At 48.2% G+C, this 144,179-nt stretch overlaps 1 protein-coding gene and 1 long non-coding RNA gene across 6 annotated transcripts; both read left to right on the top strand.

Annotated features, from left to right (window-relative positions):
• Positions 1-48,409: 48,409 nt before the first annotated feature.
• On the top strand, positions 48,410-121,726 carry LOC100382006 (uncharacterized). Of its 5 annotated transcripts, none has more exons than XR_004849982.1 (20): positions 48,410-48,959; positions 54,646-54,815; positions 58,328-58,517; positions 59,192-59,370; positions 59,450-59,501; positions 59,588-59,715; positions 59,818-59,997; positions 60,096-60,163; positions 67,774-67,916; positions 75,789-75,850; positions 75,944-76,057; positions 79,247-79,387; positions 79,679-79,831; positions 79,907-79,960; positions 80,031-80,141; positions 80,531-80,704; positions 80,876-80,956; positions 81,276-81,374; positions 81,458-81,598; positions 121,708-121,726. XR_004849982.1 is itself a non-coding variant. In NM_001356990.1 (19 exons), the coding sequence occupies exons 1-19, from the start codon at positions 48,521-48,523 to the stop codon at positions 81,527-81,529; spliced, it is 2,559 nt and encodes an 852-aa protein (NP_001343919.1). In that variant the 5' UTR covers positions 48,410-48,520; the 3' UTR covers positions 81,530-81,742. The 5 variants fall into 5 exon arrangements, 2 of the variants coding, with proteins under 2 accessions (NP_001343919.1, NP_001343920.1); XR_002748530.2 differs by lacking the exons at positions 54,646-54,815; positions 121,708-121,726 and adding exons at positions 57,758-57,876; positions 89,591-90,009; XR_002748529.2 differs by lacking the exon at positions 121,708-121,726 and adding an exon at positions 89,591-90,044 and having other exon boundaries at positions 48,414-48,959.
• On the top strand, positions 54,948-56,973 carry LOC111589536 (uncharacterized). Its single transcript, XR_002748584.1, has 2 exons — positions 54,948-55,399; positions 55,493-56,973. It is a non-coding gene; the product is annotated as an uncharacterized lncRNA (long non-coding RNA).
• Positions 121,727-144,179: the final 22,453 nt, after the last annotated feature.

The raw sequence follows: 144,179 nt of genomic DNA, 5'->3' as shown, positions 1-144,179 counted from the left end.
GGAATGCAGAGCTTACAGCGAAAAGTCAACGCTGATTCCGCCAGAAGTAAAGGCGAAGAAGCTCCAAAGTCGTTCCTAAGGGAATGCAGAGCTGAGGTGTGATTGTTTTTAAGAAAATAATGGCTATGAATATGGCTTCGGATACGTGTTTGGCCATTCATTTGCACATCACATTACATCATAGCATTTGCATTCATAAACATTCATCTAGGCATATGTAGGATAATCATCTTCATCGCATGAAATGGTTGCTTCGGCAAGAAGAGAAAAAAGAAAGGAAAAAAAGAGCTTCGTGCACAAAGAAGAAGGAAAATGTTGTTTTCTATGCTTCGTTGCGTACGAAAAGAAGGGAAGGTGTTTTTTCGCTTTCGGCTCAAAAAAGGAAATTTCGTCCACATCAAAGCATTTCTCATACATCAGTGAAAGGTTAAGGATATATTACAAGGTATGAACAGCATACATCAAAAACAAGTTTTGTTTACATTCACAAAAGTTATCTCAAAAGTTTTTCAAGTACTGTCTGCAGTCTATTATCTAAAACTCCAAGGAGCTTCGGCTTCGGCATTATTTTTGGTCATCAGCTTCGGCTTCGTCATCCTACACAAATAAGGTCGTTGGAAGTCAAAATCAAGTTTACAGAAAAAGGTAAGCACAAGGTATGATTTCTTACTGGATCAAGGTGGCTACGAGCTTCGTCTCCAGCTTTCTCTCGACCACCTTTTGTCCATATCATTTTTACAAATCGATTCGAGATGCTTCGGGCGAGATCAGGGATGTCATCCAGGATTGATGGTGACAAAGTGAAATTTGGCCTGTTGACAATTTTCCCATGATCACAGCCAGCCTTCAGGAAGGCTGCAGCAGTCCCTCGAGAAGCCACCCAGGCACAGAAGTCGCCATGCCCAGCTATGACTTCGTCGAGCTCGTCAATCTCCCCCTCAATGTGTTCGAAGGTTTTTGGTAGATCTTCAGCTGAGGGGGTAAATTTTTCGCTACTGGCTCCAACTGAGTGAAAAATCTTTCTTAGTCGTAGAATGCACTTGTTGCTAAATTCCAGGCATTTTTCTTGAAGATTTGTCAGTAGTTTTCTCAAATCCGAATTTTGCTGAGCTTCGGCTTCAAGTTTTGCATTGAGATCTTGTTTTTCTTGTTCGAACTGCTCAGACTGGCGGAGAAGCTTCGTGTTCAGTTCTGATATTTTTGCTTCAGCTTCCACCAGTAAACCTTCGGCTGCCTGGAGCTCAAAGTTCTTTTTCTCAAAAGCATCTGATTGCTCTTTTATTTTGTTTTCCAAATTTCCAATTATAACCTCATGCTTTTTATCTTCAAGATCTTGCTGCATTTCCAAGGCTTTGCTCAATAGCATACTCTACACAAACACAAAACACAACCTTCGTCAGATATGCTTTTATTAGAAAGCAATAAAAGTTAAGGGACAAGTCATTTACCTTGAAGTTGGAGTAAAATAAACTACCAACGACATGTTGTCGTCGGTAGCGGCTGATGTCTGATTCTAGCTTCGGGAATCCAATACTCTTGGACAAAGTACTGATAACTTTGGCCCCTGTTTGGTCTCGAATACACTTTAATTTCTCATCATCGACGCCTCCGAAGAGGAGTGCCCCAGGTTTGTATCCACAGGATTGGGCATACTCTTCAAGCTCTTCTATTTCAGCTTTTGTTAGATGTTCTCCAACTAAGTTTTGGAACGCGAAGGCTTCGTTTCCTGAAGCTTCGTCAGCAATTTCTTTTCCTTTCTTTGACGCTGCGGTCACGGCCTCTTCGGCAGCAGTGGTAGCTTCTTCTGCGGCCATGTCTAGTAGCATTTGGTCAATATGTTCAATTGTGCTCTCCAAATTCAAATCTTCCGCTGAGGTAACTTCGGCGGCCGCGGCCTCCGAAGGTGCAATTTTAATATCCGCCCCCTCTGCTGCCGCTTGTGTTTTTTGGGCCGAAGCTCTTGGCGGCGTTTTGTCAATTACCTCTGTCACGGTAATGATTCTTTGTTTCTTTGCCTTGATTGTTTTCCTCGATTTCTCAGGCTCCTTGTCCTTCTGAAAAAACTTTGTCAGTTGAGGACCCAGTGGACTTAGCTTCGCAGGTAAGGATTCAGTCATTACCTTCAGAATTTCCTCAACAACAGCAGCAGAAGGCGATGCGGGGGTTTCTTCTGCTTCGGATATTTGTTGCTTCGGAGAAGAAGTTTTTCTTTTGTTTTGAATTTTCTTCTTTATTGGCTCTTTTTCACCTTCATCTAAGGCTTCAGTTGCCCTTTTCCTTTTTTGGCCCCCGGCACCTTTGTTCAGATCTTCGTAGTCTGGGTATTCGAAACCCAAGGCGTCCAACACTCGATTTAACCTTCGTTTCGGACGGGTGCTGAAGGTTGCGGTCATCAATTGATCTTCCTTCTTTGAATAATTGCCAAGTATCTCGTTGCACATCACTTCAATCGTATCCAGCCACTCTTGGCAAGGAGTTTTAAAGTATTTCTTAAATTTGAAGTAGTAAGGCAAACGTACGAGTTCACCTTTTTTCTTCTCCCCCTTCAGCTTCGGCATTTCCCACTCTTTTACACTCGGAAAAACCTTGAAAGCCAAGAATTCCTGGACCAGGTCCCTTGTACTGATATTCTCTGCAATAATTTTGAATTCATACATTGCTTTTTGAGTTGGACCCTCTGGTAACATGTGGCACTGAGGGCGAGTTTCTCCGAAGGTCAGTTCCAGTGGACTTTGCACAAGCTTTTCTTTATCATCATCAACCTTAACATAGAACCATTCTGATTTCCACCCGGCTGCCCATTTGCTTCGGTAGCTGATCACAGGATACTTCGTAGTTTTCCGGTAAGCAAAATTGTAGCAACCAAAATTCTCATGTAATCCATCCTTTCTAGCCTTTGTCTGATAGTGCAGTTCGTGAACTCGGCAAAAGCTGTCAGCAAACGGTTCCACCGCCTGGCTTCGGAGTGCCCAGATATAAACATTAAGCCTAACGATGGCGTTAGGGGTTAGCTGGTGAAAATAGATTCCAAAATTCTTCAATATCTCTGCAATAATCCCATGAAGGGGGAATCTTAGTCCAGCCTTTAGGAAGCTCTTAAAAATAACAATTTCATCTTTCTCCGGCTTCGGGGTAGTCTCTTCTCCCCCGAAGCGCAATAGCTTCTTTTGATTTTCAGTAAAATAGCCTGATTTTACCATCTTGGACAAATCAGCCTTTGAAACAGTAGATTTCCCGAAGTCTAAATGACTGGGTTTGCTTGGCGTGGCAAGGTGATAATCATCTTCGGGGTCAGTTTCCCCAGCATCTTCTCCTTCTGCTTCAGCGATAGCTTGTTCCGCGTCATCACTAGGAATCTTTTCCGAAGTCACTAGCCCGGATCGTTGCATGGCTTCGGAGATAGGGACAGTCTCCGAAGCTTCCGCTTCGTCCCCCTCACGTTCAACCCTGGCGGTAGAGCGGACTCTGGCCATTTAACTATGAACTTGTGAAACTCTAATACTTTTCTCCTCCGAAGCAGGCTTTAAGATGGAGCTTCGTTCGATTCTGACAAACAAGCTTCGGCGACGGTTAAAAATTTTGGCAGCAAAACAGTGCAAATAGCAGTAAATGCTGTGGTAACTTCACACCTACTCGTCTGTTTATATAGTGCCGCAGGTAAGAAGGCGAAGCGCCAGAAGTTTTACACCAGGCGGACACCCGCTCGCACTCGCTGAACGGTGGACCGCAGAGACCGAACAGTAATTCTGCACGGTGGGGCCGCTACACGCAGGGAAATTGAATCGTTTCTCGACAACAAGCTCAGGGAAGGTGTTTTTGAGACCTTCGGCGCTCCGAAGCTTAAGAAACTTTTTTCACGGATCAAGCTCGTTACGAAAAACGATCTAGCACCGCGAAAGGGGCTACTGTTGGGTCTATGCTTCGTCGCCGAAGGTCTTATAGAAAGAAGTGATCCTCGGATGAAGCTGTTTGTACAAGATAGCCGAAGGTTCCTCTTCGTAAAGCTTCGGCATTACAAACCGACTTAAAGATAGAATGACCTTTTAGTCCATAAAGGTCTGAGTTAATGTTGTAAGTTTTTATAAGGGGTATACTTGTAATTCTTCACAGGCTGCGTCCTGTGCCTATAAATAGTGAACAGTATTCCGTTACTGTTCACGCATTCTGGCATTTGCAATCGCATCTCTCGGAATACAACCTTTGTCAAGGCATAGGTACCATTGTATTTAATGATTCAATATATATTAAGTTAATGTAATATGATACATCTATGGTTCATTCATTCATTTTGTACCTTTTATTTTACATTATTTTACAATGTTTTATTGAAAGTTTATTACGAAGGTTCAACTTCGTAATAACACCCTCATCAACCTTCGTCCAAGACCCATTATCCTCAAAGGAATAATGCTTCACGGACGAAGGACAATATCATTTAACATTTTATGTTGCCTTGTTCTTAATTCATAGCATTTGAGAACAAGTCCCCAACAATTGTATTTATGATTTAGGGATTCAGTGTTGTATCATGTAGTTTATTAGCTATCTCTTGTATTTAGAAAACGAATCCAAAGGCTCATACATGATACATGTACATCCTTGAGATAGTGGTTCGATTTTTCTAAGTGAAAGAGAGAGTTAATAGATCGTATGATACAACCTCGAGACACTAGACCATAAACGCAGTTAAGAGACAATATGTATGGAGAGTCATGTAAAGATGAGTTTTTTCATGAAGAGTCTGTCTCTTATATTTTTTCAATTAGCCCTCTAAAGACCCCATATTAAATGAGGTTGTATATGTCCTTAAGGAGGAGAGAGATATGAGCCGTCCTTCCGTGAGGAGATAGTTTCGGCTCGTGTTCCAATGCCAATAGATGGTAAGACAACCACTGCATGACTATTTCGGTCATGTTTCACACATGAATTAAAAAAATTATAAACAATATGAACATACACCCTCCTTTTTGACTTATTATTTATATTGTTTATACGTGTTTTTCAATATATATATATATATATATATATATATATATATATATATATATATATATATAAATATATATATATATATAAACAACTCAATACATATATAGACAACAGTTGTCTATGGGCTGATATTGAATGAGTTGATATGACACAATATAATAAATAGGGGTAACAGAAGTTTTATGGAATGAAAGTACTCTCTTCTATCCTCGCTAGGTATATGCCCGTGCATTGCAACTGGGGACACTTGTACACAGATATATCATTGTTTTGTGATGCTATCAAGAATCAACTCAACAATCATAACAAGTGAGTTGATCTAGGTAATGAGTGACAAAAATCAGCCATACACCAAATATTAAAGGATCTAACTATGTAGTAATGAAGATATAGACAATGAAGATAAGATGCTGGGATTGAACCATCATAGTTGAGATAGAAAGCACCAACCTCACTTGTTATTTGGTGCATGGCTGATTTTTGTCACTAATTACCTAGATCAACTCACTCACTTGTTATGATTTTTGAGTTGATTCTTGATAGCATCACTAAACAATGACATATCCGTATACAACTATCCCTCGTTGTAACGTACGTGCATATACCTAGTTACATAACAAGGAAGAAAGAATCCCTCAAGCTGAAGAGTTGCCTAGAATAGAGGAAAGGTTTAGTGTCATACATAGGTAGACATGGAATAGAGGAAGGTGAATGCCTAAATGTAATGATTGTGAGTTGTGACTCTGCTCAAGAAATATGTGTTGTAAAATTACATTTTTCACCTAAAATTTACCATTCAACTATTATGTTCAGGATGTTTATTGGAAACAAACATAGGAGAGTAACCGAACGATATACATGCCTCCAGACTTTTGGCATGTGATCTGGACAACTGGTGATGTTCCAACAAAAATCTGACACAATAACTCGATAGCTAGATACTGACTCTTGAGTTGTACAGATTACAAGGAATGTGAAATAGACTTGTTAATTATACAACAAAGTGTAACAAGCTCGAACTAAATGTTGGTTTTGTTGAAGACCAGAGTAATGCTGACGTCGATATTCTAGAAGACACTAGTGATATTTTGGCTCCTCACATGTGTCATTATCAGGGTCCTCCCCCTCCGAACTCATCATCAACTTTCTCTCCTCGTGTGACTTCTCCGCCTCCCTGCCGAAGTCCAGTGTCAGGTCCAAGCTGGCCACGGGCGCTCCTCGTTGTCAGTCCCAGTGCCGCCACACCTTCCCTTGATGTGTCTCCACAGCCCATGTCGATGGCGGCGAAGGGGGTAAGACGCCAGTATTAGCATAAGACTCCCGACTTTTGGAAGTGAGCCCGGTGAGCGTGTACACGTACAGGCCGTCGGCGAAGGCCGAGATGACAACCACACTGAGTAGATATTTTTTCCACAACGTGTAGAGCAGTTTTGCAGTTCAACTCCTTCAAATAGTTGTACAGGAGCTCAAGATTTCGAGTAACTACATACGAAAAACTCAAAAAAGGAAGTTATGCAACGAGAAACCATGATTAGTCCAACCCCATTTCATAATGTTGACGATTCTTATTTAAGAGAAAGAAATTGCACTCACCGGCTCATCAATCGTACCGCCTGCCTTCCCCTCCTCCCCTGTTTGGTCCCTCCTCCCTCCGCGCCCCTCCGGCTATTGTGCAAAACAGCTACCCAGAAAAGTAAGATCATAGCTATAACAATTTCCTCTTCCTGAAGGAAGAGGAAGCATTGTCCTAAAACATGATAGCAGATTATATTTTTATTTTGTTGTATAAATTGCTATTAACCTTTTGTGTATATACATTTCCTACTCCAAATATACATGGAAGATAATTTCACAGTAGAAAAACAACTTAACTATAACAACACCCCAAATGAAAGGAAATTTTATCACATGAACAGATTATACCTTCAGAGCAGCTTCTATGGGCATCCCAGTAGCAACATATTGATGCTCAGAGTGGGCAATGATTGGATCATTACATACCACAACAATCTTTGCGATCATCTAGGAATTTTCACCCATGCTCAAGCTTGGCCAATCGTGTATCTTCCAAAGCTAAACTATAAATAATGGAGACATTTTAGAGATCATGGAGGGAGGAAAAACATCCCATGACCAAGTTATTTATTTATTATTTTTTTGTTATAGGATGTGAGTACCCCTAACAACCTGCAAATAATGAAGCCATATCACCCATAACAATAAAATGTTGCCAAGTAACGAGAAACGAAGTTGAAACTCTTACCTGAAGTGTTCTTATGGGAACCATATCTAGAGCATGGCTAGGATACGCAACACCTACACAAGTAGTTCAAATATTATATGTAGTAGTCGCTAACTCGCTACATTAACTATGAAGATTAAAACGAAATAGTAGTATTATCACAATAAAACTTGGTACCATAGCACAGTCAAGCATCCATATCGATCTGCTTAGACAAAGGAAATTCATGAAAAGTGTTATATAATTTTAGAGGTATGGTGGTGACGGGTGAGGAAACCAACAACTAGAAGAATTTTAAGCAGATTGTTAAAAGATCCATGCCTTTCTCAGTTTGTTTGACTAAATTCAAGCAAATAGAAAAACATAACTACGGACCATATGCTGAATGAATAATTTTAAAATTATAAAAGACAGTTACTTAAGTGAGAAGAGCCTTCAATCGTGAAGCTCTTAAATTTAGCTGACACGTGAATCAAAAGTATGGCCTGCATTGCGGTAAGCAGTTTTGTGATCAATTAAAAATACAAGTAGCAGCTCACAACACAAAAGAAGTCATAGTTCACAAATCCATAATGAATCAAAAGAAAGGGGAAATAAGCAAACTGACCAACACAATAACTAATCCATGGATGCAGGACACTAGGTCCACAAACCAAGCATTAAGAAGACATGCCACCCAAAAAGCATATACTCAGGAGTATTAGTCGACAATTCGAGTTCCTAGTCAGTAGTTACATATGAGAACAATTCATTATACGCTTTACTGTAGAACCTGACATTTCGTGGGAACCTGACATTATATGAAACTATAAACCAATAAATAAATGAAACTGTTACGGATTAAATATTACTATATCAGTAGCTATAATTAGTAACACATCGATAGAAATTATGAGAATCGCATATCCACAAGACAAAATTACTAACAATTTTGCTATTACTAAACTGGGCGGAAGGTACCTACTTCAGTAGATTTACCAAACTCTCCAATTGCGTACGCTAGATTCACAAGTCTAGGTACCAATGCAGTAACAAAAACAAGTCATTTCCTCACTAACCATCCATCTCTACAGAGCAAACCAACTAACAAAGACCAACTGCAGTGGCGGATCCAATAACATTTGCAGCAAAACCGAATTTGTTAGGCATGACACATGTACACACTTGTAATCAAATTAGATCCGAGTACACATGTACATGCTTGTAATTAGATTAGTTTTGTCGTTGGAAATGAAGCACCGTCGGTGGGAATGAGCTCGTGATCTGGGAGGGGAATGGAGGAATGAGACTAAACCTTGCATCGACGAAAGCGAAGCTGAGTGGAGGATGTCAGGGGTGGGTGGGGTTGGGGCAGAACCGTCGGTGGAAGGGGATCTGGGTTGAGCGTCGGTCGATGGAAGGTTCTACCCGTTGATGGAAGGTTCGGCCCGTTGAAGGTAAGCGAGCGCCATCCTGGGAGGGGAGCGGGGGCGGCCACGACGTTGATGGTAGGTGAGCGCCATCCTAGGAGGGGATCGGGGGCAGCTGCGGACGTGGAAGAGGATCTGGGTTGATGGAGGAATGAGATCGTTGATGGCGGTGACGAAAGCGCGAGCACCATCCGGGAGAGTGGAGCAGAGTGGAATGGGTGGGGTTGGGACAGAACCGTGCACCACAACATGTGGATGCCTACACTGTATTCTTAAGAGTAGTAGAGATTAGTTAACTTGATAAGTAGATATTTCGCTGATGTGAAACTAATTAATTAAGCAGCGAGATTAAATATTAAAGAAGCGGTTTTTAAACAGGAACCGTGTCTTCGCGCAAATTGGTGGTAGAAGAGAAGAAACTAGGACGGTGCATCGGGAAAGGTTGATATAGTTTCTTCTTGTAGGTGGATGGATAGTGTCGGCGTTTCGAGACAGGGGGGTCCCTAAGCCGACGAGTGAGTGTGCTGCGTGCCCCAGCCCAGATGGGTCGAGCGCGTGGGCGAGCGCGAAGGGGGGAGAGGCGAGGTGGCCGGAGTCGAGCGTGAGAGAGGTGGAAGTCCCGCGGCCTTCGTGTTCGTCCCGCGCCCAGGTCAGGTGCGCTTGCAGTAGGGGGTTACAAGCGTCCACGCGGGTGAGGGAAGCGAGCGGCCCCAAGAGAGCGCCTGTCCCGTCCTCGGTCCTGCGCGGCCAACCTTCTCTAAGAAGGCCCTGGTCCTCCCTTTTATAGTCGTAAGGAGAGGATCCAGGTGTACAATGGGGGGTGTAGCAGAGTGCTACGTGTCTAGCGGAGAGAGAGCTAGCGCCCTAGGTACATGCCAATGTGGCAGCCGGAGAGATCTTGGCACCTTGCTGGCGTGATGTCGTGGCTGTCGGAGGTGCGTCGGAGCTTGGCGGAGGGACAACTGTTGGAGCGGTCGAGTCCCTGCTGACGTCGTCCTGCTTCCGTAAGAGAGCTGGGGGCCGCCATCGTCATAGAGTTTGTGGAGCGCCATTATTGCCCATCCGGCGGAGCTGGCCGGATGGGACGCCGGTCTTGTTCTCCGTGACCCGAGTCGATTCGGGGTAGGATGATGATGGCGCTTCCTGTTGACGTGGCGGGTCTGTGCCCTAGGCAGGGTGACGTGGGGGCTCCTCCGAAGCCGAGGTTGAGTCTGTCCTCTGTTGCCGAGGCCGAGCCCGAGCCATGGGGTCGGGCGAGGCGGAAGTCGTTCGGCCGAGGCCAGGGCGGAGTCCGAGCCCTGGGGTCGGGCGAAGTGGAGTTTCGTCGTCTTCCGGGTCTTAGCCCGAGTCCGAGCCCTGGGGTCGGGCGAGGCGGAGTTTCGTCGTCTTCCGGGTCTTAGCCCGAGTCCGAGCCCTGGGGTCGGGCGGAGCGGAGTTCGCCGTCTTCCGGGTCTTAGCCCGAGTCCGAGCCCTGGGGTCGGGCGGAGCGGAGTTTGCCGTCTTCCGGGTCTTAGCCCGAGTCCGAGCCCTGGGGTCGGGCGGAGCGGAGTTCGCCGTCTTCCGGGTCTTAGCCCGAGTCCGAGCCCTGGGGTCGGGCGGAGCGGAGTTCGCCGTCTTCCGGGTCTTAGCCCGAGTCCGAGCCCTAGGGTCGGGCGGAGCGGAGTTCGCCGTGGCGCCTTTGGCAAGGCCTGACTGCCTGTCAGACTCACTCTGTCGAGTGGCACTGCAGTCGGAGTGGCGCAGGCGGCGCTGTCCTTCTGTCAGACTGGTCAGAGGAGCGGTGGAGTGACGGCAGTCACTTCGGCTCTGCCGGGGGGCGCGCGTCAGGATAAAGGTGTCAGGCCACCTTTGCGTTAAATGCTCCTGCAATTTGGTCAGTCGGTGTGGCGATTTAGCCAAGGTTGCTTCTGAGTGAAGCCAAGGCCTCGGGCGAGCCGGTGATGTGTCCGCCGTAAAAAGGGGGCCTCGGGCGAGACGGAAGTCTCTCGAGGTCGGCTGCCCTTGGCCGAGGCTAGGCTCGGGTGAAGCGTGATCGAGTCACTCGTGTGGACTGATCCCTGACTTAATCGTACCCATCAGGCCTTTGCAGCTTTATGCTGATGGGGGTTACCAGCTGAGAATTAGGCGTCTTGAGGGTACCCCTAATTATGGTCCCCGACAGTAGCCCCCGAGCCTCGAAGGGAGTGTTAGCACTCGCTTGGAGGCTTTCGTCGCACTTTTTTGCAAGGGGACCAGCCTTTCTCGGTTGCATTTTGTTCCGGTGGGTGCGCGCGAGCGCACCCGCCGGGTGTAGCCCCCGAGGCCTCGGAGGAGTGGTTACACTCCTTCGAGGTCTTAATACCTTGCGTAATGCTTCGGCTGGTCTGGTCGTTCCCTCATGCGAACTGGCCGTAGCCCGGGTGCACGGTCGGGGCCCAAGCTCTCGGGCTGGTATGTTGACGCTGTCAACGGTTCGGCCGGAGCCGGTTTTTGCGAGAGCAGCCTCCGAGCCTCTGCACAGGGCGAGAGGACGATCAGGGACAGACTCGACTTTTTACATACGCCCCTACGTCGCCTTTCCGCAAGGAGGAGGGGGGGAGTGCGCCATGTTTCCCTCGATGGGCACCGAACATGGTGTCTCCGGTGAGCTGCAAGCGGGTAATCCGAGTGGACGTCCGTGCCCCGTTCGTTGGGGTCGGCTAGGGGCCTGGAGGCACGCCCAAAAGTACCTGCGGGTGATTTGCCGGACCCGGTCCCCTGGCGATGGGGTCCGAGGGCTCGATGCCTCCCTCCGATGGGACTCCGTTACAAGATCGTTCCCGCTGGTCTCGGAAATGTCCTAGGGTACCTCGGGAGCGCAGCCCGAGCCTCGGTTATGTATCGAACGTACCCCTGGTCATCCCTCGCTCGGTGTCTGAGGCGACTGTGAACCCTTCGGGGGCCAGCCTTCGAACCCCTGATCAGTAATGGGCGCGGAGCCCGAGTAGCTTGAGGCGGCCATGGAACCCTTCGGGGGGCTGGCCTTCGAACCCCTGACCAGTAGTGGGTGTCGGGCCCACGCGATCTGGGGCGACTGTTGAACCCTTCGGAGGGCCAGTCTTCGAACCCCTGATCAATAGGGGGGGGCTCGGAGCCCGGTTCCTTCGCGGAGAAGGGTCCTTTTCGGGGTATCCCCTTTCCCGGTCCCTGTTGCAAGAGATAGAGATAGAGGAAAAAGGAAAAGGATACGAAATCGAATGACGTGGCGTACCTTTTCTGACGCGGTTATTACGGCGAAGGTGAAGCGTTGCGCGCTCCTCCCGTCAGAGGCGCCGCCTGTCCCGCCGCGGAGTAAATGCGACGGGGCGTGTGGTTGGCGGGGTGGCCGTTACGCGTGCGCGAGCCGTTTGAGGAACGGCTGTACCGCTTCGCGCTTTTCGAATCCCGCGTCCGGTCCAGGTGGTGTGCTGGAAACGGTTTCGCCCTGGCCTTCATATACTCGAGAGGGGGTCCGGTGACGGTTCTTCGCTCTGCTCCCTTCTTTTCCCTTTAGGTTTTCGCAACCCGGGAAACTTTAGTCGGAGGAGAGAGAAACCGCCCTCCCTGCCCCCCGCGCCACCATCTTCTCCATCTTGGTGATGGCGGATCGAGTGACCATAATCCCCCCGCGCGATCCGTGGCCCTTCTCCACGGTGACGGCGAGTGATCTGGAGGAGCTGGTCGGCGAAGGTTTGCTCCGCCCCCTCACCGACAAGCAGCGGCCAGAGTGGATTCCTCCCGTGGGCGGAGCCGCTCCGTCTCCACCGCTGGGGTATGTCGTGAGCTTCGTCTCCTTCCATGAGCGGGGATTTGGTGTGCCGACGGGCCGCTTTATGCGGGCCATCCTATTCCACTACGGGGTGGAGTTGCACAACCTCTCCCCCAACTCCATCTCGCAGGCCGCTATTTTCTAGCTGAGCACGCCTGTTGCATCGGCGCCTGTTGTCAGACATCTGTGGAAGACATTCATACATCAGCATTGATCTTACAACCCTTCAGCATAAGAAAAGAGAATACAGAATTCTTCATGACACTGAGTGAACAAAGAGCTTCACTGATCCTCATTCATGATTCAATACAGCTTCTCAGATAAGAAAGGAAAGTAAGAGTAAATGGCTTCCCAACTAAACAACTGACTTCATTAATATTACTAGCTAAGCCAAACTGCAGGGGAAACCCACATGTTGGCTACAGTCATTACAAAGATTCAAATCCAGTACAAGTTCATCATAACAAGCATGAAAGCGACTGATCAGCAAACTAAACTAAATGGAAGCAACTGATAAGCAAACTTAACTGACTACCTAAGACTGAGACATCTGACTTAAGAATTATTACAAACTCCGACGCTAACGATCTAAGGATCCAGATCTATCCTGGTCTTACAGACAGGGGAACCATAAGTGTGGTGACCACGTGGCGGTGAGCGGTATGGGTGCTGAGTCCCAACAGGAGCGGGAGAACCACCCTCCTGGTGATGGCGCTCTGCCAACTCAGCACGCAACTCCGCAATCTCCGTTCGAGCCCTGCTTAGCTCGTCCAGAGAGTGATCCAGCTCCGTGTTAAGCACTGCGACTAGGTTGACTGTGCTGCTCAACCTAGGGTTAGCCTCACCAACAGGTGAAACAACCACACTCTCTGTGCTGCCAGTAGGGCGGCGGGGGTAGTACCGAAGGTTAAGACCGTCGGCCACGCCACCGAACAAAGAACAGTACTGAGAGAGTGCACGTCGTGCTGCATCCTGCATAGCCGCCTCTGCAGTGTCCCTCTCGGAGATGGAATAGTGCTCCGAAACGGCCTCCGCACCCCGGAGGTCATCCTCCGGACGGCGAACTAGGCAGGTAGCCTCCCAGCGGTCCGGGTACCTCCCGCGACTGTGCTGGTAGACTACACAACGATACTCGATCGACCAGGTGTGCCGGTCGAAAGCCTGGCGCAGCAAGGTGTCGAGTGCGTCGTGGAAGTGACAACCGCGAGCGGCGTCACGGGTGATGGGTCGGGCGACCCATCCTTCCGCCTCCTGCGGCTCAGAAGACTCCGTGCTGTGGTCTGAGTCGTCGTCGTCGGGGTCTCCTCCAGTAGCTCCTCCAACAGCTCCTCCAATAGCCGGGACGTCCCGCGGTGGAACAAGGGGCGCCTCCAGCTGGGCAACAGAGGAACGGGGCCTCACGGTCTCCACCTCCTGCTGGGGTGAGGAGGAAGAGCCCTGCTGCTCTCCGTGTTGGCGCCGGCGTTCCTGCTCCTCACGCAGGCGGTGGTGCAGCCTCTCCAGGTGACTCGACTGTCCGGACACGGTGCGGTGCAGAGGACGCTCCGCAAGTCGAGACGGCAGGAAAGGAATCACCGACTTACGTGCAGTGTGTCTAAGACGAGCCATCTACAAAAGACACCGTAAGCATAAGAGTAAGAGCAGAACTAATATGACAAGTGAATAAACCAAAGACAGAATAAGATAAAAATTTTAACAAGGTATTGTATAGATAGATAGTAAAATATAGGGTTGGTCGAGGTGACCGACTTTTTGAAGTAACATCAGATGTCAAGGTGAGGGGGAGGGTCAATAGTCCTTAGTACGACCAGTGCTACTCTAGGTCAGCGGTCCTACAGTCATCATGGGCTTTGATACCACTTATGTCACACCCGGTTTTAGAAGGCAAACCGAATGCGAACTATGTACGTGCCAGGATCAGAACTCACGTACACAGCGATTACATAAATGAACATCATCACACAATGCTCGCATAATAACATAAAAGAGTACTTATTACATCATAGAGTCATAGACATCCACATAGTCATTGTCTTAACAAGTAAATCAAAGTGCTAGACGAAACGCAGTAAAGATAAGGCCTTCACAGGCAGCTGACTGGGGGTTGCCGCCAACCCACACCTAGAATTCATCGTAGTCTTGAAACTCCTGGAAGTCTCCTTCCACGGCTTCGCCTTCTCCTGAGCAGTGATTACAATGCGGACAACCTGGTGTTTTGTGGTAAAGCAAGGATGAGTACACATCAACGTACTCAGCAAATGTCCCGTTTGGCTGAGGTGGACTAGCTTTATGTGGGGTTAGGCTCAAGCAGTTGCTTTTAGTTGGTCAAGTATTTATCATTAGTAGAAGCCAGATTTTAGCATTAACCAATCCCGTAAACCATTTCCTCATCGAGGAACATCATCATTATAGTCGAACCAAAACCATAACATAATCCTTGTATCTCGAACCATCTGTATCTCTAATCAAAGAGGATCCCAAGGCTGCTCTTAACCGTGAGCACGGCTGATATACCAGTTTCACTACCCTCTGCAGAGGTTGCACACTTTACCCATGAGTCATGATTCCCTTTCTACCCGGGGAGAGCTACTCCCCATTGACCACTACCTAGGTGGTCCGGCAGGGCATCACTACGTAGCTTTTACAAAGATTCCCTAGAGATCATAGCTGCCCGTTAGGTTTCTCCAGTTTGATAAACACAGTACCCCTCCCCGCAGGAGAGTGACTAACAAAGAGCAAAACGAAAGAACCTCGGCACTCAGCCTCGGCAGAGCAAGCACTGTGCCTGGACCCCATTGACGGCACGACGGCTAAGCAACTACACCTCTAGTTCATCTAATTAATCAGCTAAGGGCATCCCATTTCACCCTCATGGTTGCACTGTTATCCCGGGTGGTCTCTCAACGAACCAGTCCTTACGGAGAGGTACTCAGGAAACAGCCTGAGCCCCCTAGAGTATCACAAGATCATCAACATCATCAGGATAACAGTATCATAAATAGTCACATCATGTTCATTGATTATGTTAAAGCAGTAGCAAAGTGCTAACCATAATAGCCCATAAGGTCATCAAGGATAAGATAAAGTATAAAGCTAGTCAATCCTTAGGTTTCAAGTAAGTAATGCGGGGTAGTAAGTTATAAATGAATAGGACATAATGGGACAGAGGACACTTGCCTTCACCAAACTGCTGATCAGGGACTTCCTCTGCAACTGCCTCGGGAAACACAGACTGCTCGTTGTCTACGCAAAGCAATCATTCACACTATGCACTTGGGAAAATAACAGACAAAAACAATATACCAAACATATGCAGCAGAGAGGGGTCACAAGTTCATAACAGAAAAGGGATAGGCACTCTAAAGTTCCCTAGGTCTGGGGGTAGAGGATTACACAAAGTGATTCACTATCCACTAATCAGGTCTAAGTTGGTGGTGGGATTAAATAATTATCTGGTTTAAGTTCCTAAACTTAAGTGTTTAAGTCCACAAACTTAAGTAATCCAACTTTTATTAAAGTCTACTCATTTCCAATTATCTTAAATAAGGTTTCAATAGTCTTAATCCTATCCTAGTGATTACCTATTAATTAATACATGGAAACAGCAGGGAAACATTGCATAAACAGGTAGATAATAATATTATGAACATTTTGCAATTTGAAGCACCTAATTTGGAGTTCATATGACAAAGTTATGAATTTTACAAGTTTAGGGGTTAAAATTATACCCTAAGGACTTATTTTTAATTAAATAAAAGGGCCAGGGACTTAACTGCGAGAAACCAGGGACGGCGGGCGCAATTTCCAGAAAACAGGGGGGCTCTTTAAGAAAACGCGCGGGCGAAGGGGTATCGGGCTACTACGGCCGTCAGATCTAAAGCGAACGGCCAGGATTAGATCCTGCGGGCGGGCGCGCGGCGGCGTGAGCGGCTGACAGGCGGGGCCGGGCGGACAGAGCGGGCGCGGGCGACTGGCAGGCGGGACCGGGCGGGCAGAGCGCGCGGGCGGACTGACAGACGGGGCCGGGCGGACAGCGCGGGCGCGCGGGCGACTGGCAAGTGGGGCCTAGCGGGCAGAGAGACGGGGTGAGGGGCAGTGGGCCTGGGCCGCTGGATCTCCGGCGGACGGCCAGGATTAGGTCCGGGCGAGTTGAATCAGGGCCGCCCGATCTGGATTGAACGGCGGAGATCGGGTGGGCGGCCTGGGTCTTCTCTACGGCTAGTTGGGGCGGCGGCGCTCGTCCCCGCGGCGGAGGGCTCGCCGGAGACGAGGGGCACGGGCGACTGGCGGGGCTCTGGGGTGACCTGAGTGGTCGGGGAGATCGGGGAGGGCGCGGGGAGTTCTCCGGTAGGGTTTGGGTCGGGGCAGAGGCACCGGAGGGGGCGGTTCGCGGCGGGGCGGCTCGGCGGCGGGGTTATTCTACTCCGGCGAGCAATCAAACGCAACAGAGAGCAAAACAAGGGGTGATAGGGGCGGGAGAGGTCCGTTACCTCAAGGCGGGCTCCGGGGACTCCTCGGCGGCGACGGAGACGCGACGGGGACCCGGGTCGACGGTGGCGGCTGCACGGCGGACGACGGGTGAGCGCGGGCAGAGAGAAATAGGGAGGGGGAGAGGGAATTGGGGCGCGTTCCGGGTTGCGGACGCCAGGGCGGAGCTCACCGGGGCTAAGGGCGCGGCGGAGCTCCACCGGCGACGAGGAACCGAGCTCGGGACGGCGGGGTTATGGCGGTGGCGCTCTGCGTGCGCGCAGCGAGGGGGAGAGAGGGTCTACTGGGGCGCAAATGGGGGAGGGGGTGAGGGCGAGTGGGGTTCGGGGCTCAAGTGGCCAGGGGCGAGGTGGGGCGAGTTCCACGCGCGACGTGGGCACGGGGAAGGCGGGCGCGAGCAGCTCGGGCGGCGGTTACGCGAGGAAGACGGGGCTGACAGCCCGGGCCCGCGAGCAGAGAGAGAGCGAGGGAGCGAGCGCGCGGGGAAAGCGGCAGCGCCGACAGGTGGGGCCGGGCGAGCAGAGAGAGAGGGAGGCGGGTGCGCGAAAGGCGACCGCGCCGACAGGCCGGGCCCGCTGCGCAGAGAGAGGAGGGGAGGGAGGCGCGCGCGCGAGAGATGGGCCGACTGGGCCGAAAGGCCGAGGGGGCGGCTGGGTTGGGCCTCTTTGCCTTTTTTCTTTTATTCTGAATTGTTTTTCCCTTTTCTTTTTACCTATTCTATTTGATTCAAATTCAAATGAGCCCCAAATTCAAATTAGACCTTTTGAGAATTATGCACCAAGCAAAAGTGAAATCTAGGGTTCAACATGATGCAACAATTCATACTCCCTTAGGGTTTAACATAATAAACTATAGTTACAAGTAAAATAAGCACTTAGCTCCTATAGAAATGAGAGAGAAAAGAATTAGGAAGGATGAGAAAAGGAAGTAACACCTGAATTTGTGAATATGAGCAAAGAAATTTTATACCCCCAAATTCAGGGTGTTACAAACCTATCCCCCTTAAAAGAATCTCGCCCCGAGATTCAAGGTTGGTCAGCAAAGAGTTCAGGGTATTTGGCCTTCAGGTCATCTTCTCGTTCCCAGGTTGCTTCATCCTCCGAGTGGTGACCCCATCTGACTTTGCACATTCTGATGGTGTTCCTCCGGGTGACTCTGTCTGCAAACTCCAGAATCAGCGTTGGCTTCTCTATGTATGTCAGATCTTCTTGGACTTCCAAACCCTCCACTGGCAACTGTTCTTCTGGTACTCGCAAACACTTCTTCAATTGCGACACATGGAACACATTGTGCACTGCTGACAAGCTCCCTGGTAGGTCAAGCTGGTAGGCCACTTCTCCACACTTTGCTTGAATCTGATATGGTCCGACGTACCGGGGTGCTAACTTGCCTTTAACTCCGAACCTTCTGACTCCCCTGATAGGTGACACCTTCAGATAGACGTAGTCTCCCACTTCAAAACTCAGTTCTCTTCTCCTTCGGTCCGCATAGCTTCGCTGTCTTGACTGGGCTGTCTTCAGGTTCTCCCGAACCATTTTGATATTCTCTTCGGCTTCAAGTAAGATGTCGGGGCCAAACACCTGTCTCTCTCCAGGCTGGTCCCAATGCAACGGAGTCCTGCAACTCCGTCCGTAGCGTGCCTGAAACGGTGACATCTTCAAGCTGGCCTGGTAACTATTGTTGTAAGAGAATTCTGCATAAGGTAACCTTTTGTCCCATCCTGACTTGTCTTGCAACGCACAGGCTCTCAACATATCTTCTAAGATCTGGTTAGTTCTTTCAGTCTGACCGTCTGTCTGCGGGTGATAAGCTGAGCTGAAGTTCAAATGGGTGCCCAAAGCTTCTTGTAGCTGCTGCCAAAAATGAGATGTGAACTGCGTTCCTCGATCTGACACTATCTTCTTCGGCACACCATGAAGGCAGACTATCCGTGACATGTATAACTCAGCTAACGTTGCTCCGGTGTATGTCGTCTTCACAGGTATGAAATGGGCCACCTTTGTTAAGCGGTCCACAACCACCCAGATGGAATCATAGCCGGCCCGGGTACGAGGTAGGCCAACTATGAAATCCATCCCGATCTCATCCCACTTCCACTGAGGAATCCGCAATGGCTGCAACAGTCCGGCGGGCCTCTGATGCTCTGCTTTGGTTCTCTGACAGCTATCACAGATGGCGACATATTCTGCGATCTCTCTTTTCATGCCATACCACCAAAACCTCCTTTTTAAATCCTGGTACATCTTCTCACTTCCAGGGTGTATGGAGTAGGCTGTCTCATGAGCTTCCTTGAGGATCAGTTCCCGAATAGGTTTGAGGTCGGGAACACACAATCGGTCCTTGAACCAGATTACCCCTTCTTCATCCTCTCGAAAGTCTTTGCCTCTTCCTTCTAGGATCAGCTGCCGGATCTTGTTGATGTTTTCATCATCCTTCTGTCCTTCTTTGATCTCCCGCTCTAGGGTGGGCTCTAATTCCACTGTCACTCCTTGCGTACTGTTCAGGAAACCGAGGCTCAGTCTGTCAAACTCCTTGGCTAACTCATACGGCATTGGGTGCGAGGCCAACATATTGACTTGACTTTTCCTGCTCAGAGCATCTGCAACAACATTAGCTTTGCCCGGATGGTAATGTATCTCCAACTCATAGTCTTTGATCAGTTCCAACCATCTTCGCTGCCTCATGTTTAACTCTGACTGGGTGAATATGTACTTCAGACTTTTATGATCGGTGTAGATGTCGCACTTCTGCCCATACAGGTAATGTCTCCAGGTCTTCAAAGCATGAACCACTGCTGCCAATTCCAGGTCATGTGTGGGGTAATTCTTCTCATGGATCTTCAGCTGTCGAGACGAGTACGCTACAACTCTCCCTTCTTGCATCAGCACACATCCCAATCCGGTGTACGAAGCATCGCAATACACTGAGAATGACTTGTGAACATCAGGCAGGACTAACACAGGGGCTGTAGTCAGTCTATTCTTCAGTTCTTCAAATGCTTCCTGACACTTTTGGGTCCACTTAAACTCAACTTTCTTCGCTAGCAACACTGTCATCGGTCTAGCAATCTTTGAAAAGCCTTCAATGAAACGCCTGTAATATCTAGCCATTCCGATGAAGCTCTTGATCCCACGAACGTCCTTCGGTGCTTTCCAGTTCAGGATATCTGCTACTTTCTTTGGATCCACTGCTAACCCATCTTGATTTATGATGTGACCCAGAAATAAGACTTCATGAATCCAGAACTCGCATTTGCCCAGCTTGGCATACAATTGATGCTCTCGAAGTCTTTGCAATACCATCTTCAAATGCTCCACATGATCTTTCTCACTTTGAGAGTATATGAGAATATCATCGATGAACACTACCACAAACTTGTCTAGATAGTCCATGAACACGCTGTTCATCAGATACATAAAGAAGGCTGGCGCATTTGTCAAACCAAAGGACATAACTGTGAACTCATATAACCCATACTTGGTGATGAATGCCGTCTTCGGTATATCCGAGGGTCGGATTCTGAGTTGATGGTAACCTGACCTCAGATCTATCTTCGAGAATACGCTGGCACCTCTGAGCTGGTCAAACAGATCTTCTATCCTTGGCAGGGGGTACTTGTTCTTGACAGTGACTTCATTCAGGGCTCTGTAGTCTATGCACATCCTTTTGGTACCATCTTTCTTCTCTACAAATAACACTGGAGCGGCCCAAGGCGAGGTGCTTGGCCTGATGTAACCCTTCTCTAACATCTCATCTATCTGCTTCTTGAGTTCCACCAATTCTGGTCCAGACACTCGATAGGCTCTCTTTGAAATGGGGGCGGTACCAGGGATAAGCTCTATGGCAAATTCAACCTTTCTTTCGGGTGGCATGCCCGTTAGCTCCTCGGGGAACACATCCGGAAAGTCCGACACAACCTTAATAGCCTCAAGCGGGTTGGGCTCCTTACTATCAACTGAAATCTGATGACAGACTCCTTCTTCTGACTTAGGCATCCTTAGCTCGGCCACTACCTCTTCTCCTGACGGGGACTTCAATGTTATGGTCCTCTTGTCACAACTAACATTTGCTTCATACTTCATTAACCAGTTCATCCCTAGAATGACATCTATCCCAGGGGTGCCTATTACTATTAAGTCACTGGGGAATCCTATCCCCCTTATTTCCACCATTATGTTTGAACATATTCTATCTGTTTGCACCTTGCCACCAACCGAATTAATCCTCATGGGTGGCATCATTGCCTCTACTGAGATGTTATGCAATTCTACCCATGTTGCAGTGACAAAAGAATGAGTTGCACCAGTATCAAATAGCACCTTCGCGGGATGAGATTCGACTGAGAACATACCTACTGCCACATCTGGTGCATCCTGGATCGCTTCGGCCTCCAAGTGGTTCACCTTTCCACGGTTGTACGCTTGGTTACGATTGCCTGCTGCCGGCTGCAGTACACCTTGCCTTGCTGGAGCATTGGGGTTGGTCTGCTGCTGAGCCGTCTTCTTTGGGCACTGCATCGCCCAGTGGCCTTGATCTCCACAGTGGAAACATCCTCTGCCTCCTCCTTGTGCTGGGGCTGCTTGGTTGCTCTGATTCGCTGCTGGGGCAGGAAGGCGAGGTGCCTGGTTGTTCTGCTTCTGATACTGATTACCTCCCTGCTGGCTGTGCTGACGATACTGCTGCTGCTGCTGCGGGTACTGCCTCTGAAACTGCTGCTGATGCGGACGCTGATTCTGATTCTGATATCCCTGTGGGTGACCAGGTCTGCCTTGCTGAGATGAACTGCCTGAGAAACGTGGACGGCTGATGCCTCCGGACTGGGGTCCACTCATCTTGCGCTTCCGATCTTCCATATCCTTACGCTTCTTCTCAGTCATGACTGCCCTATCGATCAGGTGTTGGAAGGTGGGGAAGGTGTGATTCATCAACTGGTAATGCAGGGGATCCACCAAACCTCTCATGAACCTGTACTGCCTCTTGGCATCAGTGTTGACATCCTCGGGTGCATAACGAGACAGCTGCAGAAACTTGTCTCTGTACTCACTAACAGACAGGGGTCCCTGCTTCAGAGCCAGAAACTCCTCCTTCTTCACGATCATCAGTCCCTCCGGCACATGGTACCGACGGAAACTCTCGCTGAATTCCTCCCAGGTGATGGCTTCGGGGTCAGCATGGGTGGCGAGGTAGGACTCCCACCAGGACTGGGCTGCTCCCCTCAGCTGGCGGGGACCATACAGAACCTTCTCCCTGTCGTTGCATTGGGCGGTGCGCAGCTCCCTCTCCACTGCGCGCAACCAGTCTTCTGCATCCATGGGGTCAGCAGAATGGGCGAAGGTAGGAGGGTGCCCTCTCATGAACTCACCACGCTTATCTCGTGGCATCTGGGGCATCTGCACTTGCAACTGGGGTTGGGGTTGCTGTTGAGCCTGCTGCATGGCTGCTAGAGTCTGCCCGATGGCCTGCACTGCCTGGGTCTGCATCAAGAACATCTGCTCCACTGACATCGGGGGTGGCGGGGGAGGCTGCCTCTGATTTTCCTCCTGTTGGTCATGCTGCTCTAGCTGAGCACGCCTGTTGCATCGGCGCCTGTTGTCAGACATCTGTGGAAGACATTCATACATCAGCATTGATCTTACAACCCTTCAGCATAAGAAAAGAGAATACAGAATTCTTCATGACACTGAGTGAACAAAGAGCTTCACTGATCCTCATTCATGATTCAATACAGCTTCTCAGATAAGAAAGGAAAGTAAGAGTAAATGGCTTCCCAACTAAACAACTGACTTCATTAATATTACTAGCTAAGCCAAACTGCAGGGGAAACCCACATGTTGGCTACAGTCATTACAAAGATTCAAATCCAGTACAAGTTCATCATAACAAGCATGAAAGCGACTGATCAGCAAACTAAACTAAATGGAAGCAACTGATAAGCAAACTTAACTGACTACCTAAGACTGAGACATCTGACTTAAGAATTATTACAAACTCCGACGCTAACGATCTAAGGATCCAGATCTATCCTGGTCTTACAGACAGGGGAACCATAAGTGTGGTGACCACGTGGCGGTGAGCGGTACGGGTGCTGAGTCCCAACAGGAGCGGGAGAACCACCCTCCTGGTGATGGCGCTCTGCCAACTCAGCACGCAACTCCGCAATCTCCGTTCGAGCCCTGCTTAGCTCGTCCAGAGAGTGATCCAGCTCCGTGTTAAGCACTGCGACTAGGTTGACTGTGCTGCTCAACCTAGGGTTAGCCTCACCAACAGGTGAAACAACCACACTCTCTGTGCTGCCAGTAGGGCGGCGGGGGTAGTACCGAAGGTTAAGACCGTCGGCCACGCCACCGAACAAAGAACAGTACTGAGAGAGTGCACGTCGTGCTGCATCCTGCATAGCCGCCTCTGCAGTGTCCCTCTCGGAGATGGAATAGTGCTCCGAAACGGCCTCCGCACCCCGGAGGTCATCCTCCGGACGGCGAACTAGGCAGGTAGCCTCCCAGCGGTCCGGGTACCTCCCGCGACTGTGCTGGTAGACTACACAACGATACTCGATCGACCAGGTGTGCCGGTCGAAAGCCTGGCGCAGCAAGGTGTCGAGTGCGTCGTGGAAGTGACAACCGCGAGCGGCGTCACGGGTGATGGGTCAGGCGACCCATCCTTCCGCCTCCTGCGGCTCAGAAGACTCCGTGCTGTGGTCTGAGTCGTCGTCGTCGGGGTCTCCTCCAGTAGCTCCTCCAACAGCTCCTCCAACAGCCGGGACGTCCCGCGGTGGAACAAGGGGCGCCTCCAGCTGGGCAACAGAGGAACGGGGCCTCACGGTCTCCACCTCCTGCTGGGGTGAGGAGGAAGAGCCCTGCTGCTCTCCGTGTTGGCGCCGGCGTTCCTGCTCCTCACGCAGGCGGTGGTGCAGCCTCTCCAGGTGACTCGACTGTCCGGACACGGTGCGGTGCAGAGGACGCTCCGCAAGTCGAGACGGCAGGAAAGGAATCACCGACTTACGTGCAGTGTGTCTAAGACGAGCCATCTACAAAAGACACCGTAAGCATAAGAGTAAGAGCAGAACTAATATGACAAGTGAATAAACCAAAGACAGAATAAGATAAAAATTTTAACAAGGTATTGTATAGATAGATAGTAAAATATAGGGTTGGTCGAGGTGACCGACTTTTTGAAGTAACATCAGATGTCAAGGTGAGGGGGAGGGTCAATAGTCCTTAGTACGACCAGTGCTACTCTAGGTCAGCGGTCCTACAGTCAGCATGGGCTTTGATACCACTTATGTCACACCCGGTTTTAGAAGGCAAACCGAATGCGAACTATGTACGTGCCAGGATCAGAACTCACGTACACAGCGATTACATAAATGAACATCATCACACAATGCTCGCATAATAACATAAAAGAGTACTTATTACATCATAGAGTCATAGACATCCACATAGTCATTGTCTTAACAAGTAAATCAAAGTGCTAGACGAAACGCAGTAAAGATAAGGCCTTCACAGGCAGCTGACTGGGGGTTGCCGCCAACCCACACCTAGAATTCATCGTAGTCTTAAAACTCCTGGAAGTCTCCTTCCACGGCTTCGCCTTCTCCTGAGCAGTGATTACAATGCGGACAACCTGGTGTTTTGTGGTAAAGCAAGGATGAGTACACATCAACGTACTCAGCAAATGTCCCGTTTGGCTGAGGTGGACTAGCTTTATGTGGGGTTAGGCTCAAGCAGTTGCTTTTAGTTGGTCAAGTATTTATCATTAGTAGAAGCCAGATTTTAGCATTAACCAATCCCGTAAACCATTTCCTCATCGAGGAACATCATCATTATAGTCGAACCAAAACCATAACATAATCCTTGTATCTCGAACCATCTGTATCTCTAATCAAAGAGGATCCCAAGGCTGCTCTTAACCGTGAGCACGGCTGATATACCAGTTTCACTACCCTCTGCAGAGGTTGCACACTTTACCCATGAGTCATGATTCCCTTTCTACCCGGGGAGAGCTACTCCCCATTGACCACTACCTAGGTGGTCCGGCAGGGCATCACTACGTAGCTTTTACAAAGATTCCCTAGAGATCATAGCTGCCCGTTAGGTTTCTCCAGTTTGATAAACACAGTACCCCTCCCCGCAGGAGAGTGACTAACAAAGAGCAAAACGAAAGAACCTCGGCACTCAGCCTCGGCAGAGCAAGCACTGTGCCTGGACCCCATTGACGGCACGACGGCTAAGCAACTACACCTCTAGTTCATCTAATTAATCAGCTAAGGGCATCCCATTTCACCCTCATGGTTGCACTGTTATCCCGGGTGGTCTCTCAACGAACCAGTCCTTACGGAGAGGTACTCAGGAAACAGCCTGAGCCCCCTAGAGTATCACAAGATCATCAACATCATCAGGATAACAGTATCATAAATAGTCACATCATGTTCATTGATTACGTTAAAGCAGTAGCAAAGTGCTAACCATAATAGCCCATAAGGTCATCAAGGATAAGATAAAGTATAAAGCTAGTCAATCCTTAGGTTTCAAGTAAGTAATGCGGGGTAGTAAGTTATAAATGAATAGGACATAATGGGACAGAGGACACTTGCCTTCACCAAACTGCTGATCAGGGACTTCCTCTGCAACTGCCTCGGGAAACACAGACTGCTCGTTGTCTACGCAAAGCAATCATTCACACTATGCACTTGGGAAAATAACAGACAAAAACAATATACCAAACATATGCAGCAGAGAGGGGTCACAAGTTCATAACAGAAAAGGGATAGGCACTCTAAAGTTCCCTAGGTCTGGGGGTAGAGGATTACACAAAGTGATTCACTATCCACTAATCAGGTCTAAGTTGGTGGTGGGATTAAATAATTATCTGGTTTAAGTTCCTAAACTTAAGTGTTTAAGTCCACAAACTTAAGTAATCCAACTTTTATTAAAGTCTACTCATTTCCAATTATCTTAAATAAGGTTTCAATAGTCTTAATCCTATCCTAGTGATTACCTATTAATTAATACATGGAAACAGCAGGGAAACATTGCATAAACAGGTAGATAATAATATTATGAACATTTTGCAATTTGAAGCACCTAATTTGGAGTTCATATGACAAAGTTATGAATTTTACAAGTTTAGGGGTTAAAATTATACCCTAAGGACTTATTTTTAATTAAATAAAAGGGCCAGGGACTTAACTGCGAGAAACCAGGGACGGCGGGCGCAATTTCCAGAAAACAGGGGGGCTCTTTAAGAAAACGCGCGGGCGAAGGGGTATCGGGCTACTACGGCCGTCAGATCTAAAGCGAACGGCCAGGATTAGATCCTGCGGGCGGGCGCGCGGCGGCGTGAGCGGCTGACAGGCGGGGCCGGGCGGACAGAGCGGGCGTGGGCGACTGGCAGGCGGGACCGAGCGGGCAGAGCGCGCGGGCGGACTGACAGACGGGGCCGGGCGGACAGCGCGGGCGCGCGGGCGACTGGCAAGTGGGGCCTAGCGGGCAGAGAGACGGGGTGAGGGGCAGTGGGCCTGGGCCGCTGGATCTCCGGCGGACGGCCAGGATTAGGTCCGGGCGAGTTGAATCAGGGCCGCCCGATCTGGATTGAACGGCGGAGATCGGGTGGGCGGCCTGGGTCTTCTCTACGGCTAGTTGGGGCGGCGGCGCTCGTCCCCGCGGCGGAGGGCTCGCCGGAGACGAGGGGCACGGGCGACTGGCGGGGCTCTGGGGTGACCTGAGTGGTCGGGGAGGTCGGGGAGGGCGCGGGGAGTTCTCCGGTAGGGTTTGGGTCGGGGCAGAGGCACCGGAGGGGGCGGTTCGCGGCGCGGCGGCTCGGCGGCGGGGTTATTCTACTCCGGCGAGCAATCAAACGCAACAGAGAGCAAAACAAGGGGTGATAGGGGCGGGAGAGGTCCGTTACCTCAAGGCGGGCTCCGGGGACTCCTCGGCGGTGACGGAGACGCGACGGGGACCCGGGTCGACGGTGGCGGCTGCACGGTGGACGACGGGTGAGCGCAGGCAGAGAGAAATAGGGAGGGGGAGAGGGAATTGGGGCGCGTTCCGGGTTGCGGACGCCAGGGCGGAGCTCACCGGGGCTAAGGGCGCGGCGGAGCTCCACCGGCGACGAGGAACCGAGCTCGGGACGGCGGGGTTATGGCGGTGGCGCTCTGCGTGCGCGCAGCGAGGGGGAGAGAGGGTCTACTGGGGCGCAAATGGGGGAGGGGGTGAGGGCGAGTGGGGTTTGGGGCTCAAGTGGCCAGGGGCGAGGTGGGGCGAGTTCCACACGCGACGTGGGCGCGGGGAAGGCGGGCGCGAGCAGCTCGGGCGGCGGTTACGCGAGGAAGACGGGGCTGACAGCCCGGGCCCGCGAGCAGAGAGAGAGCGAGGGAGCGAGCGCGCGCGGGGAAAGCGGCAGCGCCGACAGGTGGGGCCGGGCGAGCAGAGAGAGAGGGAGGCGGGTGCGCGAAAGGCGACCGCGTCGACAGGCCGGGCCCGCTGCGCAGAGAGAGGAGGGGAGGGAGGCGCGCGCGCGAGAGATGGGCCGACTGGGCCGAAAGGCCGAGGGGGCGGCTGGGTTGGGCCTCTTTGCCTTTTTTCTTTTATTCTGAATTGTTTTTCCCTTTTCTTTTTACCTATTCTATTTGATTCAAATTCAAATGAGCCCCAAATTCAAATTAGACCTTTTGAGAATTATGCACCAAGCAAAAGTGAAATCTAGGGTTCAACATGATGCAACAATTCATACTCCCTTAGGGTTTAACATAATAAACTATAGTTACAAGTAAAATAAGCACTTAGCTCCTATAGAAATGAGAGAGAAAAGAATTAGGAAGGATGAGAAAAGGAAGTAACACCTGAATTTGTGAATATGAGCAAAGAAATTTTATACCCCCAAATTCAGGGTGTTACACGCCGTCGCCAGCAGGAGAGGGACGGACTCCCGAGGGAGCCGTCGCCGGAGACGCCCGACGACGATGACGACGACGATGATGATAATGATGATGACATGGCCGCCCGTCTCGGCCTCAGCCTCGGCATGGGGTGTGGCCAGGAGCCGTCGGGCCAGCCCCCAAGCGGGCCGACTCCGTCAGCCCCCGAAGTCGAGGCGTCGGGCTCCCGACCCGAGGCACGGGGGCGAACCGAGAGGTCACCTGACCCCTCAGCCGGAGGAGCTGAAGCAGTTCCGGAGGTCCAGGCCAAGGCGTCTGTTCCCCAGGGGCCGCCGCTCGTGTCGGTGGCGCATGGGGGTGACCCTCAGGTCGTCGCGGCCGTGCCCGGGGAATCTGCCACCCAGGCGCCCAAGCGCCGGCGAAGCGGACCTCGGCGGCTGTTTCGGGAGCCGGGATCCAAGAAGGCTCCCCCCAGGCGCGGTGGATCATGGCCCGGAGTGGGTGAGTACCTCGGAACGTCTTCATCTTGGCTTCCCATTCGTATGTCTCGGTTGTGATCCCCTTTTTTTTATCCAGCAAGCGAAGTCATGGCCAGACCGACCTGGCACCCCAGAAGGCCCTCAAGATGGCGCCGAACTGTGTGGCCAGCGCCATTCAGCCGACCCTTTCGTGGGGTACTCCGCCATCGGGGGCTCGGGCGTCGCCAATCTCGGAGGAGCGGGCTCCCGAGGCCGGCTCTTCAGCCGAGGCGGCGATCGTGGTTGAGGAGGCGGCTGACGCCCACGCGGCCCTGAGTTCGCCTGTCGTGCCGGTCATGCCGGCGCCTGCCACCGCCGAGGTTGCCGCCGTCCCTGTCGAAGGATGTCCAGTCGCCGCCAGCGCCGGGATGGCTGATGCGTCGGCGCCCAAGACCTCAGAAGAGGTGGGCGCGGTCGCGCAATCCGTCCAGCCGGGTGACAGCCTCATCGCTGTGCGGCGGAGCCCCGAGGCCCGGCGCCCGTTGCTCCGATTCCGGACCCGCGAGGCCTCGGACCCCGTCTTCGTTCTCGATGATGAGCAGGAGGACCAGTCCTGGGGTGAGCTCCGCGAGTGCGCAGAGGCAACGGTGGGGTCGCTCCGGTCGTCGCTGGAGGTTTTCTGCAGAGACGTCCCCAAAATCCTCCAGGTAGCGGTTTCGGGCATACCTTTTTTCCTTCTGTGAGCGAGATACTCGTTGTGACGCCCTGTTTCCTTTCCCCAGGATCTGACGGACCGGAGCGCCGCCAAGTCGTCGTTCATCCGCCGCGAGGTTGATGTCTGGGGCTCGCTGCGATCCCTGAGGTCTTCGCTCGCCGGGGCTACCACGCGCCTTTCTCAGCAGGATGCCAAGGTGGTGGACCTCCAGCTGCTCTGCGCCGACCTGAGAGCCGAGGCGGCAGCAGCGCGTGCGGAGGCGCAACAGCAGCGATCGGAGCTCGTCCAGGTCGTCGAGGAACGGAACCGACTTCAGGGCCGGGCTGCCGAGGCCGAAAGCCGAGCCGAGACCCTTGCGGCTGACTTAGCCGCGGCCCAGGTCGCGGCCTCGGAGCACCGTGCCCGAGCCAGAAGTACGTCTTGGTCCTCCCTAGTTCTTTTTCTTGTTCGTTTCCTTTGCTTGTGCTTGAGGTATTTCTCCTGGTTGCTTGCAGAGCTTGAGTCCGCCCTTGACGAGTCCGCCAAGGCGCTTGCTGAGGCGCTTGCCGGAGCCGCCGAGCAGAGGGAGGCGGACCTCGCGGCCATGTCCGAGGCCGTCTCGGACTTTTATCGTGTCCTCGGCTCCGGCGACGTCCCTTCAGGAAGCTCCCCTCAGAGCCGCCTTCGAGCCTTGGGTGGTCACGCCCGCGGCAGAGTCCGCGAAGCGCTACACCATGGCGTCAGGCGGGCCTTCGCCGTGCTCGCTTCCCACTACGTTGTGGACCTGGAGCGGGTTAGTGAGGGGTACTGTCTTCCCGACGAAGACGATGCTGCTCTAGCGGAGGTGCAGCAGCTTGACACGGTCGCCGCGGGTCCGAGCGCGGTGCTGGCGACCACCTTTGAGGCGGAGGTCCTTCCCCCTGCGACGTCACCGGAGGCCGAGATGGACCCCACCGATGGCGGGGATGGAGCTGAAGGCGCGGCTCCTTCCCAAGGCGGCGCCTGATTCTCGTTTGAACAGTTTCTTGTTGAATGTGCGTCTCACCGCGGCCGCTGAGGCCTGAACACTTTTGTCTTTCTTGCATGGAGTCGTACTCTCCTTTCTTTCCATCTGCATGTTCGTCCTGGCTCATCTATAATAGGGTGGCTTCTCGAGTTGGGCCATTCTTCGTGGCAGGTGATGAGTGAGGTATCCCTAACCCGGAGGCACGGGAGTTCCTCGGCTCAGTCGGCCTTGCCATTTTCATGTACCCGTGTTTGCTCCTCGAGACCCTGCTTCTGACATAGCCGGGAGAACGTAGCTGGGAGAACGCAAGAGGCCCCTTTTTTGATTTAAAAAGATCTTGACGCAGAGGGGTTCCCCCTTTTTAGCCCCCGAGGGAGGGTCGGGCTCTGCCAAGGCGAGGCCGACCCTTCCTTGATGACCGAGGCGCAGAGGCTGCCTGACGGATCGGCCCCCGGCCCGAATATCCAGCGAGTGTTTGGCGACATCCCTCGGTATGCCGGGCATGTCCGAGGGACTCCACGCAAAGACGTCGGCGTTTGCACGGAGAAAGTCGACGAGCACTGCTTCCTATTTGGGGTCGAGCCCGGAACCGATCCGGACCTGCTTGGTGGTGTCGCCACTGGGGTCGAGAGGGACGGCCTTAACCGTCTCCGCTGGTTCGAAGTTGCCGGCATGGCGCTTCACGTCTGGCACCTCCTTGGAGAGGTTCTCCAGGTCGGCGATGAGGGCCTCGGACTCGGCGAGGGCCTCGGCGTACTCCACGCACTCCACGTCGCATTCGAACGCGTGTTTGTACGTGGGGCCGACGGTGATGACCCCGTTGGGGCCCGGCATCTTGAGCTTCAGGTAGGTGTAGTTGGGGACGGCCATGAACTTCGCGTAGCATGGCCTCCCCAGTACGGCGTGGTAGGTTCCTCGGAACCCGACCACCTTGAACGTCAGGGTCTCCCTTCGGAAGTTGGAGGGCGTCCCGAAGCAGACGGGGAGGTCGAGTTGCCCGAGGGGCTGGACGCGCTTCCCAGGGATGATCCCGTGGAAGGGCGCAGCGCCTGCTCGGACGGAGGACAGATCGACGCGCAGGAGCTTGAGGGTCTCGGCGTAGATGATGTTGAGGCAGCTGCCCCCATCCATCAGGACCTTGGTGAGCCTGACATTGCCGACAACAGGGTCGACGACGAGCGGGTATTTCCCCGGGCTCGGCACATGGTCGGGGTGGTCGGCCTGGTCGAAGGTGATGGGCTTGTCGGACCAGTCTAGGTAGACTGGCGCCGCCACCTTCACCGAGCAGACCTCCCGGCGCTCTTGCTTGCGGTGCCGAGCCGAGGCATTCGCCGCATGCCCTCCATAGATCATGAAGCAGTCGCGGACCTCGGGGAACTCTCCTGCTGGGTGATCTTCATTCTCGTCGTCGTCGCGGGCCCTGCCACCCTCGACGGGTGGCCCGGCCCTGTGGAAGTGACGCCGAAGCATAACGCACTCCTCGAGGGTGTGCTTGACGGGCCCCTGATGGTAGGGGCACGGCTCCTTGAGCATCTTGTCGAAGAGGTTTGCACCTCCGGGGGGCTTCCGAGGGTTCTTGTACTCGGCGGCGGCGACAAGGTCCGCGTCAGCGGCGTCGCGTTTCGATTGCGACTTCTTCTTGCCTTTCTTCTTGGCGCCGCGCGGAGCAGACGCCTCGGGAGCCTCTTCCGATGGGCGGCCCTGGGGCTGCTTGTCCTTTCGGAAGATAGCCTCCACTGCCTCCTGGCCAGAGGCGAACTTGGTGGCGATGTCCATCAGCTCGCTCGCCCTGGTGGGGGTCTTGCGACCCAGCTTGCTCACCAGGTCGCGGCAAGTGGTGCCGGCGAGGAACGCGCCGATGACATCCGAGTCGGTGATGTTGGGCAGCTCGGTGCGCTGCTTCGAGAATCGCCGGATGTAGTCCCGGAGCGACTCCCTCGGCTGTTGCCGGCAGCTTCGAAGGTCCCAGGAATTCCCGGGGCGCACGTATGTGCCCTGGAAATTGCCAGCGAAGGCTTGGATCAAGTCGTCCCAGTTGGAGATCTGCCCCGGAGGCAGGTGCTCCAACCAGGCGCGAGCAGTGTCGGAGAGGAACAGGGGGAGGTTACGGATGATGAGGTTGTCGTCGTCCGTCCCACCCAGTTGGCAGGCAAGGCGGTAGTCCGCGAGCCACAGTTCCGGTCTCGTTTCCCCTGAGTACTTCGTGATAGTAGTCGGGGGTCGGAACCGGGTCGGGAATGGCGCCCGTCGGATGGCCCGACTGAAGGCCTGCGGACCGGGTGGTTCGGGCGAGGGACTCCGATCCTCCCCGCTGTCATAGCGTCCCCCACGCCTGGGGTGGTAGCCTCGGCGCACCCTTTCGTCGAGGTGAGCCCGACGGTCGCGTCGATGGTGCTCGTTGCCGAGGTGGCCCGGGGCCGCAGGCGCGGTGTTGCGCGTGCGCCCGGTGTAGACCGAGGCTTCCCGCATGAATCGGGAAGTCGCGGCATGAGGTTCCGAGGGATATCCCTGCCTTCGAGAGGCAGTGCTTTTGGCCCGTCGGGCCGCAGCGCCTTCCAGGACATTCTTGAGCTCTCCCTGGATTCGCCGACCCTCGGTGGTTGACGGCTCCGGCATCGCGCGGATGAGCATCGCTGCGGCTGCCAGGTTCTGACCAACCCCGCTGGATGCGGGCGGCGGCCTGACCCTGGCATCGTTGGCGACGCGGTGCTGGAGACCTTGGGGCAGGTGACGTATTTCTCCGGCCAGGGGTTGGCCCACCCATGCTTGTCCGACGTCCCGACGGATCGGCTCAAGCGCTCTTGTTCCCTCGTTGAGCCTGGCCTGCGCCTCGCGGACTTGCTCGAGTTGTGGGTCGTAACCCCCCGCCGGAGCGGGGACCACAGCTAGCTCCCGTGGGATGTCGGCGCGAGGCACCGGCCTAGGAAGATCACCGTCCTCCGGCATGCCGAGATGGTTGCCTTCGGAGGGATCCCCTAGCTCGATGTGGAAACATTCGCGGCTTGGGCCGCAGTTCTCGTCGCCAAGGCTGCGGCTTCCGTCAAAACAGTCGGATAGGCAGTAGTCACATGCGGTCATGAAGTCCCGCATGGCACTGGGGCTACCAAGTCCGGAGAAATCCCAACAGATGCTGGGATCGTCATCTTCCTCGGACCCAGAGGGCCCGTAGGTCGAGACGTCCGTCAGTCGGTCCCAAGGCGACCGCACACGAAACCCCAGTGGGGTTGCACTTGCCTCAATGAGAGCGCCCGCCAAAACGAGGTCGTTTGGCGGGTTGAGGCCGAGTCGAAATGACGCAAGATGGGAGTTAGTCGGTACCTTTTGGTCGACGAGGAGCGACGTAGTCACATCGGGGACTGGTTGCACCGTCATCTCAGGTACGAGGGCGACGTCCTGCAGGCTTTCCGCGAGCGCGCCGGCGTCGTCTTCTTGCTCGGGGTCAGCGTGTCGCGGGGGGACGGCGCTTGCCTCCGTCTTGAACGCGAGGTCGACGTCCGGCGTGCCTTCCGTCGGGGCGTCGGGGGCGTCGATTCGCTCGATGGCCAACGAAGCGCGGCCTCCCGCCTGGCCTTGATGGCCCCGCCTCCTCCTCCGTTGGCGGGGGAGAGAACGGAGCGAGCCCGAATGTTGCTCTTCCACCACGCGGGGAAGATGTCGTCGATTCCGCCGCCGGCGGGCGGGTTGTCGGCCGCCATTGTCGTTGTCGCGCGGCGGTGGAAGAAGTATCATGTCGTAGCTGCCGTCGAAGGACATGAACTCAAGAGTCCCGAAACGAAGCACCGTCCCGGGCCGGAGAGGTTGCTGGAGACTGCCCATCTGGAGCTTGACGGGGAGCTGTTCGTCAGCACGCAGCGTGCCCCTACCTGGCACGCCAACTGTCGGCGTTTCGAGACAGGGGGGTCCCTAAGCCGACGAGTGAGTGTGCTGCGTGCCCCAGCCCAGATGGGTCGAGCGCGTGGGCGAGCGCGAAGGGGGGAGAGGCGAGGTGGCCGGAGTCGAGCGTGAGAGAGGTGGAAGTCCCGCGGCCTTCGTGTTCGTCCCGCGCCCAGGTCAGGTGCGCTTGCAGTAGGGGGGTTACAAGCGTCCACGCGGGTGAGGGAAGCGAGCGGCCCCAAGAGAGCGCCTGTCCCGTCCTCGGTCCCGCGCGGCCAACCTTCTCTAAGAAGGCCCTGGTCCTCCCTTTTATAGTCGTAAGGAGAGGATCCAGGTGTACAATGGGGGGTGTAGCAGAGTGCTACGTGTCTAGCGGAGAGAGAGCTAGCGCCCTAGGTACATGCCAATGTGGCAGCCGGAGAGATCTTGGCACCTTGCTGGCGTGATGTCGTGGCTGTCGGAGGTGCGTCGGAGCTTGGCGGAGGGACAGCTGTTGGAGCGGTCGAGTCCCTGCTGACGTCGTCCTGCTTCCGTAAGAGAGCTGGGGGCCGCCATCGTCATAGAGTTTGTGGAGCGCCATTATTGCCCATCCGGCGGAGCTGGCCGGATGGGACGCCGGTCTTGTTCTCCGTGACCCGAGTCGATTCGGGGTAGGATGATGATGGCGCTTCCTGTTGACATGGCGGGTCTGTGCCCTAGGCAGGGTGACGTGGGGGCTCCTCCGAAGCCGAGGTTGAGTCTGTCCTCTGTTGCCGAGGCCGAGCCCGAGCCATGGGGTCGGGCGAGGCGGAAGTCGTTCGGCCGAGGCCAGGGCGGAGTCCGAGCCCTAGGGTCGGGCGAAGCGGAGTTTCGTCGTCTTCCGGGTCTTAGCCCGAGTCCGAGCCCTGGGGTCGGGCGAGGCGGAGTTTCGTCGTCTTCCGGGTCTTAGCCCGAGTCCGAGCCCTGGGGTCAGGCGGAGCGGAGTTCGCCGTCTTCCGGGTCTTAGCCCGAGTCCGAGCCCTGGGGTCGGGCGGAGCGGAGTTCGCCGTCTTCCGGGTCTTAGCCCGAGTCCGAGCCCTGGGGTCGGGCGGAGCGGAGTTCGCCGTGGCGCCTTTGGCAAGGCCTGACTGCCTGTCAGACTCACTCTGTCGAGTGGCACTGCAGTCGGAGTGGCGCAGGCGGCGCTGTCCTTCTGTCAGACTGGTCAGAGGAGCGGTGGAGTGACGACAGTCACTTCGGCTCTGCCGGGGGGGCATCAGGATAAAGGTGTCAGGCCACCTTTGCGTTAAATGCTCCTGCAATTTGGTCAGTCGGTGTGGCGATTTAGCCAAGGTTGCTTCTGAGCGAAGCCAAGGCCTCGGGCGAGCCGGTGATGTGTCCGCCGTAAAAAGGGGGGCCTCGGGCGAGACGGAAGTCTCTCGAGGTCGGCTGCCCTTGGCCGAGGCTAGGCTCGGGTGAAGCATGATCGAGTCACTCGTGTGGACTGATCCCTGACTTAATCATACCCATCAGGCCTTTGCAGCTTTATGCTGATGGGGGTTACCAGCTGAGAATTAGGCGTCTTGAGGGTACCCCTAATTATGGTCCCCGACAGATAGAACAAACTGTATGGAACTAAGAAAGGGCCCATATAAAAAAATTGCATTGTCAGATGTGGTTTCTTAGTTTCTACATGTAGTTTTTGAGGCTATGAAAATTATCATGCAGTTTATGTATAGAGAGTGTTATGTAAGTTGTCTACTTTGTTTCTAACATATGAGTCTTGAAAACCAGGATATAAACCCCGACTGAGTGTGACCTTAGAGCATCCCCAACAAATCACAAAACACATAATCCCAAATCATATTTGTTGGGGGGATAAAAAAGGTATCCAACAGCTCTCTACTCCATCTCCCCATTCTTCCACAGGCATAAAAAATTGCCCTCACGACGAATATATCCACCGCCTCTTGTCCGCCCAATCTTCTTCCCGTGTCAGAAATTGTTTCGCGCCATCGCTGCTCGGCAGTGGAGTCCGCCTTCGTTTGGATATCCTCGACATCGGTGATCAGGCAACATTCGTCCATTCGTTGTGCACCGGCGACCTAGCGGCCTGGTGATGACCTGGCACTCTAACAAGCCTCCCATCAGTGGTGCAATGATGTTCGATGGCGATGCACGATGAGCAGAGGCTCCCCGACCGAGCCAGCAGCGTGTCCTGCTCTTGGAGGAGGTCTGGGACATGCTGGCACAGATGGCCCTGAGTGACGTGAGCGGCATGAGCGGCTGCACTAATGGGCCACATGCATGGCCAGCGCCGGGTTCGCCAGCATGCGACTCAGACAAGATGGAGACAGACACAACGCTACGCAAGTGCGGACTGTGGGGGTAGGAGACCATAGGAGTGGGAGATTGCCTCCTCTTGTGCCGCGGTGAGCGACTCTCGAGAGCAGCAAGCATTCACAACTCGTGGTGGCGTTGGGACACACACCATTGACGTGGACGACGTGGCCGCTGCTACGGGAGTAACAAGTTGACGATGCTTGCTTGATAAACTTCCTAGTGCCTCAAGAATCAACAATGTGATGCAATACACTAGAGATCTCTCCAACTTACTAGAATGTAATCCCTAGCAATGTGTGCGAGTGAGAGAGATTGGAAGGCTTGTATGTGCTCAATAGATGGTTCAAATGGCCAAGAGAGTCGTCCAACACCCAGACATCAACTATTTATAGCACCCCTCTAACCAACTAATCATTATGGGTCACATACCCCTTTTCTGCGCACTCGCGGACGGTTTGCGCCTAAGGCCCGGATGGTTTGCTCAAACTGTAATGGCTACTTTTCATTCAAAAAGTTTTAGAGTTCTTCAAAAAAGTATGCGCAGATGGCCTAGTGGAAATGGCCAGACGATCCACCAGACATGAAACGTAGGCACATAGAGGCCCTGCTGACCTGGCTTTGCATACATGTTAGAACCTACGAACGGTACAACACCTGGGCATGGACTATCCGCAAGCCAACTCTCAAAAAACACACAGTTCATGCACAAATCCATCAAAGGTACTATGGACGGCCCTCACCCTTGACCGAACAGTCCGCAGTAGGCACATAAACCCTACCAGAGACTTAGCCAAACTTGGAGGCCTTTTAGTCTCAACTGCGGATGGTCCTCCCAAAACCATAGACAGTCCGCAGTACAAAGACTATGCACCACATAGAAACCCGAAAATTATGCACATTTAGCCTTGCAGATAGTCCGACCATCTGTCTCGGACGATCTGTAGTACTCAATTTAACCCCTTTTCAAATCCACTTTTGAATAGGTTTTTCTTTTGCAATTAGAAGCATTGTTAGCCCTGATGCATATGCATCAACTATATGAGCTATTAGGCACTAAGAAATCTGTCAAAAAACCATAATTGACCCCTCTTGATAGTACGACTATCTAGCCCACTAACTTGGTCAATATGCTTCTCTAATCTCCTCTTGACTGGCAAACAGAAAAATCTATGTTTTACCTTTGCCTTGAGCTATCCATCAATCCTCACAAAAGTCCTTCAAGACTTTATGTAGCTTGCATGATCATGGACCAACCATCATTCTTATTTTCTCAAAAATGTTAGTCCACACATGTTTGTCACTAATTATCAAAACACTACTTAGGGTGATAGATGCTTCACAAAGATCCATACTAAATACCATGGGGAAACAAATCAGGAGAGGCCAACTTAGAGACCCACTTGTATGTGGGGAAGGCCAAGGATCTATCCATGGAGTTACCCGATCGTGAGCTTGGCCCTTGTGAAGATATCCTTGCGGGAGCCCCCAATAAGGACTAGGGGGAAGCGTGAGCTTTTCGAGACTTCAACAAAAACACTAGAGTCATTGATAGGAGTTTGCATCTCTATCTCAGTTAAACTTATGTATTTTATTTATTGTTTACCTATGTTGTGTGCTTACCTTTCTAGTTTAGCTTGCTAGGATAGTGATAGGATTGGATTTAGGTTGCATAACTCTTTTGTTGTAGAGATAGCAGTACATCTAGCAAAGTTGTAGTTGCATATTTAGATGGATTACTTTCTTGCATAGGTTTTAACTAGGTAAAAATTAGAGGCATTAGTTTAAGAAGTAGATTTTAAAGTTATCTAATTCACCCCCTCTTAGTTGTCATGGTCCCTCCACACCTATTTGAGTGAAGAATAGCATGTAAATTAAAATAGTATTCCTAGTACATGATATATTTTGTTTCTCAAACTAAAAAAGGCTCATATAGCATTTAAGGAGAATTTAACTATTGTACACAATCATTTTCATAGTTTGAACCAAAATAACTAAGACAACAATTTTAAAGAGTCAATGTTATTTTTGCTCCTACTTTTTACTTGTTCTAAGTGTAAGGAAAATGGACCCCGGGCCATTTGGCTTATTGAGTTTTGGTGTTTGATGATCAACACAATCCGTGAACTAATAAGTCTTCTAGTGTTTATGTTTGTAGTTCATAGGATGTGTTGGAACTTGCTCTCAGTTGCAAGGGGATCCAACAAGGGTGAACAGTGACGTTAACAGGGTTCTCGCGCAAGATGGCAATAGCTCTGTTAATCTGGCCTCTCACGGGCACTGTGCGGGGGTATTTATAGGTATCTGAGCGCCCAGCGCCTTGTGTTAAGGACGCATGTGCCCTCAGACACCTAGGTTATCCCTAGAATATTCCCATAAAGCAGGGTTACAGACTGTAATTACAGGAATGCCTTTACAAATTAGGCCCGTAACACGCGGCGGCCACGCAGGGCCCGTTACAATGGGCCGGATCGCACGTGGGCCTCCGAGCTGGACGAGGCCGCATGGTGGGATGACCTCGTCGCAGGCCTTCGTCTGATGTCGTAATGAGCGAAGGGTGTCCCTGCCCGTTTTGTCTCCGTCGGACCAGCGACTGCAGCGAAGGCCTCGAGCGAAGGGTGGCGTCTTTGCCTTCGCCCCAACAGGATGCAAGATTAACTTGGACTAAGGAATTGAGGAAAGCAACACCTCAAAAAAAGACATTAAAAAGATCCAAGAAAAGTCCAAGTGTGCTGCCTGCGGACTGTCTGTGCATGGAGCATCGGACTGTCCGGTGCCCACACACCGGACTGTCCGGTGCACCAGGGAACCGCAGCCCAACGACTAGTTCCAGGTGGCACCCGGAGAGAAGATCACCGGACTGTCCGGTGTGGAAAGCCTGCGGCGCCAACGGTCACTTGCTCTGACAGGGCAACAGCTAGGCGCACCGGACAGGCTACAGTGCGTTGTCTGGTGCACCACCGGACTATCCGGTGTGCCGCAGAAAGCAACAGCTTTCTCCAACGGCTCTATTTGTGTTGGGGGCTATAAACACACCCCAACCGGCCATTTCCAAGTGTGGGAGCCCAAGAGACATACCAAGGCATATAGTAGACATTCCAAGTGCTCTTACACCCAAGTGCTTAATAGAATCACTCAGTGATTAGCGTAGGTGCTTTGCGAAGTGCTTAGGTTAGTTAGACCGCTTTAGCGCTTGCTCTAGGTGAACCCTAGATTGTTGAGTGAGTTTAGATAAACCTCACAACCCCTCGGCTCTTGCGTGAGCCGTTGTAATTGTACCGAGTGGGGCGAGTGTCTTGCGAGACCGTGACAACCGCGTTTGTGTCACGGCCGCCACCGTGTACCGGAGGGAACGAGGCCCACGGCGTTTCGGCCGGAAGCTCGATAGTGGAGACGGCGGGGAGCGTCCGAGAGGAGCCGGAAGCGGAGCACCACTTGCGCATGGAGAAGGCCCGCGACTCTCTACGGAGTTACTCGACCGAGGTGCTTGGCCCTCGCGTGGGTTTCCCTTTGCGTAGGGGCACCAACGAGGATTAGTCGGGACCTTGCGTGGTTCCGGATACCTCGGTAAAAATACCGGCGTCATCCACGAGAGTTTGCATCTCTACTTTGCTCTTTAAGTTTCCGCATTTACATTAAGCATTTAAGTTTCAATCTTGTATACATACTTATTTAGTGTAGATTGAAACTTAGCCATTGCGGTAGAGATAGCAACACTTAGACAAAACCTAGTTTGCACATTCTAGTTTGATTATTTGCATAGGTTTTGCTCTAGGGATTTATTTGTGGCCTAGTTTAGTGAAAGTTTTAGAAGACCTAATTCACCCCCCTTAGGCGTCACCCATTTCCTACACTAATTCGAATTCAAAAATAGGTGTATAAGGCTAATTATGGGCTATCAATTCTACACCCACAATGGTATAGAGAGATCATGATGCAATGATGTATAAGAAAGAAGTCTCCATCCAATAAAGAAAAATTATGATCATTTTCAAGGCACCATGCTTATTGATAGACAAGATAAATAGATTAGAAATTTGATATCTTAGGAACAATTCTAGAGAAATTTCAATGTCATTTTTGCAATATTGCATTGCCTTACCAAAACCTTACAATTTTTTCAGTGCCAAACATTGGTCTCATATTTGGCAACCCATAATGGTGTATGGAACTTCCAACATGGAATGAACTTCCATGAGACAAGGTGTTTCTAAAATGGGGTATTAAACTAAATGTTGGCCAATCTTTGTCAACACTTAACACTTACATAAATGAGTAATTTGGTGATTTTTTAGTGAGACTCGCTTAAGAGAAATATATCAATGAATATGAAATCCATTAAGGCACATGATATATGAGTTGATACCTCATTATGAATTGTTATGTGTGAGAGTCATTGTTTCTCGTGTCGGAATATAAGTCAATTGCCCACCTCTTTTATCAGTTTAAGCTTTTGGGTTGAACTATTAATAGAGCCAAATGTCTCGAGTTCGAATCTTGATTAGTGCAATAAAATGAAATAATTGCTGCTCTTAATTTCCCACCTCTTTTTATTATTTGAGAGAGCCTAGACACAATAATATTTTTTTATTAGCTTATGCTTTTCTTCGTTGTAGCTCAAAGAACTTGCCTCTCTCCATTGGACAATGACATATGCTCATCAGCTCACTTCATTTGCGCTTCTATGTACTCCTACCGTTCTCATTTATAATTCGTTTGACTTTTTTAGCCTAAGTTTGATTGTCTCGCCTTATTCAAAAAAATCATAATTATTATTAATTTTTTACTATGACATTGCTTAGCATATAATATATTTTAAGTGTGACTTTGAATTTTTCATTTTATCGAAAAAATAAATAAGACGAGTCAGTTAAACGAATTATAAATTGGGATGGAATGGGTATCTATTTTATTTGTTTATAGTAATCAGATGGCATATATTTAAGAATGAAGCGAAAGAAAAGAGACCAAGGAATTGTGTAAATAGAAGAACAGACGATGCAAGAGAAGTAAGAGAATAGTAATTTTGAGTGGTGGGTAATCTATTGCACCCCTTGGTCCTCACTTGCATTATCAAGTTATACTCCATAACTCAACATTTCTGCCAATACATATTGATTTATATATATAAATAAACATTATGGGGGTGTTTGGTTTGAGGAATCACTCTATCTAAAATGAAGTGGTGAGTTATGAACACATTCCTCAAATTTGGTGGGATGACCACATTCTTCATATTAGTACTAACTAACTAACTATAAAAAATGAGGTGGTGATGGATCAACTCAATTCATTCCGCAAACCAAAAAAATGAGGAGTGAGAAGACGATGAACTAGATCATTTCTCAAACCAAACACCTCGTATATGTCTCTGGCTCTTTTTTTCCTTACTACACAACCACCAGAAAACATATAAAAATTACGAGGTTGCTCCTCTTTGTTTACCTCTTTATCTAAGCTAATAACCTCAAACTTAAATATGCAATATTATAGAAAATATAAAATCAATGAACCAGCAGTATGTAACGAGCTCGACAACCATGAGTCATCAGTTTGTCCTTATTCAATTCCTTATCCTCCCCTCTGGTCCGGCTTTTAGTAGGTTTAAAACATGTATACTAGTCACGTGTTGTCTATCTCCTAGCCATGTAGGATATGCATCAACTTTATTATCATACTTTTCTTCTTGTAGGTCTGGTATTAAATTTTCGTTTTGTGTATATCCTAAATGTGAGATAAACCAAACAGTTGACTCTTTGTTCGACTGTATCCACAAATACACCATTTAAGTCAGTGGCAGATACAGAAACGGATCAAAGGAGAGGGGGAACTGAACTATACATTTAGGAGGCTAGAGATGGCCACAGTATAAATGAACTATAAATGAACGAAGCCGTTTGTCAGCGAACTGGACGTCCGGTGACCACTGTCGGACAGGAAGAAGGAAGCGGAAGGAGAACAGAAGAACAAGAATTGGGGAATTATGATTCTGGTAAATTTCTTCTCCCCTTCTCTGTCAACAGCACCAGTATTTATGTCTCCATTACAATACGGCCCATGGCCAGAGCCCACTTCTATTTCTTACTGGACCCACTCAGCTCCAGACACACGCTGATTCGGCCTTCTATCACGCCGGCCCATTCTTCGAACGCCGTCTTCTTCTTGACTCAGGCCCTCAGCGTCCTTGTCCTGCATCTTCATGGCTGATGTCCTGACATTGTCCTCCCCTTGAACTGCCGCTTGTCCCCAAGCGGCTGCTTCTGGAAACCGGTCCCGTAAATCCTCTTCATCTTCCCATGTGGCTAACGCTGCATCACTGTTGGACCATTGGATCAGCACTTGTGGAACAGATTTACCTCCCCTGACCACCACCCTGCGATCAATTGCCTGCAATGGCACTTGAAGATGTTCCAAATCATTTGGTAAGACTACACCGACCGGTCGATCACCCACAGAGCGCTTGAGTTGGGAGACATGAACCACTGGGTGAACAGTTGAAGTAGACGGTAACTGTAGCTTATAAGCTACTTTGCCAACACGCTGAAGCACCATATATGGTCCGAAGAACTTGAAACTGAGCTTGTGATTGGCACGACGAGCCACAGATGACTGCACATAGGGTTGTAGCTTGAGATATACCATGTCACCTTCTTTGAATTCTCTTTCTGTACGTCCTTTGTCGGCCTGTGCTTTCATCCGTTGTTGAGCCCTCAACAAATTCTGCCGGATCATCTTGACCATCAACTCCCGTTGTTGCAACCAAGTCTGAAGATCCAACTGAGTTGATGCATCTGATATGTCCAGGCCTAGATTCCTAGGGGAACGTCCATACAACACCTCAAATGGAGATCGCCCAAGGGAAGAATGAAAACTGGTGTTATACCAGTATTCTGCCACTGATAACCATGACGACCACTTGGATGGGCAAGCGTGAACGAAGCTGCGTAAGAAAGTTTCCAAACACTGGTTGACCCGCTCAGTTTGCCCGTCGGTCTGTGGATGATACGAGGAACTCATCTTCAATGATGTACCAGCCAATCTGAACAGCTCATGCCACAACCGACTGGTAAATATGCGATCACGATCGGACACAATGGCAAGAGGAAGGCCATGGAGCTTATAGACCGAATCAAGAAATAGTTGAGCCACTTTCAATGCTGAGTAAGGATGAAGCAAAGGTATAAAATGAGCATATTTAGAAAAGGTGTCCACTACGACCAAAATGGTGTTTGCATGTGCAGATCGTGGAAGACCTTCAACAAAGTCCATACTTATCACATCCCAAGCTTGGTCTGGTACCGGCAACGGTTGTAACAGACCCGGATATTTACTGCGATCAGACTTAGATTGCTGGCAAATAGAGCAAGAAGCCACATAACCCTTTATTGAATTCTTCATGGATGACCAATAAAAGAGTTGTTTGATCCGGCGATATGTCACAGGAAAGTCGGAATGGCCTCCTATTGGACTGTCGTGCATGGCTGACATAATCTGAAGCTGGAGTCTTGTATCATTACCAGTCAGGAGTCAGGAGTAACTGAAGAAATACTAAAGAGTTCAGACGTCGGTCGTCGAGACAACGCATCTGCAGCTGTATTGTCAGACCCCTTCCGATACACCACCTTATATTGAAGACCCAACAGCTTAGAAAACACACGTTGCTGCCATGGTGTTGTCAACTTCTGCTCAGTGAGGTGTGATAAACTTCGATGGTCGGAATAAATGACAAATTCAGAGGTCTGAAGATATTGGCGCCATTTTTCTACTGCTAGCAGAATTGCAAGATATTCCTTCTCATATGTTGAGAGTCCTTGATTTTTGACGCCCAAGGCTTTGCTCACATAGGCTAAAGGATGATTATCCTGCAGTAGCACTGCCCCAATGCCTTTACTCGAAGCATCTGTTTCAATGGCAAAAGGTTTATCAAAATTTGGAAGTGCTAGGACAGGAGCTGAAGTAAGTGCCTGTTTCAGTGTTTGGAAAGCTGTGTCGTGCACTTGTGTCCACACAAACACTACTGCCTTTTTCAATAAATCAGTTAGTGGGCGAGCAATGACCCCAAAGTTCTTAACAAATTTCCTGTAATACCCTGCCAAGCCCAGGAATCCTCTAAGCTCCTTGCAATTCACAGGTACCGGCCAAGAAGAAACCGCTTCTATTTTTGTTGGATCGGTAGCCACGCCATGCTTACTGATAACATGACCAAGATATGCTATCTGTTGCTTGGCAAAAGCACACTTTGAAAGCTTGATAAACCATTGTTCTGTATATAATATGTGAAGAACTTGTGCCACATGCTGCATATGATCTTCCCAAGTTTTACTGTATATCAATATGTCGTCAAAAAATACCAGGACACATTTCCTCAATAATGGAGCCAGTGTAGAATTCATAGCACTTTGAAACGTTGCAGGAGCACCTGACAATCCAAAAGGCATAACCTTAAACTCAAAATGTCCATGATGGGTTTGGAAAGCAGTCTTATGTTGGTCCTCTGGATGCATGCGAATCTGATGAAATCCAGCCCTCAAATCGAGAGTAGAAAACCATGCTGCTCCATGTAATTCATCCAAGAACTCATCAATAATAGGTACAGGATATTTTGTCTTGATTGTCAAGGCATTCAAATGTCGATAGTCAACACAAAATCTATATGTGTTGTCCTTCTTCTTCACCAATATGACAGAAGATGCAAACTCACTATGACTGTGTTGGATAGTTCGAGCTTGCAACATGTCTGTAACTTGGTTTTCAATCTCATTTTTAAGAGCAGGAGCATACCTATAAGGTCTCATCTGGACTGGTCTAGCTCCAGGAATTAAAGGAATTTTGTGGTCTCCTTCCCTGACAGGAGGCATACCCTTTGGTTCTTCAAAAACTGTAGGATATTGAAACAGAACAACTGTAATATCATCCGGCAATTCATCCAAAACTGTTTGTTCCTTGTCAGATGGATCCTGTAGACTTCACACTTGAACCACAGCTGTCTGCATTACAGATGACTTAATGCCATGCAAGGTAACCGTTGAATTCTTAAGAGGAATAGCCAGCCACTTCTGGGACCAATGAATCAACATAGGACTGTGCCTTTCTAACCAATCCATTCCAATAATCAGATCATAATTGGATAAGTGTAACACTTTTAGTGTGGAAGAAAATGAAACACCACTGATAGACCAATCAGCATTCACTAACTGATGATGGCATGAAAGATGTGACCCATTTGCCACCTGCACTTGTAAGGGACTGTCCATAGAAGTAACTCCTGGCAAATTGGCAGCCACAGCAGCACTAATGAAGGAATGTGAACTGCCTGAGTCAAGCAAAGCAAGAATATCCATGCCCGCTATATGTCCCACAAATTTCATGATGCGAGGAGCTTCAAACCCACTGAGCGCTGCCTGTGACAGAGTTAACTCATTTATTTCATACTCATCTTCATCCATTGGTGCAGTAGTATCAGGTTCAGTAGCAGCCACTTATGCCATCTGCCATAATTCCTCTACGACATGTAATTGCACTGTCTCTGAACATCTGTGATCACGCGAATACTGCAATCCGCACTTGTAACAAAGACCCTTAGCCTTTCGATAAGCATACAGAGAAGCGATCCTGTCATCTGTAGACGAAGAAACCCTGGTCCCTGAAGGTTTCTCATCCACCTTATTTGGACCATGCTGTCTTGTTTCCTTGGAAACTAGCTGTTGATAAGCAGGTTGACGAGTTGAAGACTTGGCAGCTCCTGAAACTTCATGCCATCGATAGTCTTTCTTCCTCAACATAAGACCTGCCTCCTCCTGTAATTGAGCAATAACAGCAGCAGTATCGAAGTCTTGTGGCCTTTGAAGCATTACAACAGCTTTAATGTCGTCTCTAAGACCATCCACAAATTTTAATGTATAGTATAAGGGATCAGACATGGTTTGGTAGGCATTTAACTTGTCAATCAATCGAGAGAATTCCTCCACATAAGTAGCTACTGTCCCCGTTTGTCTGATCTGGAATAACTGTCTAAGGAGCCCCTGATATTGGTCCTTGCCAAATCTTTCCTGAATTAGGCGCCCAAATTCCCCCCAAGACATTTGAACCAACTTATACTCAATCGATTGTAGCCATATAGCTGCTGGTCCCACAAATTGCATAGAAGCAACCTTGATCCACATACGGGGGTCCACTGAATACATAAGGAAGTAGTCCTCACATCTAGTTTGCCACAGCTTGGGATTCCCACCGTCAAATGATGGAAAATGGAGTTTCGGTAGGCTCCCTAAATTCCTAGCAAAATTAGGGTCCTGAACACTACCCCCCATAGCATCAGATGTAGATGGATGGTTATCCCAACTCGTCCGGTTTGGCCTAGTATCCTGAGTTTGGGGAATGTAGGGAGAATGCATACCATTGTTCGGGAGATGGATTGGAATTTGGGAATTCTCAATTCCATACTCCCGAGGTTGACAAGCGTTGCGGTGGCCGTTGGCCCAGTCGGAGTTGTGTGTGGCTGTGGTCGTAGAAGGACGCTCCGCCACAGGTACATACGCTCCCAGGAGACTCGGACGTGCTTGATGTTCTCCAGCAATGCCGCCTTCCAGGAGCTGAGTGAGACGGGCGAGCTCTGACCGCATGGTGTCGACTGAAGACCTGACAGAGTCAATGGAACCCTCGATGCGTGGTCGCCATGCCTCAAACACAGAAGACACGTTTTCCAGCACCGCCACGCGAGTGGAAGTATTTGCCACCAATTCCTGGACACGATACGCTTGGTCTTGTTGGAATTCCGCCAACTGTCCGTCCAAGCGTTCCCCCAATACGCGCGTCAGTTCTTCTTCGTTGAGCCTCCCTTGAAGATTGGCGATGTTGACCGCGTTCTGATCTACCACCTTCTCGATGCTGCTCCACCGCTGATCTTGGTGTTCGAAGCGGTCGCACAGTTGCTGCAGAAGCTTCGATTGGGTCGCCATTGTCCTGGATTGGACATCAATCGCCTTGGACTGCGCCTCCAGCGCCGCTGCCACCCCGGGATCAGACGCGCCCGCCATTTTCGCGCGACGAGTGTAATACGCGGGCGTCGCCAGAGAATCGCCTGAATCTGATACCACTTGTCAGCGAACTGGACGTCCGGTGACCACTGTCGGACAGGAAGAAGGAAGCGGAAGGAGAACAGAAGAACAAGAATTGGGGAATTATGATTCTGGTAAATTTCTTCTCCCCTTCTCTGTCAACAGCACCAGTATTTATGTCTCCATTACAATACGGCCCATGGCCAGAGCCCACTTCTATTTCTTACTGGACCCACTCAGCTCCAGACACACGCTGATTCGGCCTTCTATCACGCCGGCCCATTCTTCGAACGCCGTCTTCTTCTTGACTCAGGCCCTCAGCGTCCTTGTCCTGCATCTTCATGGCTGATGTCCTGACACCGTTGCGGAAAGGATGCATGAATTGTAAATATGTGTGAGTTGCTTCCTGACGTGCGCATAGGTGATAACCTGATGGATTCCTGTTATACGTCTATATCTTGTAATCATGAGCCTTCACACTATGACTATATTAAAATTAATACTCCCTCCTTTCCAAAATAAAATTTGTTTTACCATTTTAGTTGATTCATACAATAATTAATATATTTTTATATATGTATCTAGATTTTATCATCATCTATTTAAACACAGATATATGACGGATGAAGTATATGATACTACTTCCGTTCTTAAATATTTGTCACTTGCTAGTTTATTTTTTAACTAAAACACGATAAATAAAAAAAGAACGAATGAAGTACCAAATTATGATAGTAACACACTCTGTCTTCATCTTATAATCCTAGACCCGTCACCCTAAATCTGATCCTTCTATGCTCTCATTTTGATAGTACCACACACTCCGTCTTTACTTTCTTAAAAGTTTTTGAATCAGTTCCCCATGCTCCCTTATTTTCCCAGTTGCTCGTGACAAAGTAGTGCTAAATGATTGAAGCAATTCACACCATTATATTGGACGGCCACGACGCACGGCTTTGTTATTCGCTATCCTTGGCCTGCCGTACCAATAAAGTCCAAATATCCCCCCTTTTCACGTCTTTTATGTTGATTGATGCGAGTTCAAAAAGCCCTAAGCAAACGACAGAACCCTACCGTAATTTCAAGTTAAAGAAACTAGCAACAATAATAACCACTAAAAACAGCGGCCACGACAACCATCACCACTGGACTGGATTAGTGACGAGACGCACCCAGCGGGGCCCCACGTAAGCGTCCACATCACCATCCGCACGGGGCCCTATAAATACGGTCCACCGCTGCCCATCCCATCCACCTCTCATGCTACTGCTGCTACTGCTAAAATCCCCCTCACACTCACACCCCTCTCCTAATCATCCGCTTAAACCCACGAGCCCGGCAGGCAGGCAGGCAGCCCGGTGCCGATGGACTCCTCGGGCTCCGCCTCGTCCTACAAGCTGCAGCTCGCCCTCGCGGCACTCGTTGGTGCCTCCGCCGCCGCTTCAGCGGCCTACTACCTGCACTGCCGTGCCGTCGCGCAGGTTGCTCGCTCCGCCTCCACGAGCCGCCGTAGGCCCCGCGCCCCCGCCTCCGCCGCTAGCGGCGGCGGCGGCGGCGGCGTGAAGCTCCCTCCACCGCGCCGCGCTGCCGTCGGCTCAGCCTCGCTTCCCGACCTCTCTGCGTTCTATGATGTCGGCAGCCGCGGCGGCGGCGGGCTCGCCGCCGGCGGGTACCTCGTGGAGGAGGAGGAGGACGACGATGCGGATGGGGTCGTGGGCCCGCACGTGAACGGTGGCGCGCTCGACCCCGCGGAGTTCCTTCAGATACCCCAGGGCTTGCCTAGACTGCACGTGGGCCCCGACGGTATGTTTTTGTTCCCCATATACGGACACGTGCGGGTGTGTGCGGTTGGCGTGGGTGCGGAGTACTGCAGTGTGAGGTGGATAGGATTGGGGAAAGCTTGCTCGGAGAGAGGTGGGTTATATAGGTAGCGGAAAGGCTTTCAATCGAAAAAAAATTCTGTACATCTCCGATATAAACATCCTCTTTAGTCATTCGTATCCACTACTTAAAAGGTCCAAAAAAACATATCAAAATTTACATTTTAACTCTTTAATAATTTATTTTCTTTTATTTATATAGACCATCAGATGACAGATATGAGAGGCTGTAAAAGAGATTCTTTGCATCTTATATGTAAAGAATTTTTTCCTTTCATTCGGGCGACTGGGTATGACAAAATACGATAAAAATGAAATAAAACGTTGTTTGCTCACCGAGTTTCTGACTATTGCGTCAAGCCCTCAAGACCTAGGGTCTGGGGCAGTACTTTTTTCTTGAAGCAAGCAAATCAATAGAATGAGTGGAACTTCTGAATACATTTGTATGAAGCATGTACATACTGAATTTAAGCTTTAGAGCCATGAAAGTTGTGGAGAGGTAACACTGCTTGGCTGCAATTGCTTAAACACATGTAAGACTCTGTTCAGTTTAATCTCAATCCATGTGGACTGGAGTGGATTCGGTGGATTTAAATCCATAGCAAGTAAAAATCTCTACTATTTTTTTTTCTAATCCCATCCAATCTATGTGACGTAGTAATAACCGAATAAGGCCTAAAGAGAATGATAATGACCATGTAGTGGTCGGATGCAGTGATGAAGCACGTATGCAAGGGTAAATACTGAATACTGAAAAGACTACTTAGCCAACAGTTGCCCATCGAGGGTAACATCTCCATCCTCATGTCTACTCGCTGAAATCGCACATCATGTACTCGGTCTTGGTCCTACTAAGTCTGAAACCTTTCGACTCCAATGTGTGCTTCCATAACTCTTGCTTCCTATTAACCCCTTCCCTACCATAGTTGTTAAGGCGGGGTAAGGCGATTGACTCCCCCTTTTACCTTTTAAGCGGTAAAGCGTAAGACAAGGCGACACCTTAAATATATTTAAAAATAGAAAAATATTGATATTTGAGAAAATAATTAGGATAAAATTATTAATAAAGAAGAGAAAAAAGATAAAGAGAAGAAAAAGAATAACCCAGCCAGCCCAAATCAGCCCACCTGCCCATTAAAATTAGGTTAAGCCCACTTATTCACCCCCTCCCAAGTCCCAACCCTCTCCCCTTCTCTTCTCCCAGCCACACAGCTCCCTCTCTCTCTAGAACCAGTCGCCTCCCTCTCTCCTCTCTCCCAGCACTCTCTCTCCCAGCCGCTTCTCCTTCTCTCCCATCCGCACCGGCGCCTCCCTCTGTCTCTCCCTGCTTCTCCCTGGCTCTCTCCTAGTCGCCGCCCTCCGCCCACGTCGCCCTCTGCAGCAGCCGCGCCGCAGCAGCCGCGGGGCTGCTGCTTCCACCTGCCTTAGGCTCTAGACTAAGGCAAGGCAGACGCCTTACGTCCCCAGCCCGCCTTACGACGTAGATGACGCCTTAACAACTATGTTCCCTACTCTCATCAACTAACACCACATCATCAACAAAGAACATTTTTTCTCGAAAAACGCAGGAGAACTGCGCCTCATTTTATTAGGTAGGAAGAAAAAGGGTCAGAAAGGACTCGAATACAGGACCTCCTTATGGAGGCCAGAAACAAGCATAAAGGAAACAATCCATGCACAGCTAAAAGATACAACTTATCTCAGACAATGGTATTGGGAGCAACTAAAAAGGAAAGACCCTTAGCTCCTGCAATCATCCATTTCTCCCTTTCCTCAGCAGTGGCCTCTAAGATCGTAGTGATATTGGGGGGGGGATCCCGTCAAACACCACTTTGTTTCTGAACTTCCAGATCATCCAGGCTCCCAGAATCAAAAGAGAATTTACCCCCTTCTTAGTCATGTCTGACACAATAACAGAAATACGTTTCCACCACTGCAAGAAGTTTGTGTCATCCTGAAGAGGGGCAAGAATGTGGAGCCCAAATTTTCGAAGAGTGATGTACCAATATATTCTAGAAAAGCTACAAGAAACCAAAAGATGGTTGATGGTTTCAGGCTCCTGGTCACAAAGAGGGCATCTTGATAGTATGGTGTCCAAGAACCAAAGTGCTTTCATCAAGGGAAGATTTATTCAAGACAACTTCATGTTGGTCCAACAAACAGCCCGCTTCCTTCATTCTCAGAATCAACCAACAATTATGCTGAAACTGGACATATCAAAGGCGTTTGATTCAGTATCATGGCCCTTCTTGTTGGAAGTCTTGCGGAGTCTGGGGTTTGGTGCTGGATGGTGTGACATTGTAAGTGGGCTGCTTGCCACATCCTCCTCTCAGATTCTCCTTAATGGTATTCCAGGGGACTTCATTCCACACAGAAGAGGGTTGCGGCAGGGAGACCCCCTCTCCCCTATGTTATTCATTTTGGTGATGGACGTTCTAAACCTCATGGTGGGGCGAGCTGTTGAAGCTGGGCTGTTGCAGCCCCTGTCAACTCGATCATTTCTGCATAGAGTCTCTCTTTACGCGGATGATGTTGCGCTTTTCATCAAACCTACTGCGGATGACCTTGTTCTGGTGGGGGATATACTCAGGCTGTTTGGTGAAGCTTCCGGTCTCCAAACAAATATTCAGAAAAGTAGTATTATCCCTATCAGGTGCTCACAGTCGGAGGTAGCCACTGTTCAGGATCATCTGCCTTGCAAGCTGGAGGAATTCCCTTTTAAATATTTGGGGCTGCCGCTGTCCTTAAAAAGGCTCAATAAAGCGCAATTACAGCCCTTCATTGACCGCTTGGCGAACTCTCTCCCGGGTTGGAAGGCTGATCTTATGACTAAGGCAGGAAGAGCGGTCCAGGTTCAATTTGTGTTGACAGCTACTGTTGTCTACCATGCTATGGCTCTAGATCTCCCTTCTTGGGCCCTCAAAGCCATGGATAAAATCAGGAGGAATTTTCTTTGGCGTGGCAGAAGCGAAACTAATGGAGGTCATTGTCTGATTGCTTGGCCTAAAGTCACTAGACCTAAGGAGCTGGGCGGCCTCGGCATCTCTAATTTACAGTCTTTGAATTGGGCTCTTCGTGTTAGATGGCTTTGGCTTCAAAAGACTAGTCCGGACAAGGCTTGGGCTTCTTTTCAACTCCAGTTTTCAGATCAGGTGAAGTCTCTCTTCGATCTTGCCTTAGTCTCTGAAGTTGGAGATGGCAGCAACACCTTGTTTTGGTGTGACAGATGGCTGTTAGGGCAGCGCCTGGCTGATCTGGCCCCCCACCTATGTCCTATGGTTCCTAAGGGAGTAGCTAACAAGAGAACGGTCGCTGAGGGTTTAACTGATATGGCTTGGGTTCACGATCTTCGTGGTACGGTCACTGCTGTGGTCATCGCTGAGTTCATTAAATTAGCGGAAGCTGTTTCAGAGGTGTTGCTGTTGCCTGATACCCCTGATAAGCATATCTGGAGATTCTCAAGCTCGGGCCAATATTCAGCAAAGTCTGCTTATGAGATGATCTTCATGGGCTCAATCACTTTCGAGCATTGCGATCTTATTTGGAAAAGTTGGGCGCCTCCAAAGTGTCGATTCTTCTTATGGCTGGTTGCCCACAACCGTTGCTGGACGGCCGACCGGTTGGCTAGGCGCAACCTCGACCATCCCGACGCTTGTGTCCTTTGTGACCAGGAGGAGGAGACGATCAACCATCTGCTGCTGTCTTGCGTTTTCGCTCGGCAATTCTGGTTTATCCTTCTCCAGAGGATTGGGCTTGCTGGTGTGGCACCGCAACCGGGTGAAGAGGACTTCATGGCTTGGTGGAAAGGCATCTCCACTCCCGTGGGGGGATCTTCTCAGGCTAGCCTTAATTCCTTAGTGATCTTGGGGGCGTGGTGTCTTTGGAAGCATCGGAATGATTGTGTTTTCAATGGGATGAGTCCAAATCTTTCTGCTGCCTTAGCGATGGTTGGGCATGATATTATGCTTTGGAAGCTGGCTGGTGCCAATGGTCTGTCGCTGCCAGATGTTGCTACCTAAGTGATATTGTGCTTCTGGTGTGATTGTGTGTTTGGGGCTGTTATGTCTGTCTTTGTTTCTCTCCTCCTGTTATCCCCTGTAATTCTTGTGTGGCCTCTTGGCTATAACTTTTGTGTTTTTGCTTCTTCTATTAATATAAAAATACGCAATTCTCTTGCGTATTCGAGAAAAAAAAACAAAGAGGGCATCTTGGAGGATGATTCAGTCCTCTTTTTTCCAGTCTGTCTGCAGTCCAGCACCTATTATGGGCCACCAGCCAAAGGAAGAACAGACACTTAGGAGGTGCCCAAGATTTCTAGACCATTTTGTAATGATAAAAAACAACAGACCAGTGAAAAAACCCTTATAAGCCGAGCTTGCAGAATACTGCCCATTAGAAGCAATTGAAAAGATGTGCTTATCCTCAAAATTAGATTACAACACGACATCAGTTATGGCATTCCAGAGATGTAGGTAATCTACTAGAGCTCCCCAGGTCAAAGCACCTTTGATATCAAAGACCCATCTTCTATTAGTTAGGGTCTCACGAACAGTTCTTTTAGAAACAATTCTTTTTGGAACAGTTAAGAGGAGCCTTAGAGCAATATCAACAAAGAACATAGACCAAGGGATATCCCCTTGTGACCTCATCCATCACCAAAGCACATAAATAAGGGCTCAATGTTGACCCCTAATGTAGTCATATGTTAATTGGAAAGTCGCTAGTGTCTCTATCACATGTTCGGAGTTCGGACAAATGTCATCGCATCCTTGTACATATCCTTGATGAGAGTAATGTACTTAGTTGGGACTTTGTGCTTTTCCAAGGCACACCACATGACATTTCTCGGTACTTTTTTATACGCCTTCTCGAGGTTAATAAAGACTATGTGCAAGTCCTTCACTCAAGGCATATGATAAAGTACCAGGAAATGTCATGTGGTGGGCCTTGGAAAAGCACAAAGTCCCATCTAAGTACATTACTCTCATCAAAGACATGTACAGGGATGTGCGATGACATTTGTCCGAACATGTGATGGCGACACTAGCGACTTTCCAATTAACATATTTTTAGCACCTTGCAAGAATAATTTTATGACATCTGTACTCTAAATCTGGAGATGTCATCATGCATAGCATCATGATATCTATTTACTCGACATGAATTGTCTATAAGCTATGACTTCTGTGATGTCTTTTTATCATTTTTTCTCTATGCAAGGCAGTGAATGTAAAACAATTTGCTGCTCCCTTTTGATCTTTTGCTGCAGCAGGAAATTAGTTGTTGGTATGCCCTTGCTATCCATCCATAGTACTGTAGAGGTATGGCAATAGGCATCCTTGTAGTAGTAGTTGGGGGGCTGAGCTAAGCCACTGTACTAGTGTACCATAAAAACAGTTCAGTTTGCCACACACATTCAGAGTTTCACACTTCTGCCAGTGCTGCGTGTGTGAGCTCTGTTCTCATCCTTTCTTCTACCTCTAGTCGTGAGTGAGCGTGAGTGTTGGTGGGCAGGTTGCTCACCTGTGCAGGGAGATCGAGGGCCAACAGTTAAGTTTACTTTTCTTATCTCTGCACTAGCTCTTTATAGCAATGTATATTAATTGCAGGCAGTAAACAACTTGCCCGGTCAGGTTCAAATAGACGGGTTGAAATAATTAGACCTAAGTCACCCAAGTCTCCTGCTGCCAGTGCAAGTGAAGATGGATCAGATGAGGATGATTCTATACAAAGTAGTGGTAAACTTGACAATGGCTACATGGACACAAGTGGAAACCTGGTAAGTTCCCATCATCCACTTGTTAGTCTTCTACTCCCCTCCCTCACTGCCTGCCTCACATATGCTATATTTTTGTATGTCAAAGTAGACCTTGGTGTGAGTTTGCATGCAAGGAACCACTTGAAGGTATGCATTTGTTTGAAATGGTAGAGATAATGGCCATGGTTTAAGACTTTGAGTGCCTTTGTAGCGAAAAGTTTTCAGGGATGGTTGAGCATGAACTGTTCCATCATTTATCTGGTTTTTTAAAAATATTAGCCACCATTCCTTATACTCGATAGATATGTATGATTACTTGTTCCAAATTATAGGTAATTAAAAGTTTCTGGGAATAGACCTCTGGGGACAGGGTGAATATTCTACTGTTTTTCTTTCATTTAATGATTACAAATCTGTAGAAAAATTATCTTGGGCTACAAGTGAACCAAGGTGGATTCCTGTGAACCAGTAGACATGATTCATGACATTACAACACTCCAACATTCCGTTTAAACAACTTGTCTTTGCATTGAAAATTGATGGCGACAATCTCCTTTACTGGATGCAATGGAGATGGTTTCTAGGTGCTAGGGCTGAAACTAAAGGTATCCTCAACATGGCAGCATGCACCAATCTGCCCCTGAGACATTTCCTGAGATCAAATAATGATGAAGTTTTTTGTGTGGTTCATTTGAAAGGGTCGGAGTAGTTTTGGGTGAAGTCTACATGAAATAAAGCTTGTTATGAAGCCATCAAGAGAACCGAGGAGGAAAGGGACCTGTGGGTGTTAGGAGGGGCCACAAACTTAGATCTCTTAACAGCCCCAATCCCAGGTCTTTAGGTCAAAGTAGTTTCTGCTTCCTTTTATTTATAGATGTATTTTTGTTTCTTTGTTTTCGACCACCGTAATGGGGGTCTTCCTGTACTGATCCATTTTGGATCCTTTTTCTCTTCCTTCTTAATGAAAAGATGCGCATGTCTCTTGCGCGTTCGAGAAAAAAAAAGCTTGTTATATATTTTTTTTCTCGAACATGCACGAGAGTTGTGTATCATTATATTAATGAGAGTAAAGGATTGACTTTGGAAACCCCATACAGCCACACACATACACACCCTTTTACATCAAATGTTGTATCTCTCTCTCACTTGTCAAACTTGACCCAAGACCACTAGAGAGGAATTCACACATTGGCTGACTCTCGAGCAAGGAGATTGGATATTCCCTGAGCTCCGACCAAACTCCACAGGTGAAACTCATCTTTTACCGAACTAGAACCATAGTTGTTAAGGCGTCGCCTAGGCGGTAAGGCGCCCCAGCGACGTAAGGCGTCCTGCTCGCCTTACTCGTGCACCTAAGGCGAGTGGGAGAGAGGTTGCTCGCGGCTGGCAGCGCGGCGGTGGCTCCAGCGGCTGTAGTGGCGCGGCGGTGCCGGCACAGGATAGAGGGAGAAGCGAGTAGAGAGAGAGAGAGAGCGGTGAGAGAGAGGAAGTGGGCTTAACCTAATTTTAAGGGGATAGTTGGGCTGGCTGGGCTAGTCTTTTTCTTATTTTTATCATCTTTTTCTCTTCTTTATTATTATTATTTTTGTGCTAAATACTTTCTCAAATAGCAATATTTTTATATTTTTAAATATATTTAATGTGTCACATTGTCTTATGCTTTACCGCTTAAAAGGTAAAAGGAGGTCAGTCGCCTTACCGCCTTAACAACTATGACTAGAACTCTATTTAGGCTCGGTTGAATCCCATCAAACACAACGATTGTGGTGATTCCAACTGGACCAAGTTCCCAGAATGATGATGTTACTGAGACCTTTTTTAGTCTGGTCATCAACACCAGAATTTGTGCTTGCCCACCATGCATCAAAGGAGCTGGGGGGAGAGGTCCTGCAGGCCAACCTTATATAGAATGTTTACCACACTTGCCGACGGAAGACACATGAGACCAGTAGATGGTCAATTGTTTCCTCAGCTTGATCACAAAGCGGGCAGCATTCAGGGTGGGGCAGACCTTTATTTAGAAAGACGGTCTGCTGTTCAGCGCCTATTGTGTGCCACTAACCACATGAAGAAGTTGCTATGTTATGACTGTTGTATGATGCAAAGGGTCAACATCAAATGATCTGCATCACATTTTAGTAGACAATGGTATAGGGATTTAATGAAATGATTGAGACTACCTTGACGTTGAAAAGGAATGCACTGTCATCCTATCTCTTAACTCTCCTACTGCTTCAGCTGCCCCTCTACGACTTCTAATAGGGTGAAGTTCAGAAGATCATTGAAAAAATCTTTATTTTTTTCTCGAATGAGAAGGACAAACCTGATGCAGTGGTGAGAGCTGTCTCACTGAGGCACCAACTCATGGGTTTGAAGCAGCCTCTCTGCATTTGTGGGAGAAAGGCTTGCCTCGGTTTATCCCTTTCTCGTACCCCACTCATGTGGGAGCCTCCGGCATTGGATCTGCTTTTTTCTCAAATAAATGTTGTGTGCAATTTCGTTTGAGAGAGAAAAAGAGGCGAGGGTAAAATATCCCCACCCAGAAACGCAACGCACACTCACCAGCTAGAACAACAAACTCATCCCCATACTAGAGCAAAATACGACCAATTGGGAAGCAGCCTACCAAACAGAGCCTAGAGGTCTGAGAGGGCGAGATAACGAGAAGCTCCTGAAGATTAGAGGCATCTGCCATGCACCAAAAACTACGGGTTTGTTTGGTTCCCAGCCGGAACTCGCCATGCACGTTGTGGCGTCGCCACACTTGCGGTGCCAAAAACAGCCGCCACCCCTGTGGCGAGTTTTGCTGTTGTAGATCAATGCAAAAAGGTGTTGTGTGCCTAACTTTATTTACAATCCAAACAGCTATGTCAGCAGGTGTGGCAGCCTCAATTTTGTTGTGTCGGAGAACCAAACATGCTCTACACTCATCAGCCACTGTTTTTCTTTTCCCTAACACGCAGAGAGCTGGTACCATCTTATTCAGAAGAAAGGTAACACAGGGAACTGGGGAAGAAATTCCCAACAACACTCACACTCAAACACCCACAACATTCTAGATCCCTTCTCTCCATTTCAAATTGTAAGTCGTTCCAGCTTTTCTAGATACATAGTTTTTTGTTACACAACTAGATACATATTATGTCAAGACACATAGTTTTTTTGAAGAATCAAGACACATAGTAAAATTTATGAATTTAGAAAAGCCAGAACAACTTACAATTTGAAATGGAGGGAGCAGAACATAAACTGAAAATAAAGACTGAAAGCAACATGATCAGAACTACCTCCAGCCGAGCACCAAAGGATGCACTCATAAGTGACAGCTCGCAACACCATTTTAATGTTTGGAGTAGAGCCATTAAAAACACAGCCAAAGATGAACTCGAATACTGCATTTGTGTTTTATATTACACTAGTTTTGTTGCTGTATGATGCATGGACCAATTCTATATGAATGTTTTGTTCTTCTCCTATTTGGTAGAGAAAGTGGCTGAAAAACCTCTCAGGATTTTCTAATACATTTTGAACAGGAAGGAGAACACAAAGGAAATGCAATTGTGGAAAATGGGGCTGCCAAGCCATTAGCTGCAGCAAACTTGATACGGTCACGCAGTAAATCCAATAATCTTCATGCAGTTCAACCTGACCCAGTTGCTGCAGATATTCTACGAAAAGAACCTCAGCAAGAATCATTTGTCAAGCTGCTAACTACTCCAAAGGGTATGTCATTTCAATATACATAATAGTTCTCAATGCTGATTAAAGGGGTGAAACAATAGTCTTTCATTTGAAACTTTGACCGAGCTAGGACTCATAATTTATTGTTTAACATGCTTTGGTAAGATGACCTGCTAGAACAGTGTTGTGATTTTTCGAGTTTTTCTAAGCACACTTTTGACAGTGCCTGGTGCAGCGGTAGAGCCTACCGTCTGTAACCGGAAGGTCCCGGGTTCGAGCCCCAGCCTCTGCATATTATGCGGGTAAGGCTTGGCGCTTAAAGATACCCTTCCCCAGACCCCGCACAGTGCGGGAAGCCTACGACACTGGGTACGCCCCTAGATGCTCTAGTTCTATACAGGACTTCATAATTTGTCTGAATATTTGGAGCATGTCAAGAACCATAATGGAAAACCATGGTAAATTTTATTACAACTTATACTATTGTTGGGTTTTGTGCCTGGCGGCCTGGCCAGATTCTTATTTCTCTTGTTGATTAGTTTGTGATCATTTTTATGTGCAATTTGCATAATATAATTCAGATACATTTTTTGAAATTTTAATTCAGATACATTGAGAAACTTGTTTATTCAGCTGAAGAAAATTTATAACTGCATTGAATTTTTCTGTACAGTATTTATGGAAGTTTATTGAATGGTGTTTTCTATTTATGGTAGAGATTCCGACTGCTGATGAAATTGAGGTGTTCAAAATCCTTCAGAAGTGCCTCGAGTTAAGAGACTCTTATCTCTTTAGAGAGGAGGTTGCTCCATGGGAGAAGGAGGTCATAAATGACCCCTGTACTCCAAAACCTAACCCCAACCCGTTCACTTATGTGCCTGAACCAAAGTCAGAGGTACCTTAGTTGTGCTTGTTGCAATCTTATGATATCCTGTTTTTTTTGTCCTTGAGATTCCATCTAATTGTGGTTTCAGCATGTTTTCCAAACTGTTGATGGCGTTATCCATGTTTATGCGGATAAAGATTGTACGTTCTTCTGCTGGTGTACTTCACCTGTTTCCAGATGATTTCATGACTGACCCCCCCCCCCCCCCTCATCTTTTCTGGCTCAGGTACGGAGAGCATTTATCCTGTGGCTGATGCTACAACCTTCTTCACTGACTTGCATTATATTCTCCGAGTAACGGCTGCAGGGAACACAAGAACTGTCTGCCATAATCGGTTAAATCTTCTTGAGCATGTAATCATGTTGTAAAATTGTTTACCTCCTTCGTTTACGATGAAATAGTTGAATGCTCTCCTACAATTCTTTGGATGTGATGCATTTCTTATTTCCTTTCAGAAGTTTAAATTCCATCTGATGTTAAATGCGGATAGGGAATTTCTTGCCCAGAAGACTGCCCCACATCGTGATTTTTACAATGTCAGGAAGGTTGACACTCATGTTCATCATTCAGCATGCATGAATCAAAAACATCTGTTGAGGTTCATAAAATCCAAACTAAGAAAAGAACCTGATGAGGTATATTCATTAACTAATTGGTGAAATGGCTTTTCTAGCCTATATGGAACATGATGAGATTATTGCCTTACAAATTACTATGCATAATGTCTTTGTAGGTGGTCATTTTCAGAGATGGTACTTATATGACTTTAAAAGAGGTTTTTGAGAGCTTGGACTTAACTGGGTATGTTTTGGATTTCTCCTATGTTAGATGTTATTTCTCTCTTGCATAGGGTTCTTTATGTAAGAGGTACACATGGGGTGCAACAATAGATAAGTTGCCTATTCCTTGGTATCACAACTAGGGTCTTCTCAATCCAGATCTCCCTCCCTCGAGTTCTCCCCTCCCTCTCCACACACCCCATCGACACTACTGGTGTGCCATGGCCGTGTGGCCGCACCACACGTTCTTATGCCATCGCTCCATGCTACACCTGTGCCACTCGCGTCTGCCCAGTCTGTTCGCAGCGAGCCTACTCGTGGCCTCCCGTGTGTACTCCATCTGCCACGAGCCTTGAGTGAAAAAAGGGAGAAGGGAGGTGCAACAGGAAGCAGGGGACTGTAGTGTGGCCATGTCATTCATTGCATATTCTAGTCTGGCACCAATTGGTGCGAGTTTGTCTTTCACATGGAGAACCACATGGGCATACAATAGTTGTGGGGCTACCATAGGGTGAACGGAAAGAGGACATATCCTGTGCAATCACTCATTTTGGTGCAAGCGTGCAATCAAACTATCCAGAGCATCCAGTCTAGATCCAACGGTTTCATATGGAAGTGGTTAAATGTAAAATAGACACTAGGTTTCAGGTGGAAGGGGTTAAATGTAAAATAACAGTTACCATTAGATCTAGATCGGATGCACCAGATCGTTTGATTGCATGCTTGCACCAGGATAAGTGATTGCATAGGATATTTTCCCGAACGGAAATGTCGGCCATGCCTGGCCTTTTAGACACTGCCTACCTACCTGGCTAATGTTGCTGATGATGTCAAGGTGGCTACTCTTGAGGCATACGAGGTTGAGATGGACGTCTACATGTTTGATCTTTCTGCCCTGGTTGTGAACAAGGCTTGTGCTAAGGCTATCTTGCTTGTGAGCATTGATGGTTGATCTATTGATGTTGGGTCTTGCTTCCATGCATCAGATGTGGGCTCAACTTTGCAACAGTTACAAAATCCATAACGAGGCGATGTATCTTGATGTTGTTGAGGAGGCTTAATTGTTTCGCCACCTTGACACTCTATCATGGAGGACTTTCAATTGTTTGGCATCGAGTTCTGTGGAGCATGCTAAATTAGAGAGAGTCTCTTTGTCTTCACGAGTTTCTCTCTCGGCTTTGTTTCCTGAGTTCAAGATTGTTCGGGCCCAGTTGTTCTCGTCGTCCATGCCCATCACTTACTGAGTTGATGCCTGAGTTGTGGGTTGAGGAGGTTTTCGAGCAGTAAGTGCTGATCGAGCTCACCAATCGATCTCTATATTGGTTGCTGCAACCCCGATTGTTTAGCTCCCTCAGGACCTTAGACCTTGATAATGGTAATGGGTGTTGGAATAGAAACCCTAACCCTAATTTAGGTTGGGAGATGTATATTAATATAGAGGTAGTTGGGCCTAGGCCAAATACATATACAACACCACATCCCATTACACAGTAGCTCTAACACCCCTCGCAGTCGAAACTCTAGCCACGACAGATGTTAAGATTGGATTGAAAATCCTCAAACACGTGCGTAGGGAGGCCTTTGGTGAAGACGATGTCGGCAAATTGAGAAGTAATCGATACATGAAGAACTCGCACATCACCGACGGCGACACACTCGCGGACGAAGTGAAGGTCGATCTCGACATGCTTTGTGCGCTGGTGCTGGACTGAGTTGGTGGAGAGGTATATGGCGCTGACGTTATCGCAGTAGACAAGGGTACTCCTCGTCAGTGGACTGTGGAGCTCCTAAAGTAACTGACGAAACCACGCTGCCTCGACAACGTCGTTGGCCTCGATACTCGACATCAGCACTGGAGCGTGAAACGATTGACTGCCGCTTCGAGGACCACGAGACAAGGATATCGCCGAGAAACACAACGTAGCCCGAGGTGGACCGACATGTGTCAAGGCAGCCGACTTAGTCGGCGTCGGTGTAGACGATGAGGCGGTGATCGCCGATTGTTGAAGAAGGCCGAAGTCAACGGTGCCCTGGAGATACAGTATGATCCACTTCATAGCGGCAAGATACGGCTCCCGTGGGTCGTGCATATGGAGGCACACATGCTGGACAGCGTAGGCAATGTCAGTCGGGTGAAGACGAGGTACTTAAGGGCCCCGGCAAGACTCCGATAGTCGGTGGGATCGACCACCGGGGCCGTCGTCCAAGGAGGCCTTGCCCTGAGTGTCCACAGTGGTCGTGCACGGCTTACAGTCAGCCATGCCAGCACGCTCGAGGATGTCGATGATGTACCGGTGCTGATGGAGAAACAGGCCCTAGGACGGGCGTTCCACAGTGATCCCTAGAAAGTGGTGCAGCTCACCCAGGTCCTTCATTGCGAACTCCTGCTAGAGGGATAAGATGATGTGTCATAGGAGGTCGAGGGAGGAGGCCATGAGGACGATGTCGTCGACGTAGAGGAGGAGGTACGTCGTGTCTAGGCCACAACGGAAGATGAACATGGAGGTGTCCGCCTTGGCCTCGGCGAAGCCCTATGAAAGCAAGAAGGTGGCGAAGCGACTATACCAAGCTCTGGGCTGACATTAGAGGGGAAGGAAATGGCTGCACCGGCCTATGCGCCGTCGGGGAGGCCACGGGCGAGCTTGTAGGCGGTCGCGCCGTCAACAGAGGGGAAGTGGAGGGTGCCGGCGTTGGAGGGGAGGGAAGTGGCTGCACCGGCCTGGGAGGCAGCTGCACCGATCTGTGCGCCGTCGGGGAGGCCGCGAGTGGGCCTAGTATCGACGTCGGCTCCCGCGGCAGCGACGGCAGCCCAGTGCCAGGACAGGGGGGCGACGGCCCATGACCGGCAGGAGGGGCTGGCCGACGGGAGGGGAGAAGGCTGGCAGCTAGGACAGGGAGAAGAGAGGAGGCTTGATACCATGTTGGAATAGAAACCCTAACCCTAATTTGTGTTGGGAGGAGTATATTAATACAGAGGTAGTTGGGCACTTGGGCCTGGGCCCAATACATAGACAGCACCACAGCCCATTACACAGTAGCTCTAACAGTTGGGACTTCTCCTGGTATCCTTTGTGGCTATTATTAGTGGCAACGACTACTATGCAAGCAGTCCTTCTATGCAAGCGTGCAAGCAAATCATCTGATCCATTAGATCGTGATCCAACCGTAAGTCACATTTAACACTTAAACCCTTCTACCACCAGCTTAATAATCTTTATAAAAAAATCCCTAACAAATCATAGTTGTATCTGTGGTTGGATCGTAATCTAATGAATCAGATGGTTTGCTTGCACGCTTGCACAGAAGGACTGCATGCATAACAGTCGTTGCCATTATTAGTTTATTACCAGCTAGGCCATAATGAGAGTGCTTGCCACAGGAGAAGCATGATCGGAAGATTTGTGACAGGTTCGTGTGGTTCCTCTACTCTAGATCTGATCAAATTTGGGTCAGGTCAGGTTGGGAAAAAATGTCGGGTCAAAATCTTTTGCTCGAGCTTGACCTAACTCATAGGCTAACCCTTGCTTTTGTTTGGATTTTTTCGGGATGGGCCTGTCTATGGGTCGAAAATCAGGTCTACTCTTCTCCACAGACCCCTTGCTTTTGTTGCCTCGCTGCACAAACCTCCGCACATAGGATTACAACCCAGGCTTTTTGGTTCCGCTCTTCCTCCTACCCAGTCAAGTATATCATCCATGTGGTTCCTTGATTTTGGTGCTTCTTTCCATATGATACCAATTCAACACATTTGTCCTTTCTGTCTTCTAACCCACCTCTAATTGTTCAGAACGTAGATGACACTTCTTTTCCTGCTGCTGGTTGGGGTTTTCTTTCAACATATTTCTTCCATGCTCCAACTAGTTCGCATGTTCCTCACCGTACAATGCAGTTATTGTTTGTGGTTCAGTCACTGATCATTTTTTGTGGGCACTAGGCCTAGGCTTTATGACTCATAATGCCCTATGGAAGCTTGATTGATTGAGTCTTCCTTCCTTCACCCTGGCTACACCCCGTCATCGACTCCTCTGGCCTCTGTTTGGAAAGGCAGTCACTCATATTATGTTCTCTTTGGCGATGGTTATTTGAGATTTACTTGGATTTATCTAATGTATTCTCGTGGTCAATTCCTTTCTATTTACTGGCATTTTGCCACTATGATTCATACTCAGTTCGACTCCCCCATTTTACACTTTTCCATACTGATTCTACTGGTGAATACATCTCTGTTGCCCATCATCACTATTTTGCTTACCACAATACTATTGTCCATTTTTTTGCATCCTGATGCTCATGCTCAGAATAGCGCTGCCGAGTGTAAGCATCACCAATTCTTGAGACTGCCCATGCTCTTTTGATCTCTGCTGATCTTGCTTCTGACTTTTCAGCACATGCTGTCTCTACGGCTATCTTTCTCATTAATCGACAACTTCTGCTCTTCAGGAATGCACTCCCTTTGAGCGTCTCTTCCGCACGCCTCCTTCCTATGGCTATCTTCGTTGTTTTGGGTGTGTCGGTTACGTCCTTTCACCTCTTGAGTGCACCAAACTGACTCCCCAGTCTGTTGATTGTAACTTTCTTTTTTCTCAGACATGAAGAAAGGGGGTATAAAACCAAAAGCCTAAACAGCAACACCACGCACACCGCACCTGACTCAAATAAACAGTGCTCGCCTGTTACAGCAAAAAGACTTAACCTCGACGGAGAAAGAGCCCTAGTTTACACTTGGCACTAGAGCGAGGAGATGGGAAATTCCTCTAGCCCCAGGCAGACTCCATAAAAACTACTCTCTAATAAGCATGTGTGGCGATTTAGCAGTAATGGTTTATTCAGCTCCAAATCTGCCTACAGATCTTTCTACATTGGAGCTGAAACTTTTGAGCCTTGGAAAAGAATCTGGAAGAGCTGGACAGCCCCTAAGTGTAAGGTATTTGTATGGCTTTCTATAAACAATAAGTGTTGGACAACAGACAAACTAAAAAAGAAGGGTCTTGATTATCCTGAAAATTGTGTTCTATGCGACCAAGAAGATGAAATTGTGCAACATATCCTATCAAATTGCCTTTTTACAAGACAGTTTTGGCATAATATATTAACTGCAATAGGACTTTCTATTGTGGCTAATATATTAACTGCAATAGGACTTTCTATTGTGGCTCCTAAGAGAAGAGATTCATGTTTTGCTGAATGGTGGAGGAATGCTTCAGCTAAAATTCCTGAAAGCAAAAGAAAGGTCTTTAATAGTGTGGTCATCCTCGGGCCTTGGAGCCTTTGGAAGCATAGAAATGTGTATCTTTGATAGAGCTCGTCCCTGCCTTTCTACCTTAGAGGATGGATTCAAAGATGACCTGCAGCTTTGGTTTTTGGCAGGAGCCAAGAACATGCGTACTCTTTTCGATCCTGGTTAGAGGAAGGTTTTTATCCTCTTTGTTGTGTTGGTGGAGTGTTGTGTGTGTCTGGTATATGTATGTCAGTATGTGTGCGTGTGTGTCTGGTGTGTGTTTGATGTGTGCGTCTGGTGTGTGTTTGTCATGTTTGTTCCAGGCCTCAAGCCTTTTTTCCCTCTCCTTTAATGTAATGATACACATCTCTCCTGTGTATTCGAGAAAAATAAGCAGCATAGTACCATTCAGGTTGGGGGTAATCCTTGTTAGAATGGACACACTAACCAATTCAACGCAAAAGGCTAACCTATTAGGAGAAAGTAGACAATTCACTTATACACTTAAACACCCCCACTCATGTGCAGCCAGAGAAGAAAGGCACACGTGGAAATAAAGGGGAAGATGCACAAATTAAGCCTCTGTGAGACCTCTGTTGAACCACACTTCCCATGTGAAAACACAAGAAACCAGTAAGTGGTTGATTGTCTCCTCAACTTGGCCACAAAGTGGACAGAAATTTAGAATGTGGCAACCCCCTCCTGGCGAAGTGATCAGCTGTCCAACATTTGTTATGGGCAACCAACCACATGAAGATTTTACACTTACCAGGTGCACAATTCTAACATATTCTTTCCCATGGCTCGAACTAAATTTTGTTGAAGTGTATAATTGGATTGACTACCTTGTCCCGTCAGCTTAAGCTTTTGGGTTGAACTGGTTAGTGCATCCACTCTAACATGGTATCAAAGCCAAAACTCGAGACCTCTAGCTTCGATTCCATGTTAGAGTGGGGGTGTTGAAGTGTATAAGTGGATTGACTACCTTCTCCCATTAGCTTAAACTTTTGGATTGAACTGATTAGTGTGTCCACTGTAACAAATTTCACCAATGAATAGCCCTTCATATGCAGATTAAGATTTTTGCATAATATTTTCCAGAAGATAGATCTCACAGCAAAAGGCCTATGTTTGAAGCCCTTACTGAAATGAGATGGATCTCTGATATACAGGGAGCACCTACAGTGGTTGGTTTGATTGTATACATTGGCCTATGGGACCTTTCAAATTTTGTACTACAGACTGAGGTCGAGGACTCACATATACTTGGCAACTATCATCTTTTGGAGTGTGTCTTTATTGGGTATAGTACGGAGCATAAGGGTTATTGCTGCTCTGATGTTGTTGCTCGCTGGATGAGGATTTCTTGGGATATTACCTTTGTTTGATCCTGTTCTTACTATCCTAGTTCCTCTACCAATCCATCCTGGACCACTGACTCTCCTCTCTCTCTCTCTCCCACCTGATTGGTATCTTTTGTTGTCATCTCGACCTTATTCTCCACCTCTGCTTTCCATTTTGCCACCATTTCCATCCTCCCCACCACTGGCCATTTTACCCCCTTTCCCGCCTCCGATATCTCCTCCCTGTCTCCGATATGTCCTTGTTAGGTCACTCATTGCTACACTTGTTGTCCATGACCTGTTTCATTATCTAACATTCTAACTCCTCTCCATCCCTTCCTGGACCTACCCAGAGTCTTCTCCAAGATTTGCTCTTCATGATCATAGCACCATTCATTCTCCCAATCGTCTTGGCTTCATTGCTATTGCTTTGGTTGAGCCCACGACCTATGGGGGGTTGTTGTCCACCACAAGTCGCAACATGATATGGTGAGGAGATTGCTGCTTTGGAGCACACTGCCACTTGGCATCTTGTGCCTATCTTGTGGTGCCACCTCGGAGTGTTGAGGTTGAGCTACGAGCTATGGCAGATGTGACTGAACAGGTGACCTGGCTACAATGGCTACTTGAGGATTTTGGTGTGCTTGTGAGTACACCAATTCCTCTCTTCTGACAGCATCGATACAATCAACATTGATTGGGATCCTTTGAAGAATGAGTTGATTGTATCACTGTAAGCACATAAGCACATTGGTATTGATGTCTACAAGAGATCGTGGGTACATGCTCAGGTTGTGACCCCACCATGTGCCTCAGGAGGTTTCTTCAAGAAGGCAAATATACGGGAGCACCATGCACCATAGCTATTTACTTTCCAAACTTAGTGTTGTAGACCCACCATGAGTTTGAGGGCGCGTGCGGTAGTGGGGTGTTATTTCTCTCTTGCATAGGTTCCTTTATGTAAGATATACACATGTACATTCTCCCCTTTCGGATATAGTAACAAATGAGTTGCCTATTCCTAATACATATGTTGACACTACTGTTGGCTTATAATTCTTATTTTCTCAGGTATGATCTGAATGTTGATTTGCTAGATGTCCATGCAGACAAAAGCACATTTCATCGTTTTGACAAATTCAATCTAAAATACAATCCATGTGGCCAAAGTAGGCTCAGAGAAATTTTCCTCAAACAAGATAATCTTATTCAAGGTATTGGTTGTTATAAGTCCTATATTCCTTAAAAGTCTTTTTTGATTGGGCCTTTTATGCAAATTCCTTTATTTATTGTATATTATCATGCTCATTGTTCTATCTCACTATTATGGGCCCTCCTCAACCTTTTGTCATTTGGAGCCTTATAAATTTATGTCCATATAAAGTTGGGAACATCTGAACTTTACTGAAAATTATCTTGGACAATCGAGATGACCAAATTAGAGTGTTAGATAGACACATAAAAACTTGGTATTTAAATCTATGGTGACAGAATAAATATTAAGCTTTCTTTGGTAAATATTCACTGGATATGGTTTTCCAAAATAGTTTTTTGTTGCTTAGGGCTGGCTGTAGAACATGGTTTGCCATGTTGGTGCTATGAGCCTATGAGACAAGTACCTTGAAACATTGAGGAAATCCCTTATGTTTCAGGGTTGTAGGTTCTAACTTATTTGGAGAAAGCTTTTCCCTGTTATAAAATGCTCATCTGTGATTGTACAGTTCATGTTCTTCCTGTTAAACAATTAGCATGGCTGCTAAGTGTCTCCTTGGTCTATATTAGGTCGATTTGTCATGTTTTTCTTTATCGAACATGCAGGAGAGATGCATATCTTTTATATTAAGAAGAGAGAGGGGGTAGAGAAACCCTTACAGCATACCCACACCACATGTATCGCCAACCTTTGAAATTACATTAGTTCCTGTGCTGGACCATGACAGAGGAAAACTACCACGATCAGCGATTTGCCATGCTTATATTTCCTCATACAATTTCAAGAGATAGTCTAAATTGTTAGCTACCCATCCCTTGTAATGGGCCTGGCCCAGCTATGTGACCTATTAATACCCAGCCCAACCCTATTAGGGTTAGGGTTTTCAATATGGTATAGAGGCAAACTTTTTTTCCTCCCTCTCCCCCAGTCGCCACCCCCTCTCTCCCCTACCCTCACCGGCCGACCGTCGTCCTCCCCTACCCGGCCGCGTCGGCGTCGCCCCCAGGCCTGCCCGAGCCGTCGGTGCCGCCTCAGCCGCCCAGGCCCGACCGCGCCGCCTTCCTCACGCGCGCGCGCCCAGGCCCTCCCCGGCTCAGCTACGCCCGCGCCTCCAGATTTCCGCGCTGTCTCCTCCCCGGCTCTCCTGCTCTGACCCGACGGCGTGCAGCCCCGTCGCCGCGTAGCCCCAATGGTCGACCTCCCTGGCGCGCGCCCTCCCCGGCCGCTCGCCATGACCTCAGCGTCGACGAACTCGACCACCTCTTCTACGCAACCGTGGCTGCCCACAACCCCTCCAGCGGCGTGGGCCCTGCGACCCCTGCGCCCGTGAACAGCGCTGCCGTTGTGCAGTAGCCGCCATTGCTACCCGCCCACATGTTGTTGGGCTCGGTCTCCTGGGATACCCGACGTCCACGGGTGCCCTCGCACTCGCTGTCGATTCCACCGCCCCGTCGCCGAACCGAGTCTCTCGGTTGCCGCCCCCTGGATTTCAAACCAGTCGCCCACCGATCCCCAGCGTCACTTGGTCTCCCATGGCGTCCGCTGCGGACCCCGCGCTGGTCGCCGCCATCGCCACCATCCAGGCCGCTGTGGATGCATCTCACGAGCGTCAACGTGCTGCGTCCCTCGCTTGGGAGCAGGAACTTGCTATGGGGCAGGCCTTGACCACTCAGCTGGCCACTGCCCAGCGTCTTCTCCACGACCGCGACACACCGCCCCCTCCCGTTGTGCCTTCCTCGGGGGGGAGGTCCTCGTATTCCCTCATGCCTCCGGACTCGACGCCGACACCATCGCCGCTCTCCATGCCTAGGCCGCTGGGGTTCACAACATACGGTCTCTCGTGTCCATCGTGTCCTCCCACTACCCTCGCTGGCGCGCTCAGGTGGTCCTCACCCTTCGGCGCTTCGCCCTCGCTAACCACGTACTCGACGACCCCATCGCCATATTTTCTCCATCTTGAGCCCAGATGGACAGTGTGGTCATCTCGTGGCTCCACGGCACCATCACCGTCGAGCTGCAGGACAGACACAACCCGTCAGGCGTGGCTCGCTCTCGAGGACCAGTTCCTCGGGAATCGGGAGGCTCGGGCGCTCCACCTCGACGCCCAGTTCCACCTGTTCTCTCAGGGGGAACTCTCCGTGGACGAATACTGCCGCCAGATGAAGGGCATGGCAAACTCTCTCCGTGACCTCGGCGAGCCTGTCGCCGACCGCACCCTGGTGTTGAACCTTCTCCATGACCTCAGCCCCCGGTACGACCACCTGAAGGCTCTTATCAAGCGAACCGTACCGTTTCCCACCTTCCATGTTGTGCGGAACGAGCTTCTCCTCGAGGAGCTCACCATGACGCTTGAGGCACCCGCTCCAGCCTCGGCACTCTACAACGCTCCTCCTGGTGGTCAGGCGCCGTCCGAGGGCCATGGCCCTTGCACCTCGTCGACCGGGGGCCCCGTCCGTCCTACCGCCACCCCTACGGCCCCTCGTCCGGCCTCCACCATCGATGCCGGTCGTCGCCCCCGCAAGGGCGGACGCGAGGGTGGCAGCTCTACGCGTGGAGGTTCCACCGGCCGGGGGGTGGCCAGGGCTGGTCGTCGGTCTACAACCCCTGGACCGGCACCATCTCCATGTGGTCGGGTCAGGCCCCTAGTGCCTCCCGTCCTCTTGTGCAGGCGCCAGCTCTCCTGACTGCACCTACCCACGGAGCTCCTTCGCCACCTACCTTCGGCATGCTCCCATATGGCATGCCCCCGACGACCCCGACTCCACTTCAGCTCGTGCCTCCGGGGACCCACACCATGACTCCCTGGTCACCCCTAGCTGGAGGCTGGGACGCAGCCTCCCTTGCCGCCGTCTACAGCACCATGGCATTGGCTCCACCCTCCCCTGACTGGGTCATCGACTCCGGTGCATCCTACCACACCACCCCTACATCAGGCATGTTATCTCGTTCTCACCCACCTCATTCCTCCCACCCCACTTCGATCGTCGTTGGGAATGGTTCTACTCTATCGATCACCTCAGTAGGTGCCTCAGTTCTCCCCGGACCGTTCTACCTCAACGACGTTCTCGTCGCCCCTCACATCACTCACAATCTCCTTTCTGTTCGTCGGTTCACCATCGACAATTCCTGTTTCATTGAGTTTGACCCTTCTGGTTTTTCTGTGAAGGATCTGGACACCAGGACCCCTCTCGCCCGATGTGACAGCACCGGGCCCCTCTACACGCTCTGCCCTTCATCCACCGGCACGTCCCCACCTCCCGTCCTAGTTTCCGCCATCACCTCCACCACTTGGCATCGTCGTCTCGGCCACCCAGGACCTGACGTCATGACCAAGCTTTCCAGCAGTCTAGATTCGTCTCGTAGTAGGAAACATTTTGATGGCCTCTGTCATCCTTGTTAGTTAGGTCGACATACCCGTCTCCGGTTTCCCACTTCGTCTTCTCGGGCTGAGCAGACTTTTGACCTGGTTCATTGTGATCTTTGGACCTCCCCTGTAATTAGTCTTTCTGGATACAAATATTATTTGGTGATTTTGGACAGTTACTCCCATTTTCTTTGGACTTTTCCCCTGCGCTTGAAGTCTGACACTTTCACCACTCTCACACACTTCTTCGCCTGGGTATCCACCCAGTTCCGCCTCCCGGTCCTTCTTTCTCACCAATGGCGTCCAGTTACGCCTCTCGTGCCCCTACACCTCTGCTCAGAACGGTCGGGCCGAGCGCATCATTCGAACCACCACTAATATGATCCGCTACCTTCTCTTTCATGCGTCTCTCCCTGCCAGCTACTGGGCAGAGGCCCTGCACATCGCCACCCACCTCCTGAACCGCCTTCCTTTAACGGCGGTGAGCCATCCCACTCCCCACTTCGCCCTGTACGGCACAGCCCCCTCCTACGACCACCTCCGCGTATTCGGCTGTGCTTGCTATCATAACACTTTCGCTACTGCTTCGCATAAGCTCTCACCCCGCTCCACCTGTTGCCTCTTCCTCGGCTACTCCCCGCCCCGTGCGCGCCCCGTGCGGCCCCGTCGGCCTCTACCGCAGCACACGCGGCCATGCCTGCACCACGCGCTTCGCCGACCCCGCCCTCGTCTACCACCGCCGCGGGAGCACCACTCCCTCGGCACCTGCGGACCCAGGCCCGTCGACGAGCACGACCCGCTTTGCCAAGCCCATTGTCGTTTATCACCGACGCGAGTCGACTGCGCCTGTGGCATCCGACATCTCGATGTCCCGCTCTGAGCCGCCTGTGTACCACCCGGTCGCCATTCACCGCGACCTCGGGCACGTCCACCCTATGGCGACTCGGCGCGCCGCCGGTGTCCTCTGGCCGGTCGATCGACTCATCCTTGTAGCTGATACGACCTATACTCCACCGGACGCCTCCCCGGTCCCCTCCTCTGTTCGTGCCGCCCTCGCTGACCCGCACTGGCGTCGGGCTATGGAGGAGTACGCGGCCCTGCTGGCCAACCACACCTGGGACTTGGTACCGCATCCTCCAGGCACCAACGTCGTCACCGGCATGTGTCTCTTTCGCCACAAGCTGACCTCGACTGGCTCCCTCAACCGCTACAAGGCCCGTTGGGTCCTTCGGGGCTTCACCCAGCGCCCTGGAGTGGACTACGACGAGACCTTCAGCCCCATCGTCAAGTTCGCCACCGTTCGCACCGTCCTCGCCCTCTCCCGGGACTGGACGATCCATCAACTCGACGTCAAGAATGCCTTCCTCCATGGCACTCTGACGGAGACTGTCTACTGCAGTCAACCCACCGGCTTCGTCGACGACGCTCACCCGGATCTGGTCTGTCGGTTGAACCGCTCCCTCTACGGCCTCAAGCAGGCGTCGCGGGTCTGGTACAGTCGCTTCGCCTCCTACTTAGCCTCCATAGGCTTTGTCAAGGCCAAGTCGGATACCTCACTCTTCATCTACCGACGTGACGAGGACACGGTCTACCTCCTACTCTACGTCAACGACATTATGCTCACAACATCCACCGCCGACCTTCTACAGCGCACGATCACCGCCCTCCAGCGGGAGTTTGCGATGAAGGACCTGGGGCCCCTCCACCACTTCCTCGGCATTACTGCCGAGCGCAGGACCCAGGGTCTCTTCCTTCACCAGCGTCAGTACACCATCGACATCCTGGAGCGGGCTGGCATGTCAGACTGCAAGCCCTGCTCCACACCTGTCACCGACTCAACGTCCTACCGGAGCCTGACCGGTGCGCTCCAGTACCTCACCTTCTCCTGGCCCGACATCGCCTACGCAGTCCAGCAGGTGTGCCTCCATATGCACAACCCACGGGAGCCCCATCTCACCTCTCTCAAGCGGATCCTGCGCTACCTCCGCGTCTCCCTCGACTATGGCCTCCTCCTTCGACCTTCCCCGACGTCGGAGCTCGTGGTCTACACCGACGCCGACTGGGCTGCCTGCCCCGACACGCGCTGGTCCACTTCGGGCTATGCCGTGTTCCTGGGCGCCAACCTCGTCTCCTGGGCCGCCAAGCGGCAGCCCGTTGTCTCCCGCTCCAGTGCAGAGGCCGAGTACCGCACTGTGGCCAACGGCGTGGCCGAGGCCTCCTGGATGTGCCAGCTATTCCACGAGCTCCACAGCCCCCTTCAGCGCGCCACCCTTGTCTACTGCGACAACGTCAGCGCCGTCTACCTCTCCATCAATCCCGTGCAGCACCAACGCACAAAGCATGTGGAGAATTGGAGATCGATCTGTACTTCGTCCGCGAGTGTGTGGCTGCCGGCGACATTCGGGTTCTCAGCATTCCCACCACACTGCAGTTCGCTGACATCTTCACCAAGGGGTTACCGTCAAGTGTATTTCTAGACTTTCTATCCAGTCTCAACATCTGTACCGGATAGAGTTGTGACTACGAGGGGGTGTTAGCTACCCATCCCTTGTAATGGGCCTGGCCCAGCTATGTGACCTATTAATACCCAGCCCAACCCTATTAGGGTTAGGGTTTCCAATATAAATTACAAGTCCTTTTAGTTTTTTTTCTAAATATGTAGTTTGTTTAGCAAAACCTATGTAACTAGAAAAGCCAAAACGATTTATAGTTTGAAATGGATGGAGTAGCTTTTTAATGCAATTCCAAGGGATATTGTAAGGGAAAAACTGTTGTGCAATCAAGTTTATCGTGCAATTGTCATACAATCAAACTACCAAAAGTCATGAAAATATCTTAAAACATTTGTAGATGTACTTCATTGTGTACTCTACCAATTATCAAAATTCGAGTTTTAATTAATTCTATGTTAGGAGATATAAAAACGAGAAAATTCTACATTTTTAAATCCTAAATATTGGATAGAATTTCCTATTTTTATATCTATTAATATATGATGAATTAAAACTTGAAATTTAATAAATATTGGTAGAGTAAATAATGAAATACATCTATTTTTTATAATTTTTTATTTTGTTTTTGGTAGTTTGATTGCACGACGATTACACGGGAAACTTGATTGCACAACAGTTTTGGCCATTTTTTCTCACAAAAAAGAGGCTTGGACCATCCGGAGAGATGTCCATTATGTGATCAAGATCAAGAAACCTTGGACCATATGTTGATTGGATGTGTTTTCGCTCGAGAATTTTGGTTCAAACTACTTCATCAAGTGAACCTTCATCTTCTTGCCCCCCAATCCGAGGATAGTGCCTTCCTTGAATGGTGGAGAGTGTTATGTACTAAGGTCTTTGGAATCGTAAGAGATGGCCTCAATTCTCTAGTCATCTTGGGTGTTTGGACCTTATGGAAGCAGCGCAATGGCTGTGTTTTTTACAACAAGAGCCCCAATATTAATGATGCTATTAGAAGAGTTGGGTTGGAGGTTGACCTTTGGGAGATGGCTGGTGCAAAGAAGTTGCCTTTGCTTACCGCCCCCATTCCAGGCCTCCCTGCTTGTTAGCTAGCATTGTGGTAGTTCTTGTTAGTTTTTTTAGACATGGATGGATTTATGTATGCCTGCTATTGGCCGCCGTAGGGGCCTCTAGTTTGTTTCTTGTTTCTTGTATCTATTCCTCTTCTTTAATATATTATCGCGCAGTTCTCCTGCGCTTTCGAGAAAAAAAAGAGTCTTGAAAAGACCTATGACCTAAAACTCTAGGGCCACCTCATGATGGCCAGAACTCCATAAAAAGAGAAAGAATAAGAAACTCTAGGTACGGACACTGACTGACAGGAACAAAAAACCTTTGGCACCAACCATCAGCCACAATTCCCTCTCTTCACAAAAACTAGAAAAAAAACAGTAGCCATTGAAGGTGAAAGGCCCTCAAAAACACATCCATTGCACATCTTCCATATAGTTCATGAGCCAAGTTTGACTAGAGAATTGAAACCCCTTCTAGTCAGCCCCTCTGTTCATTCTTCAGCTTGTGCCCACCAACAAAAGTTGTCATCAGGTTTAGGGGCAACAGGATGCAATCCATAGAGGCTAAAAATCTTGAACCAAAAGGTCACAAGAGAGGAGCAGATGATTTATAGTTTCCTCCCCTTGATCACATAAATAGACATCTTTCATGATGAGGGAGGCCTTAACAGGCCAGTCTGTCCGCCGTCACTTCTCTTTAGATTCCCTTCAGAAAATAATCTTTAGAGATATATACACAGGCTAAAGTGATCAAGCTGGTTGTTTGGTTTTGACTTCTGTCTTTGTTTGACAACATGCCCAAGTTCTGTTTTGTTGAAGCCTAGACACCATTTAAAAATGTGGTTGCTGTATAGTATTTCGGTACTAGTTTGTTTTGGTCTGTGGAGGAATGATTCTGTCATGACCCTTGATCAATCATTATATTCAGTTCTAACTAATATTTAATATTTTGAAATACTCACATTGCATTTGATTTAAACTAGGCCGTTTTCTTGCTGAGTTGACAAAGCAAGTTTTCTCTGACCTTTCTGCTAGCAAATATCAGGTAAACTGTCAGCTGGATAACTTTTTTAGTTTTTAATTCAGAAGTACTTCTTATTTGATATCTTGTTACTTTATCCCTAATATGCTATTTCAGATGGCAGAATATAGGATTTCAATCTACGGAAGGAAACAGAGTGAATGGGACCAACTTGCAAGTTGGATAGTGAACAATGAATTGCACAGTGGAAATGTTGTCTGGCTGGTTCAGGTATCCTTTATTTATTTGTATTGTACTAGTTAGCTGTGGCAGTGTTTGTAATTTCCTGGCACATAGTTGAACTAATTGCTAATACACTATGTTGGATAGTTCTGTGGCTCCTGATTTCTGACTGATTTGTTCACTTCTTCCTTGTCGACTGGTAGTATGTAATAAAGCCTTGTCGGCTTGTCTTGTAATTGTATCTGCTATTTCTTCAGCTATAGAACTACTGCTGGCTTGTTCCACCAAATTTATGTAATATAAACATCAAAAATATTGCTGAGCAGAGGGCAAGTGCAGTTGTGGCTTGTTAGTGTTGTCCAAGGCTTGAGGCATTTCCCTCTTGACTACCCTTGATTCTAGGGAATAACAGTACTCCCTCTTCCACGTGAGTTTGTCTTTCTAGGTTTGTTTTAAGTCAAACTATTTAAACTTTAACCAACAATATATATAAGATTAAGTTATTTTAAACTAGAAGAATTATATATTATGATAGTTTAAGCCATGATGAATCTATTAATTTTACTTTTATGTTGTAAAATCTTATGAAACATCTAGTATAACCGGTCAAAGTTGATATTGATTGACTTAGGACAAACCCAAAACGATAAACTCATGTGGACAAAGAGAGTAGTTTTTATGGTCTCCTTTTATCTTTTCACGGCGCTCATGGAATCTCTAAACCATGTGGGTGGGTCAGTTGTACCTAGGTCTCTTTCTCCTTTCTCTTCTTTAATATAATGATACTCCTTCATGTTCAAGATTAAAAACAATTTGTAGTCATTGTTTCTTTAGTCGGTAATATCTTGGATACTGGACAAAGGTACTCCTGACAACAGTCTAACTTGCAGAATAAGATGTTTTTTCTCGAACACACAGAAGAGCTATATATCTTTTCATTAATAGAAAAAACAAAGTATATATACACGCTGGGAGTCACCCACACACTCTCAACAACAACACAAAAAACTAAAACATTAGCGCCTTGCACATAGAAGGGTGACCACGACCACAATCCACAACAACCTAAGTTGGGCCGATATCACGGAGAGCCCTTTAGCCCCAACCTCCCCCCAATTGTTAGATTGGAAACCCTAACCCTAATTAGTATTGGGATGTTGTATTCATAGGTAGAAACATATGTGGGCCTAAGCCCATTACAGTACACACATGTCTAACACCCCCTAGTCGCAACTCTAGGCATTACAAATATTGGGATTGGACCAAAACTCCGAGAATACCGTGGATGGGAGCCCCTTGGTGAAATGTCGATGAACTACAAAGTGGTCGAGACGTGGAGGATGCGAACATCGCCGACAACGACACAATCGTGAACGAAATGGAGGTCGATCTCCACATGCTTCGTGCGCTGGTGCTGCACGGGGTTGGTGGAGAGTTAGATCATACTGATGTTGTCGCAATATGCAAGTGTGGCACGCATGAGGGGGTTGTGGAGCTCCTGGAGCTGCTGTCGGAGCCAGGACGCCTCGGTCACGTTGTTTGGCTACAGCGTGATACTCAGCCTCAATGCTGGAGCAGGAAATAATGGACTGCCGCTTCGAGGACCAGGAGATGAGGTTGGCACCCAGGAACACGTGTAGCCAGAGGTGGACCGGCGCGTGCGGGGCAGCCGACCCAATCGGTGTAGACGACCGGCTCAGAAGTCAGAGAGGACTGAAGAAGAAGATCGTAATCGAAGGTACCGTGGAGGTAGCAAAGAATCCGCTTGGCAGCGGCAACCCGTGGGTGTGCATGTGAAGGGCGAGTGAAGATGAGGTACTATAGAACCCTGGTGAGGCTTCGGTAGGTCGTCACGTTGTTGACCGGGGCACTATCGTTGTCGGAGACCTTCGCTTGAGTGTCAACAGGCGTGGAGCATGGTTTGCAGTTAGACATGCTAGCCCGCTTCACAATGTCGACGATGTACTGGCGCTGGTGAAGGAAGAGGCCCTGTGGCGACGCTCCACGGTGACCTCGAGGAAGTGGTGGAGAAGGTCGAGGTCCTTCATCACGAATTCGCGAGCAGGGTGGCGATCGTGCGCTGGAGGAGGGCGTGAGCACGATGTCGTCGACGTAGAGAAGGAGGCAGGCAGAGTCGACCTATTGTCGACAATGATGGAAGAAGGAAGGTGGGGTTGTGGAGACGTGGTAAAGAAACAGTGGCAGGGTCAGGAGTGGTGTTGTACGAGGCATCGAAGTCAGCAACCCAATAAGTGGAAGTAATAGGAGTGGGCTGCGAGGACATGGGGTACTAGGAGAGAGCCAGGGAGGCACCTCCACAAAGCCACCGGGATGGGCGTTGGGGCCGCCAGTGGCGAGTAGGCTGACAGCGTGCATGGGTGGTGGAGACGACAAGGCCTCGATTGTCATGGAGACAATCTCGGCACTGCGGAACACAAACAAATGGCCGAGCAGCGTGAGCGGTAGCGAGGGGTGTGGCCACGCCAGGGAAGGGTGGGGGTCGTGACCGAGCGGCGCGAGCAGCGTCTCCGTGGGAGGCAAAGGAGGGGCGGTGGGGAGGAGGGGCGCCAACTGGGTCAGGGGAGGAAGAGGAGGGGGGAAACCTAGCTGGATATCATGTTAGATTAGAAACTCTAACCCTAACTAGGGTTCGGATGTTGTATTAATAGGTAGAAACATATGTGGGCCTAAGTCCATTACAGTACACACACATGTCTAACACCAATATCATAATTCATTTCCAGCCAAGACCAAAGTTGCTTCTAAGCTAGGAGAAGCTCCATTGAACACACAATCATTCTTATGCCTTCATAAAATCCAAGCTCCCAAGATAATGAAGGAACATAATCTTTTTCTAAACATATTGGTAACCAACCTCCACCATTCCATGAAGTTCAGGTTAGTCGGCCGAGGAGCTAGCATGGCCATAGTCACAAGAAACGGGTACATTGGTAGCGACCCTCGACCCGGAAACGTCGTCTCCGACCCGGGTACGTAGGGTCATTTTTCCACCGTGTAAAAATCTATCACAAGTAGCATACCACATTCTTCGACCCCCTTCCTCGACCCTATCCAGGAACTTTGTGACTATGAGCATGGCCAGCCCGACCCTCTATAATAATATGTAGTTCAGTAGTTCTTAACCATGACAATGTTACCTTTTTCCCCAGTGAAATATTTAGTGCAAAAACATTACATTATTCTTTTCTGATATATTTTGTGGACATTCTTTTGCAGATTCCACGCTTATATAATGTGTACAAGGAAATGGGTATCGTTACATCATTCCAAAATCTTCTTGACAACATTTTCGTTCCTCTTTTTGAGGTTACTATTGATCCAGCTTCACACCCACAGCTCCATGTCTTCCTGAAGCAGGTTGAGAAAACATTGGTTACAAGGAATATGCATATCGACTGTATTTCTGCCTTGTGTCATGCATCAACATTTCAGACATCAACCATAACTCGCTATTGTGTGTGTCTCACATCCCAGTGTGTGTGTTTCGTGTGTCTCACATGCCAGCCTGCAAGTGTGTGTGACATGGAGAACTAATGCTAAATTTCAACATTAGTTTTTTCAGTAATGATAATTGAGAAATACGTTCGCATGTATTTATCTCAGATACATGATATCACAACTTCAATTGACTCTTTCTGGGCCTTGCAGGTTGTAGGGTTGGACCTGGTTGATGATGAAAGTAAACCAGAAAGGCGTCCAACAAAGCACATGCCCACACCTGAACAGTGGACCAATGTGTTCAACCCTGCATTTTCATATTATGCGTACTACTGCTATGCTAACTTATTCACCCTAAACAAGGTGATCATATCTTCCTCCCCTTCCTCAATTTTCTCCACGTTTCTCAGAGTGGTAATGATTCTGTTCAATTTTCAGCTGCGTGAGTCAAAGGGAATGACCACTATCAAATTCCGTCCACATGCTGGAGAGGTAAAATCTATTCCAGGTTCCTCTCTGAAAGTACAGTATCCTGTTTGCACTAATGGTTATGCTCGTACAGGCTGGAGATGTTGATCACTTGGCAGCGACATTTCTTCTCTGTCACAACATATCACATGGAATTAATCTAAGGAAGTCTCCTGTGCTTCAGTACTTGTACTATCTTGGTCAGGTAATATGTTACCAAGTTCCATAACCCAGCATGATTTTGGTCTCTTCTGATATTCTTCGATGGTGTTTACTTTCTCCAGTACTTGTATCTTCCATTCCAGTTAAATTAAGTGATGTTTTATGATGAATGCAATTTTTTCTAGTTTTTGGCAACAGATATTAAATGAATATTTAACTTGTGAAAAATACATCTTTGGCGTGTTGGGTAGTACATTCATGAATAGAACTTACTGGTCGATGATGTGTTTTGGGGACTATAATGCTTAAAACTTCACATGTTTAGTGGCCGGAGGCAACACCACCAGCAAATGGCATAACCTTTTGCACTTCAGTTTCTTTATTTTGAAAGATGATGTTCCTCTTTCAACCTGTTACTTTAAATCTTGTCAGATTGGTCTGGCGATGTCCCCATTGAGCAACAACTCCTTATTTCTTGACTATCATCGCAACCCTTTTCCAACGTTCTTCCAACGAGGTCTGAATGTCTCATTATCTACGGATGACCCTTTGCAAATTCACCTGACAAAAGAACCATTGGTGGAAGAATACAGCATTGCTGCTTCGGTACTCGCTACTTCCCTCGCTTTTTTGCGCCTTTTGATTGTTCTTTCACACATGCAGCACGAGCTTTGTGTGCACGTGTATGCAGCACACACCTTTACGCATAGATACTATTGTACCCACGCCAAAAGGGACGAGTGACTAATGTCCATTACTCCATTTTGATTGTTTCAGCTGTGGAAGCTCAGTTCTTGTGATTTATGCGAAATTGCGAGGAACTCTGTTTACCAATCTGGGTTTTCACATGCTCTCAAGGTGAGCGATCTTTTGCTACTTCTCTGGAAACACTTTAGGGCTTGTTTGGGAGAAAGGGAATTGACGGGGCTAAAATCTCATTTCTATTTAAATAGAAATGAGATTTTAGCCTCCCTCAATCCCCTTGCTCCAAAACAAGCCCTCGGTGTGTTCCAAGCCTTACCTTCACTTTAGTTACAGAGTGATGGTATGAAATGTAGCCTTCAGCATGCATTGAAGCCCTCTCTTGAGACACTGGAAATATATTAGAGAAGGTCGTTACCTGCTTAGTATAAATGTGTGTAGAACACACATCAAATAATCATACGATCTTTGGCAGGCGCACTGGATTGGTAAGAACTACTTCAAAAGAGGACCTGCTGGAAATGATATTCACAGAACCAATGTACCGCACATCAGGGTTCAATTTAGAGAGATGGTATAAAATTCTGTTCTCCCTTTATTGTCTTGGCAAGTGGTATTTTGGTGAAATCTGACTCTTAAACTGTTCCCCTTTATCAGATCTGGAGAAATGAAATGAAACTAGTGTACTCTGACAATGAGATCTTAATACCAGACGAGCTGGACCTGTAAGATGTCCAGCCTCGTGTATACCAGACGAGTTGCGTTGTAGCTGCTATGGGAATTATACTTCATGTTTTGGTATGCTTTCCTTATCTATGGCAAATTCAACTTCGAACTTCATCTTTGTTGTCGTTTTCATCCAATTGATGTCTCTCGCCAAAAAAAACGATATTATCTGTATAAACAGGCAGTGCGGAGAATAATAACATGCATTTTGTGTTGGATTACGGGGAGGCTACGCTAGCGCAAAACAAAAATTTTCATCCCCATAATACCAAGAACTACTGCGGTTATAGGTCATGGAATTACCACTAGACGCGCAGAGCAGCGGAAGCCGTCTCGATGTAGACGAACGCGTCGAGCAGTGCCGTGCAGTCGCCGGCGTCCTTCAAGTCCTCGCGCGGTTCGTCCAAGTGCTCCAGATGTAGCACCTCCGAGGTATCCACACGTACAGGGAGGAAGCGCCGCGTACCGAACTGCTAGGTTCGCGACGGCGGCTTGGCGAGGGCGAGAGGTGGGCGGCGGCTGTCAGTTCGCTGGTGGCGAATTAGGTTATACTTAACCGCGCCCCCGCCCCTCATTATATAGGCGTTATGGTGGGCTTCTGACGCCGAGGCCCATCATTAACCCTAAAGCCCAGTCTAATTTCGGATCTAATCCGAATTAGGCTTCCTTCCCCTTAAGTGTGTGACCCTATAGGTTCACGTACAAATAGACATAGCCCGAGTACTCTTACTTGGCCCAATAATTGACAGCGGCCTCTAGCAAGACATGTCAACTCCTATGTGTACGTAAAGATCATATCAGACGAACCATTGCGACATTACGTACATGCTGTTCCCTTTGTCTCACGATATTTGGTCTGGCTCTAAGCTGACCTCTCTTTCTCGATACTGTGAATTGGAATCCTTTCAATGGTTAACTCTTAACCCTAGCACGGCCATGCATTTCTTGATCCAATCACTCGAGGGGCCCAGAGATATCTCTCTCACAAAGAGAGGGACAAATTCCATCTTGACTGACCATGCCTCACAGCATGCTTCCTGACAAACCCAAAACTACCTTTATAACTACCCAGTTACGAGATAGCGTTTGATAGTCACTAAGTAAGTCAATTCACATCTTGAGAACATGCGACAATCTCAGGTCTAAGGATACAGTATTCATGTTGCAAGAAGAGAACTATATTACAATATCTCACGTTGGGTCGGTCCAGCCTCATGTCATACATGCGCCCACATTATCAGTTTAACATCTCCATGTTCATGACTTGTGAAATGTAGTCATCAACTAATACATGTGCTAGTCATCGACTCTGACTAGGGACATCATTTAGAATAACCATATAAGTAAAGAATCTCACAAACAATTCACATAATTGCTAATCAATACAAGGTGCCTTCCATGGATATTCAATTAAGCAATATATATATCATGGATACAAAGAAATATGCTCATCTCTATGATTATCTCTAGGGCATATTTCTAACAGTCTCCCACTTGCACTAGAGTTAATCTAGAAGATATCTAATACCCATAGATCTCACGTGTGCCTCATGCTTAGGTTGTGGAAGAGGTTTTGTCAAAGGATCAGCAACATTCAAATCCATATGTATTTTGCATATCTTTATCTCACCCCGCCTAATGAATTCCCGTATGAGGTGAAACTTCCGTAGTACGTGTTTGTTTTTCTGGTGGTTCCTTGGCTCCTTAGCTTGCGCAATAGCCCCATTGTTGTCACAGTAGAGGTTCAATGGGCTAGATGCATTAGGAAACACACCAAGCTCGATGAGGAACTTCCTTATCCAAACACCTTCCTTCGCAGATTCAGAAGCTGCAATGTACTCGGCTTCTGTTGTAGAATCAGTCACAGTCTCCTGTTTGGAACTCTTCCAACTAACAGCACCAACATTTATTGTGAACACAAAACCTGATTGCGATTTTAACTCGTCTGGGTCAGTTTGGAAGCTAGCATCGGTGTAACCAGTTACAACGAGCTCCTCCTTACCCCCATATACCAGGAACATATCTTTAGTCCTTCTCAAGTACTTAAGAATGCCTTTTACCGCTGTCCAGTGATCCTCACCTGGATCAGCCTGGTATCTACTCGTAGCACTTATAGCGTATGAAACATCTGGGCGTGTACTTATCATGGCATACATGATTGATCCAATCGCTGAGGCGTATGGTACCTTACTCATGCGCTCCCGCTCATTAGCCGTCGCAGGACATTGCATCTGGCTAAGGTGTTTACCATGTGACATAGGTATGAAACCTTTCTTGGACTGTTCCATGTTGAACCGTTTCAAAACCTTGTCAATGTACGTATCTTGACTTAATCCTATAAGCCTCTTCGACCTATCTCTATAGATCCTTATGCCCAAAATATATGCTGCTTCCCCTAAGTCCTTCATAGAAAAACTCTTTTTCAGTGAAGCCTTGACGGACTCCAGCATAGGAATGTCATTCCCAATCAATAATATGTCATCCACATACAAGATCAGAAATACAACAGCGCTCCCACTTTCCTTCTTGTAAACACAAGCTTCTTCTTCATTCTGATGAAAACCAAGCCCTTTGATCACTTCATCAAAACGAATGTTCCAACTCCGAGATGCTTGCTTCAACCCATAAATGGATTTCTGAAGTTTGCATATCTTTCCAGCATTGATCGGATCGACAAAACCCTCGGGCTGTATCATATACACGTCCTCATCTAGGTTTCCATTAAGGAAAGCTGTTTTGACATCCATCTGCCAAATCTCATAATCGAAATATGCGGCAATAGCTAGAATGATCCGAATAGATTTAAGCATCGCTACTGGCGAGAATGTCTCGTCATAGTCAACTCCTTGAACTTGTCGAAAACCCTTTGCAACAAGTCGAGCCTTATAGATGTGAACATTTCCATCCATGTCTTTCTTCTTCTTATAGATCCATTTGCATTCTATAGGTCTAACACCATCAGGCGGGTCAACCAAGTTCCAAACTTGATTTTCTCCCATGGAATCTATCTCGGATCTCATGGCGACACGCCATTTCTCGGAATCTGGGTCCATCATCGCTTCTGAATATGTTGCAGGTTCGTCGTTGTCTAACAACAACACTTCCCCATTGCCCAACAATAGCACTTCTCCTCGTGCCTCGCGAAGCCTTGCTGACCTTCGTGGTTGTGGTGGTGATTCTCTTGCCATAGACGTCTCAACTTGTTCTGCTACATTAGCATCACTTGTTGAATCTTGTCCCACTGGCTCATCCTGAACTTCTTCAAGATACACCTTTTGTTTACTTTTCTCTCTTTTGAGAAACTCTTTCTCTAAGAACACACCGTTCCGGGCGACAAACACTTTGCCCTCTGACCGGTGGTAAAAGTAATATCCTAAAGTTTCCTTTGGATAACCCACGAACATGCACTTGTCCGATTTTGGAGTGAGTTTATCCGACTGTAGTCGCTTGACGTAAACCTCACAACCCCAAATCTTCAGAAAAGACAAACTGGGAGTCTTCCCAGTCCACATCTCATATGGTGTCTTAACTACGGACTTAGACGGTACCCTATTTAGTGTGAAAGCTGCTGTTTCTAGAGCGTATCCCCAAAACGACAAAGGTAGGTCCGACTGGCTCATCATTGATCGAACCATATCCAATAAAGTCCGATTACGTCGCTCAGACACGCCATTCCTCTGAGGCGTTCCAGGCGGCGTAAGCTGTGGAACAATTCCACAACTCTTTAGATGATTGCTAAACTCATGACTCAAATATTCACCACCACGATCTGATCGCAGTGCTTTAATTTTCTTGCCACGCTGATTTTCTACTTCATTCTGAAACTCTTTGAACTTTTCTAAGGATTCAGACTTGTGTTTCATTAAGTAGACATACCCATATCTACTAAAATCATCAGTGAAGGTTATGAAGTATTGGAATCCTCCCCTAGCTGTCGTACTCATTGGTCCGCACACATCAGTATGTATGAGTTCCAATAAATCTAACGTCCTCTCCGGTAAACCCGTGAAGGGCGCCTTGGTCATCTTACCAAGTAAGCAAGCTTCACATGTCTCGTATGATTCAAAATCAAACGAAGTTAAAAGCCCATCAGAATGAAGCTTCTTCATGCGATTCTCACTTATATGACCCAAACGACAGTGCCACATGTAGGTAGGACTTAAATCATTAGGCCGAGGCCTTTTAGCACTAATATTACAGATAGGTGCATCATCAAGATTTAAAATGAATAACCCATTCATAATGGATGCAAAAGCCACAAACATGCCATTCTTAGAGATCACACAACCATTGTTTTCACTCGCAAATGAATAACCATCCTTCATCAAACATGAAGGAGACATAATGTTTCGACTCATACTAGGAACTAGATAACAATTATTTAACTCCAAAATAAATCCTGATGGGAGGTGGAGTTGCATCGTCCCGACGGTCAACGCAGCAACTCTTGCATTATTGCCTACCCGGAAATCAACTTCTCCTCTTTTCACGCTTCTAGTTCTTATCATTCCCTGCATCGAATTGCAAATATGGGCAACCGATCCGGTATCAAATACCCAAGAATTAATATAAGAATCAGCAAGAAAAATTTCTGTAATGTGAATAGCAAGTGTACCTGCTGCGGCTGTACCCTTACCGCCGCGATCCTTAATAGAGGCCAAGTACTGCTTGCAATTCCTTTTCCAGTGACCAAGTTCTTTGCAATAAAAGCACTCTGCATCTGCAGCTGGTCCAGCCTTGGGCTTTTGATTGGGCTTGGATACTGTATCCTTTCCCTTGCCCTTCTTCTTTTGAGACTTACCCTTCTTCTTAAAGTTGGGTTTGTTTTGGACCGCCATCACATGGCCGCTGCTGCCAGCACTTTTCTTTATGTCCCCCTCTGCAGTTTTCAGCATGCCACATAGTTCATTGAGGCCCCTCTCCGCCCCATGCATATGGTAGTTCGTGATGAAGTTTCCATAGCTGGGCGGAAGAGATGCCAAAATGAAGTCAGTGGCCAACTCTTGGCTTATTGGGAAGCCTAGCTTCTCCAACCTCTGACTGTAACCAACCATTTTGATTACATGTGGCCCAACTGCTGCGCCTTCTGCTAGCTTGCATTCCAGAAAAGCTTTGGACACATTGAACCTTTCAGTCCTAGCCTGAGTCTGGAACATATCCTTGAGCGCCACGATCATATCGTACACCTCATGGTTTGTCTCAAACTGCATCTGGAGCTCAGGCTCCATGCAAGCAAGCATTAGGCAACTCACTTCAAGATTAGCATCCATTGCTTTCTTGTAAGCGGTTTTAGCTGCAGCAGTTGCATTTTCACCAGGATCCTCTGGCAGTGGGGTGTCTAGAACGTCTTCCTTTTTTTCAGCCCTGAGAACAATTATCAGGTTACGGATCCAATCCGTATAGTTTGTTCCATTTAACTTATCCTTTTCAAGAATTGATCGCAAAGTAAATGTTGGTGTGCTAGGTGCCATCTACAACAAAATAATGCAAAATACTAAGACAAAAATATCCATGACAGAGTAAATCATATTAAACATTTAATAGTCTACTCCCACTAAAATCAATATCCCTCGATTGATACTTAGTGATTCAGAACCCACAACTAACAAGTCTACTAGTGAGCTTTAGCATCACCGCTAGAAGACAAGGTAGATCGGTAAGCAACTCCTTGCTAATCATATCATATATATGACTCCTGTTGTTGGGTGACATCTCTATGTCTCGGCTCCCAACCTTATGCCTCAAAGTCCTTAACCATTAAGCTGACTTTGTTTAAGTTAACCAACCCTTTCTGCAGTTCGTATCCGATACAAACCTATCTAGTCAAGGAAAACTGGTGGCACCCTAATTTCATAGACCCACCACCAATTGTACAAGACTTATGATAGTGCAAGGTTTGGAGAGGCATTTAAAACTTAAACATTTATGAGGGATCGTCCTACTTATAACATCGCACGCAAGGAATTATATGCAATATAAACAAGTAGAACAATAAGAATGGCATTCACACAACAGTTGTGATTCGGTATGGCTTGCTTTCACATGGTGATCTCCATCTCCAATAATCTGTCCATCACGATGATCTCCATCTCCATGATATAGGTATGCCATCCTCCAGGTGATGAGTCCTTCAAGACCTATCTAACGTATGCTGGTAAACAAATTACATATACGCTTTGGATCATCACATGTTGACACGCAGGTCATTACATTAAATTTGGACAATACATGTGGCTCCAGCCGTATTGCCCTGGTCACGACACGCAGGTCATGAATAATTTATTAACATGCATCACATACACATAATAGCCATACCGATCACATGTCCTGCAAAAACAGGTTAGACAAACACGTTTCTATACGTTCGCCACTACAGCAGATAGCCATACCGATCACATGTCCTGCAAAAACAGATTAGACAAACACGTTTCTATATCGTATGTATGGAAATTCCACTGGAAATCTCATGCGGTTGATCAAATCAACCCAAATCCGAGACTTTCGACCCGAAGAAGATTACACTCATGACGTCGATCTGTTGCGTCAATCTGCTGGTTGTGTACGCAGTTAGCCCCGATGGTGATTCCAGCCGGTAGGGGCAAGTTGCGCATACAACAGAGAAGGACGAACTGATCTCTCCAGTCATATCCGATGTAATCTACTTCAACCCTTTATTACCAATTGATCTAATCAAACCGTGCATCAAGTAGATCCATCACATGAACCTAGATCCAGACCTAAAACTTACGCAGAACCTGCCTCTGATACCACTGTTGGATTACGGGGAGGCTACGCTAGCGCAAAACAAAAATTTTCATCCCCATAATACCAAGAACTACTGCGGTTATAGGTCATGGAATTACCACTAGACGCGCAGAGCAGCGGAAGCCGTCTCGATGTAGACGAACGCGTCGAGCAGTGCCGTGCAGTCGCCGGCGTCCTTCAAGTCCTCGCGCGGTTCGTCCAAGTGCTCCAGATGTAGCACCTCCGAGGTATCCACACGTACAGGGAGGAAGCGCCGCGTACCGAACTGCTAGGTTCGCGACGGCGGCTTGGCGAGGGCGAGAGGTGGGCGGCGGCTGTCAGTTCGCTGGTGGCGAATTAGGTTATACTTAACCGCGCCCCCGCCCCTCATTATATAGGCGTTATGGTGGGCTTCTGACGCCGAGGCCCATCATTAACCCTAAAGCCCAGTCTAATTTCGGATCTAATCCGAATTAGGCTTCCTTCCCCTTAAGTGTGTGACCCTATAGGTTCACGTACAAATAGACATAGCCCGAGTACTCTTACTTGGCCCAATAATTGACAGCGGCCTCTAGCAAGACATGTCAACTCCTATGTGTACGTAAAGATCATATCAGACGAACCATTGCGACATTACGTACATGCTGTTCCCTTTGTCTCACGATATTTGGTCTGGCTCTAAGCTGACCTCTCTTTCTCGATACTGTGAATTGGAATCCTTTCAATGGTTAACTCTTAACCCTAGCACGGCCATGCATTTCTTGATCCAATCACTCGAGGGGCCCAGAGATATCTCTCTCACAAAGAGAGGGACAAATTCCATCTTGACTGACCATGCCTCACAGCATGCTTCCTGACAAACCCAAAACTACCTTTATAACTACCCAGTTACGAGATAGCGTTTGATAGTCCCTAAGTAAGTCAATTCACATCTTGAGAACATGCGACAATCTCAGGTCTAAGGATACAGTATTCATGTTGCAAGAAGAGAACTATATTACAATATCTCACGTTGGGTCGGTCCAGCCTCATGTCATACATGCGCCCACATTATCAGTTTAACATCTCCATGTTCATGACTTGTGAAATGTAGTCATCAACTAATACATGTGCTAGTCATCGACTCTGACTAGGGACATCATTTAGAATAACCATATAAGTAAAGAATCTCACAAACAATTCACATAATTGCTAATCAATACAAGGTGCCTTCCATGGATATTCAATTAAGCAATATATATATCATGGATACAAAGAAATATGCTCATCTCTATGATTATCTCTAGGGCATATTTCTAACATTTTGTTTCACCCTTGCAGTTGCTGGAAGTCGGCAAAGTGATCAAGAGTGTCACCAAGCATACCAACTACCAAGGGATGCAATACTACCTCCATTCTCGAATATTTGCCGTCCGCTAGTTTATTTTTGAACTAAAACATGACAAATAAAAAAGAACGGAGGAAGTAATACGGCAAAGTGAAGCAACAGATGCTTGTGTAGGAGTTGTGTTACTATCTTCAAGGCTTGTGCAAGAGTTGTGTTAATGTCTCTTACTCACTCTTATCTCTTATCTTAAATCTTACTTTATAAGTGTTTTTTTTTTGCATGCTCATAGCTAGTATTCCCTGAACACCCCCCCTCCCCTCGAATTGTAACCATGTACTCGAAGTGCTTGCACTCTGGTTGGATCCTATACGGTGAGTAAGGTGCTATCGGTTGTTATGCTGCCCAGATGAAATGGAAATTGAACTAGATGAAGAGGTTCTGGTTTCACATACGGGATCATGGGGGACAATTATGTGTTTGGCAGAGGAGGAACTGGACTGATGTTTTTTTTTGGGTGGGTGTGGCGTAGGGACACCAAAAGATAAGACAACAACGAATAGAACGTAACTGGCAGATATTCATACTCCTGTTCTTGTTTGGATGCAAATGCAATATTCTCAAGGAAGGCACTCGGTTGAGCAAGTTTGAAAAAAAGGTTGATGGACTCTTACTTGGATACTCCAACTCAAGCAAGACCTGTAGAGTATACAACACCACACATGGCATAGTTATTGATGTGCATGATGTTGAGTTTAATGAGATAAACCATTCTCAAGTTGGAGATGAGAACATAGTGATGTGAGATGTGCCAATCTGGATGATGCAACGAAATATATGGCAATTAGAGATATAATCCCTAGAGGGGAACAAGATCAAGAAGGTGGCTCAATTAGGGTGGTTCCCTCATCAAGTGTGCAAAAATGAAGATCATCCCAGCACAAGTGGTTGTCATGATCAACCTCAAGTACAACAAATGTAAATCAACAAGTGGCTAGACCAACTCAAGTGACAACCAAGTTATCAACCAAGCTCAAGCACTCCATGTCAAATTGTCCAACTAGTTACCTTTGCAAGAGATAATCCATTAGATCAAATAGTTGGTGACTTGATAAGTGGTGTTCAAACAAGATCACTACTTGCATAATTTTGTGAGAACTATTTCTTTTTGTCATCAAGTGAGCCAACCAAGATAGAAAAGTATTGATGGATGTTGATAGGGTGAATGCAATGCATGAAGAGTTTAACAATTTCACAAGAATGAAGTTTGGGATTAGTAGAATGGCCAAAGAATTAAAATGTTATTAGAACCAAGTGGGTGTTTAGAAACAAGCAAAATGAAGATGGCATTGTAGCGAGAAACAAAGAAAGGCTGGTTGCACAATGATACACTCAAGTTGAAGGTATTGATTTTCGTAAAACATATACCGGGTTGCGAGATTGGAAGCAATTAGAATCCTATTGCTATATACTTCATCTCACAAAGTTATATCAAATAGGCATGAAGACCATAATCTTGAGTGGAGTCATCAATGACTATATGTAGAACAACCCCATGATGTTGAAGATTGCAAGAAACCTACAGTGGCACAAACAACCTCTGGCGTTTTTAGAATCGCCTGTGTTGGGGCTGTAGAAATGGTCCCAGTGCACAGGTGATTGATTGAGAATCGCCACCGCCATCATAAGTAATTTTCAGAAAACATAAAACGAGTTTTTAAAATAGGGGAAAATATATTTTAATTAGGGAGGCCCCGTCCGCCTGTTTCCATCGAAGTCGCAAGTCACATCATTTTTCTCGTGCTACGCGACAGCTCGGAATTGAACCCACAATCTCACCCTCACTTGAAGCCTGCTCTACCACTAGACCCATAACATGTCTTGTTCTAGTTTGGGGTTTTATTGCCCGCATATTAGAACAAACAGAATGTAAATTGATTGTTTGAGGGTGCAAACAAATTCAAACGAAAAAGTTGTTAACTACAAGTATAACTTTTAAAGTTCTACACTTCATTTTGGTACTTTTTCCATTCAAGGTCATTAGCAAAAATTTACATTTCAAATTTGAGATATTCAAATACAATATTGAGAGCTCAAATGATTTCAAATGGAAAGGTTGCCGACTATAAAGTTTCATAACTTTAGAGATCTACAACTTTCATTTTTTTCATACGAGGTCATTTGAAAAGCTCAAAAATTGATTTTAAATTTTTTTACTTGCGATTTCTTAAGAAAATCGCTAGTAGAAATTGATTTTCACTGGCAGTTCTTTAAGAAAACTGTAATACTAAAAAAAATCAAGAAGTATACAAATGTGTGTATATATATGCACACACATATATATAATATTTTTGGGACATTATAAAGGCCTATGTGATTATGTCCTTTTCTCTCTTCATGCATATCAATAACAAAGGGGCTTGATTAAAGCAATGAATAATAAAAAGATGCATCATGTTGGTATTTTTTGATGTTGCACATGATGTGAATTTGGTAATTTAAAAACTCACAATTAAGGAAGAAACAAAACAAGAAAATAAAGAAACAAGAAAGCAGAAAATAATAATAATAATAATAATAATAACAAAATAAAACCCTCGATGGGGCCCAAATGGAACAACAATCGGCCCATCCCATGCCTCTCGTCACTGAAGCCAGCTAGGCCTCCTGCGCTGACAAGTGGGGCCCGCTTGTCGGACCACATCACCCCGTGCAGGCCGCTTGCAGGTTGTCGTCCCCGTGCCACCGACAGGGTGGGCCTGGGATGTCAGTCTCCCTCCACCATGAACGCGAGGAGAAGAAATCTGGTGGAGGCCGTAGAGATCGGAGGGCTGTTTTGAAACGCAACCACCCGTCGTGATCTATGCTGCATGACTTCATCGGCTTGACCACGTGCTCGACTCTATAAAGTGATCGGGCCCTAGAAATTCGTACCCTCTGGCCGCCTAGTAGGGGAAAACCAGATCGTGTTCTCCGTCGTGTCTGAGAGAAGAGAAGTTCGTCGTCGTGGTGAGGGTCGTGACTGCGCTGACTTCATCACCATAAGTCGTGTTACAACCTGAAGTACGCCACTTTGGTGCCCTCGTGCACTTTTGCATCCGCGGCTTCAAGAATTTGTAAATTTGTTGCACTTCCTCCGGCGGGGTCGGTCGGTCTCCAGCGATAGATACTCATGTCGAATGTCATCTAGCATGTCCTCCATTCAGTCTACGTCTTCGTCTGTGTTCGACTTCGTAGGAGCATCCACCTCTCCATGCTTGTGCCACACCAAATAGTATGTCTTAAAGCCATATTTGCGAATATAAATGGAGAGGTCAAAGTTGTCCAGTCGGATCAGGTTTCAACACCTAGTACACGGGCATTTCGTCACACGTGGCTCACCAGCAAATGCGCGCGCCACGAATTCGTCAACAACCTTAACCAATGCATCAGAGTGTCCCAAGGTGTCACTATTGAAACCATCATACATATCCCTTCTTCGGTCATCACCCATTTTCAAAGCTAATGGAAAAACGTAGATCACCATCATGCATGACAAACATGTGTAGTGTGCAGTGTTATTAACCAATTCACAACTACAAACCCTATTAGGAAGAGGATAAGTCATAAGCCCACCCTAAAATGTCATTTGTTGCGTGTTATTTGGTCTGACTCGTGTACCTTCCGCTCGTGATTTCGGAAGCATAACCCCATTGTTCTCCTAATAAAGAAGAACAACGGAGTTATGTTGTCGAAATCATGAGCAGAAGGTACACGAGTCAAAGACCAAATAACACGCAACTATTTCCATTCTCAGGCTATCCAAAATACGCTAGACAATTCGGACTACGCGCCTCACAAGTAAATGTGAGATGTGTCGTTCTTGACCAGGTGACACATACGTTTTACTAAGTGTGTTTCCTACACGTATGTAAATATGCCAAAGAAAGTATAAAAATGGAGAAATACTAAAATATAACAATACCAATAAAGGTAGCAATAATTAACAAATGCAGTAACAAGTCTAACATGCTACCATGACAATAAAAAAGTTAGACAAACAAACTATCAGATAAGTAATCACCTCGAACTAGGTGTGGGGTGGCGGCGGCTCCGGGTGCAGACGCAGGGTGGCGACGGCTCTGGGTGGAGGCACTGAGTGGCAGCGGTGTGGAGACTCCGGACATGGCAGTGGAGACTCCGGGCACGGCGGTGGCCCTCTAAACACTACAAAATACAATTTTGTGCATTAAGACTGGTGAGGCTAGTCTGCATTTGTATCAAGACAAACAAAGTAGTTATAAAGGTGGACACACAAGTTATTGTACAAAATTTGTACGATAACAACCTTATTACATAAATACAAAATGCATGGTGTATATTAAAATACAATTGAATGTATAATTTGTTCAGATTTGTACAACACCCTACACCCCTACTAGTCATCTATAAGATATATTTGAAACATTAGCTCACACAATTTTGACTGTGTAAATCTGATCATTTGAACAAAATAATGTACCATATCATTCTACAAATTGTGTTCACATATATTTGTGAATGGACAAATTGCATTCGCATAAATTCATGAATGGACATGGTGAGTAGGGTTTTGTATTGCTGCTACAAAGTTCCATTATTTTTATTGGCTGAGATAAAATCAGACATATGACTTATGTTTTGACTATGGGTAAACTTAGGTTGGCCACAAATCAAAATTAATTTACTACTTTGGTAGTGGATGTAGTACACACACAACAATCAAAACAAAGAAATAAACCTTTAATTTTCACTGTTTATCCAAATCATAAACCTATAACAACCAGACCTAGCTTCCAAAGTGTGGATCCAACGCATGATGCATCTACAATAGGAGTAGTTATTGTGGATCGGTGAGCTATAGCCTCGGATTCGTACCTCAATTCGTTGATGGAAGGCCCGGGAACAGTTGTTGTGGCACGGTCGTCCTCTTCTCTGGCAACCGAAGGCGGCGGTGCGGTCGATAGAGGAGTGACGGGCGCGGTGGTGGAGAGGCGGTAGCATAGGAGCGGCGAGCACTGGCGGGCGCGGTGGAGGAGGCGCGGCGGCGGTGGTCTCAGCTGGGCGACGACGCGGGCGCGAGGTAAGACGAGAGAGAGAAAGGAGAAGAGGAAGCGAGTGTGTGCTTTTTTGATTTGATTAAGAACGTCAGCAAGGCAAGGCTGACGTTCTTAAATAGGTTAAGAACATCGGTCATGCCCTGACCGACGTACTTAACCATAAATACATCAACTACAAAAATCGATGTTCTTAACCTGTTTAAGAACGTCAGCCCCGATGTTTTTTCCTAGTTTTCTTGTAGTGCGTGGTGAAGTCATGTTGTCTGTATGCGCGTCATGGTCACCTGGTCGTCTCTTCTCGTTCTCGTTATGAAGGACGATGTGGTCGGCGCGGAGCCTTGGCACCATCATTGTTGCCTCTACGCCACGCTGATCCCTAGTCTCCAGAGCCTAGGTCTTGGTGTGGCTTGTTGCGTTGCTGGGCCTGTAGGTGGCTTGCTCACTCAAGCCTAGTCTTTATAGGTCATGAGTGCGTCGCAGGACTAGGGGCTCGTAGGTCATGAGTGGGAGGCGGACTGGTTCTCTACTGTGGTTTGGTGTCAGGCGTAGTTAATGTGGTCAACCATTTATGGTGGGTCAGTCTCGGGCCAAGCGAGGAATCTACTCGAGTGGCTTCTCTTTGGTTTGCCCTTCCCACCCTCTCTAGATCCACCACACCCAACCCCGGCCTTAGTGCCTCAAGATTTATCCTAGGGCGGGCGCTTCCAGGGTAGACGGTTCCCTTATTCTCCCGCTGACCGGTGATCACCGGTATCCCAGAGGTCCTTATCCCGTGCTCTCTCTCTCTCTCTGATAGGTAGGCTCCAAGGGCCCAAGGATCTTTTCCCTGACAGTAGCCCCTGAGCTCCCGAGGGGGAGAGTGTCTCCCCTTGGGGGCTATTTCTAGGTTTGGCAGTGCTTGCCCTGTTGTCCTTTGATTGGTCGTGGTACTCGTGCCCTTGTGAGTCAGACCGTCTCCGACACGGCCCGCTCCCACTTGGGCTGGGATCAGGCATTTTTTGCTTCCTTATAAGTGAAAGGGAAATAGGGTTTAACCTTTTCCTAAATAATAATTTTGGTGGTTGAATGCCCAACACAAATATTTGGACTAACTAGTTTGCTTCAGATTATATATTCTACAGGTGCAAAAGGTTCAACACACACCAATAAAAAGAACAAGTTAGGGTTCAAAAAGAAAGGAGCAAAAGAAACCGAAGAGAACCCTGGTCTGGCGCACCGGACTGTCCGGTGTGCCACCGGACAGTCAGGGGCCGTACAGTCTGAACTCTTCACCTTCGGGTTTCTCAGGCGCCGCTCCGCTATAATTCACCGGACCGTACGGTGTGCCACCGGACTGTCCGGTGTACCAGCGGAGCAACGGCTATCCAGTGCAACGGTCGTCTGCAAAAGTGTGAACAGTGCGCGCAGAAGTCAGAGCAGGCGTCAGAGGCGCACCGGACAATGAACAGCACATGTCCGGTGCCGCACCGGACTGTCCGGTGCGACATGAAGTCAGCGCTCCAATGGTCAAAATCTTCAGAACCCTAACGGTTGGGTGACGTGGCTAGCGCACCGGACAGTGTCCGGTGCGCCCTTCGACAGACAGCCTCCCCAACGGCTATGTGGTGGTTGAGGGCTATAAATACCCCCCAACCACCACCACTCCAAGCATCCAAGTTTTTCAGACATCTCGTTCAATACAAGAGCTAGTGCAATCAATACAAGACATAATTCAAAAGAATCAAAGCCTCTCCAAGTCCCAAATTCACTCCAAACTCCTAGTGACTAGAGAGTTTTTTTGCTCGTGTTCTTTGAGCTCTTGTTCTTGGATCGCTTTCTTCTTCCTCATTCATGCTCTCTAAGTGACTTGTAATCAAAGCAAGAGACACTAAGTTTGTAGTGGTCCTTGTGGGGTCTAAGTGACCCGTTTGATTAAGGAGAAAGCTCACTCGGTCTAGGTGATCGTTTGAGGGAGGGAAAGGGTTGAAAGAGACCCGGTCTTTGTGACCACCTCAACGGGGACTAGGTTCTTTGGAACCGAACCTCAGTAAAACAAATCATCGTGTCATCCGCTTTATTTTCTTGGTTGATTTGTTTTCCCCTCTCTCCCGGACTTGATATTTATTCTAACGCTAACCCCGGATTGTAGTGTGCATAAGTTTATAAATTTCAGTTTCCGCCTATCCACCCCCCTCTAGGCGACTTTCAATAAGTTTGGGCGAGTGGTTGCTTGCATACACCCCTCAGCCTTCTGCCCTTTGATTCTTTCTTCGAATAGATTCCACCACCGAGTCGGTCGACGGAACACATGTCGGGAGGATGCCACGTCATGCTAGTTTAGGGTTGAGGTAATAAGGATCCTTCTTACCCGAGTGCTTTATTCCCTTCTCCATAGGTTAGTCTGACGCTTTTCCTTCTTGTCGTAGGGCGGCCCCTACTCCCTTTGATCGGGAGGCATCACCCTCCGTTGGGTCGTCATGGCCAGACCTTCTGTCCCCCCTTCCTCCCCCTAGGAGTCTCGAGAGAGCTATGACATTTCTCATGTGGCGCAAGAGGTTGTCGAGGCTAAGGCCGAGCTGCTTCGGACTCAGCTCACCGAGTCCAACGATCGCATAATCGATAAGGTGATTATCCCTCACTCCTTACCTAGCTTTTCTCATCCCCTCTCTTACACTGCTCGTTTCTCCTGACAGCTTTGGAAGCCAAACTAGAGAAACTGTGATGCTACTTGGATCAGTTCTTGGACTACGTAGGGGCTCGTGGTTCCTCTCTGGTGGAGCATTTGGACAATGTCTTGTGTCATATTCGGGATATTGTTGACTTCGGCATTCACCGGGGAACCGTAGTGGCATTGCTCGTCGGGGAGCTTTGGTCCGGTTACGGCCTTCGGGACGTCGTCAGCCCTCCTTTGTCCCTTTCGGATGAAGGGGTGGACAACATGCTAGAGGGCTTCGACGAGGCGGTCAGTCATTGTGCATAGGTTGTTTGTGTACGACGTTGTGTGTAGAGCCCCCTAACTTCATAGTGTAATGTGCCTCGGTGCTGCTTCTCAAGGGGGTAATAGTAAAATAGTTCTTGTTTTTGTTTTTCGACTTTTCATGGTGGTGTCGTGGGGTCCCGAGGTTTTTTCTTTGTAGGCCTAATCAAGCATTGCCCCCTTTAAGAAGGGGGCATTCTTTCGGATAAGCGATCATGCTATCAATTCACACCTCATGGGCTTCTTTATTAGCCCGTGCCTTCCTTTGGCTGCCCTCCGTTCGTGGATCAAGGTGGACTTTCTAGGAGAGGTCGCTAGAGGAGATGGTACGATTGTTCTGCCTCTCACAAGGTCTTTTTTCACCCCTCTTACCTTCCCTGGATGTTCTCGGTTTCCCCTAGGGTGGTGGTTTGACCTCCTGGGGTGCGAGAGTGTCGTGATTTTGTGCCCTATCCGCTACTCCGCCGGCATCTATAGGATGTTCTGTGGATGACCTCTGAAGGGACTTGGGCGTGGCTTGCATGACCTTGGAGGCGGCTACCACCGAGGTTCGATGTTTTTGGGCGTGCCTGGTAGCTCTTAGTGAATCATAGGCAGGTAAGTATCTGTGGTCTAGTTCCCAGATTCCCGTCTTCTTAGGTTCCTAATTGTCTGCGTACTCCTTACAAAGTTGGAACTCGAAGCTTTGAGCCTTTACTTGTGCCCAGATAAGACCACAAGGTTCGTTTGCGCTCATGGGAGGAATTGTGATTTGCGCCTCCTTGACATCTCAGACTGTGTTTGTGAGGTCGTGGAGTTCGAGGTTCACCGGGGCGTGGTAGTGGCTCTTACCATTACGTAGCTACACTTCAGTGGTAACTTCCATGATGCCATCGACCTGCCTAACGGATCAACGATGGCAGATCTAGACCTTTTAATATGTGATTTTGATGCCATGGTGATTTGTTTTACCGAGGTTCAGTTCTTGCAAACCTACTCCCCGTTGAGGTGGTCACAAAGACCGGGTCTCTTTCAACCCTTTCCCTCTCTCAAACGGTCACCTAGACCGAGTGAGCTTTTCTCCTCAATCAAATGGGTCACTTAGACCCCACAAGGACCACCACACAATTGGTGTCTCTTGCTTTGATTACAAATGTCTTGGGAACAAGAATGGGGAAGAATAAAAGCGATCCAAGCGGCAAGAACTCGAATGAACACGAAAATCTCTCTCTCACTAGTCACTAAGTGTTTGGAGTGATTTTGAACTTGGGAGAGGATTTGATCTCTTGTTTGTGTCTTGGAGTGAAGTCTAGAGCTCTTGTATTGAATGCAAAATGCTGGAAACTTGGATGCCTTGAATGGTGGTGGTTGGGGGTATTTATAGCTCCAACCACCAAAACAGCCATTTGGGAGGGCTGCTGTCGATGGGTGCATCGGACAGTCTGGTGCACCACTGGACACGGTCCGGTGCGCCAGCCACGTCACCCAACCGTTAGGGTTCTGGCGGTTTCGACCGTTGGAGCTCTGACAGTCTAGGCCACCGGATAGTCCGGTGCCACACCGAACAGTCACGGTTCACTGTCCGGTGCGCCTTCTGGCGCTACTCTGACTCTGCGCGAACTATATGTGCACTGTTCACTTGTCAGTCGACTATTGGAGTCGATCGTTGCGCTGGCGATCCGTTGCTCCGCTGGCACACCGGACAGTCCGGTGAATTATAGCGGAGCGCGGCCTCAGGAACCCGAAGGTGAAGAGTTTGAAGTCGATCCACCCTGGTGCACCGGACACTGTCCGGTGGCAAACCGGACAGTATGTGCGCCAGACCAGGGTTCTCTTCGGTTTCTTTTGCTCCTTTCCTTTGAACCCTAACTTTAGTCTTTTATTGGTTTGTGCTGAACCTTTGGCACCTGTAGAACATATAATCTAGAGCAAACTAGTTAGTCCAATTATTTGTGTTGGGCATTTCAACCACCAAAATCATTTAGGAAAAGGTTTGACCATATTTCCCTTTCAATCTCCCCCTTTTTGGTGATTGATGCCAACACAAACCAAAACAAATATATAAGTGCAGAATTGAACTAGTTTGCATAAGGTAAGTGCAAAGGTTGCTTGGAATTAAACCAATTTATATTTTCATTAGATATGCATGGATTGCTTTCTTTTATTTTAACATTTTGGACCACGCTTGCACCACTCGTTTTGTTTTTGCAAATTCTTTTGGAAATTCTTTTCAAAGTCCTTTTGTAAATAGTCAAAGGTATATGAATAAGATTGCAAGAAGCATTTTCAAGATTTGAAATTTTCTCCCCCTGTTTCAAATGTTTTTCCTTTGACTTAAATAAAACTCCCCCTGAATGAAATTCTCCTCTTAGTGCTCAAGAGGGTTCTACCAATTGAAAGAAGATTAACTATACCAATTTTGAAAAATACTAACCAATTGAAAAATCCTTTTTTCGTAAGATACCAATTGAAAAGTTCATTTTAAACTTTGAAATTGGTGGTGGTGCAGTCCTTTTGCTTTGGGCTAATACTCCCTCCCCCTTTGGCATTTATCACCAAAAACGGAGTCTTTTAGAGCCTTTTTTTTACTTTCTCCCCAATGGTACAAGTGAATATGAGTGAAGATTATACCAAAGTGGAGAGCATTGTGGAGTGACGATGAAGGGTAAATAATACTGATAGAGTGGAGTGGAAGCCTTGTCTTCATCGAAGACTCCATTTCCCTTTCAATCTATGACTTAGCATAGGAATACACTTGAAAACGCATTAGTCGTAGACATAAAAGAGATATGATCAAAGGTACGTAAATGATCTATGTGTGCTAAGTATCAATCAAAATTCCGAGAATCAAGAATGTTTAGCTCATTCCTAAGTTTGGTAAAGGTTTTCTCATCTAATGGTTTGGTAAAGATATCGGCTAATTATTCTTTGGTGCTAACATAAGCAATCTCGATATCCCCCTTTTGTTGGTGATCCCTCAAAAAGTGATACCGAATGGCTATGTGCTTAGTGCGGCTGTGTTCAACAGGATTATCCGCCATGCGGATTGCACTCTCATTATCACATAGGAGAGGGACTTTGCTAAATTTGTAGCCATTGTCCTAAGGGTTTACCTCATCCAAAGTAATTGCACGCAACAATGGCCTGTGGCAATATACTCGGCTTCGGCGGTAGAAAGAGCTACTGAATTTTGTTTCTTTGAAGTCCAAGACACCATGGATCTTCCCAAGAACTGACAAGTCCTTGATGTGCTCTTTCTATCAATTTTACACCCTGCCCAATCAGCATCTGAATAACCTATTAAATCAAAGGTGGATCCCTTGGGGTACCAAAGACCAAAATTAGGTGTATGAACTAAATATATCAAGATTCTTTTCACGACCCTAAGGTGAACTTCCTTAGGATCGGCTTAGAATATTGCACACATGCATACGGAAAGCATAATATCCGGTCGAGATGCACATAAATAGAGTAAAGATCCTATCATCGACCGATATACCTTTTGATCTACGGATTTACCTCCCGTGTCGAGGTCAAGATGCCCATTGGTTCCCATGGGTGTCTTGATGGGCTTGGCATCCTTCATCCCTAACTTGGTAAGTATGCCTTGAATGTACTTGGTTTGGCTGATGAAGGTGCCCTCTTGGAGTTGCTTGACTTGAAATCCTAGAAAATACTTCAACTCCCCCATCATAGACATCTCGAATTTTTGATTCATAATCCTACTAAACTCTTCACAAGTAGATTTGTTAGTAGACCCAAATATGATATCATCAACATAATATAGGCATACAAACAAATCATTTGCAATGGTTTTAGTAAAGAGTGTAGGATCGGCTTTGCCGACTTTGAAGCCATTAGTGATAAGAAAATCTCTTAGGCATTCATACCATACTCTTGGGGCTTGCTTGAGCCCATAGAGCGCCTTAGAGAGTTTATAAACGTTGTTAGGGTACTCACTATCTTCAAAGCCGGGAGGTTGCTCAACATAGACTTCTTCCTTGGTTGGTCCATTGAGGAAGGCACTTTTCACGTCCATTTGGTAAAGCTTAAAGCCATGGTAAGTAGCATAGGCAAGTAATATACGAATTGACTCAAACCTAGCTACGGGTGCATAGGTTTCACCGAAATCCAAACCTTTGACTTGTGGATATCCCTTGGCCACAGGTCGGGCTTTGTTCCTTGTCACCACACCATGCTCATCTTGTTTGTTGCGGAAGACCCACTTGGTTCCTACAACATTTTGATTAGGACGTGGAACTAAATGCCATACCTCATTCCTTGTGAAGTTGTTGAGTTCCTCTTGCATTGCCAACACCCAATCTGAATCCCTTAATGCGTCTTCCACCCTATATGGCTCAATAGAAGACACAAAGGAGTAATGTTCACAAAAATGAGCAACACGAGATCGAGTGGTTACCCCCTTTTGAATTACGCCGAGGATAGTGTTCACGGGGTGATCTCCTTGTATTGCTTGGTGGACTCTTGGGTGTGGCGATCTTAGACCCTGTTCTTCTTGATCATCTTCCTTTTCTTGATCATTATCATCCCCCCCTTGACCATTGTCCTCCTCTTGTTGATCTTCATTTTCATTATCTTGAGCTTGATCCTCATCTTGGGTTGGTGGAGATGTTTGCATGGAAGATGATGGTTGATCTTGTGCATTAGAGGGCTCTTCGGATTCCTTAGGACACACATCCCCAATGGACATGTTCCTTAGTGCGACGCACGGAGCCTCTTCATCATCTAGCTCATCAAGATCAACTTGCTCTACTCGAGAGCCGTTAGTCTCATCAAACACAATGTCACAAGAAACTTTAACTAGTCCAGTGGACTTGTTAAAGACTCTATATGCCCTTGTGTTTGAGTCATAACCAAGTAAAAAGCCTTCTACAGCCTTAGGATGAAATTTAGATTTTCTACCTCTTTTAAAAAGAATAAAACAATTGCTACCAAAGACTCTAAAATATGAAACATTGGGCTTTTTACCGGTTAGGAGTTCATAGGATGTCTTCTTGAGGATTCAGTGAAGGTAGAGTCGGTTGATGGAGTAGCAGGCAGTGTTAATCGCCTCAACCCAAAACCGGTCTGAAGTATTGTACTCATCAAGCATGGTCCTCGCCATGTCAAGTAGAGTTCTATTCTTCCTCTCCACTACACCATTTTGTTGTGGTGTGTAGGGAGAAGAGAACTCATGCTTGATGCCCTCATCCTCAAGAAAGCCTTCAATTTGAGAGTTCTTGAACTTTGTCCCGTTGTCGCTTCTTATTTTCTTGATCCTCAATCCGGACTCATTTTGAGCTCGTTTCAAGAATCCCTTTAAGGTCTCTTGGGTTTGTGATTTTTTCTGCAAAAAGAATACCCAAGTGAAACGAGAATAATCATCCACAATTACAAGACAATACTTACTCCCGCTGATACTTATGTAAGCGATTGGACCGAATAGATCCATGTGGAGTAGCTCAAGCGGCCTGTCGGTCGTCATGATGTTCTTGTGTGGATGATGGGTACCAACTTGCTTCCATGCTTGACATGCGCTACAAACCCTGTCTTTCTCAAAATGAACATTGGTTAGTCCCAAAATATGTTCTCCCTTTAGAAGCTTGTGAAGATTCTTCATCCCAACATGGGCTAGTCGGCGATGCCAGAGCCAACCCATATTATTCTTAGCAATTAAGCAAGTATCGAGTTCAGCTCTATTGAAATCAACTAAGTATAGCTGACCCTCGAGTACTCCCTTAAATGCTACTGAATCATCACTTCTTCTAAAGACAATAACACCTATATCTGTAAAGAGACAGTTGTAACCCATTTTGCATAATTGAGAAACTGAAAGCAAGTTGTAATCTAAAGAATCTACAAGAAAAACATTGGAAATGGAATGGTCCGGTGATATAGCAATTTTACCAAGTCCTTTGACCAAACCTTGATTTCCATCCCCGAATGTGATATCTCTTTGGGGATCATCATTTTTCTCGTAGGAGGAGAACATCCTTTTCTCCCCTGTCATGTGGTTTGTGCACCCACTATCAATGATCCAACTTGAGCCCCCAGATGCATAAACCTACAAAATAAGTTTAGGCCTTGTTCTTAGGTACCCAAACGGTCTTGGGTCCTTTGACATTAGAAACAAGCACCTTGGGTACCTAAACACAAGTCTTGGAGCCCTTGTGTTTGTCCCCAACATATTTGGCAACTACTTTGCCGGATTTGTTAGTCAAAACATAAGATGCATCAAACGTCTTAAATGAAACATTAGGCTCATTTGATGCAATAGGAGATTTCTTTTTAGGCAATTTAACATGGGTTGATTGCCTAGAGCTAGAAGCCTCATTTTTATACATAAAAGCATGATGTGAAACATTATGAGGTTTCTTAGCATGAATTCTCCTAATCTTATGCTCGGGATAACCAACAGGATATAAAATATAGCACTCGTTATCCTTAGCCATGGGAGCCTTACCCTTAACAAAATTGGACAATTTCTTAGGGGCATTAAGCTTGACATTGTCTCCCTGTTGGAAGCCAATGCAATCCTTAACGTCAGGGCGTGTCCCATTATAAAGCATGCTACGAGCAAATTTAAATTTTTTATTTTCTAGTTCATGCTCGGCAATTTTAGCATCTAGTTTAGCTATATGATCATTTTGTTGTTTAATCATAGCAATGTGCTCGTGGACAACATCAATATTAATATCTCTACATCATATGCAAATAGAAACATGATCGACAATGGATGTAGAGTGTTTGCAAGCATTTAATTCATCAATCTTAGCATGTAACATGGCATTCTCATTTCTAAGATTGGAAATAGAAACATTGCAAACATTTAAATCTTTAGCCTTAGAAACTAGTTTATCATTCTCAATCTTAAGGCTAGAAATTGATTCATTCAACTTGTCAATCTTAGCAATCAAACTAGCATTATCATTTCTAAGGTTGACAAGAGAATCATCACAAACATTTAATTTCTCAATCTTAGCAATTAATTTGGCATTTTCAATTCTAAGGTTAGAGATAGTGTCATGGCAAATACTAAGCTCACTAGTTAATTTTTCACATTTCTCTACTTCCTGAGCATAAGCATTTTTCACCTTAACATGCTTTTTGTTTTCCTTAATAAGGAATTCCTCTTGGCTATCCAAGAGTTCATCCTTCTCATAAATAGCTCCTATGAATTCATTTAATTTTTCTTTTTGTTGCATGTTAAGGTTGGAAAAAAGTGCAAGCAAATTATCTTCATCATCACTAGAACTACCCCTGTCACTAGATGTAGTATACTTGGGGGTGGTTCTAGCTTGTACCTTCTTTTTCTTGTCGTCCTTTGCCATGAGGCACTTGTGGCTGACGTTGAGGAAAAGGAGGTCTTTGGTGATGGCGATGTTAGCGGTGTCCTCGTTGGAGGAGGAGTCGGTGGTGCTTTCGTCGGAATCCCATTCCCGACACACGTGGGCATCACCGCCCTTCTTCTTGTAATACTTATTCTTTTCCTTCCTTCTTCCCTTCTTGTCGTCGCCCCTGTCACTATCACTTGATAATGGACATTTAGCAATAAAATGACCGGGCTTACCACACTTGTAGCAAACTTTCTTGGAGCGGGGCTTGTAATCTTTCTCCCTCCTTTGTTTGAGGATTTGGCGGAAGCTCTTGATGATGAGCGTCATTTCCTCATTGTCGAGCTTGGAGGCGTTGATGGGGATCCTACTTGACGTAGACTCTTTTTTCTTCTCCTCCGTCGCTTTGAATGCGACGGGTTGCACCTCGGGTGTGGAGGTGGCGCCACGCTCGATGATTTGTTTGGAGCCTTTGATCATCAAATCAAAGCTCACAAAATTTCCTATAACCTCCTCGGGAGACATTAGCTTGTATCTAAGATCACCACAAATTAATTAAACTTGTGTAGGGTTAAGAAAAACAAGTGATCTTAGAATAACCTTGACCATTTCATGGTCATCCCATTTTGTGCTCCCGAGGTTGCGCACTTGATTCACCAAGGTCTTGAGCCGGTTGTACATGGCTTGTGGCTCCTCTCCTTGGTTGAGGACGAACCGATCGAGCTCCCCCTCGATCGTATCCTGCTTGGTGATCTTTGTCACCTCATCCCCTTCGTGCGCGGTCTTGAGCACGTCCCAAATCTCTTTGGCACTCTTCAACCCTTGCACCTTATTATACTCCTCTCGACTTAGAGAGGTGAGGAGTATAGTAGTGGCTTATGAGTTGAAGTGCCGGATTTGGGCAACTTCGTCTGAATCATATCCTTCATCCCCTACGGATGGTACCTGTTGGGGGTCTGCTTCGTCGCCGAAGGTCCCATAAGAATAAACACCTTCGGAAGATCGACACAGAAGCAAAGCTGAAGCTACCATCCGGGGAGCTTCGGCATAACGACATGCCTTAAGACGAAAGGGTGGCACCGACTTAAAGATGAAAAGACCAATTGGCCCATGATAATCTATGTCATAATTGTAACCGGTTGTAAAGGACACGAATGTAAATCCACACAGGTTGCGCCATGTGCCTATAAATAGATGAACAGTGCCCCGTACTGTTCAGTTGACCTGTACTCGCTTGTGCATTACGCTTGTACTGTTTCCTTCTGTCAAGCCGAAGGTACAAATGTAGTTCTATATTATTACTGTTTATTCATGATATAATAAAGTTGAATTGATAATGTCACGTAATTATTCATGTTGCTTTCTATGTCTTACATATTTCTTCTTTCATTAATGTATACTGCAATCACGAAGGTATGTCCTTCATGACCTTCATCTGAAGATCATTATACCCTAAGAGATATAATGTTTCGAAGGACGAAGGACCTTAACCCTTAACATTTTGTGTTGCCTTGTTCTTAACTCGTAGCAATTGAGAACAAGTCCCCAACATTGGCGCCCACCTCCGGTGAACTCACTTCCACTTTTGAGCTAATGGCTTCGTTCAACAATCAAATCGTAACACCTTCGGCTACGAAGCTGGTGCTCCCGATAAAAGGCGGCTCAAGTTCAGAGCCGGCTAACAAGAAGCAAAAGAAGGAAGCACAAAGAAGGGTGCGGCATGTTGGGGTGCAGGGAACCTTCATCAAGTCAAAATGGTCCCACATCCCAATCACTTTCTCTCAGGAGGACCTTCAGTTCAAAGATTACCCTCACAATGATGTTATGGTCATATCTTGTGTCATCAAGGGATTTCGGGTCCATAATGTTCTGGTTGATACATGCAGTGCAGAAGATATCATATTTGCTAAGGCCTTCAGACAGATGCAAGAGCCAGAAGATAAGATTCATGATGCTACACACCCTCTTTGTGGCTTCGGAGGAAGGCAGATTGTAGCACTCGGCAAAATCACGATGACAGTGACCTTCGGTTTCGTCCACAATACAAGGACTGAATAGGTTGTATTTGATATTGTTGACATGGAATACCCCTGCAATGCAATCATTGGTCGTGGGACACTTAATGCTTTTGAAGCAGTACTTCATCCAGCATATCTATGCATGAAGATACCTTTGGAACAAGGGCCCATTGCTGTTCATGGGAGTCAGGAAGCTGCCAGGAAAGCCGAAGGAAACTGGACAGATTCAAAGGCAATTCACAACATAGATGGAGTCGAAGCCTGTGAACAATACAAATACAAAAGAGAGAAGTCTGCTTCGGCAGATCAGCCGAAGCCTATGCTTCTATGTGAAGATATAGTAGAGCAAAAAGTATTGCTGGGGTCTCAGCTATATGAAGACCAAGAGAAAACTTTGATAAGATTTTTATTCAACAACAAAGATGTCTTTGCTTGGTCAACCAATGATCTTTGTGGTGCCAACAGAGATGTCATTGAACATTCACTCAATGTGGACCCATCCTTCAGGCCAAGAAAGCAAAGGCTTTGGAAAATATTTGATGATAAAGCCGAAGGTGCTCGGAATGAAGTGAAAAGGCTTCTCAGTGTTGGTGTCATCAGAGAGGTGAAATACCCAGAGTAGTTAGCCAATATTGTCATGGTGAAGAAGGCCAATGGCAATTGGAGAATGTGCATTGACTTCACATATCTTAACAAAGGCATGCCCAAAAGACGAATTCCCACTACCAAGAATAGACTCTCTTGTAGATGCAGCAACTTCTTCAGAGCTCATGAGTCTATTGGATTGTTATTCAGGCTGTCATCAAATATGGATGAAGAAATAAGATGAGCCGAAGACTAGCTTCATAACTCCCAGTGGCACCTATTGCTATCTTCGGATGCCTGAGGGGCTCAAGAATGTTGGAGGAAGCTTCACCAGAATGATAGCCAAGGTCCTTCATTCCCAGATAGGCAGAAATGTGCTGACCTATGTTGATGATATCATAGTGAAAAGCGCGAAGCAAGAAAATCACATTGCTGATTTGCAAGAAACATTTGCCAATTTCAGGCAAACTGGCCTAAAATTAAATCCAGAAAAATGTGTTTTCGGAGTAAAGAAAGTCAAGTTCCTTGGTTGTCTGGTTTCAATGAAAGGAATTAAAGCTAACCCAAGTAAGATCGAAGCTATCCTTCGGATGGAGCCACCAAGCACGAACAAAGGGGCTCAACGGCTAGCAGGACGATTAACATCATTAAACAGATTCATATCCCGATCAGTGGAAAGAAATCTGCCATTTTTTGAAATACTGAAGTCAGCCAAAGTCTTTCAATGGGGCTCGGCACAACAAAAAGCTTTCAAAGATTTGAAACAATACTTGATTGATTTAACAACATTAACTCCACCAGCGCTCGGGGCTCCATTGCTCTTATATGTGGCAGCTTCGCATTCTGCAGTGAGTGCGGCACTGGTATAGGAGAAGCTAGATGGTCAGGCTAAAAAGCAAGCTCCAATATACTTCGTCTCCGAAGTTCTAAGTCCATCAAAGAAAAATTACACAAAATTGGAGAAGGTATTATATGCTGTGTTAATGGCCTCCATAAAGCTTCGGCATTATTTTCAAGCATACCACATAATTGTTCCTTCGTCACAACCTCTAAAGGACATCATGAGAAACAGAGAGGCTACTGGAAGAATTGGAAAATGGGCTGCAGAGCTTAATGAATTCACCATTGATTATGTGCATAGATCTTCAATTCAGTCCCAAGCGTTAGCAGACTTCATCGCTGATTGGACGCCAGGGGCTCAGGAAGAAGAGACAAATAAAAATGCCGAAGTCTGGATAGTGTTCTGTGATGGTTCTTGGGGAACCTTCGGCGCAGAAGCAGCTACTATTCTAATAGCACCTTCGAAAGTCAGAACATGTTATGCAGCCAAACTAGACTTCAGTTGTACAAATAATTTTGCCGAATACGAAGCACTCTTGTTGGGGCTTCGGAAGTTAAGGGCAATGGGAATAAGAAGGGCTATTCTGAAAACTGATTCTCAAGTCATTTCTGGCCACATAGATAAAAGTAGCAAGGCAAGAGATCCGAAACTTGAAAAATATCTGGATACAGTTCGAAGGTTGGAGGCTTCTTTCAAAGGTTTCTCTGTCAAGAATATTCCAAGAGGCGAAAATGAGCATGCGGATTTGTTAGCCAAATCAGCGGCTCATGGGCTCCCTTTACCTTCGGAAATATTTTTTGAAACAATAAAGGCACCTTCGGTTGAACTCATGGAGAGAGCAGTACTCGTCATTTCACCAGTACATAGTGAAGATTGGAGGACTAAAATCATATCTTTTCTCCAGGGTAACTGCCTCTCGGATGACAAAGTTTACAATAAAAGAATGGAAGCAAGAACAAGACCATATATCATAATAGAAGGGGAATTGTACAAGCATGGAGTTTGCTCCCCCCTTCTCAAGTGTTTATCCAGAACCGAAGGTATAGAACTGATGAAGGAAATACATGCAAGATTGTGTAGATCTCATATTGGGTCTAGGCCTTTGCTGAGAAAGGTTTTTAGACAAGGATTTTACTGGCCGAAGGCAGCTTCGGATGCAACAGATCTGGTCCAAAAGTGCGAAAATTGTCAAAAATGTGCAAGGGACCAAAAACAACCTTCGTCATTAACTCAGTTAATACAACTAACCTGGCCATTGCAAAGATGGGGCCTGGACTTGTTAGGCCCACTTCCACCAGCACAAGGTAATTTCAAATATGTCGTGGTGGCGGTGGAATATTTTTCTAAGTGGATTGAAGCAAAGCATTTGGCTACAATAACTTCGGTTACAGTTCAGAAATTCTTCTGGCAAAACATCGTTTGTCGCTTCGGCATGCCGAAGGCTATAACTGTGGGCAATGGAACACAGTTTGATGCCGAAGCTTTCAAAGATTTCTGCGACCAGATTGGTATGAAGATTCATTTTGCATCAGTCAGGCACCCAGAGTTAAACGGGCTGGTCGAAAGAGCAAATGGTATCATAATGACGGGAATAATGAAGTTAATCTTCAATCAACCTAGAGGAAAGTGGCCAGAAGAGTTGATTAAAGTGGTGTGGAGAAACAATACAACTGTATCAAGGTCAACAGGTTTTACACCGTTTAAGCTATTGTTTGGTGACGAAGCTATAACCCCAGAAGAAGCTAAGGCAAGGTCAATTAGAACAGTAGCTTCGGCAGAAGACGAAGCTGATTATTCTGTGGCAAAAGATGCTATAGAAGGGACCAGACTTCAGGCTGTGGAAAATATCAACAAATATCAAGCCGAAATAATAAAATGGCGTGACAGAAAAGTTCGGCTGAAAAACATTAAGCTAGGGCATCTGGTACTTCAGAGAGTGGCCAATCCAGACACAGTAGGCAAGCTACAGCTGAAGTGGGAAGGACCCTTTCTGGTGGTATCTTCGTCAAGACCCGGTTCTTACAGATTGAAGGATATGGACGACAAGGACATTCCTAGATCTTGGAATGCGGATGAGCTTCGACGATATTATGTATAAATTGATGTAATCTTTTTCATTTTTCCTATGGCACCCTTTTCCTTTCCAAAGGGGGGAGAAATGTACGTTTAGAAATGGAGTACGTTTAGAAATGCGAGGGTAGCGTAAGGGGATCTTACTAAACTTCTTGCGCTCACGGCGCTCATGGATCTTACTAAACCGTCAAAAGCCGGAGGTGGATGGCGACGAAGAGTCGGTCTCATAGTAGACCAATTTCTTCATCTTTTTCTTCTTGTCGCCACTCTGATGCGACTTGACGCGGAGAGGTGATTCCTCCCTTCCTTTGGCGCCAGACTCCTTCGATGGAGGTTTCTCGCGGCTTGTGTCCGTTTCCATCTCCCTCTTGGTGGATCCTCCCGACATCACTTCGAGTGGTTAGACTCTAATGAAGTACCGGGCTCTGAAACCAATTGAAAGTCGCCTATAGGGGGGTGAATAGGCAAATCTGAAATTTATAAACTTTAAACACAACTACAAGCCGGGGTTAGCGTTAGAAATAAAGCCGAGTCCGAAAGAGAGGGCGAAAACAAATCAACCAAAGAAATAGAGCGAATGACACGGTGATTTGTTTTACCGAGGTTCGGTTCTTGCAAACCTACTCCCTGTTGAGGTGGTCACAAAGACCGAGTCTCTTTCAACCCTTTCCCTCTCTCAAACGGTCACCTAGACCGAGTGAGCTTTTCTCCTCAATCAAATGGGTCACTTAGACCCCACAAGGACCACCACACAATTGGTGTCTCTTGCTTTGATTACAAATGTCTTGGGAACAAGAATGGGGAAGAAGAAAAGCGATCCAAGCGACAAGAACTCGAATGAACACAAAAATCTCTCTCTCACTAGTCACTAAGTGTTTGGAGTGATTTTGAACTTGGGAGAAGATTTGATCTCTTGTTTGTGTCTTGGAGTGAAGTCTAGAGCTATTGTTGAATGCAAAATGTTGGAAAATTGGATGCCTTGAATGGTGGTGGTTGGGGGATATTTATAGCCCCAATCACCAAAATAGCCATTGGGGATGGCTGCTGTCGATGGGCGCACCGGACAGTCCGGTGCACCAGCCACATCACCCAACTGTTAGGGTTCTGACGGTTTCGACCGTTGGAGCTCTGAGAGCCTGGGCCACCAGACAGTCCGGTGCCGCACCGAACAGTCATTGTTCATTGTCCGGTGCGCCTTCTGGCGCTGCTCTGACTCTGTGTGAACTGTCTGCGCACTGTTCACTTGTCAGTCGACCGTTGGAGTCGACCGTTGCGCTGGCGATTCGTTGCTCCGCTGGCACACCGGACAGTCCGGTGACCCACCGGACAGTCCGGTGAATTATAGCGGAGCGGCCTGAGAAACCCGAAGGTGAAGAGTTTGAAGTCGATCCACCCTGGTGCACCTAACACTATCCAATGGCACATCGGACACTGTGGTGCGCCAAACCAGGGTTCTCTTCGGTTTCTTTTGCTCCTTTCCTTTGAACCCTAACTTTAGTCTTTTATTGGTTTGTGCTGAACCTTTGGCACCTGTAGAACATATAATCTAGAGCAAACTAGTTAGTCCAATTATTTGTGTTGGGCATTTCAACCACCAAAATCATTTAGGAAAAGGTTTGACCATATTTTCCTTTCAGTTAGAAAGACGTAAAGGACATAAAATTTTTGAGAGGCTAGCCGTCTGGTGCCTTCCTTCCACCTCTAGTCCCCAAACCCTGGGGCAGTCGTCCTAGGGTGGGGGCAGGAATGGCCTAGGACATGGAGGCTTCAATACGGGTAGAATTGTCGCAACTGATCAATTCCATGCATTGGAAGCATCTTGCCTTTCTCGTCCTTCAACATTGTTGGGGGCCTTTGAAAGTCGCCTAGAGGGGGGGTGAATAGGGCAAAACTGAAATTTACAAAATTAATCACAACTACAAGTTGGGTTAGCGTTAGAAATAGAAACGAGTCCGAGAGAGAGGGCGCAAAACAAATCGCAAGCGAATGAGGAGTGAGACACGCGGATTTGTTTTACCGAGGTTCGGTTCTTGCAAACCTACTCCCCGTTGCGGTGGTCACAAAGACCGAGTCTCTTTCAACCCTTTCCCTCTCTCAAACGGTCCCTCAGACCGAGTGAGCTTTTCTTCTCAATCACTTGGAACACAAAGTTCCCACAAGGATCACCACACGATTGGTGTCTCTTGCCTTAATTACAAGTGAGTTTGATCTCAAGAAAGAATGAGAAAGAAAGCAATCCAAGCGCAAGAGCTCAAAAGAACACAACAGATCTCTCTCACTTATCACTAAAGCTTTTGTGGAATTGGGAGAGGTTTTGATCACTTGGGTGTGTCTTGTATTGAATGCCTAGCTCTTGTAAGTGGTTGAAAGTTGGAAAACTTGGATGACTTGAATGTGGAGTGGTTGGAGGTATTTATAACCCCAACCACCAAACTAGCCATTTGGTGGAGGCTGCTGTCGCATGGCGCACCGGACAGTCCGGTGCGCCACCGGACACTGTCTGGTGCGCCAGCCACGTCACCAGGCCGTTGGGTTCCACCGTTGGAGCTCTGACATGTGGGCCCGCCTGGCTGTCCGGTGGTGCACCGGACAAGTCCTGTAGACTGTCCGGTGTGCCACCCGCGCGTGCTCTGCTCCTCTGCGCGCGCTGGCGCGCATTAAATGCGTTGTAGTCGACCGTTGGCGTGAAGTAGTCGTTGCTCCGCTGGCTCACCGGACAGTCCGGTGTGCACCGGACATGTCCGGTGAATTATAGCGGAGCGGAAATCCGAAGTTGGCGAGTTCAGAGTCGCTCTCCCCTGGAGCACCGGACACTGTCCGGTGTGCACCGGACATGTCCGGTGAATTATAGCGAAGCGCCTCTGAAAATTCCCGAAGGTGCGAAGTTTGGCTTGGAGTCCCCTGGTGCACCGGACACTGTCCGGTGGCACACCGGACAGTCCGGTGCGCCACACCAGGGCTGCCTTCGGTTATCCCTTGCTCTTTTTGTTGAACCCACTTCTTGGTCTTTTTATTGGCTAAGTGTGAACCTTTGGCACTTGTATAACTTATAGACTAGAGCAAACTAGTTAGTCCAATTATTTGTGTTGGGCAATTCAACCACCAAAATCATTTAGGAAATAGGTGTAAGCCTAATTCCCTTTCAATCTCCCCCTTTTTGGTGATTGATGCCAACACAAACCAAAGCAAGTATAGAAGTGCATAATTGAACTAGTTTGCATAATGTAAGTGCAAAGGTTACTTAGAATTGAGCCAATATAACTACTCATAAGATATGCATGGATTGTTTCTTTATTTTTAACATTTTGGACCACGCTTGCACCACATGTTTTGTTTTTGCAAATTCTTTTGTAGATTCTTTTCAAAGTCCTTTTGCAAATAGTCAAAGGTAAATAAATAAGATTTTGCGAAGCATTTTCAAGATTTGAAATTTTCTCCCCTTGTTTCAAAATGCTTTTCCTTTGACTAAACAAAACTCCCCCTTAATGAAATTCCTCCTCTTAGTGTTCAAGAGGGTTTTAAGATATTTATTTTGAAAAGACTCTTTTCTCCCCCTTTTGAACACAATGAGATACCAATTTGAAGATCATACCAATTGAGAAATTCGTTTTAAAATTAGTGGTGGTGCGGTCCTTTTGCTTTGGGCTCATGCTCTCTCCCCCTTTGGCATAAATCGCCAAAAACGGAGTTATTAGAGCCCTTTCCTCACTATTTTCTCCCCTTTGGCAAATAGAACATATGAGTGAAGATTATACCAAAGCCGGAGAGATGCTCGGAGCGACGATGAAGGATGAGTTACGTAGTGGAAGCCTTTTGTTTTCGCCGAAGACTCCAATTCCCTTTCAATATACCTATGACTTGATTTGAAATTTACTTGAAAACACATTAGTCATAGCACATGAAAGCGACATGATCAAAGGTATATGAATGAGTTATGTGTGCAAATCAACAAAAGAAGTTCCTAGAATCAAGAATATTTAGCTCATGCCTAAGTTTGTTAAAGGTTTGTTCATCAAGTGGCTTAGTAAAGATATCGGCTAGTTGATCTTTAGTATTAATGTATGCAATCTCGATATCTCCCTTTTGTTGGTGATCCCTTAAGAAGTGATACCGAATGGCTATGTGTTTAGTGCGGCTATGCTCAACGGGATTATCCGCGGATTGCACTCTCATTATCACATAGAAGAGGAACTTTGGTTAATTTGTAACCGTAGTCCCTAAGGGTTTGCCTCATCCAAAGTAGTTGCGCGCAACAATGACCTGCGGCAATATACTTGGCTTCGACGATAGAAAGAGCTACGGAATTTTGCTTCTTTGAAGCCCAAGACACCAAGGATCTTCCCAAGAAATGGCAAGTCCCCGATGTGCTCTTTCTATTAATCTTACACCCCGCCCAATCGGCATCCGAATAACCAATCAAATCGAATGTGGATCCCCTAGGATACCAAAGCCCAAACTTAGGAGTATAAACTAAATATCTCAAGATTCGTTTTACGGCCGTAAGGTGAGCTTCCTTAGGGTCGGCTTGGAATCTTGCACACATGCATACGAAAAGCATAATATCCGGTCGTGATGCACATAAATAGAGTAAAGACCCAATCATCGACTGGTATACCTTTTGATCGACGGATTTACCTTCCGTGTCGAGGTCGAGATGCCCATTGGTTCCCATGGGTGTCTTGATGGGTTTGGCATCCTTCATTCCAAACTTGTTTAGAATATCTTGAGTATACTTCGTTTGGCTTAGGAAGATGCCCTCTTGGAGTTGCTTTACTTGAAATCCCAAGAAGTACTTCAACTCCCCCATCATAGACATCTCGAATTTTTGTGTCATGATCCTACTAAACTCTTCACATGTAGATTCGTTAGTAGACCCAAATATAATATCATCAACATAAATTTGGCATACAAACAAATCATTTTCAAGTGTTTTGGTAAAGAGCGTAGGATCGGCCTTTCCGACTTTGAATCCATTAGTGATAAGGAAATCTCTAAGGCATTCATACCATGCTCTTGGGGCTTGCTTGAGCCCATAAAGCACCTTAGAGAGTTTATAAACATGGTTAGGGTACTCACTATCTTCAAAGCCGGGAGGTTGCTCAACATAGACCTCTTCCTTGATTGGTCCATTGAGGAAGGCACTTTTCACGTCCATTTGATAAAGCTTGAAGCCATGGTAAGTAGCATAGGCCAATAATATACGAATTGACTCAAGCCTAGCTACGGGTGCATAGGTTTCACCGAAATCCAAACCTTCGACTTGGGAGTATCCTTTGGCCACAAGTCGGGCTTTGTTCCTTGTCACAACACCATGCTCGTCTTGCTTGTTGCGGAAAACCCACTTGGTTCCTACAACATTTTGATTAGGACGTGGAACCAAATGCCATACCTCATTCCTAGTGAAGTTGTTGAGCTCCTCTTGCATCGCCACCACCCAATCCGAATCTTGAAGTGCTTCCTCTACCCTGTGTGGTTCAATAGAGGAAACAAAAGAGTAATGCTCACAAAAATGTGCAACACGAGATCTAGTGATCACCCCCTTATGAATGTCGCCGAGGATGGTGTCGACGGGGTGATCTCGTTGGATTGCTTGGTGGACTCTTGGGTGTGGCGGCCTTGGTTCTTCATCCTCATTGTCTTGATCATTTGCATCTCCCCCTTGATCATTGCCTTCATCTTGAGGTGGCTCATTTGCTTGATCTTCTCCTTCATCAACTTGAGCCTCATCCTCATTTTGAGTTGGTGGAGATGCTTGCGTGGAGGAGGATGGTTGATCTTGTGCATTTGGAGGCTCTTCGGATTCCTTAGGACACACATCCCCAATGGACATGTTCCTTAGCGCGATGCACGGAGCCTCTTCATCACCTATCTCATCAAGATCAACTTGCTCTACTTGAGAGCCGTTAGTCTCATCAAACACAACGTCACAAGAAACTTCAACTTGTCCAGAGGATTTGTTAAAGACTCTATATGCCCTTGTGTTTGAATCATATCCTAGTAAAAAGCCTTCTACAGTCTTAGGAGCAAATTTAGATTTTCTACCTCTTTTAACAAGTATAAAGCATTTGCTACCAAAGACTCTAAAATATGAAATATTGGGCTTTTTACCGGTTAGGAGTTCATATGATGTCTTCTTGAGGATTCGGTGTAGATACAACCGGTTGATGGCGTAGCAGGCGGTGTTGACCGCCTCGGCCCAAAACCGATCCGAAGTCTTGTACTCATCAAGCATGGTTCTTGCCATGTCCAATAGAGTTCTATTCTTCCTCTCCACTACACCATTTTGTTGTGGCGTGTAGGGAGAAGAGAACTCATGCTTGATGCCCTCCTCCTTAAGGAAGCCTTCGATTTGTGAGTTCTTGAACTCCGTCCCGTTGTCGCTTCTAATCTTTTTGATCCTCAAGCCGAACTCATTTTGAGCCCGTCTCAAGAATCCTTTTAAGGTCTCTTGGGTATGAGACTTTTCCTGCAAAAAGAATACCCAAGTGAAGCGAGAATAATCATCCACAATAACTAGACAGTACTTACTCCCGCCGATGCTTATGTAAGCGATCGGGCCGAATAGGTCCATGTGTAGGAGCTCTAGTGGCCTGTCAGTCGTCATGATGTTCTTGTGTGGATGATGAACACCAACTTGCTTCCCTGCTTGGCATGCGCTACAAATCCTGTCTTTCTCAAAATGAACATTTGTTAATCCTAAAATGTGCTCTCCCTTTAGAAGCTTATGAAGATTCTTCATCCCAACATGGGCCAGTCGGCGGTGCCAGAGCCAACCCATGTTAGTCTTAGCAATTAAGCAAGTGTCGAGTTCAGCTCTAGCAAAATCTACCAAGTATAGCTGACCCTCTAACACTCCCTTAAATGCTATTGAATCATCACTTCTTCTAAAGACAGTGACACCTATATCAGTAAAAAGACAGTTGTAGCCCATTTGACATAATTGTGAAACAGAAAGCAAATTGTAATCTAAGGATTCTACAAGAAAAACATTGGAAATTGAATGGTCATGAGATATAGCAATTTTACCCAATCCTTTTACCAAACCTTGGTTTCCATCCCCGAATGTGATTGCTCGTTGTGGATCTTGGTTTTTCTCATAGGAGGAGAACATTTTCTTCTCCCCTGTCATGTGGTTTGTGCACCCGCTATCGATGATCCAACTTGAGCCCCCGGATGCATAAACCTATAAAACAATTTTAGTTCTTGACTTTAGGTACCCAAATGGTTTTGGGTCCTTTGGCATTAGACACAAGAACTTTGGGTACCCAAACACAAGCCTTTGACCCCTTGTGCTTGCCCCCAACATATTTGGCAACTACCTTGCCGGATTTGTTAGTTAAAACATAAGATGCATCAAAAGTTTTAAATGAAATGTCATGATCATTTGATGCACTAGGAGTTTTCTTCTTAGGCAACTTAGCACGGGTTGGTTGCCTAGAACTAGATGTCTCACCCTTATACATAAAAGCATGGTTAGGGCCAGAGTGAGACTTCCCAGAGTGAATTCTCCTAATTTTGCTCTCTCGATAGCCGGCAGGGTACAAAATGTAACCCTCGTTATCATGAGGCATGGGAGCCTTGCCCTTAACAAAATTGGACAATTTTTTAGGAGGGGCATTAAGTTTGACATTGCCTCCCTGTTGGAAACCAATGCCATCCTTAATGCCAGGGCGTCTCCCTCTATAAAGCATAATACGAGCAAATTTAAATTTTTCATTTTCAAGTTCATGCTCGGCAATTTTAGCATCTAATTTTGCTATATGATCATTTTGTTGTTTAATTAAAGCTATGTGATCATGAATAGCATCAATGTTAACATCTCTACATCTAGTGCAAATAGTAGTGTGTTCAATGGTAGATGTAGAGGGTTTGCAAGAATTAAGTTCAACAATCTTAGCACGCAATATATCATTTTTATCTCTAAGATCGGAAATTGTAACATTGCAAACATCTAGTTCTTTAGCCTTAGTAAGCAATCTTTCATTTTCATTTCTAAGGCTAGAAAGAGAAATGTTTAATTCTTCAATCTTAGCAAGCAAAACATCATTATCATTTCTAAGATTGGGAATTGAAACATCACAAACATTTGAATCAACCTTAGCATTTAAACTAGCATTTTCATTTCTAAGGTTGTCAATGGTCTCATGGCAAGTGCTTAGCTCACTAGATAATTTTTCACATTTTTCAACCTCTAGAGCATAAGCATTTTTAACCTTAACATGCTTTTTGTTTTCCTTGATTAGGAAGTCCTCTTGGGTGTCCAAGAGGTCATCCTTCTCATGGATGGCACTAATTAATTCATTTAACTTTTCCTTTTGTTGCATGTTTAGGTTGGAAAAAAGGGTACGTAAATTATCTTCCTCATCACTAGCATTATCATCACTAGAGGACTCATATTTAGTGGAGGATTTAGATTTAACCTTCTTCTTTTTGCCGTCCTTGGCCATGAGGCACTTGTGGCCGACGTTTGGGAAGAGAAGTCCCTTGGTGACGGCGATGTTGGCGGCGTCCTCGTCGGAGGAGGAGTCGCTAGAGCTTTCGTCGGAGTCCCATTCGCGACAAACATGGGCATCGCCGCCCTTCTTCTTGTAGTACCTCTTCCTCTCCTTTCTTCTCCCCTTCTTGTCGTCGCCCCTGTCACTGTCACTAGAAATAGGACATTTTGCTATAAAGTGACTGGGCTTACCACACTTGTAGCAAACCTTCTTGGAGCGGGGCTTGTAATCTTTCCCCCTCCTTTGCTTGAGGATTTGGCGGAAGCTCTTGATGACGAGCGTCATTTCCTCGTTGTCGAGCTTTGAGGCGTCGATTGGTTGTCTACTTGGTGTAAACTCCTCCTTCTTCTCCTCCGTCGCCTTAAATGCGACCAGTTGTGCTTCGGATGTGGAGGGATCATCTAGCTCATTGATTTTCTTTGAGATGTACTCAAAGCTCACAAATTCCCGATTACTTCCTCGGGAGTCATTAGTGTATATCTAGGATTACCATGAATTAATTGAACTTGAGTAGGGTTAAGGAAAATAAGTGATCTAAGAATAACCTTAACCATCTCGTGGTCATCCCATTTTTGCTCCCGAGGTTGCGCACTTGGTTCACCAAGGTTTTGAGCCGGTTGTATATATCTTGTGGCTCTTCCCCTTTGTGAAGCCAGAAGCTACCGAGCTCCCCCTCGATCGTCTCCCGCTTGGTGATCTTGGTTAGCTCATCTCCCTCGTGCGCGGTCTTGAGCACGTCCCAAACTTCCTTGGCGCTCTTTAATCCTTGCACCTTGTTATACTCCTCTCGACTTAGAGAGGCGAGGAGTATAGTTGTGGCTTGGGAGTTGAAGTGCTCGATTTGGGCCACCTCGTCCTCATCGTAATCCTCATCCCCTACGGATGGTCCCTGTACACCAAACTCAACAACGTCCCATATACTTTTGTGGAGTGAGGTTAGGTGAAACCGCATTAAATCACTCCACCTAGCATAATCTTCACCATCAAAGGTTGGTGGTTTGCCTAATGGGACGGAAAGTAAAGGCGTATGTTTAGAAACGCGAGGATAGCGTAGGGGGATCTTACTAAACTTCTTGCGCTCATGGCGCTTAGAAGTTACGGAGGACGCGTCGGAGCCGGAGGTGGACGGTGATGACGTATCGGTCTCGTAGTAGACCACCTTCCTCATCTTCTTTTTCTTGTCGCCACTCCGATGCGACTTGTGGGAGGAGGCCTTCTTCTCCTTCCCTTACCCCTTTTTGCGGGACTCTTCCGATGAAGCCTTCCCATGGCTTGTAGTGGGCTTGTCGCCGGTCTCCATCTCCTCCTTGGCGTGTTCTCCCGACATCACTTCGAGCGGTTAGGCTCTAATGAAGTACCGGGCTCTGATACCAATTGAAAGTCGCCTAGAGGGGGTGAATAGGGCGAAACTGAAATTTACAAAATTAATCACAACTACAAGCCGGGTTAGCGTTAGAAATAGAAACGAGTCCGAGAGAGAGGGCGCAAAACAAATCACAAGCGAATGAGGAGTGAGACACGAGGATTTGTTTTACCGAGGTTCGGTTCTTGCAAACCTACTCCCCGTTGAGGTGGTCACAAAGACCGGGTCTCTTTCAACCCTTTCCCTCTCTCAAACGGTCCCTCGGACCGAGTGAGCTTTTCTTCTCAATCACTTGGAACACAAAGTTCCCACAAGGATCACCACACGATTGGTGTCCCTTGCCTTAATTACAAGTGAGTTTGATCTCAAGAAAGAATGAGAAAGAAAGCAATCCAAGCGCAAGAGCTCAAAAGAACACAACAAATCTCTCTCACTTATCACTAAAGCTTTTGTGGAATTGGGAGAGGATTTGATCACTTGGGTGTGTCTTGTATTGAATGCCTAGCTCTTGTAAGTGGTTGGAAGTTGGAAAACTTGGATGACTTGAATGTGGGGTGGTTGGGGGTATTTATAACCCCAACCACCAAACTAGCCATTTGGTGGAGGCTGTTGTCGCATGGCACACCGGACAGTCTGGTGCGCCACCGGACACTGTCCGGTGCGCCAGCCACGTCACTAGGTCGTTGGGTTCCGACCGTTGGAGCTCTGACATGTGGGCCCGCCTGGCTGTCCGGTGGTGCACCGGACAAGTCCTGTAGACTGTCCGGTGTGCCACCCTCGTGTGCTCTGCTCCTCTGCGCGCGCTGGCGCGCATTAAATGTGTTGCAGTCGATCGTTGGCGCGAAGTAGTCGTTGCTCCGCTGGCTCGCCGGACAGTCCGGTGTGCACCGGACATGTTCGGTGAATTATAGCGGAGCGGAAATCCGAAGCTGGCGAGTTCAGAGTCGCTCTCCCCTGGAGCACCGGACACTGTCCGGTGTGCACCGGACATGTCCGGTGAATTATAGCGAAGCGCCTCTGAAAATTCCCGAAGGTGCGAAGTTTGGCTTGGAGTCCCCTGGTGCACCGGACACTGTCCGGTGGTGCACCGGACACTGTTCGGTGGCACACCGGACAGTCCGGTGCGCCACACCAGGGCTGCCTTCGGTTATCCCTTGCTCTTTTTGTTGAACCCATTTCTTGGTCTTTTTATTGGCTAAGTGTGAACCTTTGGCACCTGTATAACTTATAGACTAGAGCAAACTAGTTAGTCCAATTATTTGTGTTGGGCAATTCAACCACCAAAATCATTTAGGAAATAGGTGTAAGCCTAATTCCCTTTCAGCCTTCGTCTTCCGAAGGTCCTCAAAAACATAATTTAACAGTGTTTTCTGAGTGTAATATGTGAACAGGTGCCTTCGGTCTCGGATCAGAATCACGCAATGTGAAAAGCACGAATAATACGAAGGTTGACGCAGCACCGAAGCTACGTGCAAGGAAGCTTCGGCGTAACAACAGAAAAGGGAACCGAGCTAAAAGGGAAAAGGCTATTTAGACCCTAGTGATTTACCTTAAAGTTATTAGCAAATGTAAAGGGCTTGGATGTAATTTTACACGGGCTGTGTCCCATGCCTATAAATAGATGAACAGTACCTTCGTACTGTTCATGCTATCCTGTAATTGCTCGCGTGTCACACTTGGATTTTTGCCTTCTGTCAAGCCGAAGGTATAAATGTAATCAAATATTATGTTTAATATTCAAGTTTACATAATGATAACATATGAATAACATTATATGTCTGTTCATATAACATTTCATGTTTCATACGTTTCATCTTTCATTATCTTATAACTGTGGTGATGAAGGTACGTCCTTCATGACCTTCGTCCGAAGATCGTTATATCCTATGGGAAATAATGCTTCGAAGGACGAAGGACTTTAACATTTAATACTTTGTGTTGCCTTGTTCTTGATTCATAGCATTTGAGAACAAGTCCCCAACATTGGCGCCCACCTCCGGTGAAACCTTTTCGACCACCTTCGGCAAGCACTGACCTTTGTCATGCCACCAAAGAAAGCTTCAGTGCCAGGGGCTGCTGCACTGCAGCCACTGGACCCGAACCAGGAGACCCTTTCTCTTCGAGAGGCCCGAAGCCAGAAGAGGAAGGCCACTAGTCCAACACTCCAGGAGGAAGAGTTGGACCAAGAAATCAGAAACATGGAGATAATCCATCAGCAAGTGCAAAGGAAGAAGGAGAAGATGGCCCGATTGGCTGATCTTCAAAGGCAGATCAATGAAGCCACTGAAGAAGTATGCCATCTTGTTCAAGACGAACAAGATCGAAGGCCCCAACACAGGGAGCTTCATCAAGAAGGTTTGTTCAACGACGATGGATGGTATGATGATTTTAATCATGATACCTATACTTTTGATGATGTTTCTCCTTAGGCAGCAGAACTGTAGGCTATCCCATGGCCCCCATCATACAAACCACCTCAGCTTCCCATGTATGATGGGCATTCAGACCCGAAGCAGTTTTTGATGAGTTATGAAGCAACTATATCTTCATATGGAGGCAATGCAGCTGTCATGGCCAAGTCCTTCGTCATGGCAGTTCGGAATGTGGCCCAAACATGGTATTCTTCTCTTCGACCAGGGACCATTACTTCGTGGCAGAAGCTCAAGGATATGCTGGTGACAAGTTTCCAAGGCTTCTAGACGAAGCCAGTTACAGCTCAGGCCTTGTTTCAATGCACGCAAGATCATGAGGAGTACCTCCAGGCATATGTCCGAAGGTTCTTACATCTTAGAGCACAAGCGCCTACAGTGCCCAATGAAATTGTCATTGAAGCCATTATTAAGGGGCTTCGTCCAGGGCCTACCGCCCAGTATTTCGCTAGAAAGCTCCCACAGACTCTAGAGAAGCTACTTCAGAAGATGGATGAGTACATCCGGGCTGACAATGACTTCCGCCAAAGAAGGGAGGAAGCATACAGGTTCTCTGAAATGACTAGGGGCTTCGGAGGAAGAATCCACCCGAGACACGTCAGGTCAATTCACAACTCCACCCAGAGTGATGACAGAGGAAATCAACAGCAGAGGCCGCAGTATTCTTCGCAAGCTTCGGGGCAGCAACAAAGCTCTTTCCGGCCGCCAGCTCCAAGAGGCAGAGGCGCCAGGGGCTTCGGAGGAAGATTTGGGGACCAGTCCAGGAAGATCTACTACCTATTTTGTGGTGAAGACAAGGGCCACAATACAAGTTTCTTGGCCACAGCTTCCACCTCCGCCACCACTACAGCCTGCCTACTCTCGAGGCCAGCAGCCAGAAGGGAGTCAACAGACCCATCAGCAACGAGATTTCAGGGAGGGGTCCGAAGCTCGCACAGTTAATAGTACTGTGCCAGAAACAAAACACATATATTAAGACATATCCTACCTTTGGCACAATTTTTACATTCACTGTCGTTTTCTTTTTAATAAGGAACAATCAATGTAAACCTAATTTTCTTTTTTACTTTTTAAAAATTCCTGTACTAGCTTCGTTTATATCAAAATGAAATATACCTTCGTCATAGACTCGCGAGAATGCCGAAGCTGCAAAAAGATATTCCTTCAGGAATGCAGAGCTAAAAATTGTAGTGAAAGTTTCACCGCAGCTACAAAAAGTCGTTCTTAAAGAGCGCAACGTAAGTTTGTCAATGCTTCAAAAAAGTCGTTCCTAAAGGAGCGCAATGTAAGGTTTCTGCTCAAAAGTCGTTCCTTAGGGAATGCAAAGTCAGATATCGCCGAAATATAAGGCGAAGCGCGAAAAGTCAACACGAATACCGCCGAAATAGAAGGCGAAGAAGTTCAAAAGACGTTCCTTAGGGAATGCAGAACTTACACCGGAAAATAAACGGTGCAGCCGAAAAGTAAACGACAAAGAGATTTCAGTCATTCCTTAGGGAATGAAGGTTGTGAATGAAGCTTCGGATGTGTGTGTTTGGGCGTTCATTTGCACGATACATTAGCATCGCATCATATCATCGCATCATATCGCATAGCATCACATCATACATCATATCACATCAATTGAAAACGAGGCCGATCTTAGGGCAATGCTTTACAAAAAATGAAAAGATGTCAAGGCACAAAGTAAGCTCAAAATCATATCTTCATCAGTTCTGATGCGGAGAAAGGGATTATTGTTTACGAAGCATTGATGTTTTACAAAGTATGGATGATTCTTACGAAGCATAAAAGCTCTTCTTTACGAAGCATGAAAAGAAGGGAAGGTGTTTTTTCGCCGCAGGCTCAAAAACAGTATGTATAAAAAGTTTCATGCGTCGCAAAGAATTGAATTACAAACCACTCATATATTGAATTACAAACCACTCATATATTACATTCAAATCTATAAGCACTGAATATTACAAATACAGTCCAGCAAATGTTACATTAACATTCTAGAAAATGTTTTTACAATAGCTACTCTTCCTTCAGAACCTTTTCTGCAGCTTCGGTTAACAGCTTGGTAACAACTTCATCTACAATAGCTTCGGCCATATTGATAATTTCTATTGTTTTCTTTGTCTCTGGGTCGGCCAGTGGGTCGAATGGCTCTGGGGGAGGAGATAGTTCAGCTGCGGTAGAAGACATAAATTAGTTCGAAGTCACAAAAATAAACAACAAAGCTAAAAGTCATTAAGTGGTACCTATTCGTCTTTCGAGTTCCGCAGCTCTTTCAACTTCTTTTGTTGCTTCTCGAGCGTCATGAATATCTTTTCCGCTCTTCTTCATTATTTCATGGGCCATCTCTCAGCCCCTATTTTCCCAGATATCAGTGAAAAATTTTCCGCCTATTGAGCTTGCATCGGCCGAGGGGTCCTTCGTATCGTCGATAGAGAAGGCAGCTTCGGCCTGGGCCAAAGTTTTAACATGTTCGCACCCTACCTTCTCCAAAATAGTTGCAACTCCCCTCGCACCAGAGAATGCACAGACGTCCCCGCGGTCACTCAAAATCTCTTCAAAAGCTTCGGCTTCACCGCTGATCCACTCGATTACGCCCTCAGGATCGCCCCTTATGAAGTTGTCTTCGCTCGAGTACGCGCCCACGTTAGCGAAGCTAGTCTTTATCTTTTTTACGCATTCCACAGATTTTTCAAAACATCTCTCTTTTGATGCGCGAAGCTCTGCAACTGTTTTTTCAAAATAATTTTTCCAGTACTCACTGGCATCTCGGTCAGTGTCGGGGACCATAATTAGGGGTACCCTCAAGACGCCTAATTCTCAGCTGGTAACCCCCATCAGCATAAAGCTGCAGAGGCCTGATGGGTGCGATTAAGTCAGGGATCAGTCCATACGAGCGACTCGATCACGCCTCGCCCGAGCTTAGCCTCGGGCAAGGGCAGCCGACCCCGAGGGATTTCCGTCTCGCCCGAGGCCCCCCTTTGACGGCGAACACATCTCCGGCTCGCCCGAGGCCTTGCCTTCTCTCAGAAGCAACCCTGACTAAATCGCCGCACCGACCAACCGAGTCGCAGGAGCATTTAACGCAAAGGTGGCCTGACACCTTTATCCTGACGCCCGCCCCCCGGCAGAGCCGAAGTGACCGCCGTCACTTCGCCGCTCCACTGACCGGTCTGACAGAAGGACAGCGCCGCCTGCGCCACTCCGACTGCAGTGCCACTTGACAGAGTGAGACTGACAGGCAGTCAGGCCCTGCCAAAGGCGCCATAGGAAACTCCGCTCCGCCCGACCCAGGGCTCGGACTCGGGCTAAGCCCCGGAAGACGGCGAACTCCGCTCCGCCCGACCCAGGGCTCGGACTCGGGCTAAGCCCCGGAAGACGGCGAACTCCGCTCTTGAGAGCACCTAGAGGGGGGGTGAATAGGTGATCCTGTAAAAACTTAAACTTATAGCCACAAAAACTTTGATGAAGCGTTAGCACAATTATTGCCAAGTGGCTAGAGAGGAGCCAGAACACAATAACCACAAGAATTCAAGCACAGAGATGACACGGTGGTTATCCCGTGGTTCGGCCAAGTACAAAACTTGCCTACTCCACGTTGTGGCGTCCCAACGGACGAGAGTTGCACTCAACTCCTCTCAAGTGATCCAATGATCAACTTGAATACCACGGTGTTCTTCTTTCCTTTGATCTTTTCCCGTTTGCGAGGAATCTCCACAACTTGGAGTCTCTCGCCCTTACAATTTGAGTTTCACAAAGAAGCACGGAGTAAGGGAGGGAAGCAACACACACAAAACTACAGCAAAATGCGCACACACACGACCAAGAATCGAGCTCAAAAGACTATCTCGAAGTTCTCACTAGAACAGAGCTCGAATCGCTTAGAATGACAAACAAACGCGCAAAGACTGAGTGTGGATGATCAATATTGCTCTAAGGTTGCTTGGTGTACTCCTCCATGCGCCAAGGGGTCCCTTTTATAGCCCCAAGGCAGCTAGGAGCCGTTGGGAACAAATCTGGAAGGCCATCTTTGCCTTCTGTCTCGTGGCGCACCGGACAGTCCGGTGCACACCGGACACTGTCCGGTGCCCGATTTGTTTCCTTAAACAGCACATCCGACCGTTGATATCTGATGCAGATCTGCGCACAGTTGGCGCACCGGACATGTCCGGTGCACACCGGACAGTCCGGTGCCCCTTTCCGACCGTTGGCTCGGCCACGTGTCGCGCGTAGATCGCGCGGCCGACCGTTGGCCCGGCCGACCGTTGGCTCACCGGACAGTCCGGTGTACACCGGACAGTCCGGTGAATTTTAGCCGAAGTCGCCGGAGAAAAACCCGAGAGCGGCTGGTTTGCGCTGCGCTGGTCTGGCGCACCGGACACTGTCCGGTGCACACCGGACAGTCCGGTGCCCCAGCCCGAAGCAGCCTTTGGCTTTACACAGCCACTCTCCACTTCCTTTCTTTTCTTCTTCTTCCTGTTTCTAACACTTGGACAAGATATTAGTACACAAAACCAATGTACTAAGGCTTAGAAACATACCTTTACTTGTGATTTGCACTTTGTTCATCCATGGGCATATTTTCACATTTTGGCACCTGTGTTTGCACTTGATCACCAAAATACTTAGAAATGGCCCAAGGGCACATTTCCCTTTCAATCTCCCCCTTTTTGGTGATTTATGCCAACACAACATAAAGCAACTAGAACAAGTGCAAAATCACTTCAAATAAAAACTAACTTTGAGTTTTATTTAATTTTGGCATATATGGATCATCTTTTGCCACCACTTGGTTTGTTTTTGCAAATCAAACTCAAATCTCTATCTCTAAGTCAAACACACATGTTGAAGCATAAAGAGAGTCATTCCAAAAGAGATTGATCAAAGATTTCACAAACTCCCCCTTTTTCCCATAATCACTACTTCTCCCCACAAGAGACCAACTTTCGACAAAAGAGACAATAAGAGAGTTTTGACAACACAAAAAGCTCTATTTCACTATTTTCAAAATTTCTCAAGTGGTAGCTGATCCATTTATTGCTTTGGCCTTTATTTTCTCCCCCTTTGGCATCAAGCACCAAAACGGGATCAATCTTGGCCCTTTAACCCCATTGCCTTACCAAAATCTTCAATAAGAGCAAATGGCAATAAGAGTTCATGAGATGGACTTGGAATAAGTTACCCTCTCATCGGAGTGCAGTGGAAGTCTTTCATGGTCCAAGTCCACCTTTTCCCTTTCAATTCTCCTTCGAGACTAAATCAAGCAAACTCAAGCATATGGTTAGTCTCAAAGGGTCAAGTTGTAACACATCTCCCCCTAAACATGTGCATCACTTTGCAACGGACTTGTGAGGTCCAGGGAGTGTTTGTACAACTTGAGCACCACAATAAGCAACAAAATGCAGAATGAACATGATCACGGGCATAAACACATGTATGCTACTATTCAATCCAAGTTCCGTGAATCTAAGACATTTAGCTCACTACGCAGCCTGCAAAAGGTCTTCTCATCTAGAGGCTTGGTAAAGATATCGGCTAGCTGGTTCTCGGTGCTAACATGAAACACTTCGATATCCCCCTTTTGCTGGTGGTCTCTCAAAAAGTGATGCCGGATGTCTATGTGCTTTGTGCGGCTGTGTTCAACAGGATTTTCCGCCATGCGGATAGCACTCTCATTATCACATAGGAGTGGGACTTTGCTCAGATTGTAGCCAAAGTCCCGGAGGGTTTGCCTCATCCAAAGTAGTTGCGCGCAACACTGTCCTGCGGCAACATACTCGGCCTCAGCGGTGGATAGGGCAACGGATGTTTGTTTCTTAGAGTTCCATGACACCAGGGACCTTCCTAAGAATTGGCACGTCCCCGATGTGCTCTTCCTATCGACCTTACATCCAGCATAGTCGGAGTCTGAGTATCCAACCAAGTCAAAGGTAGACCCCTTTGGATACCAGAGCCCGAAGCAAGGCGTAGCAACTAAATATCTAAGGATTCGCTTCACCGCCACTAAGTGACACTCCTTAGGATCGGATTGAAATCTAGCACACATGCATATGCTAAGCATAATATCCGGTCTACTAGCACATAAATAAAGTAAAGACCCTATCATTGACCGGTATGCTTTTTGATCGACAGACTTACCACCTTTGTTGAGGTCGGTGTGTCCGTCGGTTCCCATCGGAGTCTTTGCGGGCTTGGCGTCTTTCATCCCAAACCGCTTTAGCAGATCTTGCGTGTACTTCGTTTGGGAGATGAAGGTGCCGTCCTTGAGTTGCTTCACTTGGAACCCAAGGAAGTAGTTCAACTCGCCCATCATCGACATCTCGAATTTCTGCGTCATCACCCTGCTAAACTCTTCACAAGACTTTTGGTTAGTGGAACCAAATATTATGTCATCGACATAAATTTGGCACACAAACAAATCACCATCACAAGTCTTAGTAAAAAGAGTTGGATCGGCTTTCCCAACCTTGAAAGCATTAGCAATTAAGAAATCTCTAAGGCATTCATACCATGCTCTTGGGGCTTGCTTAAGTCCATAGAGCGCCTTAGAGAGCTTACACACATGGTCGGGGTACCGTTCATCCTCGAAGCCAGGGGGTTGCTCCACGTACACCTCCTCCTTGATTGGCCCATTGAGGAAAGCGCTCTTCACATCCATTTGGTACAACCTGAAAGAATGGTGAGCGGCATATGCTAGCAAGATACGAATTGATTCTAGCCTAGCCACAGGAGCAAAAGTCTCCTCGAAATCCAAACCTGCGACTTGGGCATAACCTTTTGCCACAAGTCGAGCCTTGTTTCTCGTCACCACCCCGTGCTCGTCCTGTTTGTTGCGGAACACCCACTTGGTTCCCACAACATTCTGCTTGGGACGAGGCACCAGTGTCCAAACTTCATTCCTTTTGAAGTTGTTGAGCTCCTCTTGCATGGCCAACACCCAGTCCGGATCTAGCAAGGCCTCTTCTACCCTGAAAGGCTCAATAGAAGAGACAAAGGAGTAATGTTCACAAAAATTAACTAATCGAGACCGAGTAGTTACTCCCTTGCTAATGTCACCCAGAATTTGGTCGATGGGATGATCCCTTTGAATCATCGCTCGAACTTGGGTTGGAGGTGCCGGTTGCGCTTCTTCCTCCATCACATGATCATCTTGTGCTCCCCCTTGATCACACGCCTCCTGTTGATGAACCTGTTCATCGTCTTGAGTTGGGGAATGCACCATAGTTGAGGAAGAAGGTTGATCTCGTTCATCTTGTTCCTGTGGTCGAACGTCTCCAATCGCCATGGTGCGTATAGCGACCGACGGAACATCTTCTTCATCCTGTTGATGGCGTGGCAAGCCGTGTTCACGGCTTCCGTCCAAAAGCACTCGGGGGTCTTGAACTCTCCTATCATCGTCCTTGCCATGTCAATGAGCGTCCTGTTCTTCCTCTCTACCACACCATTTTGCTGTGGTGTGTAGGGAGCGGAGAACTCGTGCTTGATCCCTTCCTCTTCAAGGAACTCCTCCACTTGAAGGTTCTTGAACTCGGACCCGTTGTCGCTCCTTATCTTCTTCACCTTGAGCTCTCCTGAGGAAGCGCTTGAGGGTCCCTTGGGTTTCAGACTTATCCTGCAAAAAGAACACCCAAGTGAAGCGGGAAAAGTCATCAACAATAACTAGACCATACTTACTCCCTCCTATGCTCAGATAGGCGATGGGTCCGAAGAGGTCCATATGCAGCAGCTCCAGCGGTCTTGAAGTGGTCATCACATTCTTGCTGTGATGAGCTCCTCCCACCTGTTTACCTGCTTGACAAGCTGCACAAGGTCTATCTTTTTCGAATTGAACGTTAGTCAAACCTATCACGTGTTCTCCCTTTAGAAGCTTGTGAAGGTTCTTCATCCCCACATGTGCTAGGCGGCGATGCCACAGCCAGCCCATGCTAGTCTTAGCTATTAAGCATGCATCTAGACCGGCTTCTTCTTTTGCGAAATCAACTAAATAAAGTTTGCCGTCTAGTACACCCTTAAAAGCTAGTGAACCATCACTTCTTCTAAAGACAGACACATCTACATTTGTGAATAGACAGTTATACCCCATATTACATAATTGACTAACAGATAGTAAATTATATCCAAGTGACTCAACTAAGAACACATTAGATATGGAGTGCTCATTAGAAATTGCAATTTTACCTAAACCTTTTACCTTGCCTTGATTCCCATCACCGAATACAATTGAATCTTGGGAATCCTTATTCTTGACGTAGGAGGTGAACATCTTCTTCTCCCCCGTCATATGGTTTGTGCATCCGCTGTCGATAATCCAGCTTGAACCCCCGGATGCATAAACCTGCAAGGCAAATTTAGGCTTGGGTCTTAGGTACCCAACTCTTGTTGGGTCCTACAAGGTTAGCACATATATCCTTAGGGACCCAAATGCAAGTTTTATCTCCCTTGCATCTTGCCCCTAACTTCCTAGCAATTACCTTCTTACCCTTTCTACAAATAGCAAAGGGAGCATTGCAAGCATAATAAATGGTAGAAGGTTCGTTCACAGCTTTTCTAGGAACATGAGCAAAATTTCTCTTAGGCATATGCACAACATTTCCCCTACACATATCTCTATCATGCTTACAGGAAGAACTAGAAGCAAACATGACATGAGAATCATAAACATGTGAATCAAAATCATTACAAGCATTTCTAGCATGTCTCCTATCATGGTACATAAAGGCATGGTTCCTTTTTGCACTACTAGCCATAGGGGCCTTCCCTTTCTCCTTGGCGGGAATGGGAGCCTTATGGCTTGTTAAGTTCTTGGCTTCTCTCTTGAAGCCAAGCCCATCCTTAATTGAGGGATGTCTTCCTATTGTGTAAGCATCCCTTGCAAATTTTAATTTATCAAATTCACTTTTGCTAGTCTTAAGTTGGGCATTAAGACTAGCCACTTCATTATTTAACTTTGCAATAGAAGCTATGTGTTCACTACAAGCATCAATATCAAAGTCTTTACATCTACTGCAAATAACAACATTTTCTACACAAGTTGTTGATTTACTAGCTATTTCTATCTTAGCATTCAACTCATCGTTAATGCTCTTTAATTTTGAAATTGTCTCATGGCATGAAGATAATTCACAAGTAAGCATTTCATTTCTTTTAACTTCTAGAGCATGAGATTTTTGAGCTTCTAAAAATTTATCATGCTCTTCATACAATAAATCCTCTTGTTTCTCTAAGAGTTTATCCTTCTCATTCAATGCATCAATTAATTCATTAATTTTGCCAATCGTAATTCTATCTAGACCTTTAAATAAACTAGAATAGTCTATTTCATCATCGTCACTAGAATCATCATCACTAGAAGAAGCATAAGTAGAGTTTCGAGTACTTACTTTCTTCTCCTTAGCCATGAGACACGTGTGACGCTCGTTGGGGAAGAGGGCCGATTTGTTGAAGGCGGTGGCGGCGAGTCCCTCATTGTCCGAGTCGGAGGAGGAGCAATCCGAATCCCACTCCTTGCCTATATGCGCCTCGCCCTTGGCTTTCTTGTAGTGCTTCTTCTTCTCCCTTTTATTCCCCTTTTCCTGGTCACTTTCATTATCAGGACAGTTAGCAATAAAATGACCAAGCTTACCGCATTTGAAGCATGATCGCTTCCCCTTGGTCTTAGTCTTGCTCGGCTGTCCATTGCGACCCTTTAGCACCGTCTTGAATCTCTTGATGATGAGGGCCATTTCTTGATCATTAAGACCGGCCGCCTCAATTTGCGCCACCTTGCTGGGTAGCGCCTCCTTGTTCCTTGTGGCTTTGAGAGCAAAAGGTTGCGGCTCGTTGATCGGTCCATTCAAGGCGTCGTCCACATACCTTGCCTCCTTGATCATCATTCGCCCGCTGACGAATTTTCCTAGGACTTCTTCGGGCGACATTTTGGTGTACCTGGGATTCTCACGAATATTATTCACCAAATGAGGATCAAGAACGGTAAAGGACCTGAGCATTAGTCGGACGACGTCGTGGTCCGTCCATCGCGTGCTTCCGTAGCTCCTTATTTTGTTGATAAGGGTCTTGAGCCGGTTGTATGTCTGAGTTGGCTCCTCGCCCCTTATCATCGCGAACCGTCCAAGCTCGCCTTCCACCAACTCCGTTTTGGTGAGCAAGGTAACGTCATTCCCTTCATGAGAGATCTTGAGGGTGTCCCAGATCTGCTTGGCGTTATCCAAGCCGCTCACTTTGTTATATTCATCCCTGCACAATGAAGCTAGAAGAACAGTGGTAGCTTGTGCATTCTTATGGATTTGCTCATTAATGAATGAAGGGCTATCCGAGCTATCAAATTTCATTCCACTTTCCACAATCTCCCAAATGCTTGGATGGAGAGAAAATAGGTGAGTACGCATTTTGTGACTCCAAAATCCGTAGTCCTCTCCATCAAAGTGAGGAGGCTTGCCAAGTGGAATGGGGAGCAAATGAGCATTTGAGCTATATGGAATGCGCGAATAATCAAAAGAAAAGTTTGAGTTAACCGTCTTTTGTTTGTCGTGGTCGTCGTCCTTTTGGGAAGAGGAGGACTCATCGCTGTCGTAGTAGACGATCTCCTTGATGCGTCTTGTCTTCTTCTTCTTCCCATCTTTTCGCTTGTGGCCCGAGCCCGAGTCATTGGACTTGTCATCCCTTGGCTCGTTGACGAAGGACTCCTTCTCCTTGTCGTTGATCACAATTCCCTTCCCCTTAGGATCCATCTCTTCGGGCGGTTAGTCCCTTTCTTGAAGAGAATGGCTCCGATACCAATTGAGAGCACCTAGAGGGGGGGGGGTGAATAGGTGATCCTGTAAAAACTTAAACTTATAGCCACAAAAACTTTGATGAAGCGTTAGCACAATTATTGCCAAGTGGCTAGAGAGGAGCCAGAACACAATAACCACAAGAATTCAAGCACAGAGATGACACGGTGGTTATCCCGTGGTTCGGCCAAGTACAAAACTTGCCTACTCCACGTTGTGGCGTCCCAACGGACGAGAGTTGCACTCAACTCCTCTCAAGTGATCCAATGATCAACTTGAATACCACGGTGTTCTTCTTTCCTTTGATCTTTTCCCGTTTGCGAGGAATCTCCACAACTTGGAGTCTCTCGCCCTTACAATTTGAGTTTCACAAAGAAGCACGGAGTAAGGGAGGGAAGCAACACACACAAAACTATAGCAAAATGCGCACACACACGACCAAGAATCGAGCTCAAAAGACTATCTCGAAGTTCTCACTAGAACAGAGCTCGAATCGCTTAGAATGACAAACAAACGCGCAAAGACTGAGTGTGGATGATCAATATTGCTCTAAGGTTGCTTGGTGTACTCCTCCATGCGCCAAGGGGTCCCTTTTATAGCCCCAAGGCAGCTAGGAGCCGTTGGGAACAAATCTGGAAGGCCATCTTTGCCTTCTGTCTCGTGGCGCACCGGACAGTCCGGTGCACACCGGACACTGTCCGGTGCCCGATTTGTTTCCTTAAACAGCACATCCGACCGTTGATATCTGATGCAGATCTGCGCACAGTTGGCGCACCGGACATGTCCGGTGCACACCGGACAGTCCGGTGCCCCTTTCCGACCGTTGGCTCGGCCACGTGTCGCGCGTAGATCGCGCGGCCGACCGTTGGCCCGGCCGACCGTTGGCTCACCGGACAGTCCGGTGTACACCGGACAGTCCGGTGAATTTTAGCCGAAGTCGCCGGAGAAAAACCCGAGAGCGGCTGGTTTGCGCTGCGCTGGTCTGGCGCACCGGACACTGTCCGGTGCACACCGGACAGTCCGGTGCCCCAGCCCGAAGCAGCCTTTGGCTTTACACAGCCACTCTCCACTTCCTTTCTTTTCTTCTTCTTCCTGTTTCTAACACTTGGACAAGATATTAGTACACAAAACCAATGTACTAAGGCTTAGAAACATACCTTTACTTGTGATTTGCACTTTGTTCATCCATGGGCATATTTTCACATTTTGGCACCTGTGTTTGCACTTGATCACCAAAATACTTAGAAATGGCCCAAGGGCACATTTCCCTTTCAGCTCTGCCCGACCCAGGGCTCGGACTCGGGCTAAGCCCCGGAAGACGGCGAACTCCGCTCCGGCCGACCCAGGGCTCGGACTCGGGCTAAGCCCTGGAAGACGGCGAACTCCGCTCCGCCCGACCCAGGGCTCGGACTCGGGCTAAGCCCCGGAAGACGGCGAACTCCGCTCCGCCCGACCCAGGGCTCGGACTCGGGCTAAGCCCCGGAAGACGGCGAACTCCGCTCCGCCCGACCCAAGGCTCGCACTCGGGCTAAGCCCAGAAGATGACGAACTCTGCTTCGCCCGACCCCAGGGCTCGGACTCCGCCCTGGCCTCTGCCGAACGACCTCCGCCTCGCCCGACCCAGGGGCTCGGGCTCGGCCTCGGCAACGGAAGACAAACTCGACCCCAGCTTCGGAGGAGCCCCCACGTCGCCCGGCCTCGGGCGCGGACCCGCCACGTCAACAGGGAGCGCCATCATCACCCTACCCCGAGCCGACTCGGGCCGCAGAGAACAAGACCGGTGTCCCATCTGGCTAGCTCCGCCAGATAGGCAATGATGGCGCCCCGCGTGCCCTGTGACGACGGCGGCTCTTAGCTCCCTTACGGAAGCAGGGGGACGTCAGCAAGGACTCGACCGCTCCGACAGCTGTCCCTCCGCCAAGCTCTGTTGCTCCTCCTACAGCCACGACATCACACCAGCAGGGTGCCAAGATCTCTCCGGCTGCCACATTGGCATGTACTTAGGGCGCTAGCTCTCCCTCCGCTAGACACGTAGCACTCTGCTACACCCCCATTGTACACCTGGATCCTCTCCTTACGACTATAAAAGGAAGGACCAGGGCCTTCTTAGAGAAGGTTGGCCGTGCGGGGACGAGGACGGGACAGGCGCTCTCTTGGGGCCGCTCGCTTCCCTCACCCGCGTGGACGCTTGTAACCCCCTACTGCAAGCGCACCCGACCTGGGCGCGGGACGAACACGAAGGCCGCGGGATTTCCACCTCTCTCACGCCCGTCTCCGGCCACCTCGCTCTCCCCCCTTCGCGCTCGCCCACGCGCTCGACCCATCTGGGCTGGGGCACGCGGCACACTCACTCGTCCCGGTCTCGAAACGTCGACAGTTGGCGCGCCAGGTAGGGGCCTACTGCGTGCTGACGAACAGCTTCCCGTCAAGCTCCAGATGGGCAGTCTCCAGCAACCTCTCCGGCCCGGGACGGTGCTCCGTTTCGGGAGTCTTGAGTTCATGTCCTTCGACGGCAGCTACGACATGATACTCCTTCCACCGCCGCGTGACAACGACAATGGCGGCCGACAACCCGCCCGCCGGCGGCGGAATCGACGACGTCTTCCCCGCATGGTGGAAGAACAACATTCGAGCTCGCCCCGTCCTCTCCCCCGCCAACGGAGGAGGACGCGGGGCAACCAAGGCCAAGTGGGAGGCCGCGCTTCGTCGGCCGTCGAGCGAATCGACGTCCCCGACACCCCAACGGAAGGCACGTCGGGCGTCGACCTCGCGTTCGAGACGAAGGCAAGCGCCGTCCCCCCGCGACACGCCGATCCCGAGCAAGAAGACGACGCCAGCGCGCTCGCGGAAAGCTTGCATGACGTCGCCCTCGAACCTGAGACGACGGTGCAACCAGTCCCCGACGTGACTATGTCGCTCCTCGTCGACCAAAAGGTACTGACTGATTCCCATCTTACGTCATTTCGACTCGGCCTCAACCCGCCTAGGCGCCTAGCGACCTCGCTTTGGCGGGCGCTCTCGTTGAGGCGAGTGCAACCCCTCTGGGGTTTCGTATGCGGTCGCCTTGGGACCGGTTGATGGACGTCTCGACCTACGGGCCCTCAGGGTCCGAGGAAGACGACGATCCCAGCATCTGTTGGGATTTCTCCGGATTTGGCAACCCCATTGCCATGCGAGACTTCATGATCGCATGTGACTACTGCCTCTCCGACTGTTCCGACGGTAGCCGCAGCCTTGACGACGAGGACTGCGGCCCAAGCCGCGAATGTTTCCACGTCGAGCTAGGGGATCCCTCCGAAGGCAACCATCTTGGCATGCCGGAGGACGGTGATCTTCCTAGGCCGGTGCCTCGCGCCGACATCCCGCGGGAGCTAGCTATGGTCCCCGTTCCGGCGGGGGGTCACGACCCACAGCTCGAGCAAGTCCGCGGGGCGCAGGCCAGGCTCGACGAGGGAGCAGGAGCGCTTGAGCCGATCCGTCGGGACGTTGGGCAGGTATGGGCGGGCCAACCCCCGGTCGGAGAAATACGTCACCTACCCCAGGGTTTCCAGCACTGCGTCGCCAACGACGTCAGGGTCAGACTGCCACCCGCATCCAGCGGGGTCGGTCAGAACCTGGCAGCCGCAGCGATGCTCCTCCGCGCGATGCCGGAGCCATCAACCACCGAGGGTCGGTGAATCCAGGGAGAGCTCAAGAATCTCCTGGAAGGCGCTGCGGTCCGACGGGCCGAGAGCTCTGCCTCCCGAAGGCAGGGATACCCCTCGGAACCTCATGCCGCGACTTCCCGATTCATGCGGGAAGCCTCGGTCTACACCGGGCACACGCGCAACACCGCGCCTGCAGCCCCGGGCCACCTCGGCAACGAGCACCATCGTCGCGACCATCGGGCCCGCCTTGACGAGAGGGTGCGCCGAGGCTACCACCCCAGGCGTGGGGGACGCTATGACAGCGGGGAGGATCGGAGCCCCTCGCCCGAACCACCCGGTCCGCAGGCCTTCAGTCGGGCCATCCGACGGGCGCCGTTCCCGACCCGGTTCCGACCCCCGACTACTATAACGAAGTACTTGGGGGAAACAAGACCGGAACTGTGGCTCGCAGACCACCACCTGGCCTGCCAACTGGGTGGAACGGACGACGACAACCTCATCATCCGCAACCTCCCCCTGTTCCTCTCCGACACTGCTCGCGCCTGGTTGGAGCACCTGCCTCCGGGGCAGATCTCCAACTGGGATGACTTGGTCCAAGCCTTCGCCGACAATTTCCAGGGCACGTACGTGCGCCCCGGGAATTCCTGGGACCTTCGAAGCTGCCGGCAACAGCCGGGAGAGTCACTCCGGGACTACATCCGGCGATTCTCGAAGCAGCGCACCGAGCTGCCCAACATCACCGACTCGGATGTCATCGGCGCGTTCCTTGCCGGCACAACCTTCCGTGACCTGGTGAGTAAGTTGGGTCGCAAGACCCCCACCAGGGCGAGCGAGCTGATGGACATCGCCACCAAGTTCGCCTCTGGCCAGGAGGCGGTCGAGGCTATCTTCCGAAAGGACAAGCAGCCCCAGGGTCGCCCATCGAAAGAGGCTCCCGAGGCGTCTACTCCGCGCGGCGCCAAGAAGAAAGGCAAGAAGAAGTCGCAATCGAAACGCGACGCCGCCGACGCGAACCTTGTCGCCGTCGCCGAGTACAAGAACCCTCGGAAGCCCCCCGGAGGTGCTAACCTCTTCGACAAGATGCTCAAGGAGTCGTGCCCCTACCATCAGGGGCCCGTCAAGCACACCCTCGAGGAGTGCGTCATGCTTCGGTGCCACTTCCACAGGGCCGGGCCACCCGCCGAGGGTGGCAGGGCCCACGACGACGACAAAAAGGAAGATCACCAAGCAGGAGAGTTCCCCGAGGTCCGCGACTGCTTTATGATCTACGGTGGGCATGTGGCGAATGCCTCGGCTCGGCATCGCAAGCAAGAGCGCCGGGAGGTCTGCTCGGTGAAGGTGGCGGCGCTAGTCTACCTAGACTGGTCCGACAAGCCCATCACCTTCGACCAAGCTGACCACCCCGACCACGTGCCGAGCCCGGGGAAATACCCGCTCGTCGTCGACCCCATCATCGGTGACGTCAGGCTCACCAAGGTCCTGATGGATGGGGGCAGCTGCCTCAACATCATCTACGCCGAGACCCTCAGGCTCCTGCGCGTCGATCTGTCCTCCGTCCGAGCAGGCGCTGCGCCCTTCCACGGGATCATCCTTGGGAAGCGCGTCCAGCCCCTCGGACGACTCGACCTTCCCGTCTGCTTCGGAATGCCCTCCAACTTCCGAAGGGAGACCTTGATGTTCGAGGTGGTCGGGTTCCGAGGAACCTACCACGTGGTACTGGGGAGGCCATGCTACGCGAAGTTCATGGCCGTCCCCAACTACACCTACCTGAAGCTCAAGATGCCGAGCCCCAACGGGGTCATCACCGTCGGCCCCACGTACAAACACGCGTTCGAATGCGACGTGGAGTGCGTGGAGTACGCCGAGGCCCTCGCCGAGTCCGAGGCCCTCATCGCCGACCTGGAGAACCTCTCCAAAGAGGTGCCAGACGTGAAGCGACATGCCGACAACTTCGAGCCAGCGGAGACGGTTAAGGCCGTCCCACTCGACCCCAGTGGCGACACCTCCAAGCAGATCCGGATCGGTTCCGGGCTCGACCCCAAATAGGAAGCAGTGCTCGTCGACTTTCTCCGCGCAAACGCCGACGTCTTTGCGTGGAGTCCCTCGGACATGCCCGGCATACCGAGGGATGTCGCCGAGCACTCGCTGGATATTCGGGCCGGAGCCCGACCCGTCAGGCAGCCTCTGCGCCGATTCGACGAGGAGAAGCGCAGAGTGATAGGCGAAGAGATCCACAAGCTAATGGCAGCAGGGTTCATCAAAGAGGTATTCCATCCCGAATGGCTTGCCAACCCTGTGCTTGTGAGGAAGAAAGGGGGGAAATGGCGGATGTGTGTAGACTACACTGGTCTCAACAAAGCATGTCCGAAGGTTCCCTACCCTCTACCTCGCATCGATCAAATCGTGGATTCCACTGCTGGGTGCGAAACCCTGTCCTTCCTTGATGCCTACTCAGGGTATCACCAAATCCGGATGAAAGAGTCCGACCAGCTCGCGACTTCTTTCATCACGCCCTTCGGCAAGTACTGCTACATCACCATGCCGTTCGGTTTGAGGAATGCGGGCACGATGTACCAGCGGTGCATGAACCATGTGTTCGGCGAACACATCGGTCGCACAGTCGAGGCCTACGTCGACGACATCGTAGTCAAGACAAGTGTTGGGGCGAAGGCAAAGACGCCACCCTTCGCTCGAGGCCTTCGCTGCAGCCGCTGGTCCGACGGAGACAAAGCGGGCAGGGACACCCTTCGCAGGACTCGGCACTTTGACGAAGGCCTGCGGCGACGTCCTCCCACGGCGCGGCCTCGTTCAGCCCCAAGGCCCACGTGTGATCTGGCCCATCGTAACGGGCCCCGCGTGGCCGCCTCTGTATTACGGGCCTAACTTGTAAAGGCATACTTGTAATTACAGCTTGTAACCCTGCTTTATGGGAATCTTCCGGGGATAAACCAGGCGTCTGAGGGCACATGCGTCCTTAACACGAGACGCTGGGCACTCAGATACATATAAATACCCCCGCACAGTGCCCGTGAGAGGCTAGATTAACAGAGCTATTGCCCCCGTGCACGTAACCCTGTTGTCACCACTGTTCACCCTTGTTGGTCTACTTGCAGCAGAGAGCAAGTTCCAACATTTGGCGCCCACCGTTCGTGCTACGACAAAACCACCCGCGATGGCACCCAAGAGAGCTAACCCCAAGGCTGACGAGGCTGCGAAGGCAGCACTGCTGGCCGCAAGAAAGGGCAAGGCCCTCGTCCTCACCCAATCCACCCACCAAGAGCCCATTGAAGACAATGTTCCCCACACCGGCGAAGACGACACCTTCCGCACCTGCGGAACCGAAGGACAGTCGCAGCCGCCCCCAGGCTTCGCCCCAGTGGAAGGCGCGGACCTCACCGAGGACGGTGAGGTCCTCGGCGTCTCAACAGAAGAACAGCTGCAGCTGCGCGCCCTGCGCCTCAGGAACCGCAATCTCCAGAGGCAGAAAGAGATACTGGTCATCAAATCGCAAGTCCTGGACAGCCATCAAATCGCAAGTCCTGGCAGACTTCGTCGTCGACTGGACTGGGCCAGTAACACAGCCGGACCCATCCACAGAAAAGGTCTGGACTATCCATTGCGACGGTGCATGGTGTCATGCGGGGGCAGGCGTCGCTGCAGTCATCACCTCACCAGCCGGAGTCAAACACAGATATGCAGCACGCCTCAGCTTCGCTCTGGAGTCCGACAAATGTACAAACAACATAGCAGAGTATGAAGCAGTCATCCTCGGCCTCCGCAAGCTAAGGGCCCTCGGAGTCACCACATGTATCATCAAAATAGACTCCAAGATAGTCGCCGGTCAGGTCGAAAAAGACTATGCAGCAAAAGACCCCGCGCTCATGCAATACCTCGCGGCTATCCGAAGTCTCGAGAGGCAGTTCAAGGGATTCACCCTACAGCATGTGGACAGGGCCAAGAATGAGGAGGCCGATGCATTAGCCAAAGCCGCCGCCAGGGGCGAGCCCCTGCCCTCCGACGTATTCTTTCACACCATCGGCACGCCAGCCGTCCGGAGCCCCGAAGGGCTCCAAATAACTGATGATAGCGAGGGCCACCGTATAGTCAACCTAATCATGACCAAAGACTGGCGGGCCCCAATAACCCTATTTCTACAGGGATACTATCACCCAACCGACGTCAGTGAGGCGAAGCGCCTTGGACATCGAAGCCGGGACTTCGCACTGATCGAGGGCCAATTATACAAGAAAGGGGTCAGTCAGCCAATGCTTAAATGTGTCACCGAGACCGAAGGCATCCAAATCTTGCGCGAGGTCCACAGTGGCACGTGCGGCTCGCACGCGGGGCCAAGGGCCCTGGCTGCTAAGGTGATCCGACAAGGGTTTTACTGGCCTGCAATAATCTGCGCCGCAAATCGAGTCACAAGGTCCTGCGAAGCCTGCCAGAAGTTCTCTCCTCGGTCAGGCAACCCCTCGCAATACACAAAGCTGATCGCCCATACATGGCCTCTTCAGCGCTGGGGCCTGGACATTGTCGGGCCCCTGCCCACCGCTCAGGGGAACCTTAAGTTCGCCTTCGTAGTCGTCGAATACTTCACCAAGTGGATTGAAGCGAGGGCCGTGTCCACAATCACATCAAAGACTGCCCAAAAATTCTTTTGGCAGAACATCGTTTGCCGCTTCGGAGTACCGTCCGAGCTAACAGTTGACAACGGCAAGCAGTTTGACAATCAAGATTTCAAGGATTTTTGTTTTTCCATCGGCACCAAGCTTGCCTTCACTTCAGTCTATCATCCGCAGTCCAACGGAGTCGTGGAGCGTGCCAATGGAAAAATCTTCACAGCTGTCAAGAAGATGCTCCTCGATGAGAAAAAAGGCAGATGGACAGACTTGTTACCGGAGGCAGTCTGGGCGCTAAACACAACCGAGTGCAGGGCGACCGGGTTCACTCCTTTCCGCCTTCTATACGGATCGGAGGCAATGACCCCGCAAGAAATAAAGCATGGGTCTCCGCGCACAGCTCCGTCAGCCACCCCTGACGTGGATGAGCCAACATCCAAAGATCTCATTGACGGAGACCGGGTCTTCGCCCTGCAGGCCTTAAACAAATACCAAGCCCAGACCAAAGCATGGCGCGACCGCGCAGTCATCCCAAAGGAGTTCAGCGCGGGGGACCTCGTACTCATCCGAACAGCTCGGACGGAGTCCAAGGGCAAGTTGGAGCCCAAGTGGGAGGGCCCCTTCATAGTCAAAACAAAGGCTTCCCCCAGCGCTTACAGGCTCACAACGCCAGATGGCGAGGACCTGGAGCACTCCTGGAACATCGACAACCTTCGTAAATTTTTTGTTTAATCCTTAGGGCTGAGTTCGCCCTTGTAATTCACCGCAAACAATCTTGTACCGGCCCGCACTCTTTTCCTCCCGGGGGGTGAGGTTTTTAACGAGGCGGAGCCATGTAATATATGTGAGAAAAATCCCCCGCAAAAGCATGTGTCGAAAAAGACCGCGACAACGGTCTTCGGCATTCGACCAATTCGAAGTCACCGCGAGGCTAAGCGCTAGACACCCTCGCGTGCGACCAATCCGCGCAGAAGTCGCCTAAGGGTGCAGCCGGACTTAGCACAACAAGTGCGCAAAAAACCGAAGTCTATCGCGAAGACTATCCGCGCAGAAGTCGCCTAAGGGTGCAGCCGGACTCAGCACAACAAGTGCGCAAAAAACCGAAGTCTATCGCGAAGACTATCCGCGCAGAAGTCGCCTAAGGGTGCAGCCGGACTCAGCACAACAAGTGCGCAAAACCCGAAGTCTATCGCGAAGACTATCCGCGCAGAAGTCGCCTAAGGGTGCAGCCGGACTTAGCACAACAAGTGCGCAAAAACCGAAGTCTATCGCGAAGACTATCCGCGCAGAAGTCGCCTAAGGGTGCAGCCGGACTTAGCACAACAAGTGCGCAAAAACCGAAGTCTATCGCGAAGACTATCCGCGCAGAAGTCGCCTAAGGGTGCAGCCGGACTTAGCACAACAAGTGCGCAAAAACCGAAGTCTATCGCGAAGACTATCCGCGCAGAAGTCGCCTAAGGGTGCAGCCGGACTTAGCACAACAAGTGCGCAAAAACCGAAGTCTATCGCGAAGACTATCCGCGCAGAAGTCGCCTAAAAGGTGCAGTCGGACTAAGCACAAGCGCGCAAAAAACCGGAGCCTATCGCAAGAACCGCCTAAGGGCGCAGCCGACCCAGTATAACAAAAGCAGAAACGACAGCAAGACCAATTATAATCACACTGGCACAGCACAATCAATCACACCAGTCAAAGTACACAGCGCCCTCGCAGGCACAGGCACGCGAGGGCACACTACTCCGTTTTACAAGCCCTTACACATACACAAGCGAGGGCACCACGCCCTACATCGGCTCAACCTTAGGAATAATCCCCATCTCTCTATAATTAAATAACATTATCCTAAGCTCCTCACCCGCAAAAAGGCTTCGCAGCTCCCCTTCCCCTACACCCGAGACGGCCGGCAAAGACAGCAGCTCCTGCCGACCAACCCTACTAACGCGAAGCCGAGCCCCTTCCTCCGCACTAATCCTACGCTTCGCAACCGCCCTTCGTCGTCGGTGCCCGGCGCTAGGACCGGGCACACCTGGCGCATCCGCAGCATGTGGCGCAGCCTCCGCCGCAGCCACGTCCAAGGCCGCAAAATAGTCCAAGTCCTCCTCCGACGACTCCTCGGTCCACTCAACCGAGCTCCCAGAGTCAGTAAAATCAAAAAACTCAGAAAAAGACCCACCACATTCATTTCCATCTTCCGCGGTCGAAGCCGCCAAAAACTCAGTAGTAGCGGTTGCGTGCGCAGGCCCAAAATCTTGAACCTGCGCAGCAACCAAAATTCAGTACAACATCCAAAAATCCCTCAACCCTAAACACCACCTATGCCACCTGCGAAGGCCCTGCCGCTGCGGGAGCCTCCGCCGCCGCCTCCGTCGCCGCCTCCGCCCCCACCTCCGCTGGATCTTCA

Source organism: Zea mays, chromosome 6, assembly GCF_902167145.1.
Source record: "Zea mays cultivar B73 chromosome 6, Zm-B73-REFERENCE-NAM-5.0, whole genome shotgun sequence".
NCBI classification, from domain to species: Eukaryota; Viridiplantae; Streptophyta; class Magnoliopsida; order Poales; family Poaceae; genus Zea; species Zea mays.
The sequence above is the reverse complement of the archived record's forward strand: the minus strand, read 5'-3'. Positions and strand labels throughout refer to the sequence as shown.

Coding starts and splice junctions, on each gene's coding strand:
- LOC100382006 (NM_001356991.1), top strand. CDS start 48,521: ATGGACTCCTCGGGCTCCGCCTCGTCCTACAAGCTGCAGCTCGCCCTC. Junction 67,917..75,788: donor ACAAGATAATCTTATTCAAG/GTATTGGTTGTT, acceptor GATTTAAACTAG/GCCGTTTTCTTGCTGAGTTG. Junction 76,058..79,246: donor ATGTTGTCTGGCTGGTTCAG/GTATCCTTTATT, acceptor ATTCTTTTGCAG/ATTCCACGCTTATATAATGT.